The 122,398-nt window shown below is 43.3% G+C and overlaps 1 protein-coding gene across 1 annotated transcript; it reads left to right on the top strand.

Annotated features, from left to right (window-relative positions):
• Positions 1–26,641: 26,641 nt before the first annotated feature.
• Positions 26,642–101,203, top strand: LOC139449407 (neuropilin and tolloid-like protein 2). Its single transcript, XM_071230781.1, has 9 exons — positions 26,642–26,783; positions 81,284–81,346; positions 87,008–87,175; positions 92,472–92,726; positions 94,855–94,884; positions 95,845–95,999; positions 96,489–96,717; positions 99,439–99,564; positions 100,270–101,203. The coding sequence occupies exons 1-9, from the start codon at positions 26,762–26,764 to the stop codon at positions 100,941–100,943; spliced, it is 1,722 nt and encodes a 573-aa protein (XP_071086882.1). The 5' UTR covers positions 26,642–26,761; the 3' UTR covers positions 100,944–101,203.
• The last annotated feature ends 21,195 nt before the right edge of the window (positions 101,204–122,398 follow it).

Here is a 122,398-nt window from a genome sequence, read left to right on the forward strand (position 1 = left end):
ATCCCTACAATAGTTGGTAAAAAATAATCTGTGGCTGGGTAATTTTGTGTAAAACTGGTTCAATGAAGACTTGGTTAAGAAATGAATTTGCAACCATATGTTTGAAATTTGTGCCGAAAAACAAATTTATTGATTTTTCAAGTATAAGATTTCTAAGATACCCATTAGCAGTTGTGCGGAATTCTTTTTCTTTTAATTTTTAAAAGTTTTAAATCAAATTACATTATATATTTTGTAAAATAAACCATGATGAAGTACTCTTTTAGTATTGACTAGGCGCCAGTATAGTTCATAACTTTCAACTTAAAATCAAACATATGATAAAAGCAACTGAGAGGTATAGTGTCCTCAGCCTCTCTGTTTATGTGTGTGGTTGGCGATTGCTAAAAGTACCACACGTGAAGGGGGCATGGGTGGCCCAGTCGTCTAAGGCGCCGCGATTCGCTGTGCAGAGTTGCGTCCCTTGGGCATGCCAGAAACCTATGATTGTGGGTTCGAATCCCGGTTCGCCCCGATTATTTTTCTAGGTTTGTCAGCACCATACCCGTGCTCGTGGGTTTCACCGAAGTGGTAAACGTCTGAGACCTGCATCACTTCGGGCTTTCCTCCCACATTAAGCTGACACGCCATGACATAACTGGAATACTGTTAAAAGCGGCGTTAAACCCAACTCACCCACACACCCCACCACACGTGAGACCGAAACGTCATTCTATATATAAAGTTGGTAAAGTTGGTAAATACTACAATTCCTTCTCAGAGAAATTTCTTCGCGCCATCGAGATCAGGGTAAGGATGACCGAGATGACTAAGGGGCCACATTTCTCTGTGCAGAACTCACGGGATCGGGTGGTCATGCTCGCTGACTTGGTTGGTCGTATCCCAATTATGTAGATTTTATGGGCGCATCATGTGTTTTGTGATTATGCCCTGACATTTTAGAGAAAGAAAAGTTCTTGTGATTAACGTGAGTGTTTGTTTGTTTGTTTGTTGTTTAACGCTGCATTCAGCAATATTCCAGCTATATGGCGGCGGTCTGTAAATAATCGAGCCTGGACCAGACAATCCAGTGATTGACATCCTGAACATCGATCTACACAATTGGGATACGATGACATGCGAGCCTGACAACCCGATCCCGTAAGTCGCCTCTTACGACAAGCATAGTCACCATTTACGGCAAGTGTGGGTTGCTGAAGACCCACGGATCTTCTCGGGTCCGGAATACCGTGAAACCTCACTCACTCACTCACTCACTCACTCACTCACTCACTCACTCACTCACTCACTCACTCACCAACCCAAACACCCACCCACCCACCCACTCACTCACTCACTCACTCACGTTTCAGTTGTAGTATTGGGCATACGTGACTATCACGACCTGGTTTCATCAAACCCATTAAATGACTTATAATTGTCCTGGGACAAGGGGGTGTGACGGCCGCGAGATTGTCCAACCCCATAGGGAGTTCTGGCCTTACAGTTCAGTTAAAACAGGGTAATGCATTTGTCTTGTTGAAACTACTCACAACCTAGTCCCGAGGAGTAAATAGGGCCACTGAGCGTTATTTTGATGACAGAGGAGCATGCTGAAAATAACTTTGTTTATGTTAGTCGGACATATTGTTATTTTTAAATGCTCATGAGAAATATGATCTGTTGGTTGGAGTGCTGGGGCAAGCGCTTCGTATCTTGGAGGTGTCATCAGAAATGATTATCTGTAGCCTGGCCTTGTGTCCCAGGTGGTTTCCGTGGTGTAATTGCGTCGTAGACAACTGGGTCCTATATGCAACTATACATGCCGCCATTACTGCCGGCGCATCTGCGCCCCACCGCTACTATTGACGCTACAACAACTAGCATGTATGCTGCATTTGATGATAAAGCTACTTCGATGCTACTATTGTTGATAACATACACGTAAATGCTACAAAAGCTAAAACTGATACTATTGCTACCAAAGATAAAACTGTTACTACTATTACGATATACAAATCTGCTAATGCAGCTACTCAGATAAAACTGCTTCTACTGCTACTCAGATAAAACTGCTTCTACTGCTACTCAGATAAAACTGCTACTACTGCTACTCAGATAAATCTGAATCTACTGCTACTCGGATAAAACTGCTACTACTGCTACTCAGATAAATCTGATTCTACTGCTACTCAGATAAAACTGCTTCTACTGCTACTCAGATAAAACTGCTACTCAGATAAAACTCCTTCTACTGCTACTCAGATAAAACTGCTTCTACTGCTACTCAGATAAATCTGATTCTACTGCTACTCAGATAAAACTGCTTCTACTGCTACTCAGATAAAACTGATTCTACTGCTACTCAGATAAAACTGATTCAACAGCTACTCAGATAAAACTGCTACTACTGCTACTCAGATAAATCCGATTCTACTGCTACTCAGATAAAACTGATTCTACTGCTACTCAGATAAAACTGCTACTACTGATACTCAGATAAAACTGCTACACCTACTAGTAGAGTTAAAACTGCTTCTACTGCTACTCATATAAAACTCCTTCTACTGCTACTCAGATAAAACTGCTTCTACTACTACTACTACTACTGCTACTCAGATAAAACTGCTGACCTACTAATGGAGCTAAAACTGCCGATAATGCCAAATGTGATGCTGCTGCTGTTGATTATATAAGTATTATTAATAACTAATACGGCTACTTCTACTACTATTGCTGCTACTTCAACTCCTACTACCGCCGTTACTACAACTACTACGTATACTGTCATCACTTCTTCTCCTCCTACTACTTTTTTGTTTATTTGTTTTGTTTGTTGTTTAACGCCGCACTCAGCAATATTCCAGCTATATGAGGGCGGTCTGTAAATAATCGAGTCTGGACCAGACATTTCAGTGATTGACATCATGAACATCGATCCATGCAATTGGACTATGATGACATGCATCAACCAAGTCAGCAAGCCCGAACTCCCGATCCCTTTAGTCGCCTCTTACGACAAGCATAGCCGCCTTTACGACAAGCATTGGTTGCTACTCCGGGTCTTCACGGGTCGCTACTACTACTACTACTACTACTGCTGCTGCTGCTGCTGCTGCTGTTGTTGTTTTTGCTGCTGCTGCTGTTGCTGTTGCTGCTGCTGCTGCTGCTGCTATTACTATGCTGACAGTGACGCAATGGCCTCATGACTTTTCCAGCTCCGCCACGCTACAAATTGGCAAGTTTACTTCAACGTGCCCGGTCGCAACCTTCATTTGTCCATACCTCCGTCCGCAAGCCTGTTTCTGACCATCCATCTGACATCGCCGTCCGTCTACGCAGACAGGTGACCAGTCCAAGGAATGACAAGACCATGCGCGACACGCGCGCTCGTTTCTCACATGCAGCACCAGTTCAACATAAACCACTAAGGAACACATGCTTCCCTAATCACCATGCGAGACCCTTTGCGCTTGTGGAAACTTCTCAAAGGGTTTTGGTTTTGAAATAGATGCATCCTATCCTGTATGTGCTGAAAACTGACCAATTTGTAGCGTAGCGGATCTGGAAAAGTCATCACGCCACGCCGACTCTTTCAACGCGGATAGTTGCGCTTTTTGTGAGGGAGGGAACGCCTGTCGACCGAACTGGATCGTGTAAAGTCAACAGTTGCTTCAGGGAAACATAGGGCCTCCAGCAGATTACATTTCACATCATGTACAATAGGTCCCGTTGGTAACACAGCGAAGCATTCACTAAGCAAACAATAGGAAGGGAAATTGTGTAGAGAAATGCTACAGGAAAGAGTCATTTCATTTCCCTCGCTGAAGACAGAGAGACAACTGAGGTTCATGTCGGCGAGATCTGCTGCTCCCGTAGTAGGCGAGAGTCTCGGGGCCTGAGGACGGATGGGTGCGCCCGAGACCCAAGACAGACTACTGTCTTGTCCGGTGCACGTCTCCTACACCTGCTGCCCCCGTGGTAGGCGAGAGACTCGGGGCCTGAGGACGGATGGGTGCTCCCGAGACCCAAGACAGACTATTGTCTTGTCCGGTGCATGTCTCCTTCACCTGCTGTTCCCGTGGAAGGCGAGAGTTTCAGGACCCAGGACCGTGGGGCGTCTGAGTATCGGGGCCCGGGGACAGGGGGAGGGGGGTGGGGGGTGCGCCTTGAGAGGAGACGAAGAGGTGCATGTCTCCTACACCTGCTGTTCGAGTGGAAGGCGAGAGTTTCAGGACCCGGGACTAAGGGATGCGTCTAAGAGCGTACACAGACTGGACTGTCTGGTGCATATAGTCCTGCCTAAGCTTGATAGCACTGGGAGTATGAAAATGAAAAAAGTCTCTGGGCTCCTTTTTATTATATGTTATAACTATTATTTAACAACTGTTTTTTTCCGTAGAATATGTTCAGTTTAGAGACTAGATGTTTGTTTCGGAGTATCTCTCCGATATAGTTCCCTCACACCCACAAGTACTTCGGTTATGGTCAGGATAGGGAGAGTGATTAGTATCTTATAGAGTTGTATATTGTATATTGTATACGAATACACCGTAGTCTCGTTTGCTGTGTCATTCGTGTTAAAAGGACGGTGTTTGTAGCCTTGAGGTGAAAGTGTTCGATCGCTCGTCACGCCAAAGTCCAGTTTCAATTCCCCACATGGGCACAATATGTGAAGACCATTTTTGGGGTCCCCCGCAGTGATATAACTGGAATGTTGTCAAGTGGAGTAACACTCACTCACTCACTCACTTTATTCCCAAAACTATTACAAAACTATGAAATGTTACCTTTACTCACAATTATTTGTTCTGCGGATTTGTTTCGTAATTGAGAGTACATTTGTGTGATTTATTAGCGAAATGTAGGCTTGTATTCGTAATGCAGAATGTTACCTAGCCTTGCTCAAAGTCTGTACTGAATGATAAGTCCATGGATGTATAGTAACTTTATCCTAAAATGCCAATTCGAGATGAGCGGACAGTACATCTAAGGACGTTTGTCTTTTATCTCGACAACTTGTTCTAAATGTATATAATCGATAAATTATTATTTAAACTCATAATAATTGCCAAAGAGACTTGTGTAAGTGTAAATGTTACCCAGCTGTTGGTATAATGTGCAGCTACTCTCGGGGTTGAAACAACATTCATTCACTCGTTTGTTCGTTCGTTCGTTCTTTCAATCAATATTTCATTTACTCATACCCCATCAATGCATTTATTCACGAACTCTTTCATTCACATTGACACACTGCCAAGCAGATGGTGAAATAATAGTGACTTTCTTTGTATTTTGGAATGATCTTTTCCTTGTTTAACCTATTTTTCGCTCTGGTTCACAAACGTATGTTGATAGCTAGCCTGCAATTGATGATACAAACTGTTCGTATATCTATAAGACATCTACGAGTGACGCCACCCGTCTGTCGCATGTACTCCTTGATTATGATACAACCAAATAGTCGGAATCAAGAGATTTGTCTGCCGAGACAGCTGATGCCATAACTCGCGTACTAGACTTGCACAAGTCTCCAGGACAGTAATTATTAGTTCAAATCATAATTTCTAGTTATATGAATAATAAGAACAAGTTGTCCATATAAAAGACCTACGTCCTTAGAACACAATACTGTCCGCTTATCTAGTCTTTCCTATCATAAGGATAAAATTGTTATACATCCATGGACTTTCAGCATTCATTCATTCAGCAGAGCCTTGGAGCAAGGCTACTCGCATACAAGAAATGTGGGAATTAAAGATATGCGGACCGGAGCGGGATGTAGATATAGATCAGCATCTGAAACCATTCTGTTTCTTCTCAATATCATCTAATGAGTCCTACATAACGTGTTTGGGCTGATATCTCACCTGGTCTCTGGAATACCTAGTTATAACTGTGGTTCTACTTTATAACAGTTATAAATGTTGTAACAGTACGTTCATTACATTTCTCAGAAGTGCATCTCTAGTGATGCTGTGTGCAGTAGATCGCGCTTGTCAAGATAACGTCACGTTCTTCTTATCCTGACAAGCATTGGCTATATATCAGATTGTGTAGTTCGGCTATTCTTTGGCACTTAACAATCATTTTTTAAGGGTTGACTTTGTTTATACGCATTCTAATGTTTTATGAATATACTGAATGACATAGATAAGGGAACGGTTAGCGTTTGCCTTATGAATTTGGAAATTCCGCGTTTCTGATGTTCAATATTCAAAGTATGTCTGGCAACATAGTTTGCGCAGAAAGCACGATACATATCCACCAAGAGAGTGCACGCGGGCTGGTCAAAAAGTTCAAAGCCTGACTAACTTTCAACTATGGGCCATAACGAAGTGAACTAGTCAATGTAGTACATTGTTTGAGTAGTTCATTGCAAGTGTATTTGGTCTGTTGAGGCAGTTTGTATAATAGTTACAGTCAGTTGAACGTGATGGGGGTCCAACCTCCATACTCGCCAGACCTGGCACCAAGTGATTTCCATAAATGAAAGGACACCTTCATGAAAAGCGCTAAGACGACAACGATGACCTCAAAGATGCCGTGAATGGGCTTTTCAGGGCGACTTCAGAAAACTTAAGCTTCTTTCTGACTGGAATTGATAGATATCAGAAAAGCAGCGAGATTATGTTGAAAAATACAATTAAAACGCTTTCACAATTGTTAGTTTTGTTTGTTAGGTTTAGAACCTTTTGACCAGCCCTCGTATTTCAAGTTTGGGAGACAATAGAGAGGATGAAATTTGACGTTTTTCTATATACGACTGCGACGTCATATAATTTTCGTCATATGAACGTTCGGGTCCAAATTCAAGTCATCGCGGTAAGTATACTCTACATTTAAAGCACAGTATGTTTATCTCCTAATTCAATCACTTTCTGATAACAGCCCCGCGTGAATTCCGTGTTAGAACGTCAACCAACGTAAGAGGTTCGTACGAGGCGACTAAATGGATCGGTGGTCAGGCCCGTTAACTTGGTTGCTCCTGATGTCAATCACCTGATTGTCTGGTCTATCTACTCGATTATTTACAGGCCGCCTTCATAAAGATGGAATATTGACGAGTGCGAAGTAACAGGTGAGATGATGTGAAACTGGGATAACGTGTCGTTCAAGATTAATGCACTTACATGGCAATGTGCGCGCACGTACATGTACGTGTGTATGTGTGTGTGTCTAAACAACAAACAAACGAAACACTGATATCATATATAATACCCAGTGTAGCAGAGTAGTATGAGAATACACTCTTGCTTATGATATGGGTGAGTGAGGGAGTTGAGATTAACGCCAATTTGAACATTATTGCTTTGGAAGATGGCTTGGTTGGGGGGGTGGGGGGGTGGGGGGGGGGGGGGGGGGGGTGGGGGGTGGGGTGGGCTGCTCTTAGTCGTTTACCACTTTGATGAAACCCGCTAGCACGAGTATGGTGCAGGCAAACCCTGAAACATAATCTGGGAATCGAACACCGATGGTAAGATAAATCAGCATCATAAAGAACACATTGTAATGATAAACGTATGGGGATTCCGGGTATGAATTTGTCCCCAGCAACCCATGCTTGTGGTAAGAGGCGAATAAGTGGATTGGGTGGTCACGCTTGCTGACTTGGTTGATGCATGTCCTCGTATCCCATACGACCGATACTCATGATATCGATCACTGGATCAGACGCGATTATTTGAAGACCGCCATATCGGTGGAATCTTGCGGAATGCGGCGTTAAACAACAAACTATAATTGATTAAGCTCCGTACACGATTACAAAACACCCATTAATGCAGTTTCAGCTCTTCCCAACGTTGCCCAACAGAGAACTTTCTGAAGGCAAAGGTTTGTGTATGAAGTGCACACGTCGAGGTTGAACCTATTACTGTAATGTTTGAAAATCTGTACTTGATTACGGTAGAAGCGGAAGACGTGAAACCATGGGCGTCTACACTGAATACGGTTCCAAGCAAAATGTTAGGACATCAAACAAAATATCTTCTTGCCAGAAAGTTCTCTTGTAAAGAAAACATAGACGCGTTTTACACCAACATGTGAGCTTTGTAGGTCTTTCTAAACATCTCGAGTGCGAGATCATCGCGACATAGTCTGCGGTCAATGTATGATTTATGCTGAAATGCCGTATACCAGAGACACATCTCAGCGAGAGGTGCATTCTACACGTACAGGACACACCGACATAGCATTTAGGAGTCGGAGCGCTGAAGACAAAGCAGGGAAAAAACTGATTTTTCATCATCTATTGGGTTATTTTTGTTTGTAATGGAGTTATCCCGTGGTGTGAAAATATATGTCAGCATTACAGCATTGTCTGTCGCTTGCACTGTACATTATTTAAAAGGCTCGATCCGTTTCTACAGAAATACATTCCGTGCTGACGCTAACAATTTGATTACTGTGTTCGGAGGGTGTACTCTTCCAGCTCTACCTTTTTGGCTGGAGTGGGTTTATCACTTGATTCTTCTTTATTGGTATAATTGATTCCATATTGGGTTGTTTAGCGTTTGGTGTAAAAACTTAACACAACAGAAGGCGTGTGTTGCTGAGTTGCGGTTTATTCGTCTTTGGTGAATTCACGTCGGGCTGTTTAGCGTTAGGGACACAAGACGAAAAAACGAAATGACTTTATTGCCGAATTGTTGGGTTTTTACGTTTAATTGGTTTCATGTCAGTCTGTGCAGCGTTTTGGGAGAAAGGACCATAACAAGAGAAGACTGGGATCGTTGAATCTTGGTTCATTAACCAACTCACCCACTTATTCACTCGCCCATTCTTCCACTTATCCACTACCTACTCGCCCAATATCCCACTTATACACTACTCACTCGCCCAATAACCTACTTATCCACTACCTACCCCCCCCCCCCCCCCCCCCCCCCATATCCCACTTATCCACTGACCACTCGCCCAATCTCCCACTCACCCTCTCATCCACTTACTAACGTAAAAACACAACATTCACCCGCTCATCCACTCTCCCACTCAACCGTTCATCTACTCACAAACTCATCCACTCACAGTTAATTCACCCACTCACAAACTCATCCACTTGCCAAGATTAGACAACTTACCCACTCGCCCACTCACTCAATCACTCACCCACATCTACACCCACCCACTCACAAACTCATCCACTTGCCAAGTTTAGACATCTTACGCACTCGCCCACCCACTCAATCACTCACCCACATCTACACCCACCCACTCACAAGCTTATTTACTTGCCAAGTCTAGACAACTTACCCACTCGCCCACCCACTCAATCACTCACCCACATCTACACCCACCCACTCACAAGCTTATTTACTTGCCAAGTCTAGACAACTTACCCACTCGCCCACCCACTCAATCACTCACCCACATCTACACCCACCCACTCACAAGCTTATTTACTTGCCAAGTCTAGACAACTTACCCACTCGCCCACTCACTCAATCACTCACCCACATCTACACCCACCCACTCACAAGCTTATTTACTTGCCAAGTCTAGACAACTTACCCACTCGCCCACTCACTCAATCACTCACCCACATCTACACCCACCCACTCACAAACTCATCCACTTGCCAAGTTTAGACATCTTACGCACTCGCCCACTCACTCAATCACTCACCCATATCACACACACACACACACACACACACACACACACACACACACACACACACACACACACACACACACACACACACACTCACATACACACACACACACACATTCACCAACTCATACACTCACCCACTCTAAACAACGTTCCACAACTAACAACTCACACACTCATTCGCATACAACTCACCAAATCGAACTCAATTTCACTCACATCAACACATTAATTCATTCACTAACTCATTTTCAATCACTCTCACACAAACACATTAATTCACTCACTCACTCACCCACGCACTCACTCACTCACTCACCAATGCAATCGCTTTGTATCAGTGCAATCCGTTATTCTCACGGAAAATGTCCTTCGCACTCCTCCGCCTGTAGGGAAGGGCGAGCTGCCTGACAAAATCCTCTCACAAAACATGGCCGTATGATTGCTATACGCCCATGCCCCAAACTCATAAATGTTCAAAGAAAAACGGAGAACAAAGTCCCATTAAAAAGGACGTAAAAGACAAATGTTCTGTTGTTGAGGCAGTCAGCGTGTAACAATACTCAGGTTGTTAGAAACGCTGGAAATCTCAGCTTGTTGCAGTGTGTCAGTGAGTTAATATGTAAAGTCGCATCTGCAACATTTCAACCATGTAGCTGGCTACTGCTTGTTAAGACATCGTTAGAGTAACAGCTTATCCATGGCGAGTAAACTGGGGGATACGCGAGACAGTCCTATTTATCATTCACATGGGACGATCTACCAGTATCCAATTTATTCTGTTTCCCACTCTTAACTTTTCAAAATGTGTTGACAATAGTTGACAAGAAGCGCTTTGAACTTACAACTGCTCAACGCCTCTTCGGTGACAGTATCGCCATGCTAGTTGTCCGTCACCCATTGAACAGTTCTGTCATTTCTTAGATACACATGGGTACTGTGGTCCTGATCTAGTCCCGAATCCCTTAGGGTAGACAAGCAAGGAGTACTAGGGGCCAACTTAGCCGGGATTCCTACTGACACGTGAGACAAGCACGATGCACTAGGGACCTATTCTTCCCGGAGTTCCCAGAGGGAGATAAGCATTGGGTATTGAGGGTTTATACTTACTGGGGGTTCATTGGCCCTAATCTATCCCAGAAGTCCTTGTGGGAAACAAGCGCGGTGCACTGGGGACCTGGTGTGTCCAGGATCTCAACGAGGAGACAAGCGTGGGATACTGGGTACATATTCTTCCCGGAAACCCCACTATGAGACAAACCTGAGGTATTGTCCATGGGTACTTATTCTTCACGGAAACCCCACTATGAGACAAACCTGAGGTTTTCGGTACTTATTCTTCCAGGAAACCCCACTGGGAGACAAACCTGTGGTATTGGGTACATATTCTTCCCGAAAACCCCACTGGGAGACACACGTGGGATATTGGGTACCTATTGTTCCGAAATCCCACAAGGGGACAAACCTGAGGTATTGGGTACCTATTCTTCCCCTAAACCCCACTGGGAGACACACGTGGGATATTGGGTACCTATTGTTCCGAAATCCCACAAGGGGACAAACCTGAGGTATTGGGTACCTATTCTTCCCCTAAACCCCACTGGGAGACACACGTGGGATATTGGGTACCTATTGTTCCGAAATCCCACAAGGGGACAAACCTGAGGTATGGAGTACCATCCCGGAAACCCCACTGGGACACAAGCGGGGTTGTATTGGGGACCTATTCTGCCTGGGAGAGAATTCACGGGTTACTGGGAACTAGTCTTGCCAGAATGTTACGCAAACGTGACCTGGATATTTTGAGAAAAATTCCAAAAATGACACTGATGCTGATGTTCAAATCATTTCAGTTTTTTTTTTAAATTACTTCAATGAAACCATCGAAAGCAGAGAAAGTAATATAATACATGTTTTCCTATAATTCTGAATATTAAAATGACTCTCTCATGCATGTTGATGTCTGCCATTACCATAAAACCCATAGCAAGCGTTTGAAGAATTCAAATATCTGTACCTTATATCGGAGTGCGTTAACACAGACGGAAGCGTTATGATGAACCTACGCAATTACAGCTACCGAAATCTGACGCAAAGGTTATGGCGTTATAACAGCTTGAATGCTATCAGTCGCGTTTTTCCTTCTCTGTGTCAAATGGGCTTTAAATGTCGTGTGAATATGCCTCTGTGTGGTTCTACAGGCCAGACTCGACCCCCTGGCGGGCATGTCAGCTTCAATGTTTTTTTCCGTTCAATTTATGTGTTGTACGACATACACTCCGGTCGTCTCGGCGTTTTCCGTTACCTACATTCCTCGAGCAGAGTAGTGATATTCCTTGATTTCACGGTAGAGGTGCACCGCCAGATCCTTCCGCATATAGTTCGTTTAATACGACGTACGATTTTGAAAATAGGATTGCGTCGGACAGTATGGTACGGTAGCGTCTCTTGTGGGTTCCATGTAAGTGCGGCAATGCTGAATCCCGGCTGTTTATCCGCATGGCTTGGCACCCAGGACGTGAAGTGGGATGTGCATAGTGACTTTGTGACTGGGCGCAATCATCAGTACGAGGCATTTCAACATGTCATTAAAAAAAGTAGATCCGATTAAACTTCTTGTTTACTGTAATTGGCCTTTAACCGTGGTACATGTATGTGAGAGTCACAAGATCATCAACCACTTTACCAAGCTCGATCCCAGCGCGTGACACCTTCGTTACTCTCCGGGTATTATCGTTGCAAGCGTTATTATGTGCAAGCGGCCATCACAAAAATGTCCTTCAAGGCAATGACATTCATAGTGTGTGTGTTTGTCTTTAGGAATGCCCAGGACATTGGTTAACGAGTGATTTATTATTCCCAAATGAATTTATGTTTGTCTGTTTGTTTGTAGGTATACTTTGACATGCATCAACAAAGTCAGCGAGCCTCATCACCCGATCCCGTTAGTCGACTATTACAAGCATTAGTTGCTGATAACCAATTTTAACCCGGATCTTCACGGGTCTTACGACAAGCATGGGTTGCTGATAATCAAATTTAACCCTGATCTTCACGGGTCTTACGACAAGCACGGGTTGCTGATGACCAATTTTAACCCGGATCTTCACGGGTCTTACGACAAGCACGAGTTGCTGATGACCAATTTTAACCCGGATCTTCACGGGTCTTACGACAAGCACGGGTTAATGATGACCAATTTTAACCCTGATCTTCAGGGGTCTTACGACAGGCACGGGTTGCTGATGACCAATTTTAACCCGGATCTTCAGGTGTCTTACGACAAGCACGGGTTTCTGATGACCAATTTTAACCCGGATCTTCACGGGTGTTACGGTCAGCATGGGTTGCTGATAACCAATTTTAACCCGGATCTTCACGGGTCTTACGACAAGCACGGGTTAATGATGACCAATTTTAACCCTGATCTTCACGGGTCTTACGACAGGCACGGGTTGCTGATGACCAATTTTAACCCGGATCTTCACGGGTCTTGCGAGAAGCACGGGCTGCTGATAACCAATTTTAACCCGGATCTTCACGGGTCATACGGTCAGTATGGGTTGCTGATAATCAATTTTAACCCGGATTTTCAGGGGTCTGCGACAAGCATGTGTTGCTGATAATCAATTTTAACCCGGATCTTCAGGGGTCTTACGACAAGCACGGGTTGCTGATAACCAATTTAACCCAGATCTTCACATGTCTTACGGCCAGTATGGATTGCTGATGACCAATTTTAACCCAATTCATAAGATTTTTAAAATCTGCAACTGCAGAAATTAAAGAAATGATACTATTATCATAAGAAACGCGAAACTAGGAAACGTACACGTATTCTGTATTCTGATAAAGCTGACCCCATATTGTTAATATTGCAAACTATCCAGCAGTTAACACGCGCAAATTACTCGCCACAAACGCGAAAAAAATTCGCCCAGCATCCATCCAACCATTCAAGGAGGCATTGCTGTTTACATCTTTCAGATGAATATATTCCTCTCCATGTCATCTAGACAAAACAACTAAATCGCCACCACCCAAGTATAGCATTACGAAGGACCTCAATCCTCAATTGGCAGTCTTTGAGGCGTGACAATGAATATACGCCAACGAGCTTTGGGTTTCCTCTCAGTATTCCCGGCGGACCAAGACTCGCGGGAAGCCTGCCAAAAAAACAATACGTCAAGTTGCCTTGTTCTAGAGTGATCTATGGGCGCTGAGAAGAGTCTGCTATTCCTGTCGGAATAACCCGGTAAGTGTAAATTTGGTTTCATGAAGATGAAAAAGTAGTGGGTGCAGTGACCTATCTAAAATTAATCAATCACCCAATAAATCAAGGAAGCAAGCAATATTGTGTAACTCCGCATCAGAAATTATACAGCTACTCCTGGCGAGTGCAGTTAATAATGCAATAATAATGCGATATGTAAATATTAAACCTTGTCCGCCGAAACAGATTCCATCGGACAATTTACTGGTGAAATGTTTTTGAAAGGATCACTGAAAACGAGTAATGGCACCAGGTGTTCGCAAAAGACCATCTTACTACCACTGTAGTAGTTTCACCACGCTCTGTGAGTGAGTGAGTGAGTGAGTGAGTATGGTTTTACGCCGCTTTTAGCTATATTCCAGCAATATAACAGAAATGGGCTTCACACATTATACCCATGTCGGGAATCGAACCCGGGTCGTCGGCGTGACGAGCGAACGCTTTAACCACTACGCTACCCGACCGCCCCCACCACGCTTAGCACTTGTATTGCAATAACCACTAAACATAAGGTTAAGCCTAACCCGTCCGCATGGTATCAATGTCTTTATTTCAACTATAGCCAATCGACATACATATCGATAGTTCGATCACTCGTTACAGAAAGATTTTAATGACTTGGTTTCTTGTTCTTGTCATAACCCGAATATTCGTCGGTTGAAATAAAAATATGATATTTGAACAAAAACAAATTTTGAGTGATTTATCAAATTAATTCGTCGATCGGGCGATACAAAGATAAGAAAATGTTTTGCAAAACAAAGAAGCTTTCGCTACCTGTACCTGCATACTTTGAAGGTTTTTATGACTATCAGTTATTTAAAGTTTATTAGTTGACCCGTAAAGGTCTGTGGTAGAATACTTGCCGTAAGAGGCGACTATGCTTGTCGTAAGAGGCGACTAACGGGATCAGATGGTCAGGCCCGCGGACTTGGTTTGATGCCTGTCATCGTATCCCAATTGCGTAGATCGATGTTTATGATGTCAACCACTGGATTGTCTGGTCCGGACTTGATTATTTACAGACCGCCGTCAAATAGCTGGAATATTACTGAATGCAACGTTAAACAACAAACAAACTCGAAAGCGAAAAGGCTGTTCTCAAGTTTGGATTCTTTCCATATTTGTGAAATTTAAGTCCGCGGGTCCGAAAACCATGTGACAAGTATTGCATAAGGTACAATGCTTTGAAAACATTTAAACCTAGACTTTTTATTCCAATACTCATTCAAATGTATATGATCGCCTCCGTGGTTTAGTGGTAGAGCGTCCGCCCGGAGAGCGGAAGGTCCGGGGTTCATACCAAAAGACGTTAAAAGATGGTACTTGTTGTTACCCTGTCTGGTGCTCGGCATTAAGGGGCTAAAACAAGGACTGGTTGGCTCGGAGTCAGTATACTGTGTCTGAGTGGGGTATTCATGTTAAACTGCGGCATGGTATCTCAGGGGGCTAGCACTAAAAATCGGCATCAGTCCGGACTAGTACAAGCAGCCACACACACACGTGCATGCACGTCGCTATATAAGTGCAATAATCATGGACGCGGCGTTAAACCCAATTTCACCTCACCTCACACCTGAGTGTGTGTGTGTGTGTGTGTGTGTGTGTGTGTGTGTGTGTGTGTGTGTGTGTGTGTGTGTGTGTGATAAAGTATTTCAATCACCTTAATGACACACTTGAAAAGAGCTGATAACCGACTGTAGAATAGGTTGGTGATATTTACTATTTCTGTGATGCTCATGATAGCGAACTTTAGGTAGCGCGAGGCGATTGAAGTTTTGGTTGTGAATTTATTAGCTGTGCTCGTTTCTGATACAAACTGACTTCATACATTGTATCAGGGTAGAGAATCAAGTTGGTAGGTTGACATGACGACAGAAAGCTTCACCCACAAGACTCCGCTTACAAATATCTTGTGCCTCCTTTCATTCTATTTCCTGTACGTATTTATTTGTAATGTTATTCATTCCAACCATTGGATCACGTTAAAATCCAAGCCAGATCACCTCAACGGAGTGTCACAGCACGATGTCCCTTGATATTTTCTCCCCAGTCTGACATAAAGTAACTCGAGCCAATATTAACAGGATGTGACCATATACACACCTCGTGCAACGTGTGGAGTAGGAGACGACCCAGAACAACGTCATGCCAAGACCGTGCCAAAGTCTCCTTTGATGCCTTTCGAACAAGTGCCAGAACAACGTACCAGCGAACACCTACTGAATGGGTTTATCCCCGCTGAATCTTGAATAAAGTTCCTCTTAAACGGGTGCACCCGGTGTCCTAGTTTCCCACCCTCCTTCCTCCATCCCTCACCCCCAGTGTTCCGGCGTCTGTATGCTTCCCCCTCCCCACGCCTGGGACCGACTATTTACGTTCCCGGCAGGAAGCCGCTTGTGGCTAGCGGTTCTCGTACAGAGGTAACCACGGCTAATTATTTCAATATGCTTAACAGACGAGTCTGAAAATACACGCGCATTCTCCCAGTTAGAGTCGAATCCAATTCATTTCAAAACGTAAGCCCAAGTAATTGCACACTTTGTACTCGGGACATTCCCTTCAAGCACTCTCAAGTACATAACCAAGACCCGCCATTTGTTGCAGCCATCAGACCGACCTCAACATCTTAATCGTCGGATTCGTCTCTTCAACGCGTCAGTAGAACCACGGCCGTATGCGTACGCGTAAAGATTGTTACCTCTGTTCAAAGGCTGTTTTTACTTCCGGTTTCTGCGCGCGCCGTTCCCCCCATGAGCTGTCAGTTAATCAGCTTGTTTACACCCTTTCCGTATTGCACTAAATTAACCGGAAATTCTTGTTCTGGATTTTTTGTGTGATAAGATAAACTGATTGTAGTTTTACCTGTATGCATCGTGTGTACGAGCTACACGATGCGCGGCAACCAGTTGGAGTTAACCTGGCATGTTTACAGAACATGTCTATTGCTAAAATCAACCGGGGGAATAATTTAATGCAGCACACGTGATTTTACCGACACCTTCAAGTACATCTTGCTATACCGCGGTGAGCGCACCTGCTGTAGAACAAGTCAGACGGTTTAATGTCATAGGCAGATATTTCGGCAATAAATTAATAAGAAAACAGATTGGAAGATATGACCTGCAAATTAATGTCAAAGAAACTATTATGAAAGTGATTAATATTTCTATATGGACAGCTCCATCTGTATTATCTCATGTTCATCTCTAGCATCACTGACTCATCTGTACCCAAATCATAGTAATTGATTTTGGCTGCACCTTATCAACATGAAACCTGTTTTAAGATATGTATCACCGGTCACGTGTCCGTTACCAATTACTAGATTATGCTTAAAAAATCTGTATTGATAATGTTGAGAAGTAAATTGGTCGTTTGCAGTCAGTTTAATACACCTGTGACATATCAGCACCTCTCAATACCTTTTGGGAAGCACAGGTGGCCCAGTATCTAAGGTGCTGCACTTCTGTACAGAGTTGCCTCCCTTAGGTGTACCAGAATCCTTCCAGAATGTTTTTGATGTCGGCAGTAGTGAGCTATGTAAATGTTCCGGAAAGTAACAATGACAACGACAGGTGGGATAACCTTAACTGCAGAGTCGACTCGAAATTTGTTTACAATTAGTTTATTAGTCTGTCTCACAGTCCGCCCATCTCTTTCCGTAATGCAACAGCCCTAAATGAAGCAAGTCTAGATTTTCCTCAGGTGCTAAATCTCCCATCTCACTTGGGCTCCTTGTCAATTTAGAGTTATTTGATTCTCTAAAACTTATATATTTTCGGAGAAAAAAGCGTTAGTCTATTGGCTTCTGGACGAATTAAATTGTATGGTTTGATTGAGTGAGTTGGGTTTAACGCTGCTTTTAACAGTATCCCAGTTATATCGCGGCGTGTCGGCTTAGTGTGGGAGGAAAGCCCAAAGTGATGCAGGTCTCAGACGTTTACCACTTCGATAAAACCCACGAGCACGGGTATGGTGCTGACAAATCTAGAAACATAATCGGGGCGAACAGGGATTCGAACAAACATAGGTTTCTGTCGTGTCCAAGGGACGCAACTCTGCACGGCGATTGTATGGTTTGAACTTCGTGAAGATCTAACTGTGGGCGTAGAATCATCATCTACCTCACTTGATTCGGGTCACCTCGGGTTGAAGTGTTTTATTTTTCTGAGTGTAAGAAGTGTCCGATGATTACATGTGTATAATTCGTACAATAAAGTCTCAGGATGTAATGTCAGACGTAATGGCTTCTCCCGTTTGATAATAATCTATTCGAAAAACAACATAGTTCGGATTAAGGAGCCTTTCGCGTCTAGTTCACCTGGCCCCAGTTCCATGGAGATATGCTGCCGCTGAGACGATCGTATTTCACATACTTTAACATAGATGGTTACGAGCACTTAGATCGTTTTGTTGATCTCCCGGTGTTCAGGAAGTCACCCTGGCCACAGACCGATGTTATCACCTGGTGATCAAGGCTTCCCTGAAATCACCCTGACTCCTCAGCTTCAACGAGTTGATCCTAAAGTTTGCGCCCTCAGATCTGTGTTTTGTTCAAGCGGGAAATACGTTAACGGCCAGACAATGATTCTCTTTAGATGTGAATATTTTGATCAGCAAAGAAAAACATTAATTGATAATAGATGTCTAAACTGGTCAAACATTATTTCCTTTAAGCATTTGATGTCAAATATGAGAACTTACAATCTTAAAAAACTGTCTAAATTTGTAAAAATATTACTTTCTGCACTAAAGTAAACCACTGTTGCCATTTGATCACGTTGTATTTTTGTATATATGTATGTTATTATGTTTCTCATATACCACCGGCCGGTGGTTTGAGTTAATAAAGAAATTGAATTGAAATTGAATTGAATTGATAACCATGTATGTATTATTTACCGTTACCTAATTACATTTACCATTATATTTGAAACTAAACAATATCCAGTATGTGATGTCAGATATTGTTTAGATCAATGGATGCATTCGAGAACTTGTTACGCTGCTAATTCATGCATCCAAACATACGCACCAAAGGTATTCCTTATATTTTTAGACGGCAAAGTAAATATCTAATGTAAGATGTATAATTAGATTTACTTAACGCCCTGGCCAGACAAAAGCACCGTGACCTGCGGACGGGAACCTGGAAGCCTGGTGACCGACCGTAGAAGTATCGATCCAGCAGAGTGTGAGTGAGTGAGTGAGTTTGGTTTTACGCCGCTTTTAGCAATATTCCAGCAATATCACGGCGGGGGACACCAGAAATGGGCTTCACACATTGTACCCATGTCGGGACTCGAACCCGGGTCTTCGGCGTGACGAGCGAACGCTTTAACCACTAGGCTACCCGACCGCCCCCGATCCAGCAGAGGAGGGGGGAGATACTTTACATCACCCGGGTCACACATTACATCACCCAGGTCACACAGTACATCACACAGGTCACACATTACATCACCCAGGTCACACGTACTGTACATCACCCAGGTCACACATTACATCACCCAGGTCACACAGTACATCACCCAGGTCACACGGTACATCACCCAGGTCACACATTACATCACCCAGGTCACACAGTACATCACCCAGGTCATACATTACATCACCCAGGTCACACATTACATCACCCAGGTCACACAGTACATCACCCAGGTCACACGTACTGTACATCACCCATGTCACACATTACATCACCCAGGTCACACATTGCATCACCCAGGTCACACGTACTGTACATCACCCAGGTCACACATTACATCACCCAGGTCACACGTACTGTACATCACCCGGGTCACACATTACATCACCCAGGTCACACAGTACATCACCCAGGTCACACGTACTGTACATCACCCAGGTCACACATTACATCACCCAGGTCACACAGTACATCACCCAGGTCATACATTATATCACCCAGGTCACACATTGCATCACCCAGGTCACACGTACTGTACATCACCCAGGTCACACATTACATCACCCAGGTCACACGTACTGTACATCACCCAGGTCACACATTACATCACCCAGGTCACACATTACATCACCCAGGTCACACAGTACATCACCCAGGTCATACATTATATCACCCAGGTCACACATTGCATCACCCAGGTCACACAGTACATCACCCAGGTCACACATTACATCACCCAGGTCACACATTACATCACCCAGGTCACACGGTACATCACCCAGGTCACACATTACATCACCAGGTCACACAGTACATCACCCAGGTCACACGGTACATCACACAGGTCACACATTACATCACCCAGGTCACACATTACATCACCCGGGTCATACATTATATCACCCAGGTCACACATTGCATCACCCAGGTCACACAGTACATCACCCAGGTCACACATTACATCACACAGGTCACACATTACATCAGCCAGGTCACACATTATATCACCCAGGTCACACATTGCATCACCCAGGTCACACATTACATCACCGAGGTCACACGGTACATCACACAGGTCACACATTACATCACCCAGGTCACACATTACATCACACAGCTCACACATTACATCACCCAGGTCACACATTATATCACCCAGGTCACACAGTTTATCACCCAGGTCACACATTACATCACCCATGTCACACTGAACATCACCCAGGTCACATACTGCATCACCCAGGTCACACTTTATATCACCTAGGTCACACATTACATCACCCAGGTCACACAGTGTATCACCCATGCCACACTGTATATCACCAAGGTCACACATTGCATCACCCAGGTCACACATAACATCACCCAGGTCACACTGTATATCACCAAGGTCACACATTGCATCACCCTGGTCACACATTGCATCACCCAGATCACACAGTACATTTTACAGGCACACTGGCTTGGTGCACATACACTACAGGAGGGTGCATACGTGGCCCACAGTACGTTTTCCAGGTCACACAGAACAGTGGCCCTGGCTGGCCACTATAACTGTCCCTTTCGTACTAAGAGGCCATTGCGGTCCCCCAATCATCATTCGGTCACATTAAATATGTAAACTGACATTTGCTGTACAATAGGGTCATGGCTACGTCCTCTACGCCTGGTTACAGCTACATTGGCGTGGTGCACGTATTCTACAGGAGTGTGCTTAAGTGGCCCTAGTCTGTCATAGAGATCCTGAAACAAATATATCCAATACAGCCCATGCAAGTCTATAATTTTTGGCAATTTTTGTCTGCCTGAAATGAAGAGTCTCTGGGCTCCTTTTTATTATATTTTTATTACTATTATTTAACAACTGTTTTCATCTGTAAAATATATTCATTTCAGAGACTAGACGTTAGTCAAGGGTGGCCCAGTCGTCAAAAGTGCCACATTTCGCTGCGTAGAGTTGCGTCCCTTAGGCAACTCAAAAACCTATGATCGTGGGTTAGAATCCCGATTCACCCCGATTATGTTTCTATGTTTGTCAGCACCATAACCGTGCTCGTGGTAAACGTATGAGACCTGCATCACTTCGGGCTTTCCGCCCACATTAAGCTGACCCGCTGACATCATGACATCTGGCTACGGATACAGGGATCGTGATGCACATCGTCTGCAGGATATGTAGTTTCTTAAACACTCCTGATTCACACAACGTTAAGAATCGAACACGGTTTTGGGCATGGCAAGCGTACCCTACAACCACTAGGCTATCTCCTCTTAACACATAACACGCGACTAGTCACAGATTTGATAATGTGTATCACTTTATGTTGCCATAGTAACGGATTGTAACTGTATTCGTCACACCAGTAAATCGGTCGGCGAGCGGCCTGCGATGCATATCAGCTGAAACAAGTCGCCTGGCACTCATCTTGTCATCACTTGTCATACAAGTAGGGAACACCGTTATCTAATGCCATGTCGCCATGGAATAACTCCGTACTCACCTTTCACATATATTTCCTTCACTATATACAGACGATGAGAGTGTGGATTTGTATCCGCAGACAGCAATATTCCAGCTCTATCACGCTGATCATCAGAGCCGATGATTGACAGCAGGAGCAACGTTCCTGGCGCCGGGCATTGTTGCCACCCGATCCTCGTTAGTCGGCTCTTACTGGAAAGGCGGGGATAGTCTAGTGGTTAAAGCGTTCGCCGAAGACCGGGTTCGATTTTCCATGTGGGGACACTGTGTGACGCACGTTTCTGGTGTCCTCTGTCGTGATATTGCTGGAATAATGCCAAAAGCGGCATAAAACCCACTGACGTATTGGAAAGAGGAAATACTTCTGACACGGAATAACAACGGATGATGAATCCGAGATGAAGATGCAAGAAAGCGTATTATATTTACTTAACATGGCTCACGCTAACAGTGAGATGACAAGTTTGAGACACATAAAAGTAAAACTATTTAGGACAAATCAAGCATTCCACGCACTCATCAGAGAACAGAGAATCACATACGATTGACCATAGATCAAGCGTCCTGTTGTGAACTTATTCCATTTTTCAGATTCATAGCACTAAGTGGTTCCACAAGATCCACCCCATGCAGTTATCCTGCCATGATAAATGACGTTTTATGGAGGATGTAGCGTGGTGTAGTCTGTTATAGTAAGCTTCATTTGTAAAGGCGATCCCTGTTATGGAATGCCTGTGGTTAAATTAGACGGCTTGGACAAGCGTGTGTTGTACTCAGCCAACCTAGGTTCCACGGCGCCGCCTTGCCGTGTGCCAACAACCCGAAAGCTGATGGTGAAGGGGAATATGTTACACATCACCCGATGATTGAATATATTACACAGTACCCGATGTATTGATTATGTTACATAATGATTGAATATCACACAGTACCGGATGATTGACTTTGTCACATAGTGTCGGATGATTGAATATGTCACGCAGTACCTGATGATTGAATATATTACACATTACCCGATGATTGAATATAGTACATAATGATTGAATATCACACAGTACCGGATGATTGACTATGTCACACAGTGTCGGATGACTGGATATGTCACACAGTACCGGATGATTGAATATGTCACACAGTACCGGATGATTGAATATGTCACACATTACCCGATGATTGAATATATTACCCATTACCCAAGGATTGAATATATTACACAGTACCCGATGGTTGAATATATCATACAGTACCCGATGATTGAATATGTTACAAAATGATTGAATATCACATAGTGCCGGATTATTGACTATGTCACACAGTGTCGGATGACTGGATATGTCACACAGTACCGGATGATTTAATATGTCACACAGTACTTGATTATTGAATTTCACATACTATTGGATGATTGACTATGTCACACAGTGTCAGATGACTGGATGTGTCACACAATACCGTATCATTGAATATGTGACACAGCACCCGATGATCGAAGATGTCACACATTAACAAACGATTGAATATGTAACACAGTGTTGGATGATTGAATGTGTCACACAGTGTCAGATGATTGAATATGTCACACAACACCGGGTGATTAAATATGTTACACATCACCGATGATTGAATATGTTAGACAGTGTCGGATGATTGAATATGTCACGCAATACCAGATGATTGAATATGTTACACATCACCCGATGATGGAATATTTTACACCGTGTCGGTGATTGAATATGTCACACAATGCCAGATGATTGAATATGTTACACATCACCCGATGATGGAATATGTTACACCGTGTCGGTGATTGAATATGTTACACCGTGTCGGTGATTGAATATGTCACGCAATACCAGATGATTGAATACGTTACACATCACCCGATGATGGAATATGTTACACCGTGTCGGTGATTGAATATGTTACACCGTGTCGGTGATTGAATATGTCACACAATGCCAGATAATTGAATATGTTACACCGTGTCGGATGATTGCATGTTACACAGTATTGGATGACTGAATATGTCATACAATACAAAATGAATGGATATGTCACACGGTACCCGATGATGGGATATGTCACACAGTACCGGATGATTGGATATGTCACACAGAACCGGATGATTGGATATGTCACACAGTACCGGATGACTGAACATTTAACACAATACCGGATGATTGGATATGTCACACAGTACCAGATGATTGGATATGTCACATAGTACCGGATGTCTGAAGATTTTACACAATACCGGATGATTGGATATGTCACACAGTACCGGATGACGGAACATTTTACACAATACCGGATGATTGGATATGTCACACAATACCGAATGACGGAATATTTTACACAATACCGGATGATTGGATATGTCACACAGCACCGGATGACTGAATATTTTACACAATACCGGATGATTGGATATGTCACACAGTACCGAATGATTGGATATGTCACACAGTACCGGATGATTGGATATGTCACACAGTACCGGATGATTGGATATGTCACATAGTACTGGATGACGGAATATTTTACACAATACCGGATGATTGGATATGTCACACAGTACCAGATGATTGGATGTTTCACAGTACCCGATGACAGAGTATGTCACACAGTGTCGGATGACTGGATATGTCACACAATACCCGATGATCAAATATGTCAAACAAAACCCGATGATTGAGTATGTTACACAGTGTCGGATGATTGGATATGTCACACAGTACCGGATGAGTGAATATGTCACACAATACCCGATGATTGAGTATGTCAGTATCGGATTACTGGATATGTCACACAATAACGGATGAGTGAATATGTCACAGAGTACCTGATGATTAAATATGTTACACATTATTGGATGTTGGAATATGTCACTCAGTATTGGATGATTAAATATGTTACACAGTATTGGATGATTGAATATGTCACTCAGTATTGGATGATTAAATATATCACACAGTACCCGATGACTGGGTGTGTCACACAATACCGGATGATTGAATGTTACACAATACCGGTCGCTTGAATGTGTCACATTGTATCGGATGATAGAATATATTATACAATACTGAATGATTGAATCTGACATACAACACTTGATGATTGAATGTGTCATATTGTAGTGTATGATTGAATATGTTTAACAAAATCGGATTATTGAATATGTTACACAGCACCGATGATTGAATGTGTTACACAGTATCGGATGATTGAATGTTAAACAGTACCAGATGATTGAATATGTTACACAATACAGGATGATTGAATATATCATACAATACTGGATGACTGAAATTGACATACAACACTTGATGATTGAATGTGTCACATTGTACCAGCTGATCGAATCTTTACAACAGCGCCGAATGGTAGAATATTTAGTCACATTATAATAGTATTGATTTAACGATAATTTCTTAAAGAAAATATATTAAACAGATTCTTTACACATTAGGAATTTCAAACTGACCATTCCGGAGCCCGTCGTGCTCAACAGGGGTCAGTACTGGCCACGTGGATCACCGACTGACCACATGCTGCTTTCCTAATGACTGACATGGCTGGCCAATCGACTTAATGTGTGCTTACATCGTCACTGTAACCACTCAACGCTGTTGCGTCTCTGTTATGCTAATGAACATACGTCGGCTAATGAGCTATGTCACTTGTATTACGAGGGCGCATCTCCGTCACGGTTAGATCATGCTGCTTGCTCTCGTTGTGATCTGAGTTTGTTGATACCCACAGGGGCAAAATTATACACAGAAACCTCTTAAATCGGAACCCCGTTAATCCGAAAACACCACCTTCAGGGCAGTTACTCTTGGGGTCGCTTCCATGCATACAAAGTGACAAAACCCCGTTGCTATTTGATAATCCGGAAATATGTTAATTCTGGCACACGGATTAAATCTGTCATGTATTTTTTGACAAATGACAAGGCAAACATGTAAATTTATCTAATGGGGTGATCAACAATCCACGAGGGTACTACAACACATGCAGTCAATATGTGTACTATACAATGACCAGTGAACAATTATTTATTTGTGAAAAAAAACATTGGTTGGTTTTTTATTTCATTTGTTTCAAATCTGTATCAAAGATGAAGAAAAAATTTTTTAATGATAATAGAGATTGTACTAATGCTGATGGTTCGGTAAGAGAAGAGTGGGATGATAATGATGGTGATGATGAGGAGGAGGATGATAGCAAGAGCATCTGAGGATAAGCGTTTTATAGAAGAAATACAGATATTTCAGCCATTAAGTGACAGCTGCGGCTGCTGATGGTGATGATGGTGGTGGTGATGATGGTGATGATGACACCGATGGTGTCGATGAAGGAAGAAGATCATAACATGATGGTGATGAGAATTATAAATAAGCCAATACCAGTTATGATGAAGTGAAGATAAAAAATCGACACATTATGAACAAAGATAAAACATAATTACTTTCAACATATCGCGTCATCTGTAGATTCAACAACGTGTAATCGATCATACGAACCTAAAAAACAAAAATATATCAATGTCAGGTGCTTTCAGCGAAAACGTCATCGAAAACACCAACTTATGTTCTCGACGCTTGTTTAATCTCTGGCGCGCCGTTCAAGGTGTATAACCCGTCAACGAACAGATGTTGATATACATTATGCATGATTCTGCTACACTATGTCTTTTCACGTCTTGGACAACGACATGAAGACGACGGCGTTGTCTACACGGTGACGAGAGGGATGTCATGTTGCCGGTGCGAGCTCACGTGCATCCGTCAATGACGTCACGAGGCGCGCTGCGAGAGCGAGCTTGGCCGTGCAGGCTGGTAGTCACTGGGCAGGAGATACCGTCAGAGAAACCGCTTTCATCCGACACGGAGAAAGTGCTCCTACTACGGCTAGAAGGCTTGGTTTACTGTGTCGGACTTTTAACAAATTGTTCTTGAAAGACTGAGGAGTATTACAAATGATGGGCGTTTTCCGAATCGGTAAGTAGGACTGTGTTTCTTAACAATATTATTGTTTGTTTTCGAACGAATATGCCTTCGTGTCTATTAAATAAATATCTTATATTAAACACATTTTTTGTACTTTGGAAAGAAAGAAATGATAATAAGAGACCGGTTACAATAAAAGTTTATTTTTTAATAGTTTGTGTTGAAAATTGGTTGTTAAATCACATTAACCATAGAATATTATTTCATTATGTTTACAAAGTATCTTAAACTGTCAGTTCTCACGATTTGGTACGAGATTGCCATACGTCATTCGGATTGTGCCGACAGTGGGATAGATACAGCTAGATTGTTCAAGCCAAATCCAGCCGTGTACATATCTCTATCCTGTGTTTCTCTGTCACAGGGGTTTGTTTGTAGTAAGAGGGAACAGCTCAGTGATGGATGAAAGCTCGGGCCGGCCACCGGGGCTCTATCGCTCGGGTTATCGTGCACGCTTTCATATTGTTTATTGGAAGTCGCTCTCAGCTCAAGTAGCGAGATAAACTGATTATATCAACGCATGGAATATTTTTTTTAGTGAGAGAAAAAAATGGACTTTGAAACATAAGTGTCTGATTAAACTGATCGCGATGATATATGGCTGGAGGAAAGGAGAAACGAATGTGATATTGCGGTTATGATGTCAAACGATTCATTTGTTTCGTGATGTGATGGACAAGGGGTTTTGTCTTTTCCCATGGACGTTTGCCTGAAAGAGATTTGGTCGTGTTAAAGAGGATTGATATACATGAACAAAGTTCCATTTATTGGGGAAAAAACACCAATTTGATCAATGATTTAGTAGTTATATTTTTTTTATTTTAAATATTTAATCGGAGAGTTATCGCTGTTGGTACAAATATCTTCATCGTAGGAGGTTGTGAAACTGATATGGCCTAGAAGAAGCGTATGTTTGATGTATCTTGAAGACCCACACAGTTCTTACCCTATGCTATATCATCATGAGCAGGGAGCCTGACTTGGCATACCTCGCATATGCACCGTGTGATGTATGTATATAGGTAATATATGCAATGGATAAGGTGCCTACTTGTGTAGATATATGGCAATGACGTCACTCCACTATTGTTGGCGCGCGGTGTTTGACGTTAACGCACCAAGTTCATTTTTCATCTGTGCCGTAAAATTCGTCGACTGAAATTATTATTAAGTTCATAAATTCTTATTTACTGCATGTTTCGTGTCATTGTCTACTCTATGAGTTGGGACGATATGTTTTAAAGATATGGGGAACATTGAAACACGGTCTTCTATCAGACAACTGCCACTCAGCGTCTGTGTTGTGAATGGGCGACTTGGCTCGCCTGGCGCAGTGTGAGCACCGACCATGATAATGTCTATAATGCGCATGCATATTTCAAAAGATGGAGATTAAAAGCAGATGCGATCCCGCTGTGCCCATATACCCTCTCCCCCTCCACTTGTACTCCCCACCCCTCCAATGTGGACAGCCTGGCCTGGGGGAGAGCTACAGCTGTACATCAACCACACATGGACACCCACAGTTCGCATCAATCTGCCCGTCCCTCCCAATAGATATGATCCCTACCCCCCAAATATCGCCGCCATCTTTTAATCCCCTATAATATCGCTTTACCCTGGGAATTACTCAAATTTTGAAATTAACCATGTCATCTATCCAATTGGTACCCCCTCTCTCTCTCTCTCTCGCTCTCTCTCGCTCTCTCTCTCGCTCTCGCTCTCTCTCTCTCTCTCTCTCTCTCTCTCTCTCTCTCTCTCTCCAAAACACATACATACACTTTAACACCCCACCCCTTATCACACTCCATCCAACTTTTTCCATCCCCACACACGGCCGTTCTAGACCGGGCAATCACTTCCCATGTAATACCGAGAATATCTTTCTCATAAGTTGCCGTTTAAATAACCCCACCCCACCCCCTCCTCCCCTCAAACGTTACCATAAAACGCACACACAAAACATCTTTCCCCGACCCTCCCACTCTTATGACTGTCTCGGTCCCTTCCCCCTGGTACCTTTCGTCTAACCCACAAGTAACCCCTTCAATACCCCCGATTATTACCACAAAACGCACATCCTGCCCCACCCTAACACCACCCCTTTCATCTTCACAGGTTTACCTCAATAGCCCCCTCCCCATTCGCTTTATAGGACCATCCCACCCCCCTTCTCACTCTGATGTTTCCCCCACCCCGCCAATCCACTCCAGAGTTCAATTCCCCCCACAGCACAACGGCTTTTAATGATGTAAGTTACTGTTCTGTTTTCTCTTGTAACCAACAAAAAACCAACAAATGGAAATGGTGCCTGGCTTTCATTATGTTAAACTAATTTGAACTCTCTCTCCATCCCAGCATGGTCCTGATCCCTTAATTACACATCTCGGAATGTACAGAGCTCTGGGATTACACATAACTCGTAAAAACACGGATTTCTTGTGGAGAGCCTTAAAAGTTTGGTGTTGAGCTCTCCAGATCGTCGTGACAGAACTCTACCACAGTGTTCCATCGGCTGCCTCTTTATCACTGGCGCCCTTCACATACCGAGCGATGCCATTCACCAACGTCCCTGTACTGAGTAAACACCCAATCTTGTTAATTTGTGACAGTGAAGATGTGTCAGTTAAAGCGATGTATCTATCCCGCCTTGGACTGTGTTTCTGAAGACAAGTCGTTGAAATACCACTGTTTCCCTTCATGGCCATTGACGAGTATGTTCGCTTGGTACAATGCATCTATTCTTGTCGTGTACGTTATTAACTGAAGTCGAACGTGTCCATATGGAAAGCCTTAAAGCCCCTCTTAGAATCATCTTTTTTTCCTGACGGATGTGGCTCATTGTAATTAAAATTCCAAAAATATATGTGTTTTACCAAATTCTTAACTTAGTTTTTTCAAAGTACCATACTATTAAAGACGAAATTAAGTTCTTATGTGAGGCCAAATTTCATTTGATGTTTGGGGGCACACGTTCCTGAACTAATAGTATATGTTTCGAAAAAGTGTTGTAACCTATTAGGTTAATAAAATCATTCAAAGTCTACACTCGAAAGTTGAAATCTAAATAATTAATTCAGAACACTTTGAAACCGTGCCATGTATTAATTTGGACGCTTTATGAATCTTTCTTTTACACCTGATAGATGTACCACCTGTTCCATCCAGGCTTAAGAGGCAAGTATAAATATTTTATTTGAGTGTTATCTGATAGAACGACACATTTCCAGTTCTAACAAATTATCACACTTTATGATTCGAGAGACACTGAGTCTACGTTTGCAATCCATATATCGTTCTCAGACTAGCTGGAACCAACGTTTCTAGCAGGGCCATATCTATCTCAATTATGAATAGATTTCAGTTTTTAAATAAAATATTACAAGTTTTTTCAACTCAAAAGTATGTTATTGGAGTCAGTTTCGATAAGGGATAAGACTTATGGAAATTAAGTCACGGGATTTATGGAAAGGACGAGGTAAGAGAAGGGTCGTTTTCGGGGAAAAGATGACAAATGTTAAGGTTACCGAAAACACAAAAGTTACATATATTTATAGACAACTAGCCCTTTTTATCTTCTATACCAATCATGTTGTGAACTTATGACCTATTCGCGAACAGCAATATAGAGGGAAAGAAACGAAATCTCGAACTTCTGAAGAAATGTACCCAACCTGCCGGGCAAAAGAAGGTATACACTTAAAACGTGGATTTGACCATAAAATTACAAACGTTATGATAATGTTACTAGGCTGACAACAGGCACTGAAACACTGCAAACTTAAGGTTCAAAACCCAACTGCGATACCCGTATCAAATACATCACCATCGAATGACCATTTCCTTGTTTAGCCACCATCAAACATGGTGTATACCTGTGTTTGCCCAGCAGTTTATGAGAAGTTGCGTGACCAAAATGATTTCAACTTATATTTGGACAGTATTTACATACTAGAAGTTCAGCTACGAATTCAGCTCTGGCAAACGATTGGCTAACGTCCGAGTAGTATAGTATTTGTTTCTGCAAACGAAGACGTTTGTAATTTCTTAAATAATGCAGATCTATTTTTCTGTCCATTGTAGGATCAAGTAATTATGTTAAAAATCTTCATATTAAAAAAAACAACTAATATTTTTTTTCGCAGTACGTTACGTGAATACTGAAGGTTGTTAAGACTCTGTATATAGATCATGAATCACGCTCATAAACTACCTGCTTGTGTCAATATGCATAGCACCACATGTCAAGTTTACTGAGTGGCGCTGGTTTTGTTTGCGCGGATCTTCTTAGTAGGGAACTTTTTCACTAATGGAAAAATACTTCCTCCTTGACGTTTAAACTGTTGTGACAAACTTTTTGCAGTTTCGGATATTAACTCGTCAATATCTTCCACGAAAAGTACCTATTATATGTGATATATTTTTAGATGTAAGTGGTATCATTACTTATGTTTATCAGCTGATCTGTGACAATGAGATGGTATCACATAGAATGTGTGCGTCACCCCCAACCCCCCCCCCCCCCCCCCCAATCCCTTGCCATACGAGTGTGTATGTCAATAACACATAGGTGTGTGTAAGTAACGGTACATGCTCACTGTGTTTGTTACGTTCGGATTTAATGAAACATCCCGATCATTCTTCGGTGCAACCTTCAAAGATAGCAAAAGAGAAACAGCTTTGTAGGAGATGTTATTCCACAAAAGCCGGCAAACAACAAAGTCTTTATGTTTCGTTGAAACAACACGATAGCGGAACCATGGTCGGCCGCCCGCTGTCGACTGCTGTCAGTATGTGAGGAATTCTCCGCTCTGCATGACGCCAGGGGCCTCCAGGTCCCCATGCTCTCCCTCCCCCACCCTCACCCCCACCCTCACCCCGACCCCCACACACAAGACCTCTGCTTCAAGACACACATTTTATTTCTCTGAAACGAAAAGACAAACATTTTTTGACTGCAACACATTTTTTTCGAGCCATCCTTTGTTTAGTTTTTTAAAAAAAGTAAAATGTGAGGCCAAACCATTTTTCCTTTCTTATTCGAGAACTGTTTCTTAACCTACAAATCATAGTAAAAGCAACGGGGGGAGGGGTGGGGTGGCTTAAGCTCGTCACAACGAAGACCCTACATGGGTACATTTCTGGTGGCCCCCACCCTGATATTGCTGGAATATTGCTACAAGCGGCGTACTGACCATATCCACTCGCTGAAATACGTGAATGGTTTTGATTACAAAATTAAATTTAATTTAAATAACCCAGAAGAGGTGAGGCAACCTAGTGGTTACACTGCTTGATCGAAGACCTCGATCGAAGGCTTTCGATCTTTTGTATCTATCACCATCGCACCCCTTCTTCGACCCTACAGAACCCCTCCCCCCCCACACCCACACACACGCACCTCCCAAGATTAATGTTAAACAAAACACACTCACTCATACACTACAATTACACGCCGGGTTTGCCTTCTCACTCACTCCTTAACCATGTTTGAAATTTCGGTACTAAATTATACCTATGGCTTAAAAAAACAAGAAACAAGTTAACGAAAGTTTTGAAACACAGCGTTCATTTCCCATGGTTAATCTATTACAAAAGGTATTTAAAACTCGCACAGGCTGAACATCAGATAAACGCATGGCCCCATGTTGACGGGCCCAGCCATGCGGCGAACATGTTCCCTATCTACACAAACACACACACCTAAGTGGAATACAGTACTAATTTGTTAATCATATATAGAAGACACGGCGAAACATCTCTGTTCGTTAGTCAAGCCGTGAGCATTCAGGAATGCAGACAGTGGTGCAGGGACTTGCACAAACGAGATTGTCTTTCAGTAATTGATAATCATGTATAATTTTATATGCCAGATTCCACACACGCTATAATAATCAAGAACGTAGAATTCCGAGTACAATACAAAAAGAGAAAAGGTCACTATGAGACAATGAAGCACCGCAATATCAGACCAGCACGCGCTACCGTGTAGCATTATCTTCTAATAACGTCAGTCTGTTCGTGCGTGCGGCTATATCAACATCAGCAGCTTCATTCCTTCACTTAACCTTTTCATATTCACATCACCAGGGATGTTTTTTACTGTATCCTTAAACAATACCCGCATCAACACCACATCTACCACAGGTACCCAGTCCTCACCGCCCCTGTCAACCTGGATCCCTCGAATATTACATATTCTCATTCACCTTGATTACAATTATTAAACAGTTTCTAATGGGATTTATTATGTCGTATTCAATGTTCACTTTGTTGTAAGACCTTGACTTTAGATGTTGCCAGACGTTGCACCATACTGTAGCTGTTAGTCTGCCATGCAGACCCTCAAACAAATATATCCAACAGAGTCTATGCAAGTCTATAATATTTAGCAAATCTTGATTACTGCATTATAAATGAAGAAAGTCAAATGACTCCTTTTGATTATTTTATATAACTATAATCAAACAACTGTTTTTTTCTGTAAAATATGTTCATTTCAGAGACTAGATGTTGGTCTAGCTGTCTATCTATTCTATGGAATGATTTAACCTTGACTTTCGTAATGTTAAACTTTGGGAGTGGGCTTAGCAATACAGTTACATTAGGCCTTTGGGGGACGTACCAAAGATCCAGGGTTCGATTCTCCACTTGGATGCACTAAGGGTGAAGCCCCACCCCCATCAGAGAATTTATTTTTGGTAATATACAAAGGATGCCTGATAGAGAACTTAAATGAGCATATAAGCAGGTGGCCTAGTGGTTAAAGTGTTCGCTCGTCACACCTAAGTCCGAGGTTCGATGCCCCACTTGGGTAGTATGTATGGAGCCAATTCTTGGTGTACTCCGCTATCATATTGCGGCTTAAGGCAGCTACATGTCTACAGCTACAGGGAATACCCGAGTGGAGCTCTGCAGGGACTTTAACGAGGGTCATTAGCAGGATTCGTCTCCCCAGTTCCCGCAGGTCTCTCCAATCAGCCAGCGCCATGAGAGTATCGCTGTTCTATCTGTCACCCCGTCTTCACCGCACCAGCACTGCATACATATGTACAATTAACACGTTAATGTCTTCACATCCATCTCTGCCTGTCCTGACCGCCTGCCTGTCTTTCACTGCATTGATCTCCCTCCATGTTCGCCTCCCTCTGTCCGCCTGTTGGTTGGTCTAACTCTCCTTGGTCCTTCGGTCTGTCGGCCTTTGTCTGACTGTCTATTTCTCTTCACCTCTCCGTCTGACTGTCTGTCTATCTCTTCCTTGACCTCTCTCCGTCTGACTGTCTGTCTATATCTTCCTTGACCCCTCTCCGTCTGACTCTCTGTCTGTATCTTCCTTGACCCCTCTCCGTCTGACTCTCTGTCTATATCTTCCTTGACCTCTCTCCGTCTGACTCTCTGTCTATATCTTCCTTGACCTCTCTCCGTCTGACTGTCTGGCTATCTCTTCCTTGACCTCTCTCCGTCTGACTGTCTGTCTATCTCTTCCTTGACCTCTCTCCGTCTGACTGTCTGTCTATATCTTCCTTGACCTCTCTCCGTCTGACTGTCTGTCTATATCTTCCTTGACCCCTCTCCGTCTGACTGTCTGTCTATATCTTCCTTGACCTCTCTCCGTCTGACTGTCTGGCTATCTCTTTCTTGACCTCTCTCCGTCTGACTGTCTGTCTATCTCTTCCTTGACCTCTCTCTGTCTGACTGTCTGTCTATCTCTTTCTTGACCCCTCTCTGTCTGACTGTCTGTCTATCTCTTCCTTGATCTCTCTCCGCCTGACTGTCTGTCTCTTCCTTGACTTCTCTGTCTGACTGTCTGTCTATCTCTTCCTTGACCTCTCTGCCTGTCTATCTCTTCCTTGACCTCTCTCCGTCTGACTGTCTATCTCTTCCTTGACCTCTCTGTCTGACTGCCTATCTCTTCCCTGACCTCTCCGTCTGATTGTATGTCTAACCTGTCTTGTGCTCTGTGTCTGCCTGCTCCTGTCTGTCTATCCTGTCTTGGGATCTCTCTGTCTGACTGTCTGACCGTTTTCCCTTGGCAGTAATAATTCAGGCGGACATATAATCCCGCCTGGGAATAGATTTCCAACCTATTCCAGGTAATTCATGATCGAGATTTGAGGACACATTTCTTATAATCAAGATGGCGCTCATGTCTTTCATGACGTTTCTCAATATTTCGTGGCATGTTACCATCGTTATGACTACCATACAAGACGTATATGTCTGCCTGAACATAGATTTGAGTTTATTTCATACACTCCCGTCTTCCCGTACCTTGAGCCTTTCTTTCCAGGGAGACACAAACCCTTTATCTGTCTGTCCGTCCATGGGGAACACCCCTCCTGTGCTTCTAACGTCCAGCATCCCCCACCATTCCTCCTACCCCCAGCCTCCGCCCTGGTCCAGGGGGTGATTTATTGGCCACTCACTCCAAGTCAGGCAATTGAGTAAGGGCTTAAGTGTCTTTATTAGCTTCGAGAGAAGCATCTCAAGAGGTTTCAACTGCACCAAGACTATACGCTTAGAGTTTATGGCGCAATAAGTCAACATCGCGAATCAAATAATTAGATGACTTATCACTGTTCACTTTGAAGTCCCCTTACTCTGCTATCGGGATGAAGTGGAGTGAGACGAGCTCAACGGGTGTGATTACTAGACCCATGCTTGTTAGACACCGGACTATCTGTGTTCAGGGATTCCCGTGGCTAGAATCAGATCCAAACAAAGCTGGGAAACACGTGGTTGCGAACACAGCGGCCTTAGGGCTTGTTGATACACGTTTATAGGCGACATGTCGGTATAAATAGAGTCATGGTGTCATTGAAATGGCTCACGGGTTCTGCTCAGTCGACTTGAACATACAAACAGTTAACGTCAAACACACAGGCAAAGGCCTATTGGATACGTTTTTGTGGCGCATTTTGTTTAGTCCCGTCGGAAATGCCTGAGTCGGTCTTGCTCCGTCTTCGTGTTCCGACCTGGGCCCTGGTCTTTATGTACCGATGTCTCCCTAGTCTGTCTTACACACCCTGATACAAATATATATCAACTACAGCCCATGCAAGTCTATACTGTTTGGCAAGTCTAGATCACTGCAGTATCAGGAAAATTAAGAGAGTCACTGGGCTCCTTTTTATTATATTTTTAATAAGATAACTGAACAACTGGGTTTTTTCTGTACGATATGTTCATTTCAGAGAGTAGATGTTAGTCTAATGTCTCCCCACCGCTCTGTGTCCCGATCCCTGTGTCTTGTTTCCAGTGCCTCGATCTGATTGTCCAAAATCTCCGTGTCCCGCTATCTCAGTGCGGATCTTTAAGTCCTGATTTCTGTGTCTTGTTTCCAATGCCTCGATCTGATTGTCGAAATCTCCGTGTCCCGCTATCTCAGTGCGGATCTTTAAGTCCCGATGTCTGTGTCTTGTTTCCAGTGCCTCGGTCTGATTGTCCAAATCTCCGTGTCCCGCTATCTCAGTGCGGATCTTTAAGCCCTGATTTCTGTGTCTTGTTTCCAGTGCCTCGATCTGTTTGTCCAAATCTCCGTGTCCCGCTATCTCAGCGCGGATCTTTAAGTCCCGATGTCTGTGTCTTGTTTCCAGTGCCTCGATCTGTTTGTCCAAATCTCCGTGTCCCGCTATCTCAGTGCGGATCTTTAAGCCCTGATGTCTGTGTCTTGTTTCCTGTTCTGTGTCCAAATCTCCGTGTCCCGCTATCTCAGTGCGGATCTTTAAGTCCCGATGTCTGTGTCTTGTTTCCAGTGCCTCGATCTGTTTGTCCAAATCTCCGTGTCCCGCTATCTCAGTGCGGATCTTTAAGCCCTGATATCTGTGTCTTGTTTCCTGTTCTGTGTCCAAATCTCCGTGTCCCGCTATCTTAGTGCGGATCTTTAAGTCCCGATGTCTGTGTCTTGTTTCCAGTGCCTCGATCTGTTTGTCCAAATCTCCGTGTCCCGCTATCTCAGTGCGGATCTTTAAGCCCTGATGTCTGTGTCTTGTTTCCTGTTCTGTGTCCAAATCTCCGTGTCCCGCTATCTCAGTGCGGATCTTTAAGCCCTGATGTCTGTGTCTTGTTTCCTGTTCTGTGTCCAAATCTCCGTGTCCCGCTATCTCAGTGCGGATATTTAAGTCCCGATGTCTGTGTCTTGTTTCCTGTTCTGTGTCCTAATCTCTGTGTCAGTAAATGCTCTCTCAATGAATACAATATAGGTTTGTTGGCGAGTCTTAGAACATCATTATTCACTCATCGCTGTATACACATCCTACTTGCACGACCAGATCAGTGCATCCACAAAACATATACCGATATATGATCTCTACTGCAGCTATCATACAGATACACAGTCAACTTTAACCTGATGTTCAGGTCAGGCAGCTTTTTATCTTAAACCGAAATTTCATATCTGATCTTTTACCTTTCGCTTCCGGTTCACCCTGCTGGCGTCACATTTATGTCAGCAGCCTGGCTATATTACTATTTTATTAAAGATATAGATTATGAGTTTTGCTTCGTGTGACTTTTAAATTATATGATGAAAAAGTCAATCATATACAGACGCGTCAAAGGATACGTATACTACTAAAGTTGGCAGTTTACATGATTGTTGAAATGTGTGAAACTACCTATAAGATTGAAAAACATGTGTAGAGATGTTGTCACTAGTTAGTGTATTTATCCAGATGAAAGAGTGTGTGAGAGAATTTCGTTTCAGAAGATTATTTTAAAGGTCGATTCAGTGTTTAGTTTTTCAATCAAACGGGGTTATTAATTATTATTTTTTTTATTTGTTGTTGTTTTTTGTTTGTATTTTGTTATTGTTGTTCTGTTGTTGTTGGGTTGTTGTGTGTTTTTTCTGGGGGGTTGTTGTTGGTTTTTGTTTGTTGGTTTTTTTTTTTTTGTTTCTTTGTTGTTGCTTTTTGGGAGGGGGAATTGGGGAACATAAAAATATATTATTTCATATTCAGTAGAGGCGAGCCATCCCCACACAAAGCCACTGTACCCATTACATAGTGTAATGGATTAGCTGGGAAATAGCGGCCACTCACTCACCCACCCATACTCAATCACTCACTAAATCACCATTATATCATTATATTCTAATAATATTAAGAAATGTTCAGTCAACCTCTTCCAGATTAACACATATCCTCGTGTCTGTCCAGCGCACCAAGTCATTTCACACGGGTCGCGCGTAATGTATTTGTATACGAACTTGCATTTGCTTGCATAAGCCCGCGTGTATGTACAGGCGTTAACTACCAAGCCGTACCTTATCTTATCCACATACAGCTGTTAAACCCTGGCTCCACTTCCCGCAGATAGGAGGTGATTAACGCAGCGTTACGCGTTAAGTCAGTGGAACTGACGACAGCCCTAACTAACCAACTCAGGTAATCAAGTGGTTGTCTATTCCTCTGTCAGAGCAAGGAGAAACTATACCCAAAACAAAAACGAAACCTTCGCAAAAAACAAATATTATGCTACAAGCAATTTGCTATTCCATCTGCATCGTTGCGCTTTTACGGGTTACGATCTTGTAATATGACTGACAGCTTGTGTGTCTATCATTGCCAATACTAAAACTGAAGATTTTTTTTTTGAATGGGGATCTTTATTCCTATTGTAATGGCTAAGACGCGTTGCAGGCCCATTATGGGGGAACCATTATGAGGGTCTACTCCAATTCGGGCGGAGAGTTTTTATGGCTTGGAACGTATCTTGTTACATATCTTACTACCGTCGAGCAAATCGTTTACATGGCCATTTTGTAGATTCGACTGAGATGATGATATTTTCGAACACTTAATGAATTTAGCAGAGGAACCGTCTCCGACCTGTTGAACTTGGAGGAGCAGCATCGTCCCTCCTCACCCTTTCCCTCCCCAGAGATGAGGGGTATCAGACTCTCGGCTCCACCTATATCACTCGACAACCGGATCAAAGGAGCGTTGGCATCATCGCCGACATCTGATCACATTTTGATACACAGGCATCGTATACGGGATTTTCTGTAGCAATAGTTGTCAGTATTTAGTATCCTGGTAATCACCGTAGATCCAGAGGCGGGTCCTGAGGCGGGGTTCTGGGGTGGACCTCCTGCCACACGTACACACACACACCTTTTTGACCATCTGATGAAATTAGGTATGCACATTGCCTAATTGCCTTCCGTTATAACTTGATTTGGTTTTGTTTGTGATTTTGGGGTTAGGCTTTTGGGTGGACCCTTTAAATACCCTCCTCCTTTAAAAAAAATAGATCAGCCCCTGAGTTTCGCCTCATGCCTTGGGTTGGATCAGAGTTGTGGTTGAAACAAGTATTTTGTGAATTTCGTTCAATCTCTAGAATATCAAAGACAACGTCAAACATTACATTGCTCACATTGGACTTGGCATACCGAAGGTTTCATTCATCGTTGCTATTTATCACGCCATCATTCCATTTGATCCTGTTTACATATGACGTTATCCACGTCCATACAATGCATGACGTACCTGGCCTGTGTCAGTTATTAATTGATTGTTTAGATTTAAGTGGGCTGCGTTAGGTAGGCAGATGGCCAGTCTCACAGTTGAGAGACTTCCGGTTTACGGCCGCCCAGCTGATACGTCATCGTGTACGTCATCGTCTGATGTTGATGGGTTAAGTATTGGTTTCTTTTTGTGACACAGTGTCCCAGGCAACGGAAGACGTTGCCAAGCCAACTACGGCTTTCATGGGGAAAAGACGATGAAAAAGTGTAAAATTTTACCTTTGATAGCGGATCATCTTCCATTGGTCTTCTATGGTCAGTTAACCCTTCTTGCCTCGGGAAGATCAAAACGGATAGACCACATGTGTTATATTCGTGAATGAGCGAGTGAGCAATCACGGCAGGTTACTCGGATTTGTTTCAAAATGTGTAGGATTCCGTACGAACTTCGGCAAGCCTCGCGCCTTTCCGTAAATAGAAATCTGTAGTAAGCGACTGTGATAGTACGGTAGCTTTGCGGACCGAATACCACTAACATTCATATTTATTGGAAACAAACTGTGTAGATTACCCAAGTGTCACTCTCATTATTCACACAGGATGGGGCTTATATACAATGCGCCTAATTATGCCAGTAATTTAACACAGCAGTGCCATTCACCTGAAAGTAGTAGTGATCCAACATGGCGGACAAACGTCACGTGTCTATATTCGAAATATATGCTGCTTTGCATTCCCCCATGTGGATTAGAATAGGTCCCTGGCAGCTTTTGCTAGTCGAGCGAGGCGACTTAAATGATCCGGTGGTCTGGCTCGATTACTTGATTGATTGGATGTCAGCGTACCCGGGCAGGGTGTTTCGTTCCTCATAGTATCAGCCACTGGTTTATCAAGTCCAGATTGTATTGCTTACAGGCCGCAGTCATACAGCTGGAATATTGCTGAGTGCCTTTAAACAACAAACAAACAGACCGTTGGATAGGTCGCCCTTGAGTCATGCCAATAGACAGTTGTACACTGACGTTAAAAGCATCTCACACAATAAAGGTCCTTGAATTTCGATGACAATGTATTTGAACCATGTTTTACTGAGCCATCTGCAGCTCCATCAAACATATCATGTCATGTCCTTGACATTCGATGATGATATGAAATGTTTAGGCAAACAAAGACAGATACAAGCTTACTCCAGCCCTTGACCGCAGAAGATGGACCGACCTGTTCAAGTATCGAGTCCAGCCTACCGCAGAGTGACATCGACACCTTCTGCAGACGTGGCTTGCATGAGTTGTGCAGTAGAGAGCAACGGAAACTACCACTACAAACGCTACCGATGTTCCAGCATCAGTAGTGCTCTGTGCGTTCCTGCATCCCTGTGCTCGGTGTGTTCACTGCATCCCTGGCGCTGTGTATGCTGCAAGAAGCTGCAGATTGTCTGGCCCACGGCTATTGTCAAGGGATCGCAGCCTGATCTAAACAGACCCCAGTTATCACAACATAGGAAATTGCCAAGAATACGCGTAGGACACGGCCAATAAACACTTGAGGAACACGTGTCCCTTGTTTTTACGCTGATGTGGAGAGGATACGCATTTTTTATGACAAGATGCACGAACCAAGGTTTAGTTCAGTATCAAAGGTTTGCTACAAGTACCTTTTTTCATCTCTGACTTCCTGGCAACAGGCTCCGGCATGGATGCTAACTATCATCTCCAGGCTCTCTTGATAGGAACCTACAATTCACATCCTCCCATCAAACATTTAACTTTTGAATTCCGGTTTTAGGGCTGACTGTGTGGTATGTAAATATAAATCGTCAATGCCAGAAAATAATGAGTCTCAAATATCTGCCGCTCTGCGATTTCACTGGGCGTAAAAGGCAAAATAATGATGAATATAACATGAAAGTTATGATGACACCAAGTGTTCGCTTGTTCTGTTGTACCGGTAGCACCCGCCACTCACGAATCTGGCATAAAAAAGCGGCCTGTAAAGAATCGAGACCGGACCAGACAATCTCAATGACACGATAGCGGATGATGCCGAGCGAAGGCAGCACGTCTGAAATCGACCGAAAGGCTCAGTTCTTGGTATAAAGAACAGGTGCTGGATACGCCGTTGCATGTTGTGATGGAAAATATTATCACATTGTTTTTTACACGTCAGCGACAAGCATGTCACGGGTTCTCTGAGCAACATTTTAGGTGAAGGAAGAGAAACATGGCACCTTCTAATCAGTGGAATCGCTGCTCTGGATGTCAATCGGGGGCTTCTGGAGAACGTCTTCATGCTGGGTTCTTAGAAATGAACAGATGGAAGAGTAATTAAATAATCCAGTATGCCACTATTTATTATTCACCAAAGCGCTGGACACCTGGTGTCATACAAGGATAAACATACAATCATTAAGAGGTTATGTATCTATGAAATTGACCCGTCCATTTTGTTTAGATCTTCCTTGCGGACACGCCGATAGATATGAACACCACTAGGTTTAACGTGAGGGTTTCAGTAGCAATTGCGTGTTGATAAAACGGTGTCCTTTCCAACAGAACACTCCCAAGTTTGCAAATCTAAGGGTATGGCATTTTGCTTGAAAGAACTTGAGTGGTGTTTGTCGAGAGTTTCGATCACTTTGGCGTTTTTATGGAATCCGAGCCGTTTTTCTTAAGGAACATGAGTCGCCTAAGACGTGAAGGCTTGACGCGGCGTGTCGAGATGTTGTAACAGTGAACAGATGGACGGGTGTGTAAAGTCCATGGTCTCTTGGGTTTAAGGTACCGTTAGAACTGGGTGTATGGATCTCAGTATCCAGGGTTTAAGGTTTCGGGTCAATGGGTGAGGCTCAGTTGGTCTTGGATCTAATGTCTACAGGCTCAATTATGCGGAGTTTAGTGGTCTTGGATCCAACGTCTAAAGGCTCAGTTATGCCGAGTTTATTGTCGTCGGATCCATTGTCTAAAGGCTCAGTTATAACCGAGTTTTTGTCCTCGGATCCACCGTCTAAAGGCTCAGTTAAAACCGAGCTTATTGTCCCCGGATCCAACGCCTTACGGCTCAGTTAAAAAGCCGAGTCTATTGTCCTAGGATCCAATGACTAAAGGCTCAGTTATGCCGAGTTTTTTGTCGTCGGATCCAACGTCTAAAGGCTCAGTTATGTTAATATTGTTCTCGGATCCAACGTCTACAGGCTCAGTTATGTTAAGTTTATTGTTCTCAGGTCCAACGTCTAAAGGCTCAGTCAAAACCGAGTGTATCGTCCTCGGATCCAACGTCTAAAGGTTCAGTCAAAACCGAGCTTATTGTCCTCGGATCCAACGTCTAAAGGCTCAGTCAAAACCGAGTGTATCGTCCTCGGATCCAACGTCTAAAGGTTTAGTCAAAACCGAGTGTATCGTCCTCGGATCCAACGTCTAAAGGTTCTGTCAAAACCGAGTGTATCGTCCTCGGATCCAACATCTTAAGGTTCAGTCAAAACCGAGTGTATCGTCCTCGGATCAGCGTCTAAAGGTTCAGTCAAAACCGAGTGTATCGTCCTCGGATCCAACGTCTAAAGGTTCAGTCAAAACCGAGTGTATCGTCCTCGGATCCAACGTCTAAAGGTTTAGTCAAAACCGAGTGTATCGTCCTCGGATCCAACGTCTAAAGGTTCAGTCAAAACCGAGTGTATTGTCCTCGGATCCAACGTCTAAAGGTTCAGTCAAAACCGAGTGTATCGTCCCCGATCCAACGTCTAAAGGTTCAGTTACAACCGAGTTTATTGTCATAAGCAAGGGCAAAGACACGGGTAAAACCTAATGTATTGTTCCCAGGTGCAAGGAGTGAAGGAACAGCAATTGCCGAATATATATATTTCAGACCCAAGAGCTTAAAGCATAGTAACAACTAGTTGTATGGTTCTCAAAGGTTTATTGACGCCACGAACCAATCCAGACAGTTGGACCTGCTGCAGGCGCTTCTCATGCCTAAAGGTCCATGGCGCACGAGTATCGGGTCCAGGTACAGACATACACTTCCCGTGTCTGCTTCCAGACACACTTCCCTAGTGTCTGCACAAAGCGGCTACATGTTATACAAGCAGTATCAGTTGACCTGTTATAACTTCATCAGTGTCGGGTTGTCTGCTTCAAAGGAATACTTCCCTTTCACTAGATGTGAGGTCCCGTGGATACTCGAGTCTTTTTTATGCTTCTCAAACATGTATAAGCAAAGACATGTTTATTGAGCCTGCGTGAATTGAGCAGGACCTCTACAATGTCTTCGGGCATTAAAACACGCTACGGAACGAGGACAGTGTTAAACCTTCGTCCATTGGCAAAGCTTCAGAGAAGCCCGTGCAGAGAGAAGTTCACGTTGTCTGTGCCCCCCTCGTACCTTCCGTCCCTACCCCCTGTCGTACCTTGCATCACCACCCTCCCGTCCGTCCCCACTCCCTCACCTGCCTCCGTACCAGGGGAGCATCATCACAGAGATGCTTGAAATGGACACACATGTGTTGAGGAGGGTATGTGCGGGGATACACAGAACGGTATGTCCCCCTGCATCGCAACATGGAGGCAGGTGCGCGGGGACTATCATAAGGTCACATGTCTTCTTCATCTGTACAATCACAAGCACGTGTAGCAAAGGCTGCGGATGCTGCTTCCGCTGACATATCAAAGATGCTGTAGCAGAGCTATTTTATATAAACATGCGTTGACATATTGATGCTATCATCATCATCCGCAACCCACATAGCGAATATATTGTTGCTATCAACTGTATTGTATAATATTTCGTTAAAGGGACATTCATGGGGATTCCAGGCCAGTAGGAATTCCCAGCTTGTCGTACGAGACCACTAAATGTATCGCTGGTCTGGCTTGGCTTGGTTGATTGCATGTCATCTTTTCCTGATCGTTCCGCATGATGTGAATCACTGGTTTGTCTAGTCTGAATCGATTATTTACAGTCCGCCGTCATATATATGGAATATTGCTGAGTGCGGCGTAAAACAACATGTGCATCTCTGTCTGGCACACAGCTGTAGCACAGATTATGCACAACTTAATCCGCACTGTCGTAAAAGCACTTATGTTCTAATCCAAACAATGTTTCCCCGAACAGACGCCAAATGTTTTTTTTCGAGACTTTCATGCTTCAGTAATTCTGAAGACGTGTTTTAGTAGTTGGAGCTTAATTGAACGATAATAAAAACGGCGTATGTTTAAAAAATACGCCACTTGTACAACACCAACTGAATCGACAATAAAGTGTACAATTACTCACAAAAACTTTACCTCGTCTTGCTCATATCTGCTGTGTCATTATCATGTGTTTTCTTAAAGCTTTTGTCTCACATTAATTTCCCGTTTTACGGCCCTTTTCCTTGAGCCATTTTTGAACTCCGATTTAGAACTCCCTTCCAAAACATCGTATCTCCACTTGAATAAACAAGCACCGCTTGGAATAAGAACATCCGATTGTTAATTCCGCTGGCAAATGAGTAGATCGCTTATTTTCTGGTTATGGCGTGCAATTAGAAACAGCTGTGTAAACGTAGGCAGGAATTATGTCAGAACAGAATATATAGAGGCATCTATATGTGTTCTCGGTTCTCGTGGTGTTAAAGGCCCTAAGAACAATGCGTGCGCTTTGATCAGTGGCAGATAGTAGGCCTTTATCAGGAACAATTGTGTTGTGTTACGTTTGTGTTGGTAACTTGGTTGCGTCAATGCCGACAGGTGTACTACCAAAGATGTGATTTAAACTATCTGTTTATTTCTTTTACATTGTAAGAACAGTAAAATTTATTAATCTTGTCCTAACTCATTTAGAAACAGATGTTTTGATGTATGTATGTTGAATTTAATCAAAATGTCCCATCAGCTATCTAGAGAGGGACATAAAGATCTATGTTGTGGTGAAATTATCGTTGTGAAAAGTGAGTTGTTTTACGCCTCATTAACGACAATGTTGAGAAACGAACACGGCCTTCTGCGTGGCGATCGAACGGAGAAATCTTTCAAACTGACTCGAAACGTGACCTTGACCTTTTGAAAGCCACGCCTTACGCTATTGTACCCTGATAACATTTTCAAAACGTTATTTGAAAAACTATCAGCGCCGCGCATGCTAAGTATATTTTTGTTATTCAAAGCGTGAATCCGGGCAACGTTTTGTCCTGCAGTCAAACGCAAGCTCGGCTCCGTCTCCGTCAACTAATATTATCTATTTAGACTGGTCGAGGGTATGTAATGCATTATCGCAGAATCTACAACCGTGTAACATAGTCTCAGAGAGCTTCGCTTCCAGATGGCGATCTTGTTGTGGAAATTAGAATTTCTAAATACACTTATGTTTTAATGCCACCGAGCCAAAACAATTGGCCACGTGGCCTTTGCTGACATTCCGTGGGAGATGAAAGGGGGGAAGGGACGCAAACCCCGGGATGTTTACTACAGCGGGAGGGGGCGTTCGGCTCCGCATACGGATAACGGAACGGCTCCAGTTCACACGCCCGTTTAACTGTCACACAGTGTGCTGTAACAGGAGCGGTTTCGTTAAAATGTTTAAAAAACGAACGTCTAAATTATACATCCAAGACATGATGTAATCTGTCAGCTGACATTTCAGAGGAAGCTCTGGTTATGGTTAATATCTTCTGAAATGCTGCGTTAATGGATGCACGCCATTTTGTTCCGAGGTTCGTAACATCTATTTGGGATGAGCTGAATCTCGACCGAATATTTTATATATATGCTTAGTTGGGATATCATACAGCTGCCGGGGCGAGACATACTTGGCAGCATTGGACCGGGTAAAGATGAATACAGGAAATTAAAAGTCAAAGTTTAAAACTCAAGTGATACATTAGGGATATATTAGTGTATAATATCAGGAAAATTGGTTTATAGGATTTACACAAGACTTAATATTATGTTGGAGAATGAGAGGGGGTGGGGTGAACAGGAGGGGGTGGGGTGAACAGGAGGGTCGGGGGATGGGGGCGTAATGAGTGCATCATGTGTTCCGTCAAGTTTAAAAGAACATTCTTTCGTTGGCAAATACCAGAATGACGTTTCCATGACGTTGTATATCTTATGATGAGATTATGGGTACCGTTTAATAGATCGATCTTTGACTCTAGCTCTTCAGCTTGGTCTCGTTGTTCAAAGCGATCATTCCTAGGAACAGTAGTCGCAGCAGCAGCTGTAGTATTATCAGTAGTAGGAGTAATGTGATTTAGGGAGATCATGGGGCATATGAGACATGTGGTGGTAGTAGTAGTAGTAGTAGTAGTAGTAGTAGTAGTAGTAGTAGTAGTGGTTTAACGTCGCGTCCAAGATTATTGCACCTATATAGCGTGTGTGTGTGTGGGGGGGGGGGGGGGGGGGGGGGGGGGCTGCTTGTACTAGTCCTGACTGATGCCGATTATTGATTATTTAGTGCTTGCTGAGATACCATGCCGCAGTTTTAACACGAATACCCCACTCAGACACAGTATACTGACTCCGAGCCGACCAGTCCTTGTTTTAGCCCTTTAATGCCGAGCGCCAGACATGGTAACAACAAGTACCATCTTTTAACGTCTTTTGGTATTACGCGGCCGGATATCGCACTTGTAGTAGTAGTAGTAGTAGTAGAAGCAGCAATAGTAGTAGTAATGTGATTACTATTTTAGAGAGAAGCGATAATAGTTAAACTAGTGTATGATTGCATTACACGTGCAGCTAACGATTGCATACAGCTGCGCGAGACCAGCCACTTCTTCAGGTGAACTGAACTCATGTAAATATCCGCTTACAGAAAACTAAAATAGTTAGAACAAGGTACATTCGGATAACCTTCTGATTACCACTTTCTCAACAAAATCTAATACTGCTCTTTATATAGACCGTGCAAAATATACCGACCCAGCGTGATACTAACGAATATGTCCTCAGACGAACGGATAAAGAATTACGTCCCTTTGAATTATGACGTTGCTAGGTCTGATTTTCATAATACGAAGGCTACATGAATCATAAAATTTCACAAATAAACTGAGGGCTTCCTTTGTTAGCTTCTACCCTTTGGTTTTTTTTCCACCTTTTGTTATCTTATTAATTTTGTTGTCCTTACATATATATGTTCTCTGCCTCATGGCATTCATTCACCCGATGAAGGAGTAAGCATATTCTCCGAAACGTTGTGTTCCTCATAATAAAGAAGTTGACATCAATATATTCTCTTCCTTATGTGTATCACTTCTAAATGCCTTTCAAAGACCCAAACTGAGGGTCAAAAGAAAGTATGCCGAGCTTGGTTTCTTATGTAACTGAAAATTGAGAGAACTGTTGTTGAATTAGATTGAGTCTCTTTAACCAGCGCTGATTCCTTCAACAGTTCGTAAAACGTAATCTGCGGCTGCGTAATTTTGTGTAAAAATAAACTGGTTCAATTAAGACTGGGGTAATAAATGAATTTGCAACCAGATGACCCCTACCGATGTTTGAAATGCCGAAAAAAACAAATTTATTGATTTAGAATGTAAGATGTCTCAGATACCCATCCGCAGTTGTATAGTACACGAAAAAAATATTTTTTTCTCACTTTTTAAAAACTTTATATCAAATTATATTTATAAAAATAAAACAATGTAGAAGTATTCTTTAAGTCCTGACTAAACGCCAGTACAGTTTATTTTTGTGGATATATCGATAACTCAAGATATTCTCAAATGAGAATCAAACATATAATAAAATTAACTGTTCCTCTTTCTCCTCAGCTTATTAATCATATATAAACAAATAAACAATGTCCTATGTGTGACAGTACAGGGTCCCAGGTGCCAGCGGTGCAGTGCATTGGGCTATTGTTTATAACGTTGACCTTGACTTATCCAATATTCAGTCAAGATAAACACTCACTCGGGTCCCCTCGTTTATTTCCGCCAACTACTTAACACCTCGGGAAGCAATGGGGTCAGGATATTGCATGAGTGTGTTATTGATTGTGGTTTTACGCCGCTTTTAGCAATATTCCAGGAATTTCACAGCTGGGGACACCAGAAATGGGCTTCACACATTGGTGAATCGAACCCGGGTCTTCGGCGTGACGAGCGAAGGCTTTAACCACTAGGCTACCCCGCCGCATGAATTCTCGTTAAGCTTTGTAGCGCCAGATCCGCCGGATGTAGTTGTTATAACATCATGATCGTTTTTGAAGGCATGTTTTTCTTTGCTGAGTAGAAATTAGGCATACACTTTGATTTGTCGACAAAAGCAAACAATTTGAACATTTATCTGAGGTCTGCGACAGTCGCCAGCTTGTGAAACGTCATGTGAAAGTCACGTGCATGAAACAAGATCCAATATGGATTCCTGCCAGTGCTGACCGAGGTCCTGTCGGTCTGCGGAGAGCCGAGTGGGTACATTTCAAATGGTGCAGTCAGCAGACGAGAAGAACGCCTTAGCAGAGAGCTCCCCGCCATGATGAAAGAAAAATATCCATTGTTTGCTAGCACTGCACTCCCGAGATGTAAAGATAGTAGATAGGTAGATATGATAAATGGGTATGGCTGTGCGCAAGCGTAGCCTACCCAGGGAACCAGACTACTGTGCTGTATGTACCTTCAGTGATGAACGCTGGCATCTTGTACATGCGACTGAAGTGTGTTCCTATGTTGCCGATCCCAAACGCAGTTGCGTCGATGGTGTGGGAGTCAGTATGCAAGAATGCATGCTGGGATAGAAGGCGCGGGCTTCCCCGATGACGCTGAGGTTTAACTATGGCCATAGGGTGAGTTGGCAGCCGGGACAACGCTGAAGAAACAGACACTGTCATTTAACAATGGCCAAATTGGTTCACAGGAACTACACACACAAAATATCATTTTATGACCCATGTACCAAATTGGTTCACATGGCCAAATTGGTTCACAAGAACTACACACAAAAAAATATCATTGTATGACCCATGTAGCAAATTGGTTCACATGACCAAATTGGTTCATATGGCCTCACGGACACTGGTCTTTACAAAAATAATATCTATGCTTTTGTACGGCTATTATTGTTTCTGGTTAACCACTTATTTATAAATGCCACTGACAAAGGACCACTGTGTATATCTACTCTACAATAGTCCACTGTTGTTATATTATATATAGGCTGATAAAGGTTGAGAAGATGGCTTGGTTATGTAAGGTGCTACATTTCGTTGGGCGCTGCTCAGCTCTCGGGTGTGCTGATCGTTGGTTCGAATGCCCATCAACGCCCTGAGTTGTTGGCCTCACATGACAACACCCGTGTTAACTTATGATGTAATCGTCTGAAGTCAACACACCATCATGCGAATGAAATAACTCTCTAATGAAAAATGATCTCTATGGCAACTCATACCTACCCAAAAAGGCACCGTACGCTGTTTCTGAATACCCACACAGAGACTGCAGTGCCCCAAATACCACTAACCAGCGCACTGCGGTACACGCAAACACCTGTAGACAGTCTCACTGCTGTACACCAAATTACCTGTAGAATGTCCCACTGCCGTACACCCCTATACCTGTAGAAAGTCCCACTGCGGTACACCAACATACCTGTAGAAAGTCCCACTGCGGTACACATACCTGAATACCCAGTACAGTACATGCTGCAGTATCACCTGTACGCCCAATACGTGCCCACGGCACTCCGCCAACATACCATACTACTCTATGTGATTACGAGGCACCATGCCAAGCTATAATACAGAAGTAAAGGCCGTGTCGAAGGCATCGTGCCCGTAAATACAACCCATGCCTACGGGGAGCCTGAAGGCTGAAAAATCGAGAACAACTGATGAAGTTTCCTGGTACCTGTCCTCGGTACTGAGCTTGTTGTGTTTGTTGTTTACGACGCACATATAAATATTCAAGCTACAGTGTGCCTGTATATAACTGAGTCAAACAATCCATTGATGGATATTATGACCAACGGTATAAGCCCTCGGGGTGCGATGACACGCAATCAACCAAGCCACCCGATCCATTAAGTCATCTCAGGTTGCTGGAGGCCTTTTCTAACCCGAAATCCCACGTGGGACAGAACAAGACACGAAACTTGTTTCCTCTGTGATACCACCGAATAGGTTTTCCGACGTGGTCAACGTTGCTCTGGTTTGACGTTAGCTGACAACGTTTGGTCAACGTTGCTTTGGTTCGACGTTAGCTGACAACGTTTGATCAATGTTGCTCTGGTTCGACGTTAGCTGACAACTTTTGATAAACGTTGCTCTGGTTCGACGTTAGCTGACAACGTTTGTTCAACGTTGCTCTGGTTCGACGTTAGATGACAACGTTTGTTCAACGTTGCTCTGGTTTGACGTTAGCTGACAACGTTTGTTCAACGTTGCTCTGGTTCGACGTTAGCTGACAACTCTTCATCAACGTTGCTCTGGTTCGACGTTAGCTGACAACGTTTGTTCAACGTTGCTCTGGTTCGACGTTAGCTGACAACGTTTGTTCAACGTTGCTCTGGTTCGACGTTAGCTGACAACGTTTGATCAACGTTGCTCTGGTTCGACGTTAGCTGACAAGGTTTGTTCAACGTTGCTCTGGTTCGACGTTAGCTGACAAGGTTTGTTCAACGTTTCTCTGGTTCGACGTTAGCTGACAACTCTTGATCAACGTTGCTCTGGTTCGACGTAAGCTGACAACGCTTGATCAACGTTGCTCTGGTTTGACGTTAGCTGACAACGCTTGATCAACGTTGCTCCGGTTCGACGTTAGCTGACAACTCTTCAGTCATGAAAGCTCAGACATGCTTTCATCTCTGTCTGTCATGCATTACGCGACGCGTAAATAAAATAACCTTCCTCTGTGTATTCATTACAACGATAGGACATTCGTTTCCTCTACCGGAAAATCCGTGCCATTCTTATCACGTTATCAAATTTCCGTTTCTGTACAACGTAGGTAATCCAGGACGCTTACAACATCACAACAAAGGTCATTATCATAACCTTAGACCAAATGTTTGTTCTAATGACGATAAGTCAGGTTTTACCTCATACGCCATTAGAACAACCGCCATCCTTTTATAGTTATAACAAATACAGTTTCTGCAACGTTACACAAAGCTTTGTAAAACAGTAAACATCATACGTATAGACTTGCATTTTGTCCCAGATATAACCCTATCCTATCTAAAAATGTGTATCTATGAAATAGAAAGTAAAAGGATATAGCCCAGAATAATGACAAAGCTGAAGTAATCTTGACTTGCCAAATCGTTCTAGACATGAGTTGCTTTTGTTTTCGAATTTGTTCTATTGTGTCTGGGAGACAGACCACTATACCCACACCGTTGTTTATACGGGTCTTGCAACACTCTCCACTCTTTCAAAAATATACAAATGTCTACGTTTACAACGTTAAGCCGTCATTTTAGTCTCGCATAACATCAGAACGAGGGCCATTCCTTTAACTTTAGACCGAATGTGTTTTTACAGCCCTTACCTATCCAGCATTAACACAACCAATATTGTAACGACGTTAACCAAACACAGCGGCTGTCGTGACGTTAGACAATCTGCTAGTACAACTTTACAGTCTATCATAGACTATTAGACTTTCAGCCACTTATAGCGTAAGGTCAATTTCAAAGTGTTTCGAGGTTAAAGGTAAAAGGTTACCCTACCACAAACCGCAAGGTTATCATAAACGTTTATTCTTGTAACATCTGATCAATTTCCACGATTATTGTTTTAATAACTTTCAGTATTTTCATTAACGGTAACGCTATACAAACGTTACACAATCAACATGAAAGCACTTGACGCATATGGATAATACTGCCTGTTGTTACCAAACTTGACACCTTTGGTTAACGCTACCTGTTATTAAGACTTTACGCCTATGGTTAACGCTACCTGTTGTTAAGACTTGACGCCTATAGTTAACGCTACCTGTTGTGACTAAACTTTACTCTATTATTACTCACAAACCTAAATATTTATGCTCTCTAGATTACGCTGCAAAAGGATACAAAAGAAAACCATGGACGGCACAGGCATGCTGCTAGCTGTGCAGACATCTCCAGTGTAAGCACAACGTGGGACTAATCTCTTAAATCTACTTTAAACCGGAAACCATCAGTTCAATCATACTTACTTGTCTACGAAGCATAAACATAGGGTTGATGTTTTGTGTCCAATACTGACTATACGGTACATGATCCCACGTTTATTTGGTCATCTGTCTTTGTATATGTAAACATGTATATCTTTTTTCGAGTACCGCCTAACGTCTCAATGCATGCTTGTCGACAAACGAATCCTTACCGAGTTCCTTAACCTGTTAATACAAACCGTGTTATGACAAAAGGCTCTCAAGCCAAATATTTACATGTCGCAGAAAAGCATATCGTATTTGACCAACATTAGCGGAAAGACATATACTAATGCATCTTTGAAACCCAGATCAGGCAGAGGATGTGTAGCAAGGGTGACAGGTTTGTGTTATTCGAGTGGCAGATACAATGACTTGAGGCCATCGGATCATGTTGCTCACCGCATACCGACACCATCCATACTGTATATCGGGGGATGGATCCCGTACACTCCGGACACATGACCCTCTCTCCCCCTCCTTTAGGAATCTACTTCGGGACACCCAGCGTCTTCAGCAGCCTCGAGTTAGTACAAGGCACTAGGAGAATAAATAACAGTGTCAGGCGGCCCGTGCCATGTCGCTACCTTGCAATTGGCTCCACGTCTTCAATGTGCAGAGTACATATCTACAAGGCATGGGTGGGAGATTGAGGAAAAAGTCGTTTCCAGCATATTTTCAAATTGGTGCTGCTATCAGATAAACTGGTCTCCAGGTCGAAAACACGCGTCTATGATACTAGAGATGTTGGGGAATGCCGATGAGACGATAACGGTCATTGAATCTTCTGTGCCATCATGGGCTAGTTAGCTTCAACCAACGTCTTTACCACACGTAGTTTAGGGTTCTTTGTTTTTCTTTTTTATGTGGGAAAAAAGGCTGTAAAGCTTTTAGGTTTGTGGTTTTTATTACACCTGAAACTGCGTTTTCACTTAATTACCAAGCAAAAGATTGTACGCTAGTTTCAACGCCTAACAATTAGGAAGCTGTTTCTGTAAGAGGGTCTCCGAGCTGATGAAACGTTTCCATTGTTAAATATCCTATTTTCAGTTGTCTAAGGTTATTTATCTTGGATCCTCAACACGAAACACGGGGACATCCATAGTCTCATTGATGCATTCGTTACCTGCGTCTTGCATCTAATGACCAGTGAAGATCCGGGTGAGATTAGGTCTTCAGCAACCCATGCTTATTTTAAGAGGCGACTATGGTTGTCGTAAGAGGTGACTAACGGGATCGGGTGGTCAGGTCCCCTGATATGGTTGATGCATGTCGTCGTATCCCAATTGCGTGGATCGATGCTCATGATATCAATCACTGAATTGTCTGGACAAGACTCGAATTAATTCAGACTGCCGTCATATAGCTGGAATATTGCTGAGTGCGGCGTTAAACAATAAACAAACAAACATTTAATGCACATATAAACACAAACTTGTCAGCATTGTATGCTTGTTTTAGCCTGTCATACAGACCCATATATCCAATACAGCCCTTGCAAGTCTAGAGTACTGCAGTAGCCAAATGTATCTGAAAGTATAAGAAAATCTCTGGCAGGTGTTGTAATGAGGTTGGGAATGGGGGTGGGGGTAAGGGGTGTCTGGCGTGGATGTTATGAAAAAGCAGGCACTTGTTCAGTATAACGGATCTTGGCGAAATTAACATAAAATTGCTCTTTTAAGACTGATAGTACTTGTAAAAACAATGACACTGCCTCACAGAAATCACGATAAAGCGTCAATCTTTTTAATAATTTAAAGCTAAAATTATTGAAAATACTTTGTAAAATCGTTTGTAATTCGTTGTATTCAACTCCGAAACTGGTTTTATCAAACCTTTATTACTTCCATGAGAATTAATTGGAGTTATGGTTTCTTTGTCCCATGTTGTATTAACGCGGGATTCCGGAGTGTTGAAAAAACTGATATTTAAGAAAATAGATTGGTTTTGTTCCACTTAACACCGACACTCAGGTAATCCCATCCACGCCGTAGTGATATTCCCCTGGATTTATTTGTTTCTTTAAGGCGAATCAGAATTTTAACAACCACATCTGCAGTGATGACAAAATAAATTGAAGCATGGTTGTTATTTGCAACAGCGTGCGGCACGTCAAGACACGTGGTGGGCGTTGTTGCATCGTGGTTGTCGGCGATAACGGCGAGTGCTACACTTGCGTATTTCAACTCGTTGTTCGTTGATTATCCGAAACACACTGGACCCACAAGTATCTGATCCAACAGAAGGCAACCGCGGCTGGGTTGTTTGTTGTTGTTGTTTGTTGTTTAACGCTGCATTCAACATTGGTATCAACCAAGTATGATAGTATGACGACATGCTATCAACCAAGTCACCGAGCCTGTAGAGAATTAATTGCAAAATGAATCAAACTCAACTCTCAATGATTTGGCAAGATTGCCTCAGCAGAAATTAAGCATTATATTATTTTTTTTATTTTGTCGATATATATTTTAAAATCAGAAAAATCTATTCTGAAGACTAAATGTTAGTAAATCAAACGTATTTTCTGGACAATTTTCTTACTCCATTTATCATGAGATCTAATAGTCCAAGCCGAAACTGAATAAAATGGACGTCTTAGTGTTTTTTATGTCAATGTATAAGACTCCTAAAAGTTCTATACAAGTCATGTCTTGAACCGCTTTGTAGAGCGGCCTTCAGCTGAAAATACGAAGGTCAGAATAAATTTCGAAAATAGACACGTGACGTTTGTCCGCCATGTTGGATCCATATTTCTTTCAGGTGAATGGCACTGCTGTGTTAAATTACGGGCATAATTAGGCGCATTGTATATAAGCCCCATCCTGTGTGAATAATGAGAGTGACACTTGGGTAATCTACACAGTTTGTTTCCAATAATTATGATTGTTAGTGGTATTCTGTCAGCGAAGTTCTCCCAATTATCACAGTCGTGTCTTCTCACTACAGATTTCTATTTACGGAAAAGTACGAGGTTTGCCGAAGTATGCCGGGAATCCGACACATAATAAATGAAATAAATCAGAGATGTATTTTGTCTTCGGTGTCTTCCGAATGGGAGTGTGCTTTTCGCCGAGATATCTATAGTCGTAGATGTACGTTCCGACTCCCAAACTCTGGAATGCATGTACGGTTTTTGGCTGTTCATAAGCATTTATGTTTTAGACAATGTAATTAGCGTAATGATAAGACGGAGTAAACCCCGCACCACCTTTGCGTTTTAAAGATATTTTATCAGCAATCCAGCTTCTTCAGCATCATTTAGTGCAGATGGATCGTGTGCTCACAAGTCAGAGGCATGTCGCTTCTCTCAACGTCCCACCCCCTCCCTCCCTGTCGGACACCCATTATTCACCCCTACCCTGCCTTTGAACACCGACAGTATTAATTAAACTTATCGCTTGTTCCCTACTTCAGTGTCAATTAGTGTTTTATTGGCGAGATTTCAGTTGTGGGTCTGCAACACGATAGGTGTATCTCCCTATTTACCTGATAGAGCCCTACACAATTAAGATAGGTTTTTATCACCGACACAGTAACACTTTCGGCGATACGCGCTGCAGTAAAACTGGGATATATGTCTGATACTATCACGTTTCGTTACCATGGCATTTACGTCCATTCAACTGATACGTCTGCAACATCAACCGCGTAGAGTGAGTGAGTTTAGTTTAAGGCCGCTACAGTTTTCCAGTTACATCACGGCGTGTCAGCTTGACGGCGGAAACCCCAAGTGGTGCACGTCTTTGAACTTTTATCAATTGGATACAACAAACAGGGTGTTGTCCTAACATACCAAAAATTTTAATCAAGGCCAATAGGTTATTCGAACCCAAGATCATAGGATTCTCGCGCGGTTAAGGGACGCAACTCTCAACCAATTCCGGCACCACTGACGACTGGGCCACCCTTGCCGCAAATGAGTGTAAATGTTACACTCTAGTATCTATCCGCTGAGCGGTTTAAAGAGAGACGGTTCTTCCAAGTACAGCAGTCTGTTCGTGACGACAATGCAGTGCAGCTCACAACGCCGTTACAACCATATCTGACGTTTTGTCCTGACAACATGAGATTTGTAACAGCTTGTGTTAGACATGACTTAAGATACAATCTCCGACATTTTTTATCATGGATATGTAAACATATCTCTCTTATTCTGCCTTTTTTGTGGAAAAAAAGAATTGAAAATATGTATCGGTACATGTTCATTCGTCCTCTCTGATTGCATGCTGAGCTCTGTAAACATTTCTCTGAGTTTGCGAGTGTGATGACTCTGATATTTAGCATTCGTGTTCTTTTCAATTACGATATCGTAATCTGTTCAAAACGTTGTGCACTTAATGTTATTTTTTTGTAACAAATATTAAAAGAAACGTTTATCAAATGTTTAAACATCTTTTTTTTGGAACTTCAAAAGGTCTTTGTAACTGCGAGTTTTATTCCGGTTTAATCATGGCCGTCGCAAAAATTGGTTTATTTTCTTTATCTCTGAGTGTATTTTTCCCAGTCAGCTATGTGCCTTATTCTAGATATGTGTCACCATAAACGATCAACATGATTATCATTTTACTTCAAGAGTTATAATTTACGTCTTTCCAGAAAGCATTAAGTAGAGAGACTTTTAACATGAATGTGTGAATGATTCCATCATTTAGTACTATAGAATGTTCAATAGTGTTTGAGCTATGACGTTTTAGTTCAACATTCAATACCATGTGGATAATGTTTAAAAGGGTTTTCTCTGAACAACTGCTATCGGAAAATCTACTGATAATTAATGTTGCTTTTTGTCAGCATAATGTTGTTGTTTTTGTTGAGATATAAACAATGTACGTTTATGTTCTGTGAAAAGGTTTTTAAAATCAAGAACTTTTTTTACTTATGCAAGTTTCTGTCAATTAGTCAATTTAGCAGTTGAATGAATAACCAGGTGAGCTACAGTGCTTTTTTTTTAATAAACTCAATAGGACTCTTCTTACTTGACCACCAGACGTCTTCCATCTTCCATACACTATCTTTTATTCCCTGAAATGAAAATATTTTTTAAAGATGTTTGGTTCAATAGTTTTTCACTTTAATATTAAGTGAGCCCAGAAACGCCTGTTTCAATTAATTTCAGAACTGAAGTTATCGAAACTTGCATTGTATATTTGAGAATGTCAGATATTTGTGTTTCAGTGTGAGAGTATCCCTCAGTCCCTGCCTACACATCCACATCTCAAGCATCCTATTGTCTCCTGACACCACCCACCTCCCGTCAAACCCCGCACCCCCACCCCGCACGTGTTTACAATGAGTACGGGTCGGTGAGTACTCCCCTTCCCCCCTGACGGCGGGGAGAGCGTCTGACCTTTCCCCCACCCCCTTTACCACCTGCAAGGTGTATAGGAAATGGCCGGGCGAAGTGGGTATTGCTGACAGGTGCTTCATCTTAAAGGATAGCTTCAACTTGAAATAATATTTGCTTTCAGGGAAGATCCCATATGTATATGATATGATACTCGCATGCAACCAACCTGCTTCCAATTGTTTGGGAAAATACTGCCCTAGTCTACAGTAAGCGAGCGCTAGTGAGTGTTATTGTAGGGATTATTCAATCCTGACACTACAAATAGGCGGCGAGAGGGACCGGGGTTGGTTCTGACTGGGTTTATGTAGGTAATGCGAGACCGCTTTATCAGCAAGGCGCGTCGACGTTTATAACCGATGAAGGTATTGTTATCATGATGAATGGTTGAAACAACATGACAGTAATGTACTCAATCATAACAGTTTGACGATTATTACTAACGTGCTACCTGATCACTTGATGTTTACTCTCACATAGCCAATAGATAAATAGTGAGCCATGTTTTAACCGTTTGTCCGCTTATCAAGGGAGAGGAACACCAAAATTACACGGTTTACAGAGGTTTGCTACGGGTACGGTGCTTACACAATCATAATAGGGTCGAATCTGTGTTCGTATTACGAATAGCGGATCCTGGCACAACTAAGGGACGCAACTCTACACAACGAACATATAAATAGCACAATAGTAGCTTTGTATAGATCCTTCTATCGTGTTTTATTGGTCATCTGCTATATTTTTAAGATTGATCAGATTACGAAATGATCCTGTAAACATGTTGATCCAAAGCGCCAGGTTGCCAGTAATCAAGAATTATAAAGAAGGGAATGGGTATGGCTTTACGCCGTTTTTAGCACTATTCCAGTAATGTCATGGCGGGGTACACACGAAATGGGCTTCAGACATAGTACCCATTTGAGGTGAGGGTGCTGACGGCTTATAATGTACGCTTTAAGCACTGGGCTGGCTACCCAACAGCCCCTACAAAGAAGGAAGCGTTCATTTCGGGATTGAAAGTTAAAATCGGTTACAATTTGATATATTGAAATGCTATAGTGTCAGTAAGGGTAAATAAGCTTTCAAGAATTTAAAATCATTCTATTTATGTACTTGTCTGATGGTGAGACAAAGGGCCTTGATCAATGAAGAGCGTCTTCATTCAAGCTCCATGTCAGCGCATGACACGCTCTCGGTGTATGGAGAGTTCAAACCGAGGAAGAATCACTGCCAGGATTTTGGCGAGCAAGGGCGCAAGGTGAATGGTAGTCTGTCTTACAGACCCTGATACAAATATATATCAAATACAGCCCATGCAAGTCTATAGTGTTTGGCAAGTCTAGATCACTGCAGAGAGTCACTGGGCTCCTTTTTATTATATTTTTATTAAGATAACTGAACAACTGTTTTTATGTACGATATGTTCATTTCAGAGACTAGATTTTAGTCTAGGTGAATGGACCAGTCAGGATAACAACTGACGTGGTTCCATCTCTTCAAATCCTCGTCTTTTTTGTGTCTTACTCGTTGAGGTCCCGTAGAATATCCCGTTGGCAATGGTTTGAAAACACGAAGCGTGCAGATTAAATGGTTGAGTTAAATTAAACCCTTGTAGTAAGGTATCAAACTACAGCCTCTCTCTCAACTCGACTACTTGGCTCCCAATTCCCCTTTGTCTGGATACAGTCAGTCAGACCACCCGACCCTTACCAGAGCCGGATCCAGGATTTTAAAAAGGGGGGTCCACGGTCCACCAGAGCCTCCTCATGGATCCGCCACTTCGTGTTAAAGTGTATTTCTGATTCTTTAATCCGGAGACGTTAAAAACCGGACACGTTCTTTGGCTGGTATCGTCCGGATAAACCTGGTTTCATCTTACCTAGTTAGTACCGTTTATTCTAAATCGGGATCGACTGATTACATAAGTAAGGGAACACCACTCTGCGATGTATCCTGCTGTCAGAGTACACAACAATACCTCATCGCCTGACTGACAAAACTGAGTCTAGGATTGCTTCCACGTAGCACCATGTCATCTCTACACCTGGTGGGTGTGTACAGACGAACACTATGTAACTGACAGCTCTCCCCACCCCCCTTCCCCTTTCCCCTCAGGCAACCTTGACTACCTCTCCTGCCTTGACTACCTCTCCTGGCGGGATGAGCAGTATAGGTGCATTTTGTATGTACGTCCTGGCTCGGTGGGTTAGCCTTGTGTATGGCTAAGGCTTCACTCGTCACTCCGAAGCCCTGGGTTCGAGTCCCAACATGGGTACAATGTGTGAAGCTCGTTTCAGGTGACCCTGCATGGATGTTGCATACCGTCTCACCTAATCCTGGTCAACCCACCCCTTATTAAACTCCATACCCAATGTTTCAGCCAAACTGTCACGACCCATGCCCATATTTCCGTAAATTCCAACCACAAAATCCACCTACCAAACTCATCTCTTGCGACACAAACGACACCATCGCCACCCACCGACCATCCCCTAAAAAACACCAACCACCCACGACACAGTTCCTAACAACCCACCCCACCCATAATCCAGACCAAACCCCCAACTCTCGCAATCCCCACCGAAACTCCCATCACCCCTCACCCCCTAACTCCAACCCCTGCGACCAGAACACAATAACGCCAGTCTTCCCAACATCCAAACCTAGTCAAACGCAATCTCACTCTAAATTTACCCTCGCCAAGACCTGGCCCAGGCCTGGCCTCCTATCTACCCCACCCTAAACTCCCATCTACCCTACCCCAACCTCATCAACACCAACCCCCCTCCATGTACCCCGCCCCAATCTTAATGTACCACACCCCCACCTCCCATCTACCCAAACGTGCCTCCCATCAACCCCACCCCACCTCCATCTACCCAAACCCCATCTCAATCTACCCCACCCCCACCTCCATCTACCCCACCCCCCATCTCAAGCTACCCCATCTAAATCTACCCCACCCTCACCTCGGCCGTCCTGAACTCCCGACGGGACACGAGCGAGCCACCACTCCACCGATACCCACCCAGCCCCGGTGCACATCAGGCAACCAGGCCAGCCAGCGCTGGAGGCAGGGTACTTCTCCACTAGTGTTAGCTCCAACAGCAAACACACGGCTGGGGAATGGCAGTGGCTGTCAGATGTGAAATGTAAACGCGTGGTCCCCCTAACGGTTTGCAGCTTGTCGTAATAACAAGCAGGTGGAACAGTTTATGTTATTTTAGGAAGAGATGGCGAGGTATATTCTCACTAAAACATGTCACTCATCCTTGTCATTCACCAGCACTCACTGGGGGCATACCTTTGGACTGTAAAACAGAATATCCGTAGCGGACATAACTCCATGTAAATATGCAAGTGTAATACCGTATACAACAGAATAACTTCAGGCGGTGTGTGTGTCGTGCTCTACCGTATAGCAGTGTAAGTAAAGTCTGTAGGCTCAATGAAGATGTCTCTGGTTGTTAGTTGGTTGGTTGGTTGGTTGGTTGGTTGGTTGGTTGGTTGGTTTGTTGCGTAACGCCACACTCAGCAATATTCCAGCTATATGACGGCGGTCTGTAAATAATCGAGTCTGGACCAGGCAATCCAGTGATTAATATCATGAGCATCGATCCACGCAATTGGGATCAATGACATGCATCAAACCAAGTCAGCGAGCCTGACCACCCGATCCCGTTAGTCGCCTTTTACGACAAGCATAGTCACTTTTAATGGCAAGCATGGGTTGCGTAAGACCTCTTCTACCCCGGAATCTTCACGGGTCGTCTCTGGCTGTTTGTGTGTCTTGTCCTACCCCTTGGATTTAGTATGTAGACTCAATGATGATGTCTCTAGATTCGTCCATGGCGGGCATTTAGCTATAATACCCTCTGCAACAGAAGAACTTTAGGCGGTAGGCTCCATCTAAGATGTCTTTGGCTGTTTGTGTGTCGTTGTCCGATCTTATAGAACAAGGTTCATTGAAGATGCCTCTTGCTACATCTATGCCGGGTCTGGTCGTATACGAGGTTAGCCCAGTCGTTAATACACCGTCGCTGTGCAGAGTTGCGCCCTAAGCGTACCCGATACATTTGGTCGCGGGTTCGAATCCCAGGTTCATATTGATTATGTTTGTTGGTATGTCAGCATCATACCTTGATAACACGCTACAGTCTTGTGCAAATAAAGGTGACAAAACCATTTCCATGATCAGGAGAAATCTCAGGAGAGGAGGTCAGGAGAGTCCAATGTACGCGGATTTCGACCTAATCATAAACACGTGTTTATGAAATACTATCGGGGTGACACGAGGTGTTCGGGAATATTAAAATAATGAAAATAATGGACGTTTGGAAATTGGAAATCGTTTCACGCACGGCAACTTTGGAATGGGCGTTCTTTTCATGTACTTCCAAGTTTGGAAAGGGTCATGTTTCGCCGACTAAAGTGTTGTGATATTTCAGTGTAACCACCTTGGCTGAAGGCCCTGTATGAGGTGAAGGACACTGATGTCGAAGATGTTGTATTGGTGACGTTACGACATACATCACTGATACGTCGACACATCCCTAGCTCTGTCGACCTGAACAATCCGAAAAAATGTCCATACACTCAAGTCCGTAATCTTAAACCGGTGAAACTGGATGTTATGACGGTTGCAGAGTAGCCGACCTATGAAGTCCGCTCGTCCTGCCTAAAACCTGATTGCATCACAACATAAAGGCACAACATATAAAATCCCTCATCGGCATCACCTACCTGGGATGCTGTTGCTGTGTTGCCATGAAACCTCAATCAAAAGTTCCTTAATATAAAGGAACATGTATGTATTGCGAATTCACCATTGCCCCAGCTATTTGGTAATTCATACAATCTTGATAACGATTCAATTTCTTCACGGAATGTCTTACGGCTCTACTACAATATACGTATGTTCTAGTGATCTATATCATGGGATAAGCATTAGCGTACGTTTGCGTTACAGATGAACCAATAGATGCATTCTTTTAAAGCTCTACAAAAGCTATACACGCAAATACCTTCAGTTGCGAACAATGAATTCTCCCCATGCTGTTTATTCCGGTTCTGGTTGATGTATGCGACACACGGCTGAACGCAGTTCAAGACATGCAAACTGAATTATTATGTTCCGATATAAAAACGATGCAGATATATTATTAGACACAGCAAACGTGGAAGAATGGTCTATTTATGGAACGTTTAAAGCTATTCAGTATTGTTCCAGAGACAATATAACTTTACTTTCAGGTTAACAGAGACCATCAATGCCAGGACAGACATTAACAACGTTTGAACCATTTCTTATTTCCCATCTTGCTTTTTTTTCGCGTCATGCTTGGCTGCTGTGAACTAAAAGTGTTGCTACGCAACGGACGTTGTTGTCTATGCTGGTGGCAGTTCCCTGTACGCAGGAGACACGCCGAGGTGATGGCAGCCAAGCATGGCGGGCTACCTTGACAGGTTATAGCACTAGTTTTTGTGTTCATTCATCAAGTGAAGGTGCTGGAAACCTTCAGTCTTCCTACCAGCCTGCACAACAACATACATGTAGTTTGAGATGGTAAGGTAAGAACGTCCATATAGAAATGTTCTCATCACTATCTTTAAAAAAGATGAGTAGGCTGGTCGAACTTTATGTTATTATTATATTTATGTTTTAACAATTCTACCAAAATGCTTCCGTTACTTCCTGATGTCCAACGGGGCGGTCGGGTAGCCTTGTGGTTAAAGCGTTCGCTCGTCACGCAGAAGACCCGGGTTCGATTCCCGACATGGGTACAATGTGTGAAGCCCATTTCTGGTGTCCCCTGCCGTGATATTGCTGGAATATTGCTAAAAGCGGCGTAAAACCATACTCACTCACTCACTCCTGATGTCCAACCCATGATCACGAACGACCTCGCTAATCGTCATACCGTATGACATCAGACAATGCAGCTGGGAAATTGGAAATAAAACTCTAAAAGTTCGGAACCGAAACTGAATTTATCGTACAACAAAATAAGCAAAACCGAACTTATTTATTTTTAAAGCATCGCTACTTAACATTTGATCAAAACTAGTCTTTAAAGACTCTTTACTCAAATTTGTTGAGTGTCAGATGTGTGGTTCCAGCTGAATCTGATACAGACATATTTCGTCCTCCTAAGATCGTTTGATTTAACACTCAACAAAGCCCCATTCATTGAGGCGCACCAACAACTATGACGTCACAGTTTACGTGTACACAAACTAAACCTTGTGACGCAAACTATATCTCATACCCTGAAAATGAAGCCTTTATCCTCATCTTGACCGATTGTTTATGGTTGTATTGCCGTTGCGTCACGTATGTGATATATAGAAATGCATTGATTTCGAGGCGAGGTGAAATGAAATGAGGTTGGACGTCGTGTTCAAGGTTATTGCACTTACTTGGATATAGCGACGTGCATACACATGTGTTTACTCTTACAAGTCCGAACTAATGCCTGTTTTATACATTGTAGTGCTGGCCCTTTGAGATGCCATGCTTTACTTTTACATAGATACTCAATTCAGACACATTGTACTCCTTGTTGTATCCACTTCATACCGAGCGCCAGGCAGGGTAACAACAAGAACCACCCTTGATCGTGTTTTGGTATTACGGCCATGGGATCGAACCATCGACTTTCCGCTCTACAGGCAGACGCTCGATCGGCTACACCAAAGAGGCCGTCGCATTGCTTTCGGTATATTCTGATATCTATTGTAGACAAGCTGCCATGTTGGGATTTCCTTTTTTTTAGCCCTCCATATATTTGCACAGTGCAAATAACTATGAAACTGATGCTTTCATATTTTACGTTTTCAACAGCATTTCCTTATATGACACTACTGTCAGTTGTTTTCTCTGGCCTAAACGCCGAACGATATTCATAACTGTTTTCAAATTAACAAGTCAATTTCGAAAGTCTTTTCACAAAACACATTCAATTTAAATTAGCTGATTATATCAAATTCCTTTTTCTTTCACCACATTGTATCCACCCATTCATGAATGGCCTAATTCGCTATACAGAGTTGCCTTCCTTAGGCGTGCCAGGAACATATGGTGGTGGGTTCGAATTCCTGACTTGCCCTGATTGTTTCTGGGTTTGTCAGCACCATACACTTGCTTGTGGGTTTCGCCAAAGTGGTAAACGTCAGAGACCGGCGTCACTTCAGGTTTTCCTCCCACATAAAGCTGACACGGGGTAATATAACTGAATACTATTCAAAGCGGCTCACTTACAAATAAACGACCAATCAATATGCATAAACATGTACACCACTAGCTAACTCAACTGTCCGTTGGTTCAAAATATAAAGCATTACAATTTGTCCATTTAAGACCATAGAATCACCACAGAATGTCGGTGAATTGTTACACAAATGTTAATGACACGTGCACGCTCCTGCGTAAAGTGTCGTTAATGTCTAAAGATGAAGATTGTGGCCACAGCCGCAAACCGTTAAATCCTTGTCTGTTCCTTTATAGCATTATGTTCTTTATCAAACCCCCTCTGCATGTTGAATAACGTTTACCCATCTCTCGATAAAATAAGTCTCAACTTTTTATCCTCACAAATATGCTACCCAAACATTATCCTGTAATTCAACCCAAAGCCAAATACAGCCTCGGTCATTTTTTGTAGTTAACGTATTTTAGGCCTGCTTCGTGTTCTGAAATTGTCTCCTTCAAACAAGTGCAATGTCGATCTCTTGAAGCTAGGGAGGCATATTGTATAACTGAAGAGCTTACCACGATGCTACCTATATAAATCTGTTCCCAAGAAACTGTTAAAACAAGGATGTACATTCTTTTATTCAAGCTGCTTCTGTTTACGCAAGCTAAAACTGGGTTTGAGAAACATTGGCGTGACAACGGCTTTGGGATAATGGTTGTCAGCAGTAAAACGTATTTTTTAAATAATGCCAGTGCTTCTGTTTGTGATCTCCCAATGGAACAAGAGCAATCATAACCACCAAGCATTGCTCCAGGTCTGTATTGACTAATAAATCAATGGATACATGTTAAATCTATCCTCATAATCGGCAAGTCTAGATCATCGGATATTACAATCTTTCATAGTGACAACATCCTCTTATTGTTTACAGAATCTAGAAATTATTATTTAAACTAATAATTATTGCCTTAGAGACTTGTGCAAGTCGAATAACCACCCATTCTCCCCCACATAGAATAAATGGGCGCTCTCGGTAATACGAATCGGAACATCGACACACCGACACAAGAAACACAGCCATGTTCCTGAAATTAGATGCCAATTACCATTCTTTTAAACTTCTTACAGAAGGCTTTTCAAAACCTACTTTAGCTGCTGTAATGGTCTAAGCAGAATGATGTTATTGATATTGATAACGATGTTGTTTCCTATCGTGTTGATGTTGTTAAGACCGTTGTTGTTGCGTCTGTTTTTTTTATTGTTTATTTTGTTGCTGTTGTTAATGATGATGATTATTTGTGTGTGGTTAACGTTTGAAGAGTTTTAAGAATTGTGCATTGTTAATTGTCCCTGTGGAACAATTCTGTTTCCTCTGTGTGTTTTGGCTGGAACTGGTTTCCCAGTGGGGGTACTATCAGCTTCCATGGTGTCAAGGTCGTGATGAACATCTTCTCATGGAAAATAGTTGCCATCGGACTGAGTGGATACTGAATACCTTCAGAATAACACTGAAACAGAAACAAAGACCAAAGAAAAACAAATCTCTGTTTCTGCCTTCGGGATCAAACCCTAGGCCCGACAGACTGTATTAAGGGGCCTCTGTGGTGAATGATGAATGAACAATAATGAACGCGATGCCAGTGACGAAAAGTGACGGTGTTTAGTAAACTTGTTCCCGACCGTGTTAATTTCGCCTTTTCAATCTTCAACTTTCGCAGTCAGGTATTCGAATAAATCTCAACATATTTGCAATCATTAATAATTGTTTCAATTTACAGGGGAAAACAACATTTGAAGGTGTCTTACTATTAAAAAGATATATACATTTTGAATTGTTTGATAGCCATTACTTAGAAGTTGACGGATGACGAAGAAGACATAATTTGTGGATAACAACTTCTTTAATGATGTAAAGGCGACGTTTTGGTATAGATCCTCATACCGTTGTCAACCCATTGACGTACGTCAACAGACCAAGGTTTAATTAGTAATGGAGAAATCACTCGAATGTATTGATTCCGGAAGTAGAGTTGATTCTACTTTCGAAAAAACAAATTCGAGTGATTTCTCTGGCGTAAGCTATGACATGGTTGATATATAATTTATCTATATTTTTTAATAATGACCCATAGTTGAATCAGTTTTACTTCTTTAAAATGCACGTTTAGAATAGCAAGTGAATTCCTGGTTCAGAATCAACTGCAAGGACAATAGTAGACTAACATTTCGTCTCTGAAATCTTATATTATACAGTATCCTTCTTGACTAAAAATATAAAACAATCCCCTATGCTGATTTCAGAGCTAGCTTGAGCTGGCTAGACTTGCTTTTGTATGCATTTCTAGATTATTATTTTTTCATAAAATGAATATATTCCACGGTCATGGTGCAGGACTAGGACAATAGCATTACGTTATCATAATGGTTCAACTCGGATGTAATGTCCGTAACTGCTCAGCAGTGTCCACAGCCGTGATGTTGCTTCAATGATGCTAAACTCGACGTAAAATTACACCCCTCACCACAAACTCTTCAATTGAACTGATCAGTACTTCAAGCCAGAAGTGATACGCGCATCCCGGGGCGGCAAGGTGTACACAAGACCACATACAAGCAATGAAGCTTCCCCCCATTAGTTCCGCTGGTCAAACAGATCGGTATAATGGCCGCGGTGAGGGATGCTATATTCATTACACGATTACTTCCTACACGAGTGGCCTCATGAGCTGACAATTAGTTGTGCAGAAGCCATACGCAGCTGTCGATGTGGTATTTAAGTTTCCACAATACTTTAAGTCTCTCATCAGCCGTGTGAGGCTGTCGTCACCAACAATCTTTCTCACCTCGGTCTGTTTTATGGCGACCGTTTGCAACCTATCTGGGTTTTGATAATCCATGTTCACAGGGCCCTTAAGGGGATTCTCAGCGCTAGTTTACGTCATGTCCGTAAATCAGCTGCTCGGAATCTGGTTCTGGTTGACGAGATATTCAGGTGTCTGCGATTCATGTAATGGTAAAAAAACAGACAGGTTGTTTTCGGGGAAACATTTCAAAAGTTCAAACATTTATGACAACTGTAGGTACTTGTTAAGACTGGAATCACGTGATGCCTTATCATTGTTTACGTCTTCGCCGCCATCTTTTAATCGACGTCAACTATCACGTCAAGTTCCATAAAATAGCAGTTGGTCCTCGAAGCCTGCCTGCATCTAAACAACGAAACGATAGTCCACGGCTCAATTCCTATGCTATGAAGGTGAAAGGTCATTGAAATGTAAATAATGAGTTATGCATTTTTTGCACGTTTTGTAGAATAACATGTCAAAATCTGACACGTTATTCTTCATACGTACGAATATAAGCACATTCGCAACTCAAGTATCGGCTAAAAATAGAATCAAAAGGAAACCCTCTCTACACATGATAAATCTCTCACAGCGCATCGATGGCGGAAAACGAGTTTAAAGATGATTGTAATGCAGAGAACCCAACATCTCTGAAGTCAATGCAGCCCTAAACATGTACAACAAACGCTGATCGGGATACATAGTAAAGGTGTATGTAAAATGCACCTTACAGAAAATCCACATATGCACAGGCTAGATCGGGGCTTTCGTGTGTATATATAGAACAACCCAGCGCTACCAGAGCGGAGCGTTGTTCATGTAACAACGTATATCTGTGACGGATACGCGTACAATTGGGATGAGAATGTAGATATTCTTACATACGAAACTGATTTCTGTGGTCCCAGAGGAGTTTTTAACTTTAATCGACTGTGTTGATACATTTGATACCATTTTTTTAAGACACGAGGGTGAAATTCTATCTATCATCCAAAATGTTTCTTCCAAGTTTTTCAGTTTGTAAACAGTGTCTTAAGTGTGAAAAGTGGGACTTTGGGTAGCCGTGTGGTCAAAGTGTTCGCCCGTCACAATGGCTTGGGTTTGTGTTCCAATATGGGTACACTGCGAGAAGCCATTTCTGGTGTCGGTTGCCATGATATTGCTTGACGATTTCTAAAAGCGGCGTAAGATCTGATTCACTCTCTCGGTTGGTTTAAATGTTTTAAACCTTTTCATGTAATGGAGACTTTGAATTCACCTCGAGATGACACACCCCGGTCCTACAAGATCCGTTAAGTTTCAATATTCCTGCAGAATGGGTGAAGACTGTGCATATAGGGGGAAGGAAACTGTATAGAGATCTACACTGGTATCACCATACCAACCCCCACCAGCACCCCCTCCCCAAACACATCCTTCGCAAAAACCTCTGTTACATGGACATACACGTTAGGCAGGACCTTGGGCGTTTTACATAACAAAACAACGGACTCGCAAAAGACGCCCTGGATGCGGTTTTTTATTACGCATACATGCATGCTTTGAATTTATTTTATGTTAAATCTTATCTTTACATACATCCGGTTCATTCGCATGGGATTCCTCGTAGCTCTCCCAGTGCCATCAATGGCCGGTGACAGGTGAGAACACCCGTCCCCCCCTCCCCCTCCTCCCAATCCCCATCCTACAGCAGGTGGTGTACTGAGCCTCATCCGGGAGGGAGGGGGGGGTCTCGCCGCTTCATTTATTGCCTACACGGTCATGCTTCACATTTTGTGAAGATTTCCACTCTGTTAACGAAATATTCATGAAATGTAAAACGTGCATGTCGTTAATTATCCTACAAGCCGGGTCCAGAACTGATGCGGGAAATGTACTTTGCGAACTTAGTATGGTTCTGCGCGTTAGTTGCGGGTTATATGTAAACATACATAAAAACATCTAACGCCGTGTTTCACATCAGACATGTTCATAAAGCGTAGAGGTGGCCTCCCACGGGAACCATTGGACATCAGACTGACGCATTACCACGCCTGGGAAACTACACAATTTTCCTCGGCCCATCTACGTCGTGATATAGATATATCTATAAGTAAAACCGACTTTCTACATCAATATACAGTCAAGTCCCGTTAATCCGACATGGTTGGTTGCATATGATTATGTCGGATTAACGAGTATGTCGGATAAACGAAATTAAGTAATATCAACGTTCGTGATCGAAAATCGGACAACTACACGATAGATAACGATACAGGTAATGAAAAAATAATAATGTATACTGGTATATAAGAGTAAAAGCGGCCTTTCTACATCATGGTAGAAATGTAAAGACTGCTCATCCACATCATGATATAGACGTAATACCGGCTTCTCCACATCTCGATGTATGCGTGAGTGAGAGAGTATGGGTTTACAAAATTCCAGCAATATCACGGCGGGGACACCAGAAATGGGCTTCACACATTTTACCCATGTGGGCAATCGAACCCGGGTGTCGGAGGGACGAGCGAACGCTTTAACCACCAGGCTACCCCACCATCCCAGGAAATATAAGTTTGTTTGTTTGTTTGGTTTTCTTTTGTTTAACGCCGCACTCAGCAATATTCCAGCTACTTAACTGCGGTCTGTAAATAATCAAGTCTGGACCAGACAATCCAGGATTGACATCATGAGCATCGATCCACGCAATTGTAATAGGGTTATATGCATCAACCAAGTCAGCGAGTCTGACCACCCGATCCCGTTAGTCACCTCTTACGACAAGCATAGTCGCCTTTTACGGCAAGCATGGGTTGCTGCAGCTGAAGACCGTTTCTACCCAATCTTCCCGAGGCAAGAGAGTTAACTGACTATAAAAGTCCAGTTTCCACTGTTTCTCTTGCCTCGGGAAGATGTTTCTACCCCGGATATATAACTAATAACGATGAATCTAAATCATGTTGATACATCGCTGATCTCATCTCAGGTACCATCCATCTCCACGTGCCATGAGTTGCATGGGGCCAAGGTCGTTAAGTGTTTGGCTGATACAAGCTCGGTTATTTACATTATTTACATGTCATATTTGGCAATGGAACTATGAATACGGAAGCCAATATGGACCAGGTCATTTGGCTATCTTGAAAATTCAAGATAAACGATTTGTGGCCTTAATGATCTACCGCATAAACCTGCACTCGACGTATACCATCAGAACACGCGCGCCCGCGTGTCCCTCGCCAGGACAGCGGTGTGACGGCTGTTCCCTGTGCTATCTCCACAGCCGATACAGAACTTTGATAAGTACATGAACTACAACTCCTTCTAGTAAAAAAACATATAGTCATATTTCTTCCCAGCATTTTTTTAATTACATGTATCGTAACGAGTTACTCTAGACTAGCGTTCAGTCTCTGAATATATAAATTTTAATATAATTTTAATAGAAACAAATGCAAGACCATTTTAATTGAAAAGGAGCCCCAGTGAGATGGGAGAATGGGAACCTGTGAAAAATCTAGGCTTGCTTATTTTAGAGCTATAGCATTACAGTAAGGGGTGGGCGAAAAGGGAAATAATACAGTTCGGCGGCTGTGGGACAGACAGACTGCGAGTTACTCGCGTGTAAATGGTGACTTACTGTAGGTCAGCATGAGAGTGAATGGGTTTTCGTGAGGGGAGGTTTTTATGGGGTTGAAAGTCGCGTTCAAGATTATTTCAATTACATAGCGATATGCGTGCGTGCGTGCGTGTGTGTGTGGCTGTGGCTTGCTGTACTAATAGTGCTAGCCCACAGAGATACCATGCCGCAGTTTTAACAAGGATACCCCCACTCAGACACAGTATACTGACCCCGAACCGACTAGTACTTGTTTTATCCCTTTAATGCAAAGCCCCAGACAGGGTAACAACAAGTACAATCTTCTAACGTCTTTTGATACGACGCGGATGGGGATCGAACCACCTACCTTCCTCCCTCCGGGCAGACGCTCTATCTACTAGACCAGGAAGGGGGTGTTGTCTGTATTATGTATTGCAGCGTTACCATCACAAGTGACACCTACAGCAGGCTTTCTACCTTTGTATCCATATTGGAATCAAACACAGGTCTTCGGCGAGTTGGGCGAACGGGTGACCCACTCGGCCACCACAGAGTTGATACATGTAAAGAAACAATATTCCAGAAGAGTGATTTGGTTTTTTTTATGCTTGCGCAGTGATTTGGACCGAAGGACATGTGATTTCAAATGGGTTTTAAAACTGGTCCACAGAAAACACTGACCTTTGTGAAACAATTTAAACGCATCGGGATAACTCGAAGATTTAACTATCATTCCTAGAACAAACCCATTTTCATTTAGTTGAGCTTCCATCCTGTTAAACTAACATTTAGTCATATGAAATATCGTCATTTCAAGTAGTGATTTGTTGTCCCAGATTCTAAAACAGTTGTTTGCCAGGATATTAACATACACAGATCACGAGTAATAGCTGAAACACACATGTAGACAATTCTTGTAGATTTTAACGCTTGTAGAATTCATTTATTATACATGTCTTTTTCAACGCTTGTACATTTCAACACTTCTCCTTTCCAACGTTTGTTCATTTCAACACTTGAAGCTAAAACTTACAGAATTTGAAACTCTCAACACTTGTGGGCTTCAACGCTTCTATTTCAGTATTTATTCATTTCAACACTGTTGAATCCAAAGCTTTTATAAACCTTGAAGGTTTCAACACTTGTAGAACTTAACTCTTGCAGAATTTAGCACTTGTTGATTTCAACACTTACAGAATTTAGCACTTGTAGAATTCGATACTTACAGAATTTAGCCCTTGTAAATTTGAACACTTGTAGATGTGAGCACTTGTCTGTATCAACATACCCCGGGATCCGATACCGTTCTCAAGATTTAGCTATCGCTGTTCTGTCTTACCTGTAATGGGCAAATATATTAGCTGTATTACCATTAACACGTGTGCAAATCAGTTAGCGAGCATTCCCAGTTGCTGTGCATATTTTCTCCAGGGGTTTCAGCGTCTATGGGTACATATGATGCAGCCTCAATATTGCAAGACTGTTATAGCATGTATCATTTAACTACACTTACTCACGTAAATTATTAATAACCTTAGAATTCCTTATGATTATCATAAAAATACAGCCTTATCTGAAACAAGATTCCAGGTTATTAATTGAATTATTTCCTTAGTACTATTCATTATTTATGTAGGCCTACGAAAAATATACACACACTAAACCTATGCGATCCGAATTCCATATGGAAAGAATTACGCATGCTCAGCGGGCTGTGTGTGTACAAAAACAGGACTACATATCTCAGCTTTTGGTACAGGATCCGCCTCCTTTGTTTAATCAATTTCAATCTGACATTTCCACGTGGTTTATGAGTGGTGTGCATTTCAGCCGCCCCGCCCCTCCCTGCCGAGATGGATGTTGCATGTATACATTCCCGTGTGAGAGAAATATGCGTAGTAACATGTGCACTGATACCAGAAGGCTACATCCCCGTTTGATGATGTAGTATTATGATGGAAGATCAAGGGAGATAAGCGTGATAACTGCGAAAATCAATCGCGGTGGTTTATAAAGTTCCTTGTACGTTGATACAAAAACAGCATTATCTAACCCTTGTAAAATATGTTTGTGATAATATTGGCATGTTTGCTACACCTGTCTTATGATAGCATGCGTGGAAAAAAACGTCTTTTTTAAAAAAATGTCTCATTTGATTAAAAATGTCTCATTTGATTAAAAATGTAGATTATTTCATACAACTATGAAAAATTACTCGTTCTTTTCAAATACAATTTTATATTTAAGATGATTTACATAAAGTATTGTAGGGGTGCATAAGGAAGGGGTTATACGTGAAAAATGTGTAATGTATGTTCGATTATAGCGAGTGAGTGAATTAAGTTTTATGCCGCTTATAACATTATTCCAGCAATATCACGAAATGGGCTTTAAACATAGGGCAATTAACCATTTGGGGAATCGAACCCAAGCCTTCGGCATGAGGAGCGAACGCTTTAACCGCTTGGCTACCCCACCGCCCCATACGTAAGTGGGTTTGCGAGATAAATAAATATAGAAGTATTCAACAAAGTAAGTTAATATACTTAAACAAACATGTTAGGGCGGGGCGATGGATCTAGATGCACTGAAAGTTAATCTAATGCATCGTTTATTGAATTAATGTGAACTTCGGTTTAGCCCCTGTCGCAGGGAATGTCAAAACTGTTCTAACACGTTTAACAATGTCAACAGAATAATATTATTTTCTGTCACCCGTCCAAACCACAGGCTGTACTAATGTAGGTTTAAGTGCATCCTCAATTCAACACATGGCTGGTACCTATAGCGTATAACAAAAACAGACCTGTGTGTAGAAACAGTGCATGGAGCTGTTCCCCGACTCTGCAGCTGTTGCCAATATGCCGCTCCATGCACATCCGATTCAAATACCAATCGTTCCATGTCCGTATTATCATGGTAATAAACCCTGTTTTTTAACAAGACGGTGCATAGCTGGGGGATAACGACACCACCACAGTCGCAGGATGCCGTCTGTCTCCCAGAACCTTGAGAATATATAAAAAAGGTCAACTCAAATCTAGAATCGTTTGACAAGTCTAGATTACCTCAGCTCTTAAGCATTGTTCTGGGCTCTATTTGGGTTCTATTGGTTTACTTTGCAGACACATATTTTGAAATAAGATGGCTTCATTTCAGGGGACTAAATTTTAGTCTAATAAAACGGAAGCTTGACTAAATGAAAATTGGTTTGTTCTAGGAATGATGGTTATAAGTCTCAATTCAAGGTTTACCTCGGCGGGCGATACATACTCAAATCTGGAGGAGACAAACCCGTGGTTGATATTATGAGCAATTCTCCACACCATCAGGGCACGTTGACACGCAATCAGCCAAGTCACCGATCTAGATCCTCTACCGGGTTTAGAACCAACAATATTTTAACTGTTGGCACCTACACTTTCCCGGAATAAACACCGGATGTCTGTTTCCAGTCAAGGCTTATTTCTTCCTCATTGTTACATTGTCGTCCCTGGTGGAATAATGACTTCCAGTTCAGCAAACTTTTACCAAACTGAAAACACAAAAAATTAAACGTTTCAATGAGTGAGTTGGGTTTAACGCCGCTTTTAACAATATTCCAGTTGTATCACGGCGTGTCAGCTTAATGTGGGAGGAAAGCCCCAAGTGAAACCCACGAGCACGGGTATGGTGCTAACAAACCTGGAAACATAATCGGGGCGAACCGGGATTCGAACCCACAATCATAGGTTTCTGGCGTGCCCAAGGGACGCAACTCTGCACAGCGAATAGCGGTGCCTTTGACGACTGGGCCACCCGTGCCCCCTCAAACGTTTCAAATGTCCTCGAACAATCGAACTGGAATAACTTTAATCTGTTTAATTACCTTATAAGTGATTTCAAATCATAGCAAAATCCAGTACTACTTGTCAATGTTTAAACATCGCGTCAGTTCTTGTGGGTTTAGTTTCAAGTCCTTTTAACAACGTACTAACTAGGCACAGTACAATTGGCAGTACAAGCCATTTTGATTCAGTCATTCCAAACCCATTTGTCGACTAACCTAAATTGTATTATGTATATCATGATCATCCTAATGACACAGAGACTGTTTCCCAGGTCCTTAATTAACACCAACCAAACACTGAAATCTGGACTGCGAATGACAAGAGATGATGACGTTATCGTTTTCTTCAGCTTTAACTCCATATGCTTTAAAATTAATGTAACAGTTTTTCGTAAGGTACTTGTGTTTTGCATCACATTTTGCAATAGCCAAGCCATATTACAGCGGGGGTCGCCAAGAATGGACATTGAGAAATTCATGGGAATCAAACCCGGATTTTCGGCGAGATGCGCCAAGGCTTTGACCACAAGGCTACCCCCACCGCCGCAGTTCATTAAACAAACTTCACAAGAAAACACTGTTACTACAATAACGTTTCCTTCTAAGTCGATGCGGTAACGAATTTTTCTCCATGACTGGTATATCAAAGTTGGGTCTACAAATCAAGAGCGTCACCATACCGACCATACCGACGTGAGTATATTTAGAGTTATATCCCCTTGTCCTGTTGTTAAAACCGGGAAAAACAACTCGCGAGTGACCAGAAACAAAAGATACACTTGTTTTGCTTCAGCCTATAAATGCCACAGCTTACATCTGAATCCGGGACTATCAATGTATAAATCATGGGTTTAACATTTACGGTTGCTGTACGTATCCGATAGCATTTAGTCGTATGCATTATTTTGATGTTTATGTATGATATTTATCAACCATTCGTGACGTTTATGGACTCAATGGAAGCATTACGGAACAGACAGGAAGCCCCCAGACGATGTTATCGTGTGTTTGTACCTGCGCGTCACGTGTTGCCCTGGTAACCAAGGGTTGATGACATGATAGCACTGTTGTTTCTGTCAACATTGCGTAATACTACGAGTCAGGCTATCGACATATTGCCGAGTCAGCAAAACATAACCACCATTCTTCCTTCCCACCATGCATTCACCGGAAATAGTTACAATATTTGAAAAACAGGAATGCTGAGAAACGGACACGCCCGCTTAATCTTAATAAGTAATTGGCCAAAGAATATATACAGAGGCCTATTTATTTGAACCTGGGAAAAAACATCATTCATGAATTGAATATATTATCGTGAGTAATTGTTTGGAACCCTGTAGGATGGATATTTACAGTCGGGGTTTTGGGGGATGATAGATTGCCCGAAACGGATTTACCATCCGATATGACCAAGGCACACACAAGAAAACAAGATAAACGAAAACAATTGGATGCTGTCATAACAATTATCTCGGTTTCGTGGCATTCCAGAGTCTCAACTTTCATTTTTCGTCCATTTGTTGTTAGGGGAGTCCTCGCACAATGGCAGTTGGAGCATGTTTAGGATGTGATTTATTCACGACTTGTCGAGAGATTAGCGATTCAGGGCGAATCAAGAATTATGTAAAAGTTCACGCTGGGGGCATCGGCACAGGAAACGGTTTTATTGTGGGTAAGAATTGCGAAATGGTCGTCGTTCTCCTATTGAGAATATTTTATCGTCGGGGAATGGTTTGAGAGATGTCAGCATTGTTGTGTTAGTGGGGGGTGGGTTGAAGTATGGCCATGGGTATTCCGCTCTGACATCTCAAGAGCTGGCCAGCTGAGGGCTATTCACATTCGGGGCCTGCCTAGAACATATTTAGTCAATGAAGATCACGAGGTATGCATTGTTTCGTGTAGTATGGTGTTTAGGCATGACTGTATGTAGTAAAATTTGTATTTATGAGATTGCACTGTGATATTGGGCTCTGAATTGTGATGACAGTTTCAAGTAAAATGCGGGTGATGCATCGTATAGTGTTTCCCTACAGCTAATTACAGTTGCAAAGGTAATGATATATCTCTTTAAACTCACAACAAACACCAATGTGTATAAGAAGAAAAAAAACAACCTGTCATGTTTGTAGATAACTGCTTTGCAGGTTTGAAATAGCAAACTTTTCTTTAACTCCCGTGCGTGTTTTGACAATCTGGTGTCAGATATAGATTGGGTTTGATCCACAGGTCCATCTATGAAACCTAATATCTTAAGATGTATTTTTACATAGCTCTGCGTTAATTACAACCAGACTGTTTCTTTTCTCAGTCCACCATTGCGAATAAAGACAGCAAGGGTTCGTCCAACGAGGTGCATATGCTCCTCCTGAAACCAGGGCAGTCATTACATATGTTTGCAATGCTGGTTCTTATTTACAGATTTGTTGATGATATGGGTAGTAGTGTTATCATAGGCAAACCTTCATGATATATTTACTGTGTGTCTATTCTCAAACAACCCATAGCTTGCGGCAAGGACTAGTCAGGTCTGTAGTTCCACAGCTGTTCCCGATCAGATGAGAGTGCGTCCTAATGCTGGCAAGATAAACTAACTTATCTTATCTAGCAATTTAAGCAATAAGGAACTGATTTTACTCAATAAAAGCCAACATCAGAAGTCCAGTCACAATGCGGCTGTGTTGCCTCGTCGGGCTCGTCAAGGTGCAGTGTGGAGATTTGGTGTAATACACGGCAGATGCGAGCGCCACCTAGGAGCAGATTTACTTCAGTTGGCCATCTTGGTAATAAGGTGCATAATACAGAACCCAGTCTGAACACGGCTGCCGATAATAGGTTAATTGGCGCGTGGTAGATGCAGCTCATTGTAGCTGATTAAACCAGATGGCGGGTTTTGCGGCGCGTGTAAAACACGCGTGTACGCTATAGAATTTTTAACCAGGTAACTTAACAATTAGAAAAATGTGTCATCTTTTTTAATGAAGTGTTTCAGAAAAGTTACTTCACATTTATGTGAATTTTAGCTGATACATTTCAAGCGATTCCATTCAACCTACGTCTAGTGGTATAGGTTTGATAGGAGAGCGGAACGTCGGTGGTTCTATTCCTGGTTAAGTCAAAAGACGAAACGCTAAAAGACGTTAAAAGTTGGTACTCGTAACAAGGACTGGTCGGTTCTGAGTCATCATATGGTGGGACGTCCATGTTAAACTACGGCATGGTATCTCTGTAGGATAGCACTATAAAACATTCGCCTGGACTAGTACAAGCACACACGAACACACGCAAATGCACGTCACCATTTAAGGGAAATAATCTTTAGATGACGTTAATCCCCAACCCACCTCATCTCATCTATGGCTTGATAGTGGAAAAAATGAGGTCTTAGCAATTATTTCGGCGAGAGTAATAATCGTATTTGATGTGTTTATGGTCATTTGAATGTTAATCTTATACCTATTTTCCTGACCAATGGTCAGTCAATTTGACTATTGAAACAGAGATCATGAAGGTCAGATAGCACAGTCATCAAAGTCGCTGCAATTCCATGTGCGGTTGCGTCCCTTGGGCACGCCAGAAACCTAAACTCACGGGTACAAATCCCGGTTTACCCTGATTATGTTTCTAGGTTTGTTAGCGCCATACCCGTGCTCGTTGGTTTCATCAACCTGGTAAAGGTCAAAGGCATGTATCACTTCGGGCTTTCCTCCACCATCAAGCTAACACGCCGTGATATAACTGGAATATACTGTTCAAAGCGGCGTTAACACCAAACTCACTCACTCAATGAGGAATTTAGCACGTCATTACGACACTTTGAAGCCGTTTCATCGACTAATAAACATACTTGAGCTTCAAAGAAATTATATAATTCAAAGTGCAAATTTATTGCTTCAGTGAGTTTTTATGGTAATTGCACCCTGAAGACAACGATGCATACGGAGACCGTCGGCCAGCGGTCATGCGTCTAGAGTAATGTCCAGCGTGTGTGTTCCGAATGAATTTCGGCGCCGCCATTCTTAAGACTCTCAGTGCCGGAGTGTGTGTTTATTTGACACACACGACCATCGTTGTTTGCACAGATAGCCAGAGGGATATGCGCAGGTAACACAAACAACCGGTGTGGGTTCCCCATCTTCAGCCAAATACGACTCCAGAAAAACAACAACGTATACATGTTCTGTGTATTTCCGAATTCTACTTCACTGAACAGGAATACACAACTGAGTTTACCAAAGTTTCTGAACGAACGATAACGGAAAGTAATACCATCTTATGTTTACAAAACCATGGTTACAGTATATACAAAAGATCACTGCGACTTTATTGCGAAATATGGATTACGAATAAAGGCTAACGTTCTATAATAATGTACTGTACCTAATGATACGTGAAACAGGTTCAAAGAAACTATCAAACATGAACATAGTTCCACTCTAAAAACTGCTGCCACGCTCTTCTTCTCTTTCTATCTAAAGAATAATATTTACCATTCCAAGGACGTGTCGGTTCTGCCATTTTAAAAACCAAAGTAGCAGATGATAATTTAGACATTGAAGACCTTTTTTACAAAATGCATCCATCGACGTAATATATTATTCTTTCTCTTCCCATGCAAATTATCATCTGGTTTACAACAAGAATAGCCTGAGAGGCGTTTGAGCATGAACTTGGTTGTTTAGGAAGCCCTTTCTTTCTGGTGTGTTTTTCTGGAATGGGACGAAGATGTCACATTGCGACAGGATTCTAAGACATGCAGGTTATGGAAAAAGGGACGTCAGTCGTATTATGAAGCAAGTGACGAGTAATGCATTGACGGTTCCGACGTACCATCTGGGGGAGATTACTGTGTAAACACGCTGACACCGTGAATAAGACCCTCAGCTGGCGCACAGTACTACAGTCTTGTACACGCAGCCGTAGTTGATTATAGCCCGGGATCAAAGACGTGAGACATAATGACTGGCCCACTTCACCACGTGGGGTAACTGCTGACCGCTTCTTCTTGCACAGAACGGGTCCATAACCTGCCATCTCCTTCTAGAGCTCATCTGGGATGGGTTGATCATCAGTTTTGTTTTACATGTCAACATTTTGCCATTATCTGTTATGTTGGCGCTAGACTCCATAAAGTTCAGAGGCTCGTCTCTATGACATGGGTGTAAGCGTCTCACCTACCGCGGTGTTTAATGGAATTGATTGGGTTGTGTTCTGCTTGCTGTATTCGCTAACTGCCACTGGAACAAATTGCTGTGGTCTTTTACTGCATTGACGCAGGTTGTATCTCCTCCTCCCCATCCCTCGAAACCCTCTCCCCGGGGATGCAGCAGGTAGACCGGTTGTATGCAGGGCGGAGGGGTTGCTCACCCTCCACCACCCACCATCCCCACCCCACCCGATCCCCTTCCATTCCTTCTACCTTTGACCCTCTCCCCGGGGATGCAGCATGTAGACCGGTTGTATCCGGGGCGGAGAGAATGCTTCCAATTGCGAAAATCGATGATCCTGATGTCACTCACTGGATTGTCTGGTCCAGACTCGATTATTTAAAGACCGCTGTCACATGGATGGAATATTTCGGAGTGCGGCGTTAAATAACAAAGAAATTAACAAACAAAGAAATAAACAAACAAAACTCCAGAAAAGTAAAACATAGTGCACGTCCTGAAAAGTCGTTCACGTTACATATTTCAAAAGACCCTTACGAAAAAGAACCATTCTTTCAACTTTACATGGTCTAAGGTAACTTTTTAGGAAGAAGGAGTGTTATACGATACAGTTTCACGTATATACACCCACCCCACCCGCACCCCCTCCCCCACCCCCTCTCCCATTCCATCAGCGATGAGTACGCCATGTGGAGTCTGCAGGTGAGAGAGGCTGATTCACTGTGACAGTCGAGGGCCTGCGCTGCAGTGAGGGGCAGGCTGTTCATGTTAACAAGCTCCCTCTCCTACAGACTCGTGTAGAGGCTAAGTAAATGTCATGTTTCATCACTGTAGGTGTGCGCAGCGCACCGATAACGCAGATACAGTCTTCATTAAGTGGGGAACGAGCTGCCGCGGGTATCGCAGATGACAGTGTCATGATGAGTTTTTTCCTGTTTGCAGGTGTGGTTGCACTGGTGGCGGTGTTGGTGGTGGTACCAGGCAGATTGACGCTCGGGGGAAGAGGTATTGTATTCGACATCTTACTACTCTCCAGCTGATAGCATCACTTGAGTTTTAACAGGAAGGAACCCCCAGATCTGTTAATCACTTTTAGAACGTTTTTGCTGGGTTGGTTTTAGGAAGGTCGGGATGTCTTTATGTGCCTGACAAACACATAGCGTTTTTTTAAGTTTATGAATCCGCAAAAAAAATGAAATGTGAAAAAAATAAAATGCCTTTAAGTATGCCACGGACCAGAATAAGTGGAATGCTTAAATTTGACTGTCGCTATCAATAAAAATATATTATGTTAAATACTTTAATTAAACACTTCAAAACACAACGAATTATGACGAAGCCCTATTCTTCTCTACCTTCTTGCTCAATACCCTCTTAACATTTTTAGGAAAATAAAAAAATTAAATTAAAATTGTAAATTTTATCCAACCTACTGGCTTGAATTTTTCGATTCACTGATCTGTTTTTAAAAAAAATGTCGTTGAAATAGGTTCAAGAACTGAGTTGACGATTTTTAAAGATTTTGCCTGAATGTGTATTTACGCCCCACAATGCAATACGTCAAACTAACTACACAAACCACCGGTCGATAGTGTGAGCAACGATTTACAAAGTCGGGAACTGAGCAATAACAAACGCTTGTGTTCCCTTCCCTAAACTAACCACTGTTCATACTCAGTAACCATTGTGACCACCCGATCCCCACCCGATACCCATTCGATCCCCAGTGGGGTATTTCCACAGTATGATCGTGATCTATGTTGCATTGTGTCAGAGTCAGTGAATTGACAGGCATTTGCCAGAAAGTGGCATGGACTGCATGTTGAAATGGTCATTGTGTATTGACTGTACGATGTGATGGTCATTGTGTATTGTCTGTACGATGTGATGGTCATTGTGTATTGTCTGTACGATGTGATGGTCATTGTGTATTGACTGTACGATGTGATGGTCATTGTGTATTGTCTGTACGATGTGATGGTCATTGTGTATTGACTGTAAGATGTGATGGTCATTGTGTATTGTCTGTACGATGTGATGGCCATTGTGTATTGACTGTACGATGTGATGGTCATTGTGTATTGTCTGTACGATGTGATGGTCATTGTGTATTGTCTATACGATGTGATGGTCATTGTGTATTGACTGTACGTTCTTCTGACTATTGTGTATTATATGTACGGTTTAATGGTCCTAGTCGTTCGTACGAGGCAATAACCACAGAACTTGACTTGAAACTTAATGACGATAGTGATTGAGACAACTTTGGGATAGTAATTGTGAATTTGTGAATGTTATTGCGAATTTGTTTTTGTGTCTGAAAGTCACGAAAGGGCCGGGCAACATGGATGCTATCCCTAAACGATTGAAGGACATTGAAACACGAAATATTCAAGGTTTTCGATTAGTTTAAACAATTTCTATTATTTATACTTAATGGCGCCCATGGATGAAACGTCTATGTATTTGACTTTTATTTTAATTCATATCCATCGCGTTATACTAAGTACTTCTCCTTTGGCGACAACGGTACTGTATGTATACCGTAAGCTTCGGATACGATTATACGATGATTGTAAGTTCTGGGGACAACGCTGGCAGTAGTTAAATATATGTGTCCCTGACCTCTGTGATCAGTGACAGCACCACTGACCTCAACTTAACTTCTTCCTTCGTGTTTGTTCATGTCCGTCTCAAAGGTCAGCCTGGACCCAAACTCAATCCAGATGAGATGCGCACAGTCTTGATAACGCATCAGCGCTCACCTATGCGTCTATCCAGTCGGAAAGGTGAATTAGCGGTACATCCAACCCACATGTACCGTCGCTCCATCATTCATCCTGTTAACTCCCTCAAACATACGACCTTAATTCAGTGTTTACTTAGTGTAACGCATCAGATGTAAACATGGATGTTGACTTGATCTAAAATAAAATAACTCCCGCCTACACTCCTAATTCAATAGTCCAACACGCATGTATAGGAAAGTACAAAACGTGGCTTGCATTAGCTCGGACCCGTAAGTTTTGCGATATCATACCAGCGTGGAATATACACGGCGCTTTACCAGCCCCTCTCATAAGCCATTTATCTAAAGTGAATGTGTAATTGCCAATATAAAGTATCCTTGATGTATTTATATTTACACTGGAATCTGATTGTAAAAGTATCACATAGACAATCTATTACACGGATATGTTTTCATGGAACTCATGAATAATAGGAACACTTCAGAATTGAGGACGCAGTTTTGCGGTTGGTTTCTTCCCTTCTAGATGATGGCATACCCCCATCAGGTGTTATCATGTGTAACTACAGCCTGTCCGTTTTGTTTCTTCGGCCTCAGTGTAATATATGTCATACATCTGCCGGTTGTCCAAGCAAATAACATGTTGGAGGAGTTTTAATGAAATTTTCTAAATATTCATAATTATTTGCACCATTATGTTATTATCCATGAGTATACTTTTCAAAATTGTCTAGCGTCGACACGTGCGTCATTGCAATCCCGACACAGATCTAGTCCCTTGACACGTACATCATTGCCAACCCGACACAGATCTAGCCCCTTGACACGTGCGTCATTTCCACCTCGACACAGATCTAGTTCCTTGACACAGATCTAGTTCCTTGACACGTGCGTCATTGCCACCTCGACTCAGATCTAGTCCCTTGACACGTGCGTCATTGCCATCCCGACACAGATCTATTCCATTGACACGTGCGTCATTGTCAACCCGACACAGATCTAGTCCCTTGACACGTGCGTCATTGCCATCCCGACACAGATCTAGTCCATTGACACGTGCGTCATTGCCAACCCGACACAGATCTAGTCCATTGACACGTGCGTCATTGCCATCCCGACACAATTCTAGTCCCTTGACACGTACATCATTGCCATCCCGACACAGATCTAGTACCTTGACACATGCGTCATTGCCACCCCGACACAGATCTAGTCGTTAAGTCTGTCAACTGCATTCTGGTTACTTCTGCATACATACATGAGAGATTTGGTTATGCAGACATCAGCGCTACTACATAAGGTGTGTTTTTTCAGAGGGGGCATGTGAACTTTGGCCTGTCTACATTACATGTATACCGAGTTCTGTAGTTTTTTACTTTCTTGGGTTGTATCTTTTTCCTCCAGCCGTCCAACATGGACGCTGAGGAGGCAACCAGTGCCATGACATACCAGTAGAGATATGAATATCAAGTAAATTGAAACCGTCAGTAGCTCGGTAGCCCCACGATGCGCGTGTACAGCTGGTAGGACGCAGGGGTGGTGTATCTGGCTAACCACCCAGCAGATGTAGAGCCATGACGCAGCCATATGCGGCTCGTGTGGCCACAATCCCTCCCACAGAGACATGGGGGGTAAACATAGGCTATGTGTTTTATTTTGCCAAAGTGCCTGATTGCCACATCATTACGAGGAGCCATACACAAACACTTCCCTCGCCTCTAAACCAAACTCCACTTCAAACTTTGAATGATCTGAGAATGTTGCTGATATAAACATCAGTTCCGATGGAATTAACGGAGATACGATGAGTAATTGTCGGACCAGTCAGATGAATAAACACACGAGGAGCAGCTACAGCTGGCGGGACCTGCAGGTGAAATCACGAATATGATATGGACTGGGATCCCGTCTACTGACAATTACATCACGTATTGATGCAGGTGAAAAATCACGAATATGATAAGGACTGGGATCCCGTCTACTGACATTTACATCGCGTATTGATGCAGGTGAAATCACGAATAACATATGGACTGGGATCCCGTCTACTGACAATTACATCACGGATTGATGCAGGTGAAATTACGAATATGATATGGACTGGGATCCCGACTACTGACAATTACAGCCGTTGAAACGGAGGTGAAATCACGAATATGACATGGACTGACAATTACATCACGTATTGATGCAGGTGAATTCACGAATATCATATGGACTCGAATCCCGTTACTCACGAATATGATGTGGACTTGATGCCGTCCACTGACAATTACGTTACATAAATGCCGACGATGTCACGCATATAATGTAAATTGGGCTCTCGTTGACTACATCCGGAATAACAGACAAAACATTGAAATATACATATTGACAGGGCTGTTATGCTCCGTTATAGAGTCATCTGTACCGAAAACGCAAGACATAAAATAATAAAACACCAGTCGAATATAAACTGGATCCGCGCCTACTGACATAGCGCAAGTGACACAAACACAGGCAGATGCGCGAACCAACAGCGAGGAGGGATCCCAGCGTCGTAAACTTTCTTATCTCAACAATCTCTGAAACGCTCCATATGATTGTAATTAAATAATTTAAACTGTTATAAAAAAATTAAAACGTGACAGAACGTGTTTATTTTTACCAAAATGCTGTCGACAGCCAGAGTGACAGTTGAAACGAGCGGACATATACATGGTACACAGCATATAGTCCTCTCATTGCCCGTTCCATTACGCATGTGTGTTAATGGGCTGAGACTACAAACAAATGCATGGAGAAAGGATGTTTTGAGGTTCCACCTATTTGGTCGCTTCGGTTCCAATTGCTTTTATGGGCATTTGATAGCAGTTGGATGTAACACGTGTAACGCTCAATAAACTGTATTATTCATTCTGGAACGGCGGCACACGTATCTATAAGAAGTTACGACAGAGGTACTGAAGCTCCACTTATAAGCCGCGCATAATTTCTGTTTTGTTTGTGTGATGGTTTAAGCTGCACTCGGCAATATTCCAGCTGTGCGACAGCGGTCTGTAAATCAAGTTTGGACCAGACAATCCAGTGGTTGACATCATGAGCGCCGATCCACGCAGTTGGGATACGAAGACATGCAATCAACCAAGTCACTGAACCTGATCACCCGATTCCGTTAGTCGCCTCTTACCACAAGTTTAGTTTGCTGAGGACCTGTATTCCTCCTACCCGGAATCCCCACGGGTAACAGAAATTTTATAGATATTTAACATATGAATCCAATGAGGGTATTTGTGTTAGGTGTAAACACGACTTCCTTTGTATATTCGTTTGTTGTTTAACGCCGCACTCTGGGTGAGCGAAGTGGTTAAAGCGTTCGTTCGTCGCGCCTCCGGTCCAGGTTCGATTCCTAACATGGATATAATGTGTGAAGCTCGTTCTTGGTTTTCCTCACCCTGGTGTAGAGGGAATGTTGGTAAAAGAAGCGTAAAGCCCTAGCTCTCCCACTCGCCTACTCACCCGTTCACCTGTTCTCCCGTTCACCACTCACCCACTCACTCACTCTCCCACTCGCCTACTCACCCGTTCACCCGTTCACCCGTTCTCCCACTGGCCTACTAAGCCGTTCACCCACTCACCACTGTCCCACTCACCCACTCACCCACTCACCCACTCACCCACTCACCCACTCACCCACTCACCGACTCACCGACTCACCCGTTCACCAACTCACCACTCTCCCACTCACCCACTCACCCACTCACCCACTCGCCCACTCACCCACTCAGCACTCTCCCACTCGCCCACTCGCCCGTTCACCCACTCACCTACTCAAACAGAGTTTGGACACTAAGATGATTGTTCTGTTTTGTATTAAAGGGTATCGTTGACATACAGTAACAGTCATGCCTATCATGTACGTGTTGTGTGTGTTGCAGTGTCGCAGCCCATGGCGTTACGGATCGCCGCTCCGCCCATGACGTTCGACAACGTGTCACCCAAGTGCTGGAACTTCACCTACGGCAACTATCAAAAGATGGAGTTCTACAGTCCCGGATACCCCAACAAATACACAAACGACACGGACTGTGTCTTATACCTGGAAGGTAGGCCATGACATATATAGCACCATGAACCACCTGGTGGTCTAGTAGTAGCGCACCTGACGGGAAAGCGGAAGCTCGGTGGTTCGGTCCCAAAAGACGTTAAACGAGATACTAGTACTTGGTGTTACCCCGCCTGGCGCACTGCATTAGGGGATAAAACAAAGATTGGTCGGCTAGTAGTCAGTATACTGTGTCGCTGAGCGGGGTATCCAACTGTGACATGATAGCTCTGTGGTCCAGTACAAACAGCGACATATAATAATCCTAGTAGAAGAAATAAAACTAGTACGAGCATCCACAAACACGGGTGTACATGCACGTCACTATATAAGTGCAATAATATCGAACGCGACGTTAAACCCCATTTCATCTCATCTCACCAAAGTTTCATGACAACTGTCTCGTTGCCCATGACAACTGTCTCATCGTTCCATGACAACTGTCTCGTTGCCCATGACAACTGTCTCATCGTTCCATGACAACTGTCTCGTTGCCCATGACAACTGTCTCGTAGTTCCATGACAACTGTTGGATCGTTCCATAACAACTGTCTGATACTCCCATGACAACTGTCTCGTTGCCCATGACAACTGTCTCATCGTTCCATGACAACTGTCTCGTTGCCAATGACAACTGTCTCGTAGTTCCATGACAACTGTCTCATCGTCCCATGACAACTGTCTCGTTGCCTATGACAACTGTCTCGTAGTTCCATGACAACTGTTGGATCGTTCCATAACAACTGTCTGATACTCCCATAACAACTGTTTCTTTGCCCATGACAACTGTCTCGTTGCCCATGACAACTGTCTCATAGTTCCATGGCAACTGTCTCATCGTTCCATGACAACTGTTTGATCGTTCCATGACAACTTTCTCGTTGCCCATGACAACTGTCTCGTAGTGCCATGACAACTGTCTCACTGTTCCATAACTGTCTGAAAATCCCATGACAACTGTAGTTCCTTGATAACTGTCTCAGAGGATCGTGATTCCTGTATCGTATTGTCATTAATACTGTTTCGTAGGACAAGGCAAATATGTCGTAGGGTACTGGCAAGTGTCTCGTATTGTCAGTAATACTGTTTTATAGTGACATTATAGTACTGTTTCATATGGCCATGACATCTGCCCCCTAGGGCCATGACAGCTGTTCAGTTGTGCAGTGTTAATGCTGGAGCCGATAAAACAAATACTCCAAGTGTTGCAAACTTTTGAATTCCATATGAGTTCTGTAAAACCTCTTCTTGCGTGATAGGCATTACTTAGAAGTTGACGGATGACAGAGTAGACATTTCTTTATTTTACTGTAATGGCGGCTGTTGTTACTGTTAATCCTCCACCTACTATATATATATTCTGTACCATGTTCATTATTTAGCCTTGCTTGACTACGATATACGTGTGTAAGGATCTATACTGAAACGTCGACATTACAGTAAAATAAAGAAGTTGTTATCCATAAAATGTGTCTACTTTGTCTGTGTAAAACCTCGTTGAATCGAACTCTATGAACTCGATATATCCTTTACGATTATATCCTGATAGAACACTTATCAACACCACTGGCTTATGTTAGAACTCCGCTTGTGTCGAACTACGGACGGGTCTAGTCTGCAGTGCTCGGGACTTGAGGTCATTGTTCTCGGTGACCTGGGACTCGTTCCGTAAAGCGATCTTAGCGCTGCGACTGTCGTAAGTCAGTGCCCAAAGTATAGAGGTAATCTAGACTTGCCAAATATCATAGACTTGCATGAGCTATATTGGATATATTTGTTTCAGGGTCTGCATGAGTGAGTGAGTGAGTGAGTGAGTGAGTGAGTGAGTTGGGTTTAACGCCGCTTTTAATAATATTCCAGTTATATCGCGGCGTGTCAGCTTAATGTGAGAGGAAAGCCCGAAGTGATGCAGGTCTCAGACGTTTACCACTTCGGTGAAACCCACGAGCACGGGTATGGTGCTGACAAACCTAGAAACATAATCGGGGCGAACCGGGATTCGAACCCACAATCATATGTTTCTGGGGTGCCCAAGGGACGCAACTCTGCACAGTGAATCGCGGCGCCTTAGACGACTGGGCCACCCGTGGCCCCGGGTCTGTATGACAGACTGGTATAAGAGTTACGATCACCGTAGTGCTAAGATTGCTTTGAGGAAGAAGGCCTTGTGCTTATATTAACACCTCGACTCTCATATAATTCCAAACATATATGTATAGTGTAACTTTTTCGGTAACAGCAGAGACCATATATCGGTATATAATGTCTTTGAAGAGTGGTTCATATTCTCTCCAGATGTATCAACTGCAATTCTATACAATGGTGTTTACGAATAAAATAAACAAGGAACTATCGAATAGTACCCTTGATGTGTACATGTGGAAACTGAAGTTTATGAAACGTAATCAAAACGACGAAAATATTTAGTCAGCGAATGCTCGCCACGTGGACAACAATAAACGAGACGATAGAAATAGTCCCGTGCATGTTTTCGAAACTGTCGAAAAGCTAAATTCAAAATTACTGGTGTTTACAGTTAAGCGATATTATCAACACCCTCCCCGTGGTTGTGCCACCTCTAGAGCATCCCTTGTCAATCACCGGAGCCTTGGACTCACCCTCGCTTATCAGCGCGACTAAATGTTACATATACTGTTACGACGAGCGTTTAGATGGAAGGTGGGGGCATCCCACGGGTGTGATAAGGCGCGAGAGGAGAGCGAGAGATGCCGAGATGATCGCGAGCAATCTCGCAACCTGTCGCCGCTGTCGTCATGAGAAAATGAGATTACCCAGGAATGCCAAGCAACATAGATCAATTTCAGATAAAACTGATGTAACAGTTGTCGTGTAAATTATTTTTAAAAATGTTTAGAAGACCTTCTTAGGTGCCTCATCTTGCGGGGAAATATGACACATATTACCATTCTAGATTATCCTGGTTCAAAATGCAGTATCAGAGCTTTTGAAAGGGGACATCGGCATCAAATCGAGTATATGGTATTATTATTCCTCACCTTTGCGAAGAAATATTATTTTAAACAAAAGAGCACCCCCGACAGAGTTTGCAGATAAAAATAGATCTAATGGAATATTTTGGAAAAAATAATTTTCGTATGTATTGAAGTCTAGAACCAGTCAATATAAGAGAGGTTCAATAAATGTGGGTGACATATTTGTTACCCTGTTCAAATATATCGATGTGTAGAGTTTTGAATCATAAGTGCACAATAATAAATATGACGTCACGATCACGAATGAGAGTATTTGACCTACTTTGGGATCGTAAGCTATCTACCAAAGATAAGCGTGTGGACGAAATGTTTGTCAGAACATGAAAAATAACCATAAACAAACAAAATATAATTTGTGAACTTTGTATAAATTTGTTTACCTTGTGTAAACTTGTATAATCAAGTTGAACTTTGTTCTAGAATTTTTTATGACCGTCTTTTGAAATTTAATGAAAGGCTTCAAATCAGCTTATCAAGCTAAGAGGTTTAAAAGGTTAAAGCGAAGTGAGTGGGCGAGTTTTCACGCCGTTCTCGCAGGATGTCGGTAATGATTTCTGGTGATGAATAGAACCCAGGTATTCTCTACGGGACGAGCGAACGCACTCTCTGTTGAACTATCATTCTGAACTTTAAGGGTAATTTTAGAAAATATATATATGGCTATCTTTAGTTTGTTTGTTTATATTGTTTCACGCAGAACTCAGCAATATTCCAGCTATATGACGGCGGTCTGTAAATAATCAAACCAGACAATCCGGTGATTGACATCGTGAGCATCTATCCACGCAATTGGGATACGATGACATGCATCAACCAAGTCACCAATCCTGACTACCTTATCCCGTTAGTCGCCTATCACGACAAGCATAGTCGCTTTTTATGGCAAGCATGGGTTGCTGAGGACTAAAATATGTAAATGGGAGTGTTTTCAGAGAAATAAAATACAAATGAATGTAGAATGATGTATTTGTCGTTATTAGTTTTTTCTCTGTGTATATATCGCCCCAGGGCTGTGTGGTATCTGAGCTCATATTTGTTCTAGCTTTTAAAATAACGGTGTGATAATCTATTGAATTAACCAACTGAAACATATATGATTCTGTTTTGAGGTCTGAGTCAAAATTAAGACAAAAAAGAGGTTATTTCTCCTTTTACTGCGATTAGAGAAATACAGTCAGTAATTCCTGTTAGAATCTAAACATGTGAAACTTTCATGAACTGTAATCTATCAGGATAAGGTGCTTACACGTGACTTAAAAGTTTAAACATGTGTCCGACGCCATGTTGACGGATTGTTATATTTTCAATTATATAAAAATAAATAATCAGTTTTGAAAATCAGCTTATTCATCTTCCAGAGTGTGACTTAGTACATGGACATAATCCCATCACTGCCGAGATATTTCGGGATGGGAAAAATAAAGAATCCATTTTGGCGTTTGTAATTGATGACCCTATCAAGTGTTACATATTTTTTAGCCCGGGAGCATCTACAGAATCTGACAGTGAATGGTATGAGTAGATATCCCGCCGCACTCATGCTCAGTTTTCTGTCCAATTAAAGCCCGCGGGGGTAAAGTGTAGTCTGTGTATTTATGTTAGCGATAAACATCAACATTTTCCCATTTACATCATGTATCTGATGTACCGTTACTTCTGTTCACAAAGAGGGTTATATCCATTTTGGAGAGTTTTTATTTGCTTTATGCAAAGCGTTTGCATTATTTCGCCGTAATTTTAGACTGACAACATTATCCGTGTATTTCTTGTTCCTCCCCCATTTCTCATTGCCTCGCCCGGCTCTATTTTGATACCCCCTCACTCGTCCTGGCAGTCGGATTTCTCACCCCCCAAATAGGATAACACCCCTTGGCTAACACCATTCCTTCATCCCGTCTGTCCATCCGAATACTCACCCAGTCCCTCAAACCTCTGCCCCCTTTTCCGCCCCCCCCTTCACCCCGACCCCGATTTCGTTACGCGATTTTGATTGGACTATGCATAGACTCGTTAGTCCAGCCAGAAGATATCTCGGTAAAACAAGCCCAGTTCGGCAAGGGTAAAAACTAGACTTTTATTTTCAGTTAACACCCTTGCCTCGGGAAGATGCCCCGACCCCGTCTCCTGAACAACACCCCAAGACACCACCCTTCCCAAATCCTACTGGTGATTTTTCGTGTATTTTCATATCATCCCGTCCTAGGATTTTCGTTCACAGTACTCATTTATGGTTTTACCCCTTCATTCATTCATTCATTCATTCATTCACATTTGTGTCCACAGCGCCCCAAAACTTCAAGATTCAGCTGGACTTCAGGGACGTGTTCAAGATCGAGAAGTCGGAGAAATGCAAGTACGACTACCTGGAGGTGCGGGACGGCCCCTTCGCCTACTCCCCCCTCATACAGCGCTTCTGCGGGGACGACTTTCCCCCGCTAGTCACCTCCACCTCGCGCTTCCTGTGGATGAGGTTCAAATCAGATGACCTCATTCAGGACGAGGGGTTCAAGGCCATCTACTCCTACATCAAAGACAACAGTAAGTCGCGAACACCCTTTATTAGATATACTGCTCAAAAGAAGTTAAAGAACTAGTTAAAGATTATTTGATATTACTACAGTAACAGATTAACTACTGTACGAGGAGGGCTAGGGTGGCCAAGCCGTCTAGGGCGCCGCAATATGCTGTACATGCTACCCTTGGACGCGCCAGAAACCTATGATCGTGGGTTCGATTCCCGGTTTGGCTTGATTGTGTTTCTATGCTGAAAACAGTCGCCAAAACACTGCCATCTTAAAGTCCAATATCGCCTGTGATGCCCGTATCCAATACATCATACTAAGAACCATTTCTTGTTTGGTTCATTTTTCGCCATTATCAAATCTGCGTGTATACTTCCCCGGCAGTCCATTTCCAATGAAAGATTTGGCGATGTGTGCAAGGTTGCTACTAGGCTTTTAGGTATCCCAACAGAAGCTAATGTTTCAGTGTCCAACGTTAAGACTGTTCAGGCCTTCATTTTTTATTTTCTTAAAAAAAAAAGATCTCATCGACAGAAAAACAACACCACGAGAGCACCAAAATAGTACATTCTTAGTACGAGTACATAATTCGGATTGTCTCTTCCAAGAACACAACCTCTTCTTCATTTTTATATATTCCAATCTTTCGTGTATATTTTGGAAATATCTAGATCTACATATGACTGATCTGAATTTAAGAACTGTCCAAATACAAACGTACCATCTATACTTGCTACAAAAATAAACCAAGAACACTATATGTATCGGCAGATGGCACAAGAAGTCATGGCATATGGTGCAAAGTGCAGAGGATGTAGTTGAAAGGATGGTCTAAAAACCATTGCCATAGAACAGTGACAAAACATATCATTGGATCCATTTCGATTTCTGCATTTAAATGTTACTTTGTAAGTAGAAACATTCGTTAGAGAATAAAAATAAGGTACGATTACAAAAACTGGCTGTTTGATATGGCACTATAAAGTAGGCGGCGCTTAACAATGTCCAGATGTATAATTTTGTGTGGCGTTAATGATTTTCTTATACATGTTTATAGTGTTTCAAGTGTTTCATGAAAGTGTATATTCATTTCTGTTAAGCATATATTAACCTGTCCTCAAAAACCGCCCGTTGTAAATACTATACTGTTATACAGTGAAGTTATGTAATATCACTATTTTGGTGTCGGAAATAGCCGAGATTGCCCGAGACTTTCCGAATGTCACCACTTGAAAATAGTCCCGATATGACTAACGACCGATATCCCGCAGTAACTAAGTGTATATAAACGAGACCATGTGCACAGAACATGCACTTCATAAAAATATTCTGTATACTCCTCATTAAAAAAACATGTTGGTGATGCTCGCTGCTCTGTCACCGATACATGTGTTTTTTTATAGCAGGGGAAATAGACGCAATTTGACCCCACCTAACCAAGGGCATATGGCAAAACAATGAAACTAACTCTCATCGTTACATAAAAACAACATGCACACTAGATACACAAAGAAAGCGTTCTCACTAAAATGTCAAATACCCGCACAGCCTTGCTGTGTTGGGCCGGTTGCGGCTTAGTGTGAGTGTGGTAACTATACAATGGAAAGGGTTAAAAAGACAAATAAATGCTGAAATAGTATGGACTGCGCTCAATTACTGAATCAGTCACCATGTTTGAGAAAAGGTCGAAAATCTGCGCATATGTGATTTATGACAGCATATTTATTAACAAAATAATCATATTATTATGAATTCGAGTCGAGGACCGACCATGATATATTCTGGGAGTGGCCAGGGATCGTTTGAACACACTGTTCTCGAAAACATACAAAACAAATTCTCTGGTTTTACCTCAATATATATCGTCCTCTGGTCCTGTTATTTATATAAATGTGTTGTGAAAAACACTAGAATTGACCAGTTCTTATTGTAACCTATATACAAGTGTATATCTATCGATATGTGATTTATGTGATAATAACATATACATTGCCTGTGTACTCCTCTAGATATGTATTGATATAGGTAGGCGTGTGTGTGCGTGCGTGCGTGCGTGTGCGTGTCGACATTTCTTGATATAGGTGAACTTAGTAATACCTAAGACATATAATAATGTTATATACGCTTAACCTTTTCCACTTCAGCTCAGAATGATGGGAATGTGTTCAGTCAAGGTGAGTATCTTTTAAATACCTGTAAATACCTGTAGCAGTTTCAAGATGCGGTATTTTCATCTAACGCTAAACACGCTTATTGACTCGCGCCATGACGTCTCAACGTTGTGTGCTCACATTTTCACCATGCTTCGAACAGCATCTTGTTCCCTCCAAGTAGGGCAATGAATGTGACAATGTCATCAACAAAACTTCTGTCAATATATGTTCCCTTTTTTCTTTCCATAGGTAAAATTCATAAATATGTTTAATTGTTCTTCTGATATTTTCGTTTCTCATAGTTGATTTTGAGAGAGTGTTTTGGTCGATAAAATTTAATTAAAAATACATATTGACATGATTAAAACTTACACGTCTTCTTGACTGAGGTTGTTTAAGCCTGCTTTCGTAAGGTAGCCATAATCATCCCTAACGCTATTTCAACACAGTTATTTTAGCATGCTATTTTCATGAGTGAGTGAGTTGGGTTTAACGCCGCTTTTAACAGTATTCCAGTTATATCACGGCGTGTCAGCTTAATGTGGAAGGAAAGCCCGAGGTGATGCAGGTCTCAGACGTTTACCACTTCGGTGTAACCCACGAGCACGGACATGGTGCTAACAAACCTAGAAACATAATCGGGGCGAACCGGGATTTGAACCCACAATCATATAGGTTTCTGGCGTGCCCAAGGGACGCAACTCTGCACAGCGAATCGCGGCGCCTTAGACGACTGGGCCACCCGTGCCCACTACTTTCATAAGTGCTTGCGCGAAGTAATCATTAATACAAGATAACACCGAAGCGGGAATTTGGACGTATTTAGGGCACGTGTAACTTAAGGTCTTCCAGCCTTTGGTACTCGCTCGATTGCTTCCTTTAAGTAATGTACATGTAGGTGTTTCGTGCGATTTCAGGTTTGATTGTCAGCTGGAATCGTTCTACTGCCTTTCATTTTCTACTTATTTTTTTATGTTTCAGCCCCGGTCCCTGTGTGTCGTGAGTTCCTGGAAGTGTCCCCCTCCAAGCCTGACGGGGTCTTGTCCTCCTCCCGCCTGGGGCACGAGATAACGTCCTACCAAGTGCCACGCCCATACGACTGCACGTGGGAACTCCACACAGACAAGACCTACGGGGTAGGTTGGCGGGACGCCTGGTGTCTAAGTTCGCCTTGAGTCAAAGGCACAACCTCAACTTTACGCACACATCTGGCGAATAATATTTAGAGTTTCGGTTGCAAATATTGAAAGTTAAGGAACAGTTTACAATATTCCTGACAGGGCTACCATTCGGTTTACAAAATGACCGGAACTTAAAGTTGATTCATAACATAACCAAATGCTACGGATTGGTTCATATCATAATCTGTTGTTTGGGATTGGTTCATATCATAACTGGAAGTTGAGCATTGGTTCATATCATAACCGGAAGTTGAGGATTGGTTCATATTATAACCGGAAGTTGAGGATTGGTTCATATCATAACCGGAAGTTAAGGATTGGTTCTTTTCATAACCCGAAGTTTAGTAGAAGTTTTTTACGTTATTATTATTATTAGTAGTAGTAGTAGTAGTAGTAGTAGTAGTAGTAGTAGTATCAGCATTATTATTAGTATTATTATTACAGATCTATGTGCGGACACACAATATGACAATGCGGCGCCCACAACGTTGCGACCAGAACTACATCGCCCTATACAAGCGCACCACGCTGGACAAGACGAAGTACGTGCAGTACTGTGCGGGGCCCAAGGCGGAGATGAAGACAAAGGAGAACAGGGTGTTTGTCCGGCTGTATGGGAAGACCCCCTCGAACCGGCCTGAAATAGAGATGGTCTACACCATATACAGACATGGTCAGTATTGCGGGATCAACTCGGGGACTGACGTCAGGCCACGTGATATCCGCCACGCTGATTAGTTGTCGGGTCTTTCCGGAATAGGGTGAAAAACCGAGTCGGTTTTTTTTACCTCTCTTACGTTCAAAACCCCACGTTGAACATATTTTAACGGAATATTAATTAATCTAAGTCAGCGTCAACAAGATTTTTTTAGATATTTTTTTCATTAAAAGGGGGATCTGCTTCAATGCCTTGGGCGTGTGTCCAAGACAGGTCCAGACTTTGAAATTAGTGACTTGTGACAAACAGGTGTCAGGAATAATTCGGATAATCGTTAAGTTCTTGATGGGCATCAATCTAAAAAAATGACTTTTCAGATCAAATATCCCCAATCCCCATTTAAAAACTTGAGTTAAATTTGCTAGGACCGCCCAATACCCTAAACTTTGTTGGCTGGTGGTAATATTAGTTTACCGTCAATTGACCTCAGGTTTACGACGAAGTATAGCATTCGATCCAGATCTGTTACCCTTTCGCAATCCAAGATTGTGACAGAAAATCGGTTGAAATGTTGAATTTTCTGGGCTCTATTTTCAGTATGTGACTGAGTGTACATTGTATGTCATAAAGATTCCGTATCTTTAATGCGATCTGGACTGTATCACCAGTCGCAGATATGAATGTATACTGCTCAAAAGAAGTTAAAGAACACTCGAATTGTTCACATCACTATAATTAATCTGTCACGGCTGGTGAGTATTGCAACACACAGCCTTCTTTGAGGGTGTTCTTTAACATGTCTGAGTATCATATATCACAAAGCTCTGGAAAAGACTGTCCCATTTAATTAAAAAAACAGGCGCTGTATTTTATCAGTAGGATATTCAAAGTGACTCGGCCTTCAGCTTCGTGGTTTCTGACTTCTGTGAAATGTGTGTGCATGTGTTCAGTTCTGAACCAAAGGTAGAATTGTATTATATTATGTGTTTATCTTTTTTTATCTTTTTTTCCGTATGTACAGTTTAATAGACATGTGTTCTGTTGTGTTTATTGTCGATACAGATGTGTTCTGTTGTTTAGGCAGTGGTATATGAGTAGTATATGAATATGTTATGTTGTGTCTCCAGGTGTGAACGTTCTCAGTTGTGTAATTTTACAGATGAGAGTTGTTTTTTTCTCTGGAGGTGTGAAGGTGTGTTCAGTTGTAGCCACATATGTGAAGTTGTGTTCAGTTGTACCACATATGTGAAGGTGTGTTCAGTTGTAGCCACATATGTGAAGGTGTGTTCAGTTGTAGCCACATATGTGAAGGTGTGTTCAGTTGTTGCCACATATGTGAAGGTGTGTTCAGTTGTAGCCACATATGTGAAGGTGTGTTCAGTTGTAGCCACATATGTGAAGGTGTGTTCAGTTGTACCAGATATTGAAGGTGTGTTCAGTTGTACCACATATGTGAAGGTGTGTTCAGTTGTAGCCACATATGTGAAGGTGTGTTCAGTTGTACCACATATGTGAAGGTGTGTTCAGTTGTACCACATATGTGAGTGAGTGAGTGAGTGAGTGAGTATGGTTTTACGCCGCTTTTATCAATATACCAGCAATATCACGGCGGGGGACACGAGAAATGGGCTTCACACATTGTACCCATGTCGGGAATCGAACCCGGGTCTTCGGTGTGACGAGCGAACGCTTTAACCACTAGGCAACCCGACCGCCCCATACCACATATGTGAAAGTGTGTTCAGTTGTAGCCACATATGTGAAGGTGTTTTCAGTTGTTGCCACATATGTGAAGGTGTGTTCAGTTGTACCACATATGTGAAGGTGCGTTCAGTTGTAGTTACATATGTGAAGTTGTGTTCAGTTGTAGCCACATATGTGAAGGTGTGTTCAGTTGTTGCCACATATGTGAAGGTTTGTTCATTTGTACCACATATGTGAAGGTGCGTTCAATTGTAGTTACATATGTGAAGTTGTGTTCAGTTGTACCACATATGTGAAGGTGTGTTCAGTTGTAGCCACATATGTGAAGGTGTGTTCAGTTGTAGCCACATATGTGAAGGTGCGTATGTTCCGTTGTATCTGGAGGTGTGAAGGTGTTGTTTGGTATATACAAGTGTGTTATGTTGGCAATACAGAAGTGCACTCTTGTCTCTGAAGGTGTGAAGGTGTGTTTTGATGTCTCAGCAGGTGTGAATTTGTGTTCTGTTGTACATACAAAGGTGTGTTTATGTTGGCTCTGCTGTATATACAGGTGTTTTCTGTTGTCTCTGCAGTTGTGAAGGTGTGTTCTATTGTATACAGATGTATTCTGTTGTATCTGCAGGTGTGGAGGTGTGCTCTGTTGTATATACAGGTGTATTCTGTTGTCTCTGCAGGTGTGAAGGTGTGTTCTATTGTATGCAGGTGTATTCTGTTGTCTCTGCAGTTGTGAAGGCCTGCTCTGTTGTATATACAGGTGTATTCTGTTGTCTCTGCAGGTGTGAAGTTGTGTTCTATTGTATACAGGTGTAGTCTGTTGTCTCTGCAGATGTGAAGGTGTGCTCTGTTGTATATACAGGTGTAGTCTGTTGTATCTGCAGGTGTGAAGGTGTGTTCTGCTGTATATACAGGTGTATTCTGTTGTCTCTGCAGTTGTGAAGGTGTGGTTTGTTGTATATACAGTTGTATTCTGTTGTCTCTGCAGGTGTGAAGGTGTGTTCTATTGTATACAGGTGTATTCTGTTGTATCTGCAGGTGTGAAGGTGTGTTCCTCCGGGGAGTTCAAGTGTGGGGAGATGTGTCTCCCTCGCAGCCTCCTCTGTAACGGCATCCCCAACTGCCCCGCGGAGGAGGACGAGGTCAACTGTGCCGGAAAGGAAGGTATGTGACCATAGTGACGTCACCATACGTCTGTAGGACAATTGGCTTCGCGAAATGCATGCATTCATCTAACACTTGCATGTTAACACGTAATCTAAAGCGACCCTTCTTTTTCTAAAAGGACTGTGTGAAGCCCACGTTTGGTATCCTATTGACATGATATGAGCTGGAATAGTGCTTAAAGCGCCCTACCTTACTAGCTCCCTCTCATTCCATTATTGGGCTGTTGGGGAGCGTAACGGTTAAAGAGTTCGCTCATCACACCGAAGGCCCGAGTTGGACTCCCCAGATGAGAACAATGTTTAAAGCCCATTTCGCGTGTCCCCTGCCATGATATTGTTGGAATATTGCTAATAGCTGCGTAAAACCATACTCACTTATTTCATTTTATTTAGAGGTCATATCGCGGGAATGTTGCTGAGTGCGTCGTTAAACAACAAACAAACACACATTTGAATATAATGGGGGCCGATAACCCCGGATCCCTCATAGTTATTTTCTAAATCATGCCGTATTTTATCTCAAAGACATTCGAAACATGCTTTTTAAATGTTCTCACAGGATGTTACAAAGAGAGAGAAAAGTTATACTTTTAAAAGGTTGATTAATTTTGGCACCTGTATGTCAAATATTCTTAACTCAAATATACATGGCTAAGAGAGGAAGGAAGATATAGAAAATATGCACTTAATTGTATATTTTCAGTGGCCTCGTCAGGAAGTGCGCTTCCCCTTCACGCCATCATCGCAGGAAGTATCGGGGGAGTGTTGCTCACGGCAATCGTCATCGGCGTGTGTGTGTCGTGCCACTACAAACGCCGGGACAAGCGCAGCGACAGGGAGCTGAAGAAGGAGCAGCAGAAGCAGCGGAACGCCCTGGAAATGGCCGTCTCCAACTCCTCCACTACCACCTACTCCTTGTCCAGACAGGGAGGCCCGGGGGCCGGGTCCAGCCCCGCCTCCCACCACCCCCAGCTCTCACCCCGCAGCAAGGACAACACCCACCGGTACAGCCTCGGCAGTTCGGTCCAACACTCCTCCGAGGGGGACCCTGCGGATACTATGTCCGACGTCGGCAACTACAAACGTTTCCTGACCATGGAGATGACCCCTGACGAAGAGTCCAGCCCCTGCCCCTCCCTCTACAGCCAGACGGGCGTTGTGACGGTGGAGCGCCACCCAGCGTTGGAGTCCCCCTACCCTCGCTTCACATCCAATGCCTGGCGGCCAGAGGACCCGATGCTTTACCCCTACACAAGCTTAAAGAAGCCCCCACAGTTTAACGTCACTAAACCATTCTCATATAGCCCGGAAAGCAAGTACATCACAAGCATACCCTCTTTAAAATATACAAATAATGATATTCGGCCTGAGAATTAATATTTCAATTTTCAAACAGTTTTCAACCTTTCTGTGTCTTTCATTGTAAATGACATGATTTTTAATAATGATTTTTTTATGAAGTTTGTATCATGCATGGTCATTGCCAATCATAAGATGTATGTATATAGTACGTTCCGAGAATCGTGTTCCCCTGTGTCATATCAGGCCGATGTAATTATATTCAGTACGGGTTAACATTCGGAGCTTATCGCTTCACGGCATTTGTATGATCGTATTTATGTGTCATTTTTTGTAAATAAACAGAAAAAAAAATTCCCAAGTGACATGTTTTTTCTTTTGTGCGACGGTTATCATAGTAATGCATGAGTACCAATGCCAACACGGTATGCGTGCTCCTCGCGCGTGTAGACATTAGCTGCTGAGAGAGAAGACGGTGTGATAATTGCAAGTGACAGTCTACTGTAAAACGTCTAGTAGACCTTGACGGACACATAGTGCCAATACTTTCCTACTTTGTAGTCTGTAGTTACGAGCCTGGCGCGGGTCGTTTTAATCAGCTGCCGACATGTTGTGAAGGAGGGATTCCAGAAGGGCGTGTCCCTTGACTGGGGGGTGACGTGTGCGGCATAGCCATGGGCAATTAAACAGCCCGCTTCTGGGACAGCGTTGGTTATGTCGGATTTCTTTAAAAACATTTTTTAAAGATTGGGTAGATGTTTTACGTCAGCTATGTCACTGTAAAACGTTGTTTTTGTTTTTTCATCATTAACTGCGAAATCAGTCGGATTTGTGGAGATGTTTACGTTTCGGAACCCCCTGTGGGGATTCTTGGGGGAGTAGTTATGTGTCTGTTGTAACAGCCGAGTCAGGAGGAATGGGGAGCTTGCAAAGTGTGATCCGGCTGATTTTATGTCCTGGAGTGGACCAACTAATGGTGGTCTGTCGCCAGACTCGGTAATCTGGTGGTCTGTCACGAGACATGCAGCAACAAAAGTCAGCGAGCCTGACCACCCGATCCCGTTAGTCGCCTCTTACGACAAGGATGGGTTGCTAAAGACCTATGCTCTACTGGATCTTCACGGGTCCAGATGTATGTCATATGCAACATCTAGTGACATTGGTTCGATCTGTCTAGTATGACCGCACACGCACACGCACATGCACACACGCATGCACGCACGCATTCTCACACACTACATCCCTCGTTAATTCGAATTCCTTACTTCAGCTATATATATTAGTGGTCAGGTATAAGATACAAGTGAGTGAGTGAGTTGGTTTTAACACCACTTTGAGCAGTATTCTGGTATATGTGTCATCTTAATGTGGGAGAAAAGCCCAAAGTGATGCGGGTCTCAGACGTTTACCACTTTGGTGAAACCTACAAGCACGGGTACGGTGCTGACAAACCTAGTTGTAGGCAGTATAATTATCTGAGAGGGGAATTTAAGAATTTTGGACCCCTCCCTTTTAAACATGTTTGATCCGCCCTTAGGGGGCGAACCGGGATTCGAACCCATGATCATAGGTTCCCAAGGGACGCAACCCCCCGAATTACAACATAATAGGTTGAAATGAAACTTTCTCAACTATTTGTCTTTTAACTATTTTGCAGTCAGATGAAAACAACAATATTACTGAAGAAAACGTAAATCATATATATAATATGGGATATCCCCTAAGTTAGGTATCAGGATTGTGTGTGTGTGTGTGTGGGGGGGGGGGGGGGGGGGGGGGGGGGGGGGCATTTTGCTATTGTTAGAAGGGGTTCTATCAAGCACCATCACGCCCATATGTATACAACCAATGAACTACTGAACTATGTGCAACCACGGTAACTGGTAACTAGAACGGTGCGTCTACAGCAGGTACAGCAGGTACAGCAGGTAGGTTACCTGAGATCCGAGATTCCGTCATCACACAACCTACTCCGAGTGCTACAGGAACACGAGCTGAGCAGTCAAGTCTGTGGTATGTAGTGAATGTGACAGTTTCGCTCCCGCCATTGCAACGTGTGGAAACATAACTACCTGTCCTGTTCAATCTGTCGCATCAATATCCATCTTGAACAAGCGTGAAATGATTTCTACCTCCCTTCGTGTTAGTTCCGCCATCTGTATGTTCGTCACCTAGTCTGTCTTACAGACCCTGATACATTTATATCAACTACAGCCCATGCAAGTCTATAATGTTTGGCAAGTCTAGATTACTGCAGTATCAGGAAAATGAAGAGAGTCACTGGGCTCCCTTTTTATTAGATTTTTATTTTCTGTATGATATGTTCATTTCAGAGACTATATGTTAGTCTAGTTCGTCACCATTCGCCCCTTTCCAACCAGCCGTTCGGCTTGTCCCGGAATGCCACGAGTGGTCACGAATGTCATCTGTCAGACTCCGCCATTTCATGACCACCGGGACAAAACCGAATGGCAGGTTACGGAAAGGGGCGAACGAATGGCAGGTTACGGAAAGTGGCGAATGAAGACAAATGATCCCTCAATGTCAGAAGTTGGATTCGTCACCGTTACGGAAATATGCGAGTGGTGACGAATGGATCCATCTTCAAACCATTCAATTCGTCACCACTCGCCCCTTTCCGTAACCTGCAAGAAAACTTGTCCGCCTATCGATAAATATGGTATTTGTATACACTCTTCAAAAAAGGAAACGCACAGGTAGTATGTAGTTCATTGAACATGACTACACGCACAAAATCCGGTATCTAAACTGGATATATGTTATTTGAAAATGTTGATGGCCTGATATTCGACAAACGCAGCCATTGTCGATTTGCAATGTCTTAAACGGCATTTTTTTCACATGTTTTCAAAAATGTCATGGCGGAAAACAGTAAAGCAAAATGCACGTGCATGTTATGGCATTCGTAACTCGTGGTAGTGGCTAAAAAAGGCAAGCATAAGCCAAGAATTTGTCATTCAATTGTCAACATTTTTCAAGTTCGAAATGCCGAGACTCAGCGCTGCGGATCGGAACATCGCCATAGGACGTATCAAAAGAGGGGAATCGTAGTCTCCTGTTGCACGCCACTTCAACGTCCACCACAGCACCATTTGCCGCCTTTGTGACCGATACACACAGTTCCATTCCGCTGCAGACCGTCCGAGAACCGGCCGACCAAGAGTTACCACCCCTGCACAGGATCGCTACATTCGACTGTTCCACCTACGTCATCGCAATGCCACAGCTACCGAGACTGCAGGACGCATCCCTGGTTTGAGGAGGATATCGGACCAGACTTCGTGAGGCTTGAATCCGACCAAGAAAACCAGTTATCGTCCCTGTTTTGCAACAGATCCATCGACAGCGACGCTTGCGTTGGTGCCATACCTTGGAGACGAGTGTGGTTTAGCGATTAATCACGATTTCCTCTTCACCGGTGGGATGGAAGACAACGTGTTTATCGTCGTCCCACATTGTGTACGTGAATTCGACAAATTCGTTGGCGGTAGTGTCATGGTGTGGGGGGCCATATCTTACACCATGATATCTGACTTGGTTGTGGTTCAGGGAAATTTGACAGCAAATCGCTACATGAATCAAATTCTTTAACCTCACCTTCTTCCAAAAATTGACTGCGAGAGAGAGCTGTTTCAACAGGACAACGCTCCAATGAACACAGCTCGTGTCACGGTATACTACCTTCATAATGCCAACATCAACGACTTGCCGTGGTTGTCGAGATCTCCAGATCTCAGCCCAAACGAACACATCTGGGAGGAATTCGATCGACGTGTACGTCAACGTCAGAACACGCTCCAGAAACTCCCACAACTGGCCATCGCGTTACAAGCAGGACAGAATTCGTACACTTATCCAGTCAGTGCCGAGGAGATGCAGAGCCGTGATCGCTGCCCGGAGCGGTCACACGAGATACTGAGTTCAGCGCAACCTTGTTGCCTTATGTGACATGACAATGATTTTCAATGGCTTTGTACAACGACAACATGTGACTATCGAGCTCCAAAATTTCATATTTGTATCTATGATATTAAATTGAATATATCGATTTTATTAGGTTCAATACATTTCCTAAAAATCTACCTGTGCGTTTCTTTTTTTGAAGAGTGTATATAAGAATGCGCGAATGACTTGAAGCACGGTCAACGAATCCATTTTTGATTTTACTTATGTCTTGCATTTAAAAATATACCCAAGTCAAATGTGTTCAATCGTACTGTATTATACTGTAAGTCCGGATGTGTTTTCAACAGCATCTGGAATATATATGATATATGGGGGAACTATACGTGAATCATTAGGCAAACGAGTTGACAATTCTTTTAGCTATGCCAGTTTGCCCTTAGACGGAACCAAGTCGCAAAATGGCCACGAGAGGGGCACGAGTCGCTGTTCGGATTGTCCCGGAATAACACTCAAATCGCTGAACAGGCGGAATTCTCTTTTCGTTGGTTACGGAAAAGGGCGAGTGGTTACGATCTCACCCTTCATGCCCACCATAAAACGTATTCAGAACGGACAATCCGCACGACACGTCAGTCATAGACCTTGATTGAGTGAATGTTGATTGATGCCGTAGCCAGCCAGTCAGCCACTACCACGACGGCCTGTACATGATTAATGACGAAGTAAACCAATGGTTGACATCATGAGCATGGGACCACACCATCGGGTCACGCTGGTACTCAGTCAACCAAATTGTAAACCAACCTATCCTCATTTAGTCCGCCCTTGCGACGAGTTGGGGGTCCGTAGTCTTTGAAGTTGATCAATCTCTATATTTATCCTCTTTTACTGAATGTCTTAACCTGTTCGCTGAACCGAGCTGCAGTGTCATTTCATGGCTTTTACTTACAAAGCACGGGCAGCAATCAACTCAGACGTCTTGTTACTCAACAATAAGAGCGTAATACTACCCTATTCACACCTTACCTGTGTTTCTTTCGAAATGATGATGATGATGATGATGATGATGATGATGATTATTATAGTGCTCAAAATCCTCACCATAAGGCATGCTCAAGATCTATATTATTACCCCGGTCAATGGACCAGTGTTCACTCAAGTTTTATTCTCAGCTCCCTGGAGAGTATTCAACCCATGCTTTATGAGGCGCTAGAAAGGTATAAGTTGCATAACCATCTCTTCTTACCGGGTGCCCATTCACTGCTGAGTGAGAAGAGGCATATGTCCGCAGAAGTCACTTGCAGAAGAAGACAGCACATGTGCCACATGTGCTTCAGTGTGGGACACGACCAAAGCCCTAAAATCTTTCAACAGTCAAGCTGCCGAACGCATCGAACTTTTCGACTACTCCCCGGGACCGACGTTGTCCACCTGATGTGGGAATGTTTGGGGTTTTGTTAACAGCAAAGGTCAACAGTAATCGGCGCATGCGTAGATTTATTCACTTACTACACATGCGAACCATAAATCGAAAAGGGCTACAACGCAAAATGCGACATTACAAATATGTCGCCATTGTCGCCTTGTCACGAATTTTAACGCCCTTTTCCCACCTTTTTGAGTGGGCGACAATGCGACATATTTTTACTTTGAAAAATGTCGCGTTGTTGCATTGTCGCCCTTTGGTAAAATAAAAAAGGTTATTCAAAGTGCGACAAATGGCCAAAATGTCGCGTTGTCGCATTGTCGCGCCTTGGTTCATTTTGACCCTTTTTTGTTTTTGTCAAGGCCACCATGCGGGAACGAGACAATGTCCCTTCTAGTATTCCATAGTAATCGGACAATAAATAATCGAGCCTCGATCAGGAAAACTAGCGACTGAATGTACAAACAACGATCCAACGCATTCAGTTCAGGCACTGAACCTGGCCAACCGATCCACCTTAGTCTGAAGTTACGACAGAGAATGCAATCCAGGAGAACTTAACCTCACGGGAATCCCCACAGCCTTACACCTGAATGAGACTCATTTTCGAGGTTTGTTTGTTTGTTGTTTAACGCCGCACTCAGCAGTATTCCAGCTATATGACGGCGTTCTGTAAATAATCGAGTCTAGACCAGACAATTAAGTGATTGACTCAATCCACGCGATGATACCATGACATGCGAACCTAAGCCCCCAATCCCGATACTCGCCTCTTACGACAAGCATGGGTTGCTGAAGACCTATTCTAACCCGGATCTTCACGGGTTTCATTTTAGAGGTAGTTGACACGCCGCTGAATTATAGATTAATGAGGCAGAATAGATTCCAGAACCCAATACTTGTAAGATACGACGAAAACGGGAATCGGATGGTAACATTGTATGATCAGCTGTCTGATTGTATGTTACCGTTTCTCCCGCGTGATTAGCTGTTCTTGTATCAACCGGTTCTTCAAGTCGAGGCTCGATTATTCACAGCCCGCCATGATATAGCTATACTGTCTCTGCCTGTGGCGTCAAACAACACTCTCTCACTTATCCTACATAGCGACAACCACATATCATTACAGTGTGGCAGTTCAACGTTTTACTGACATGCATACACTCAACGCTACACTGCTAGATGTGTTTGTATGGCGTTTAATGCCACACTCAACATCATTCCCACTATATCAAAGCGGCCCGTAAATAACTGAGTCTAGTGCCAAGTGTCACGTGGTGACACTAACACATTACGTAATTATGGTAATCATTATTTGCAAAAACTGATTAACATATAACGATTTAGTTTGAAGTGTGTCGAATGGCTTGACTAACACAAGCATATTCATTTGAATTCATAACCCGATAGAACGCGCTGTTTAACCCGCGACCCGTGAAGATCCGGTGACTATGTTTGCCGTAAAAGGGGACTAACGGGATCGGGTGGTCAGGCTCGCTGACTTGGTTGATGCACGTCATCGATCCCAATTTGCGTGGATGGATGCTCATGATGTTATCACTGGATTATCTGGTCCAGATTCGATTATTTACAGACCACCGTCAAAGAGCTGGAATATTGCTGAGTGCGGCGTTAAACAACAAATAAACAAACAAACAAAGTTTAACCCGCATTGCGATTAAAAAGAAATGTCACATTTCAAATCTCCTTCAAACGGCTGCACATCTCTACTACAGGGTGAGGTGAGGTGAGGTGAGGTGAGGTGAGGTGAGGTGAGTTGAGTGAGCTGAGATGAGTTGAGTGAGGTGAGTTGAGTTGAGTTGCCAGTTTTATAGTGCTCGACCACTGAGATACCATGCCGCTGTTTAACATGGGTACCCCACTCAGACACAGTATACTCACCCCGAGCCGACTAGTCCTTCTTTTATCCCCTTAATGTCGAACCCAAGGCCGGGGATCGAACCACCGACCTTCCACACTCTAGGCAGACGCTCTACCCACTACACCTCGAAGGCGGTCCACTATTGGGAGTGATTTTTACCAGAAGTGTTATCATCATAATCTCTATGAGGAACGCAAAATGCAATAGTTTGAATTGGACACTTTGCATTTGTTTAAATTTTACCTACGTTCTACAGAAATCATTTGAGTTTAGCTCATCACCAGTACAATTTAAATCTTCTGAAAAATGAGTTTATAATTATATGCTTCTAAAACCAGTATTTCCGTTTCCGGTGCATACCGGATATTGACAGGTTAAATATGACTTGTCCAGTAAATTCAAAGACTGTTGCGCTTTGTCCGGTACAAGTATTGTGTACCTTTTCAGTTGTAAGAATTAGCTGACCTCTTTCAGTTAGCCGATATGTTGGAAATAGATCACCAAACAACATAGACGGATATATTAACAAAGCGAAAAAACGGTCTCACATTTCGGTCTAACTAAAACATCACACAGATGGATTATCGTCATTGGTTGCTCTGTGTAGTTTTACCGACCTCTGATTCCTCGGCACTCATCATAGGAATAACGTAATGAGATCGTAATGTGCCGACATAATCCGACTGATCCATGGGACACCTTACCAGAACATGGCGACTGGTAAACTCAAACAATGGTGGAACATTTCGTTGGGGGAAAGAAGTAATCTGTTAACTAAAGATGCAAAAAGTCGAAATCCTTCTCAATTGTCAAGTGTACTGTCTCTGACGAACCCAAACGATCTCTCGGCCATGAGATTAATTTGATTGGGCGGCTGTTTTCAGCGTGGTGCCATTCGAATCGGACTCTAACTGAAGTTACGCCGCCACAGTGGTCTAGTGGATACAACGTCTGCCAGGGGGCGGAAGGTTCAATTCACGACCACGTCATACTAAAAAACGGTACTTGTTGTTACCCTGCCTGGTGATCGACATTGTGGGGATAAAACAAGTACTGGCCGGCTCGGAGTCTATGCACGTCGCTATGTAAGTTCAGTAATCTCACATTTCACCTCACATCTAAACGAATCCATTTTTTTATCCTAATACTAATATATTGCTGATATGATACACTGGATTATCGAGGATGGGTCGGAATGAAACTGACAGGCAAAATTCAGCAATGTATTTTTTGTCCTGCCGGACCCAATGACCGAAGGATAAAACACAAACAAACACTAAAAAAACACAATATGATAAAAATTGATATGATCAGCATCTTTATTTGTTTTTTTTTATCAAAACGGTACCAGGTTGAAAACAGTCGTCGAAAAACTGCAAACGTAAGGCCCAAAATACAACAATGATATCCGTATCAAATACGCCACCATCGAATTTAAATTTAACCACCATCAAAGGGTATATCTTGGACACACCCGAGCAAACTTTAGAGATGTTACGGTAACCGTAATAACAATCACGATTGAGCTGTTGTGTTTGGCACAGTGCGTACCTGACATTGATAGTACGGGAAATAGCAATATGTCGCCTTCTTCATCTTTTCTTACACGTCAGTTTGGGTTTAATGGTAAATGTTTTTAGTCTGCATCTTCGCTAGACCTCACACCAGGAACTCCGGTTTTTATCTTAGACCATCTGGCTTTTCTATATGTTTTTACAGCATTTTACGTTATAGGACGTTCTTAGCATACATCAATCAAAGGTAGGGTAACGCCCTAAGGTAACGTCTTAACGTGTTCCCTTGATAGTCTTTAGATTGGTAGGAACAAAGGGAAATATGTGAGCATAACAGCTTTTTCACATGTCGGTATCCCTACGCGTGCACCGGTTTCAAAACCATGAGTAGTTAGCAGTAAGAATCCGTGACAAGAAATAGTTCTGACAAAAGAAGGAAGCTAACAGACATATTAGTAGCAAATGAGTCATAAATTCCCCTTCTTCATTTGCAGGAATTATCTTGAACCAGGGATCGTAATAACAATCACGTGCACAGAGCACAAAGAGGTGATGAGTTTAACCTGTGTTCCAAAGGAGGGGTCGATATTTTCAAACCTAAAAAAAGTCGCGATGGAACAGAGAGGTATAGTTTAGTTTTCCCCAGGGCGTTGATTCCTCGGATAACTAGAAACATAAACAATGTACTCTGTTGACAAAATGCATGGGCCTTTTATCATTAATACTTCTAAAGTCGAATATATTTTCAAAGAAGTCTTCTCTTTGTATATTTACATATGTTTTTCACTTGATAAAAAACATCAAACAAACATGCAAAGATACAACCTTTATGAAGAAAAAAGGAAGTTCCTGACTTCGCAGCGAAAACATGTTTTTAATCAAATTAAACATGTTTCTTTATGAGATAACACTGTGTTATCTGCTCCCAAGGTGTGGGAAGCGCTCTCAAATAATGGCGTTATGACACAGACACCTGGTACGCCATGCATCCCCGGCCGACTAGCCTCATCAAACTGTCAAGTAACCCAAGTTATTTTTTTCTTAGCTTATTAACAAAGTAACAAAATGCTGTATGTGAATGATATTTCAGCTTAATTTCAGAGACAGTTATATTCACGCTGAGTGAGTGAATGGTGTTCATGTCCGATTTCAGCAATATTCCAGATGATTCTTGTTTTTATATGTACCCGTACATATTCCGGTTCTTACACAAAGAGCATGGAGAACAACAAAACTATTATAAAAAGTCCACCGTGGAACTAAAAGTAGACACGTCGAGGCTTTTAGTGCCTTTTACCGATATTCTCCATTAAATGGGTTACGAGCTGACTAACTAAAGGCAATGGGTGACTTGCCACAATATCACAGCGGCCAGTATATAAATGTGGGCCGGGAAAGCCGGTGACTGAAAACATGGACAAGAAGCACCACACGAATCTGACCACATGATCCTATTTATATAGTCACCTCTTTCGACCAGCAGTGTTGTGATCGGGACTTCTGTATACACATTTGTAGTGATCTTTCGTAATATCAATATACGAGTGAGGGAGAACGGTATTAGGCCATTTTTGCCAATTATCAGCAATATCACGGGTGAAATGCATGAAATTGACCTCGCACGATATGCCCATGTTGAGAGTCGAACAGGGTCTTCCGCGAGAAGAGCATGCGCTTTAACTACTGGACTACCTCATACGGACAGTGTATGGCAGTTAATGAAGGTGTCAACCCCTTTTGGTCTCCAGGATGTCGTGTGCTGATATGTTTATCTGGCACGGCTATATGTCAGTGTTGAAATTTGTTTTTGGATTGTTTTTCCTGCAAAGCGTGACATATCAATACAATATTAAAGGGGTTTTGGTTGGCACGCTCAAATCGATGCCCTATGTTTACAGTCAAGTGTGCAGCGTGTAGCCTTACACTGTGTAATCTCATTAACATCAGATCGTTATGTTCGACAAAATAGATCTGATGGTCAGGTTCAGTGGCTTGGTTAAATGTGTGTCATCTTACCCTGACAGCGTGGATCGTTGAACACATTATTGATCACTGGATTTTTCTGCAACAGGCATGATAATTTAGTGTTCCTTAAAAGTTTTGATTAAAAAAAATAGTGGATGAAAATCACAAACACACACAACCTTAGTACCTCGACAACCAACGCTGACAACCAATCTTTGGAACCAATCTTTGCTTCCAACACTGACATTTCTCGACGTACCAAACTCGACTACCAATATTATCAGGTACCACCCTCAGCAACCAACTTCAGGAACCAACCACGACATCCAGCCTCGCGTACCAACCTCGACAACCAACACTGACGATAAACTGCAGGTACCAACCTCGACAACCAGCATTGACGATAAACCGCAGGCACCAACCCCGACAACCAACACTGGCGATAAACCGCAGGCACCAACCTCGACAATTAATACAGACGATAAAACGCAGGGACCAACCCCGACAACCAAATTTGGCGATAAACCGCAGGTACCAATCCCGACAACCAACACTGGCGATAAACCGCAGGTACCAATCCCGACAACCAACACTGGCGATAAACCGCAGGTACCAATCTCGACAACCAACACTGGCAATAAACCGTAGGTACCAACCACGACAACCAACACTGGCGATAAACCGAAGGTACCAATCCCGACAACCAACACTGGCAATAAAACGTAGGTACCAACCCCGACAACCAACACTGGCGATAAACTGCAGGTACCAACCTCGACAATTAATACTGACGATAAACCACAGGGACCAACCCCGACAACCAACACTGGCAATAAACCCCAGAAACCAATCCCGACAACCAACACTGGCAATGAACCGTATGTACCAACCCCGACAACCAACACTGACGATAAACCGCAGGGACCAACCCCGACAACCAACACTGGCGATAAACCGCAGGCACCAACCTCGACAATTAATACTGACGATAAAACGCAGGGACCAACCCCGACAACCAAATTTGGCGATAAACCGCAGGTACCAATCCCGACAACCAACACTGGCGATAAACCGCAGGTACCAATCCCGACAACCAACACTGACGATAAACCGCAGGGACCAACCCCGACAACCAACACTGGCGATAAACCGCAGGTACCAATCCCGACAACCAACACTGGCGATAAACCGCAGGTACCAATCCCGACAACCAACACTGACGATAAACCGCAGGGACCAACCCCGACAACCAACACTGGTGATAAACCGCAGGTACCAATCCCGACAACCAACACTGGCAATAAACCGTAGGTACCAACCACGACAACCAACACTGGCGATAAACCGAAGGTACCAATCCCGACAACCAACACTGGCGATAAACTGCAGGTACCAATCCCGACATCTAACACTGGCAATAAACCGTAGGTACCAACCCCGACAACCAACACTGGCGATAAACCGAAGGTACCAATCCCGACAACCAACACTGGCAATAAACCGTAGGTACCAACCCCGACAACCAACACTGGCGATAAACTGCAGGTACCTATCTCGACAATTAATACTGACGATAAACCACAGGGACCAACCCCGACAACCAACACTGGCAATAAACCCCAGGTACCAATCCCGACAACCAACACTGGCAATGAACCGTAGGTACCAACCCCGACAACCAACACTGACGATAAACCGCAGGGATCAACCCCGACAACCAGCATTGACGATAAACCGCAGGCACCAACCCCGACAACCAACACTGGCGATAAACCGCAGGCACCAACCTCGACAATTAATACTGACGATAAAACGCAGGGACCAACCCCGACAACCAAATTTGGCGATAAACCGCAGGTACCAATCCCGACAACCAACACTGGCGATAAACCGCAGGTACCAATCCCGACAACCAACACTGACGATAAACCGCAGGGACCAACCCCGACAACCAACACTGGCGATAAACCGCAGGTACCAATCCCGACAACCAACACTGGCAATAAACCGTAGGTACCAACCACGACAACCAACACTGGCGATAAACCGAAGGTACCAATCCCGACAACCAACACTGGCAATAAACCGCAGGTACCAATCCCGACAACTAACACTGGCAATAAACCGTAGGTACCAACCACGACAACCAACACTGGCGATAAACCGCAGGTACCAATCCCGACAACCAACACTGACGATAAACCGCAGGCACCAACCCCGACAACCAACACTGGCGATAAACCGCAGGTACCAATCCCGACAACCAACACTGGCAATAAACCGTAGGTACCAACCCCGACAACCAACACTGGCGATAAACTGCAGGTACCAACCTCGACAATTAATACTGACGATAAACCACAGGGACCAACCCCGACAACCAACATTGGCAATAAACCCCAGGTACCAATCCCGACAACCAACACTGGCAATGAACCGTAGGTACCAACCCCGACAACCAACACTGACGATAAACCGCAGGGACCAACCCCGACAACCAGCATTGACGATAAACCGCAGGCACCAACCCCGACAACCAACACTGACGATAAACCGCAGGCACCAACCTCGACAATTGATACTGACGATAAAACGCAGGGACCAACCCCGACAACCAAATTTGGCGATAAACCGCAGGTACCAATCCCGACAACCAACACTGACGATAAACCGCAGGGACCAACCCCGACAACCAACACTGGTGATAAACCGCAGGTACCAATCCCGACAACCAACACTGGCAATAAACCGTAGGTACCAACCACGACAACCAACACTGGCGATAAACCGAAGGTACCAATCCCGACAACCAACACTGGCGATAAACTGCAGGTACCAATCCCGACATCTAACACTGGCAATAAACCGTAGGTACCAACCCCGACAACCAACACTGGCGATAAACCGAAGGTACCAATCCCGACAACCAACACTGGCAATAAACCGTAGGTACCAACCCCGACAACCAACACTGGCGATAAACTGCAGGTACCTATCTCGACAATTAATACTGACGATAAACCACAGGGACCAACCCCGACAACCAACACTGGCAATAAACCCCAGGTACCAATCCCGACAACCAACACTGGCAATGAACCGTAGGTACCAACCCCGACAACCAACACTGACGATAAACCGCAGGGACCAACCCCGACAACCAGCATTGACGATAAACCGCAGGCACCAACCCCGACAACCAACACTGGCGATAAACCGCAGGCACCAACCTCGACAATTAATACTGACGATAAAACGCAGGGACCAACCCCGACAACCAAATTTGGCGATAAACCGCAGGTACCAATCCCGACAACCAACACTGGCGATAAACCGCAGGTACCAATCCCGACAACCAACACTGACGATAAACCGCAGGCACCAACCCCGACAACCAACACTGGCGATAAACCGCAGGTACCAATCCCGACAACCAACACTGGCAATAAACCGTAGGTACCAACCACGACAACCAACACTGGCGATAAACCGAAGGTACCAATCCCGACAACCAACACTGGCAATAAACCGCAGGTACCAATCCCGACAACCAACACTGGCGATAAACTGCAGGTACCTATCTCAACAATTAATACTGACGATAAACCGCAGGTACCAATCCCGACAACCAACACTGACGATAAACCGCAGGGACCAACCCCGACAACCAGCATTGACGATAAACCGCAGGCACCAACCCCGACAACCAACACTGGCGATAAACCGCAGGCACCAATCTCGACAATTAATACTGACGATAAAACGCAGGGACCAACCCCGACAACCAAATTTGACGATAAACCGCAGGTACCAATCCCGACAACCAACACTGGCGATAAACCGCAGGTACCAATCCCGACAACCAACACTGACAATAAACCGCAGGGACCAACCCCGACAACCAACACTGGCGATAAACCGCAGGTACCAATCCCGAAAACCAACACTGGCAATAAACCGTAGGTACCAACCACGACAACCAACACTGGCGATAAACTGAAGGTACCAATCCCGACAACCAACACTGGCGATAAACCGCAGGTACCAATCCCGACAACTAACACTGGCAATAAACCGTAGGTACCAACCACGACAACCAACACTGGCGATAAACTGAAGGTACCAATCCCGACAACCAACACTGGCAATAAACCGTAGGTACCAAATCCGACAACCAACACTGGCGATAAACCGCAGGTACCAACCTCGACAATTAATACTGACGATAAACCACAGGGATCAACCCCGACAACCAACACTGGCAATAAACCCCAGGTACCAATCCCGACAACCAACACTGGCAATAAACCGTAGGTACCAACCACGACAACCAACACTGGCGATAAACCGAAGGTACCAATCCCGACAACCAACACTGGCAATAAACCGTAGGTACCAACCCCGACAACCAACACTGGCGATAAACTGCAGGTACCAACCTCGACAATTAATACTGACGATAAACCACAGGGACCAACCCCGACAACCAACACTGGCAATAAACCCCAGGTACCAATCCCGACAACCAACACTGACGATAAACCGCAGGGACCAACCCCGACAAGCAGCATTGACGATAAACCGCAGGCACCAACCCCGACAACCAACACTGGCGATAAACCGCAGGCACCAACCTCGACAATTAATACTGACGATAAAACGCAGGGACCAACCCCGACAACCAAATTTGGCGATAAACCGCAGGTACCAATCCCGACAACCAACACTGGCGATAAACCGCAGGTACCAACCCCGACAACCAACACTGACGATAAACTGCAGGTACCAACCCCGACAACGAACACTGGCGATAAACCGCAGGTACCAATCCCGACAACCAACACTGGCAATAAACCGTAGGTACCAACCATGACAACCAACACTGGCAATAAACCGAAGGTACCAATCCCGACAACCAACACTGGCAATAAACCGTAGGTACCAACCCCGACAACCAACACTGGCGATAAACTGCAGGTACCAACCTCGACAATTAATATTGACGATAAACCGTAGGTACCAACCCCGACAACCAACACTGGCAATAAACCCCAGGTACCAATCCCGACAACCAACACTGGCAATGAACCGTAGGTACCAACCCCGACAACCAACACTGGCGATAAACCGCAGGTACCAACCTCGACAATTAATACTGACGATAAACCGTAGGTACCAACCCCGACAACCAACACTGGCAATAAACTGCAGGTACCAATCCCGACAACCAACACTGACGATAAACCGCAGGGACCAACCCCGACAACCAACACTGGCGATAAACCGCAGGTACCAATCTCGACAACCAAAACTGGCGATAAACCGCAGGTACCAACCCCGACAACCAACACTGGCGATAAACCGCAGATACCAACCCCGACAACCAACACTCAATATCAACCCTAGATACCAATCCCGACAACCAACACTGTCGATAAAAGCAGGTACCAACCCCGACAACCAACACTGACCATCAAGCGTAGGTATCAACCCCGACAACCAACACTCAATATAAACCCCTATATACCAACCCCGACGACCAACACTGACGATAAACCGCAGGTACCAACCCCGACAACCAACACTGACTATAAACACCAGATACCAACCCCGACAACCAACACTGGCGATAAACCGCAGGTATCAACCCTGACAACCATTACTCAATATAAACCCCAGATACCAACCCCGACAACCAACAATGACGGTAAAACGCAGGTACCAACCCCAACAACCAACCACAGACACCAAACATACACGCACGCACGCACGCACACACGCACGCACGCACACGCACACACGTACGTCTACACACACATGCACAATCATGGGCTGACGGACTGTTGGTATGTTAGTTGTTTTACGCCGCACTCAGCAATATTCCAGCTATATGACGACGGTCTGTAAATAATTGAGTCTGGACCAGACAGTCCAGTGACTGACATTATGATTATTCACGCAATTGGGATACAATGACAAGCATCAACCGAGTCAGCGAGCCTGACCACCCGATCTCATTAGTCGCCTCTCACGCAGACATACTGGGTTTCCTTGGGAAAAGATGTTGTGAAGACTTCCATTCAGAGACAAAGAGTTGTAAGTCTTGAGTGAGTGAGTTTGGTTTTACGCCACTTTTAGCAATATTCGAGCAATATCACGGTGGGGGACACCATTGTACCCATGTCGGGATTCGAACCCGGGTCTTCAGCGTGAAGAGCGAACGCTTTAACCACTAGGCTACCCGACCGCCCTTGTAAGTCTTGAAGCAGCTGCGACCGAATAATAATCTGTTCCAGTCCCCTACCCGTACACACCCCTGCAGCCTACACCCTACACCGCTAGACCTCTATACACACCACACACTCACGAATACCAAATGGTCGGTACTAGAGCTTACACCCCCGGTTTCAGGTACAGGGCTGTAGCGAGACGCCCCCAGTAAACCCACGCCTGGCTGCAGGTATTCCCAGAAGTCTTTAACATACAACTAATACCTTTACAACTATTTTGCTCCTCTGGTTTTTGAATTGAGGAATCTTTTCAAGTTTTACGAGGTAGACTGAAATACCACCTTAAAAACGGCCGGTGTTTATCTAACAGGAACTTGTTCATGGAACTAGTTAAGTAGGCTATGGCGATGTTTTCAAAGAGACCCAGAAGTAACCAAACGTTTGGCGTTTTTAACTACGATTAGTAAAAACCTTTGGTTATGTGTTACATTTCTTACATTTTATGTCTAAAAATGATTCCAGTCTTATTGCCCAGAACAATGGAGTCTTTTATTCCCCTTGCGGTTGGTTGTCGAGACTGGTTCCCGGGGATGGTGCCTGCGGTGTATTGTCTGCTTTGGTTGGCGAAGCTTGTACGTGAGGCTGCTTGTAGTAGGTGGTGCCTGAGGTTGGTTGCCGAGGGTTGGTATCTGCGGTTTATTGTCAGTGTTGGTTGCCGAGGTTGGTATGTGAAGCTGCTTGCGTCGTTGGTACCTGAGGTTTATTGTCAGTGTTGGTTGTCAAAGTTGGTACGTGATGTTGCTTGCCAAGGATTGGTATCTAAGGTTTATTTTCAGTGTTGGTTGTCAAGGTTGGTACGTGAGGTTGCTTGCCCAGGATTGGCACCTGAGGTTTATTGTCGGTGTTAGTTGTCAAGGTTGGTACGTGAGGTAACTTGCCCAGGGTTGGTATCTGCGGTTTATTGTCAGTGTTGGTTGCCGTGGATGGTACGTGAAGCTGCTTGTCGTCGTTGGTACCTGAGGTTTATTGTCAGTGTTGGTTGTCAAGGTTGGTACGTGAAGCTGCTTGTCGTCGTTGGTACCTAAGGTTTATTGTCAGTGTTGGTTGTCAAGGTTGGTACGTGTGGTTGCTTGCCCAGGTTTGGAATGTGAGGTTTATTGTCAGTGTTGGTACGTGTGGTTGCTTGCCCAGGGTTGGTACCTAATTTTAATTGTCAGTGTTGGTTGTCAAGGTTGGTACGTAAAGCTGCGTGTCGTTGTGGGTACCTGGGATTGGTTGCAATGGTTTGTTACCTGTCAATATTGGTTGTCAATGTTGGTGATCGAAATTAGTACCAAAATTTGTGAGTGTAGGTGGCAGAGATTAGTACCTAAAATTGGTTGTGAGGGTTGGTTGCCGAGATTGGTACCTGTGGTTTATTGTCAAGAGTGGTCGTCAAGATTGGTGCTTGAGATCGGTTGCCAATGTTGATGGCAGAGACTGGTACCCAGGATTGGGTGTCAGGATTCAATTTGGTTGTCGAGATTGGTACCTAAAGTTGCTGGCGGAGTTTGGTACCTGAGGTAGGCTACCGAGATAAAACAAAGAAACTGCCGTGAATCCCGTTTCATGTCTGGGCACTATTGCGGAAACAGTAGGTGCCACTTCCGGTCAGCCCGTGCTTGGCTACTGCGTGTCCGGCTAACAACGCACCTGACGGCAGACACTACACTTCTGTATTTCCTGAGCGCCACCCCTTCCTCCCTGGAAGAGGATAACACTGAGACCGCTCAAGGGTCTCTTCCGGTTCATGACATGACAAACCGGAAGTACACTGACTGCCCTGGTGTAATGTCGACCCGCACGACCCACCTTTCTCCACATGTTTAAGATGTTACATCCACATTATCCACTTGGATTATCATTGGTGCAAGTTTCTAGGATCTGACACTCTCAGGACGGCTAACGACCTCGTCTACCTCAATGTGTTATAGCCTTTTGCTGCAAGTGGGTCGAGTTCGAATAATCGTGTCTGTGTTTTCACTTAAATCAGACAAGCACAGTTAAATCCGGACTCCTCAGCTTCTCAAAATAACAATGTCTTAAGATGATTCTTGGTTTTCATTGCCTTCAGAACATATGACCTCAGGTGCTGTTAAGCGAGGATACAGAGCAAGTCTTTGTGGAAGTGTTGGTTCCCCGCCGCGGTTGGAATCTTAACAGATTTTTAGTTTACTGTAATTTGAAAATTATTAAATAATTCTGTCAACATATGGTATGCCCTGATACCACAGTAGTAAGGAGTTTTTAGATGATCATATTACACTATCGCATGCCTAATCTTCCACTATATAAAGATAAAGCTATTTTGTAGTGTCAACATATGCTTTCTCTGCTTGTGTGGACCTGTGTGGATTTGTGTGTATGTTTGTACCAGATTGATCGTGTGAAGGTGTGAAGGTGTGGGTCTATGTGAGGTGAGGTGAAATTGGGTTTAACGTCGCGTCCAAGATTATTGCACATATATAACGACGTGCATGCACGTGTGTGTGTGTGTGTGTGTGTGTGTGTGTGTGTGTGTGTGTGTGTGTGTGTGTGTGTGTGTGTGTGTGTGTGTGTGTGTGTGTGTGTGTGTGTGTGTGTGTGTGTGTGTGTGTGTGTGTGCTGCTGCTTGTACTAGTCCGGACTGATGCCGATTTATAGTGCTAGCTCACTGAAATACCATGCCGCAGTTTAACATGAATACCCCACTCAGACACAGTATACTGACTCCGAGCCGACTAGTCCTTGTTTAAGCCCCTTAATGCCGAGCGCCAGACAGGGTAACAACAAGTACCATCTTTTAACCTCTTTTGGTATGACGCGGCCGGGGATCGAGGGGACTATGTGAAGATGCATATGGGTTTGTGTATCTGTGTGTACGCGTGGACCTGTAGACCTTATTGAAAGTGTGGATTTGTCTAAACGTGTGGACATGTGTGAATGTGACGACCTGATTCTGCATGTGGAGCTGTATGTGGAAGTGTTGGTATGTATGCACTTGTGTGTATGTGTGGAGCTGTGTGTGGGTGTGGAGATCTGTGTGTACGTGTGGAGCTGTGTGTATGTGTGGAGCTGTGTGTACGTGTGGAGATCTGTGTGTACGTGTGGAGCTGTGTGTACGTGTGGAGATCTGTGTGTACGTGTGGAGTTGTGTGTGTACGTGTGGAGCTGTGTGTATGTGTGGAGCTGTGTGTACGTGTGGAGCTGTGTGTATGTGTGGAGCTGTGTGTATGTGTGGAGCTGTGTGTACGTGTGGAGATCTGTGTGTACGTGTGGAGCTGTGTGTACGTGTGGATCGTTGGTGTACGTGTGGAGCTGTGTGTACGTGTGGAGCTGTGTGTATGTGTGGAGCTGTGTGTACGTGTGGAGATCTGTGTGTACGTGTGGAGCTGTGTGTACGTGTGAAGCTGTGTGGAGCTGTGTATACGTGTGGAGCTGTGTGTATGTGTGGAGATCTGTGTCTACGTGTGGAGCTGTGTGTACGTGTGGAGCTGTGTGTATGTGTGGAGATGTGTGTATGTGTGGAGATCTGTGTCTACGTGTGGAGCTGTGTGTACGTGTTCAGCTGTGTGTATGTGTGGATATCTGTGTCTACGTGTGAAGCTGTGTGTAGGTGTGGAGCATCGGTGTACGTTTGGAGCTGTGTGTACGTGTGGAGCTGTGTGCATTTGTGTGTACGTGTGGATCTGTTCGTACGTGTGGAGTTGTGTGTACGTGCGGATCTGTGTGTACGTGTGGAGCTTGATGTACGTGTGGAGCCGATTGTACGTGTGGAGCTGTGCGTACGTGTGCATCATGAGTGTACGTGTGGATCTCTGTGGACGTGCGGAGTTGTGTGGAGCTGTGTGTACGTGTGGAGCTGTCTGTACGTGTGGATCTGTGTGTATGTGTGGAGCTTGATGTACGTGTGGAGCTGTGTGAACGTGTGGAGCTGGATGTACGTGTGGAGCTGGATGTACGTGTGGAGCTGTGTGTACGTGTGGATCTGTGTGTACGTGTGGAGCTTGATGTACGTGTGGAGCTTTGTGTACGTGTGGAGCTGTCTATACGTGTGGATCTGTGTGTATGTGTGGAGCTTGATGTACGTGTGGAGCTGTGTGAACGTGTGGAGCTGGATGTACATGTGGAGCCGGATGTACGTGTGGAGCTGTGTGAACGTGTGGAGCTTGATGTACGTGTGGAGCTGTGTGAACGTGTGGAGCTGGATGTACGTGTGGAGCTGGATGTACGTGTGGAGCTGTGTGAACGTGTGGAGCTTGATGTACGTGTGGAGCTGTGTGAAGCTGTGTGGAGCTGGATGTACGTGTGGAGCTGTGTGAACGTGTGGAGCTGGATGTACGTGTGGAGCTGTGTGTACGTGTGGAGCTGGGTGTACGTGTGGAGCTGTGTGTATGTGTGGAGCTGTGTGAACGTGTGGAGCTGTGTGTACATGTGGAGCTGTCTGTACATGTGGAGCTGTGTGTATGTGTGGAGCTGTGTGAACGTGTGGAGCTGTGTGTACGTGTGGAGCTGTCTATACGTGTGGATCTGTGTGTATGTGTGGAGCTTGATGTACGTGTGGAGCTGT

The sequence above is a fragment of the Haliotis cracherodii genome, unplaced genomic scaffold (genome assembly GCF_022045235.1).
Source record: "Haliotis cracherodii isolate W230 unplaced genomic scaffold, xgHalCrac1.p SCAF_10, whole genome shotgun sequence".
NCBI classification, from domain to species: Eukaryota; Metazoa; Mollusca; class Gastropoda; order Lepetellida; family Haliotidae; genus Haliotis; species Haliotis cracherodii.

Excerpts from the sequence above, each read along its gene's own strand:
- LOC139449407 (XM_071230781.1), top strand. The coding sequence starts at position 26,762 with ATGATGGGCGTTTTCCGAATCG. Across the intron at positions 96,000-96,488 it reads ACACAGACAAGACCTACGGG|ATCTATGTGCGGACACACAA; the intron begins GTAGGTTGGCGG and ends TTATTATTACAG. Across the intron at positions 96,718-99,438 it reads CTACACCATATACAGACATG|GTGTGAAGGTGTGTTCCTCC; the intron begins GTCAGTATTGCG and ends TTGTATCTGCAG.